Here is a 108,262-nt window from a genome sequence, read left to right on the forward strand (position 1 = left end):
GGAATATTACTCAGTCATTAAAAGAATGAAATCTTGCCATTTGCAACAATGAGTGGATCTACAGAGTACACTGGTAAGTGAAATAAGTCAGTCAGAGAAAGACAAAACCATATGATTTCACTCATATGTGGAATTTAAGAAATAAAACAAACGAACAAAGAAAAAAAGGAGATAAACCAAAAGCAGACTCTTAACTATAGAGAACAGATGGTGGGCAGGGGGATGGGTGAAATAGGTGAATTAACAATACACTTACTTCTCAGGGATGCCTGGGTGACTCAGTGGTTGAGCGTCTGCCCTCAGCTCAGGGTGTGATCCTGGAGTTCCGGGATCAAGTCCCACAACGGGCTCCCTGCATGAAGCCTGCTTCTCTTCCCTCTGCCTATGTCTCTGCCTCTTTCTGTGTCTCTTGTGAATAAATAAAATATATTTTTTAATAAATAAAATCTTGGGGAAAAAAGTACACTTATCATGATGAGCACTGAGTAATATATGGAATTGTTGATTCACTGTGTTGTATATTTGAAATGAATATAACACTGTATGTTGGGCAGCCGTGGTGGCTCAGTGGTTTAGTGCCGCTTTAGGCCCAGGGCCTGATCCTGGAGACCCGGGATCGAGTCCCACATCGGGCTCCCTGCATGGAGCCTGCTTCTCCCTCTGCCTGTGTCTCTGCCTCTGTCTCTCTCTGTGTCTCTCATGAATGAATAAATAAAAAAAAAAATCTTAAAAAAAAAAACACTGTATGTTAACTCTACTGGAATTAAAATTTAAAAATAAATAAAGTGAAGATTAGGAAGGCAAAAAAAAAAGAAGAAAAGAAAATCATTAGAAGGACATAAAAGAACACAAAACACATCAATCTTGGATCATTTGGGGTAGAGCAAACAGCCTGGCATATTTCCGTGTTTCTTTTTTTTCTCAAGATTTTATTTATTTATTCATGAGAGACACACATAAAGAGGCAGAGACATAGGCAGAGGGAGAAGCAGACTCCCTGTGAGGAGCCTGATGCGGAACTTGATCCTAGAACCGCAGGATAATACCCTGAGCCAAAGGCAGACGCTGAACCACTGAGCCACCTAGGCATCCCTATTTCGGTGTTTCTTGAGGATGCATCACTTTGCACTCTAGTTCTGAATGCTAACAATGACCAAGAAAGTAAGAAGGTAAATTATATTTGCTATGCCTTTCAAGAATGCAGAAATTTATTTTATTTAAAATATTTCATTAAAGGCAGATTTTTAAGCGTTTTATACTTAAGGGGCTTACTTTCAATTATTTATTTATTTTTAAAAGATTTTATTTATTTATTCATGAGAGATACACACACACACACACACACACACACACACACAGAGGCAGAGACACAGGCAGAGGGAGAAGTAGGCTCCATGCAGAGAGCCTGACGTGGGACTTGATCCCAGGTCTCCAAGATCGCACCCTGGGCTGAAGGCGGCGCTAAACCGCTGAGCCACCTAGGCTGCCCTACTTTAAATTATTTAGAAAACAAATTCAGATTCTTCACATTTTTCAAACGTGTAGATAAATGGAGCTTTTCTGAGTTGTAATAGCAAAGTCAGAGTAAATACACACCAGCCTATGTTGACAGGTCTTCTAAATGCGTCTTTAGATCTGGTTGGTTGCTTTGACCCCCAAGCAAGAGAAAATAAATAATGCATTCCATTACAAGCTGAGTAACTGTAAAAGTTTAACAAGCTCCCATTGGCGGGGCCAGCTCTGTGGAAAATAAAAAGTAGAAATAGTAAAGGTATGCAACACCTTGTTCTAAGTTCCTAAGAATTAAATGATAATCACACAAACAAACCCACAATGTAAATTTTTTTAAAGATTTTATTTATTTATTCATGAGAGACAGAGAGAGAGAGAGAGAGAGAGAGAGGCAGAGACACAGGCAGAGGGAGGAGCAGGCTCCATGCAGGGAGCCCGACTTGGGACTCAATCCGGGGTCTCCAGGATCACACCCTGGGCTGAAGGTGGTGCTAAACCCCTAAGCCACCCGGGCTGCCCCACAATGTAAATTATTTATGCTGCTAAATAAAATGGAACTATACAGGGATACCTGGGTGGCTCAGTGATTGAGTGCCTGCCTTTGGCTCAGGGCGTGATCCTGGAGTCCTGGAATCGAGTCCCATGTTGGCATCCTGCCTGGAGCCTGCTTCTCCCTCTGCCTGTGTCTCTGTCTCTCTCTCTCTCTCTCTCTCTGTCTCTTATGAGTAAATAAATAAAATATTTTTTAAAAATATGGAACTACATAAATTAACAAAGATTATATATATGAATAATTTTTTAAAGATTTTATTTATTTATTCATTCATTTATTCATTCATGAGAGACACAGAGAGAGAGAGAGGCAGAGACATAAGCAGAGAGAGAAGCAGGCTCCATGCAGAGAGCTCGATGTGGGACTCGATCCTGAGGCTCTAGGATCATGCCCTGGGCCGAAGGCAGGTGCTCAACCGCTGAGCCACCTAGGTGTCCCATATAAGATGAATTTATAAATAATGTGTAATACATACAAACTATTATTTAAGTGAATTCAATAATATCATGAAGTCCATTAATACTATGGTTCTTTGCCTTTGTGATACCTTATGGCTCTCAGAGGGTTATTCAAGTGTCAGAGTGAGTTGAAGGTTCTGCAAAGCTACCAGTCAGGACCACATGAGCCCATCTGCTTCTCTTCCTGATGTCCTAGACAGCAAGGTCTTCCTTGCCTGCTTCACTCAGAGAGAGTGAGATTCATTAAGATATGCTGAGGGAATTCGCCATACACATGACAGGTCTGTTAGGGCTGCAGTGTACCATAGTATTTCCTCCTCCACATCCCCTTGTGCAAAACGCCTTGAGAATTGGATCCTTGTCTGCCTTGTGTACAGCACAGGGCTGTTGTGTAGTAGTATCCAAACATTTCTTGAACGAATGTGATAGAGTGGCAATGAAAGCTTGAGGTACCTAAAGCCTTAGTTTGGAAAGCCTTTCTCAGGACTAACGGCATGACCCGGGGACATACGGGCTACTTGGGAGTACAAAATAACCTACAACAATCTGGAGTCAAAGTACATACCCCGAAATTAACTCAGGCAAGGTTCCAAATCCAGCCACCAGCAACTAGGAAAGTGTTTTTGTTATTATGCTGGTTTTTCTTTGGGACTGATAATTTATGTTTCGTATCAAGAAGTCTTCATTTATTAAAGTAGAACATCTTGATTTTGGAGAACAAGAAACCCTTTTCCTTGCTCTGCTATTCAGTAGGGCAGAAAGTTTAGACCAACTCTCTCTCTCTCTCTCTCTCTCTTTTACTTTTTTAAGAAGTAACTTAGCATGCCCAAATGTCTAAGTACACAACTGTTGTGCTGCTGGAAGCACAAGAGAAAACAGTCCAGGTAGAAAGGAGAGAAATGTTTAGGTTCCCTATTCTCTGAAGAATAACATAGGGAAATGAAAGTGAGCTAAAGAGAGGAAGAGAAATGGTAGCTGAAGAAACAGCCAAGAGAATCAGGAAGAGAGATTGCAAAATCATGTCCCCTTTACCCCTAGTGCGTTTGCACTTGCTTCTTTCTCTGCCTCTTCATTGTTTGAAGGTACCAGGCATGTGCTCCCACACAGCACACCCTCGACCTCTCCTGGTCACACTCTGTCATGAGTCACAACCTTGATTGCTATGGAAACAGCAAAGAGCAGGGCTCTGGGGAGGAAGACAGTGCCTGACCCAGTGTCCACTACTTCAAGAAATGGGCATAAGGTGGCAGCACTGGTAGTGCCTGCAGGTGTTGTGGAGAGAAACTTGGCCAAGGGCCAGCTTTACTCGAGCTGCTAAATCCCAGGGAGAAGATGGGAAAAGGGAACTCTGTTAAAGACCTCTTTATTAGGGTAGTTAGTAATGGGAAGAGCATGGCTTCTCCTAGGGGAGCAGTGACACTCAGGGGTTCCATGGGGAGGAGTGGCTGAGGGGACCACCCACACCTCTGTTGAAGGAATAACTCCCACTTATGAGGAAAGATTAAGATGGCTTTGATGAACAACATGGATGAACTCTGAGAACATGGTAAGTTAAAGAAGCCAATCACAAAAGATCATATATCATATTGTATTGTATGAAAGGTCCAGAATAGGCAAATCTGTAGAGACAGAAAGATTAGTGGTTGCCTAGGGTTGGGGCTGGGGAGTATGAGGGGTGACTGCTAAAGAGTATGGAGTTTTATTTTGGGGTGATGAAATGTTCTAAAATTGATTGTGGTGACAGTTGCACAACTCTGAGTAAGCTAAAAACCATTGAATTGTGCACTTTAATGGGTGAATTTTAATATATCTCAATAAAGCTGTTACTAAAAGAAAAATAATGACTGATGAACATTTATTTTAAAAACAGAGAGGAAAGGTAATAATATAATAATATGAGTGTGCTCTTAACATTCTCTCTCTCCCCATCTTCGGAATAAGGGCGGCTTCGGTGTGGGGGAGGGGCATCTCTTTTTCTGGAATCCCTCATCTCTAAGACAGTGCCACGTAAACTTGAAGTTGCATACAAAGCACCTAAGGATCTTGTCAGAATGCATATTTTGTTTCAGAAGGTCTGAAATGGGACCTGACATTGTGTCTTTCTAAGAAGGTCCTAGGTAATCCTGAAGCTTCTAGTCTTAGAACTACATTTTGAAAAAGAGACTCTAAGACACCCAATGAAATTGTGTTTATTGTCTGACTGGGATCAGTATTATGTCAGCTTGGAACTAAAGCTAAGAGATCTGGGGTGCCTGGGTGGCAAAATTGGTTAAAGCGTCTGACTCTTGGTGTTAGCTCAGGTCTGATCTTAGGGTGGTGAGATCAAACATCGTGTCCTGCTCTGCGCTCAGCCTGGAGTCTGCTTGAGTTTCTCCTCCCTCTCCCTCTGCCTACACCCCACCAACTGCTTGCACTCTCTCCCTTTAAAATAAATAAGTAAATCTTTAAAAATAATAATAAACCTAAAAGATCAATTAAATAGTTTTATTTTGACCTCATACTTGATAGTGGCATTTATATGTATAGTGTCATACACACACACACACACACACACACGATGCTGCTTCTAATAACAGTTAATACTAGTATCTTGAAAAAGTACATTACTAAAGTACATTATGGGATTTATTATCTATTTTTATTGAAAAGTTAGGATTTGGAATTTGTAAGAAAGCTAGATTAGAATCCTGACTCTGGGGATCCCTGGGTGGTGCAGTGGTTTGGCGCCTGCCTTTGGCCCAGGGCGCAATCCTGAAGACCCGGGATCGAGTCCCACGTCAGGCTCCCGGTGCATGGAGCCTGCTTCTCCCTCTGCCTGTGTCTCTGCCTCTCTCGCTCTCTCTGTATGACTATCATAAATAAATTAAAAAAAAAAAAAGAATCCTGACTCTGTCATTTACCAGTGTCATGGCTTTGGATTACTTTATCTGAGCTTCAGTATCTTCATTTATAGATTTATAGAGATAACACTATCTTTCTTAATGGATTTTTGTGAGTACTAGAGACTGTATGGTGTGCACATAGTGGTCACTCATGAGATTACTATTATTGTCACCAAATATGTGTGAGATAGGAGGATCTACCCTTCTTTCTTTTTCATGTCTGCATCACTCCATTTTTGTCTTCTAAATCTCCTAGATCTTGAAATTTTGGCAGTATAGGAGATGCTTCTCTCTCTTTTTTTTTTTAGATTTTATTTATTCATTTAAGAGAGAGAATGCACACGAGGTGGGGTGGGACAGAGGGAGAGGGAGAGAGACAAGCCGGCTGAGCTCTGAGTTGAAATGGCCCAATCCCAGGACGCTGAGATCATGACCTGAGCCTAAGTCAGACGCTTAACTGATTGAGCCACTCAGGTGCTCCAGGAGATGCTTCTTTAAGATTATTTTTCTTTATCCATTTGAAAAAGGCATTGTAGGGATGCCTGGTGGCTCAGCTGTTGAACATCTGCCTTTGGCTCAGAGTGTGATCCTGGAGACCCAGGATCAAGTCTGCATAGGGCTCTCTGAATAGAGCCTGCTTCTCCCTCTGCCTGTGTCTCTGCCTCTCTCTCTGTGTCTCTCATGAATAAATAAATAAAATCTTTAAAAAAAAAAAAGAAAGAAAAGAAAAAGGCACTATAGAGCTCTAGTAAAATCCATATGGAATATAATTTTTCATATGTAGATTTGTGCTTATTTTTGGATTCATTCTGATATTAAAGAATTCAAAGGGGGATCCCTAGATGGCTCAGTGGTTTAGCGCCTGCCTTTGGCCCAGGGCGCGATCCTGGAGTCCCGGGACCGAGTCCTGGGATCGCGTCCCACATCGGGCTCCCAGCATGGAGCCTGCTTCTCCCTCCTCCCGTGTCTCTGCCTCTCTCTCTCTCTATGTCTATCATAAATAAATAAATAAATCTTTTTTAAAAAATTTAAAAATTCAAAGTAAAAGTTCAGATCTTCAATAAGGAATTTTGGTCTCCTTGACTTTTTTTAAAGATTTATTTATTTATTTATTTATTTATTTATTTATTTATTTATGTATTTATGAGAAAGAGTGGGAGTCAAATGGTGGAGGGGAGTGCGGGGAGGAGCAGAGGGAGAGAGAGAAGCAGACTCCTTCTTGAGCACAGAGCCCTATGCCAGGCTCCATCCCAGGGCCCTGAGATCATGACCTGAGCCAAAGGCAGATGCTTTACTAACTGCCACCTACACACCCCATTACGTTTTATTTAGGTAATCTCTTCACCCAACATGGGGCTCGAACTCTTGACTCCAAGATCAAGAGTCACATGCTCTTCTGACTGAGCAAGCCAGACACCCTGGTCTCCTTGATTCTTAAGTGTGAAGGTGAAATAATTCAACCACAATGATCTTTACTTTTGTTGAGAAAATTTTCAAATGGAGTTGCTTAATTTCATTTTAGGACCTGTTATTTTCCTTTTCCCTTATAGGTACAGCAGGCAAATTCTCCTAATGCCTGGCCCTCGGGGAAGCCTACAGAGAGAGGCAATTTGGAAAACCCTGTTTTGGAACAGAGCAGCTCCTTAATAGCTCCCCGTGGAAGAGGGATTCCTGCTGCAAATGACATGACATCACAGGCACACAGCTCAGGTTGGAGCCAGGAGAGCCATTCCTTCCTTCTTGAGGCTCTCGGACCTAGGAGATCCCTGGCCTGCACCACTAGGCGAGTAGTCAGGGGTGCCTTGTTCCTCCATGTTACACTTAGGTTATTCTCTGGAAGTTACAGAGATACAGGGGCTGCCCGATATGTGTGTTTACTTTTATTTTCATATTCTTTTGACTTTTAGGCTGACTTCATCTTCTTGGTTTTCCTGGTTTCTGGAAGAAAATGTGGCAGACATTATTATTGGCAAGTTCCTGCCATGCAGCATCAGTAAAATTTGTTTCTTCCCTTTTTTTTATCCTTTTATAAATTTAACCTCTTGCCAACAGATTTCGATCACCATGTACTTAGCATTACCTGTATGAAGGCCGAAGCACTATGAAGACAAGAATTTGTTTTCTTCTCTATTTGATTTTTAAATTATAGAAGACTCTAATGCTGTCAACTGGCAAATGTTTAGAGTTTAAGGTAAACATCATTCCAACTTTTATAATGTTTAGAGTTTAAGGTAAACATCACTCCAACAGAAAACTAGTTTTGAAGATGAACTTTTTTTAAAACCTATTTTATAAAGAATTCTCCTGAACACATATTTTCAAATTTGAAAAAGAAAACAAGGGGTTCGTAGTTCAATGCAGCTCTGAATATTTAGGATTTCTTCCATTAACTGTTCTGCTTTGTGTCACTGCTGCATGAGGTGCTCCAAAAGACTGAACTGAGGACACCAGCCCTCTGAAAGGAATAGCTATGTGTTCAGGGAGGGAGGAAGTGCTAGCTGCTGGCTCGGGACTTCCCAGGTCACTAATTTTGAAACCCTCCAAACACTGACCTAAAGATCAAATTCTTGTCCTCAATAGCAAGGATCAAAATGTTGGAAGGCTGTATTCTGTTTCCTCATCTAGTACCAGGATTCTGTTGGGAGAGTTGCAATTAAATGGACTCTAAGTCCAGCTTGTTCTTTTCTTCCTCATCTGTCCAATTAAGGACATTATTTGATTTGGTGCATCTTAGCCATTCGTTTTGGTGGACACTTGTTTCTCTCATTAAAAAGACCAAAGACCATTCTAAGCTCGGAGTCAGCCAAGTAGGCAGAATAAGTATCTCATCATTCCACGTAGTAGTTGCCTTAGGAGCACTGGGTTCCAAAATAAATAAATAAATAAATAAATAAATAAATAAATAAATGGAGCACTGGGTTCCAATCTATGCAGGAGTCTCTGTCATAAGTGTTGTTATGTACAGGAGCCTGAGCTTTGAGGGCAGCTGTGTGGCATAAATTGTACCTCGTGGACATCTTTGTACTACTTAGTCCAAGTACACTTACCTATGGTAAGAGCCTATGTGATACTGAGATAAAAAAAGAGAGAAGAGAGAAAAGAGGGAGGAGCAAAAGTTATCTTAATTCACTTCTCTTAATTCTCACTAGGAGAAAAGAGTGACTAAAATATAACCTGCATATATGAGCATTAGTAATATTAATAATAATACCTTTGATAACGAGGCCAGTGATTTCACAGTACTTTTATCATCCATTATTTTCTTGTACTCACCAAAATCTCAAGGACCCATAGAATGAATATTGACATGTCTTAAATTTTTCTTTGTTTCTCTTTTCTCTTTCTTCATCAACTTTCTTTGAAAATGAGGGATCTTGACCTGAGCGGTAGGAACGTATAAATTTTGAATGAAAAAAGCCTATATACTATTTCGGAGGCATTGTCTTTCCTCGTAGGTAGACAATAGCCCACAATGTACTTTACAGGAGGTACAAAGGTAATGTGTACACAGTATTGTACATCATAGCAGAGTGATGTCAAAGGGCCTCCCATTTGTAGTAAACTGAATGAGAGAATTTATATCCAAAATCAAAAAGTGGAAAATTCTAGATTGGTTTCAAAGCATCACAGTTTAGAGATAGTTGACTCAGTTCAGAGAGAGTTGACTCACAGAGAGTCTATGCTCCGATGCATCTGAGCATCCATAGTTCATATGATTAGATTGCGTGAATCTCTTTAAAATTTTGATCATTACAATTTATAAACAAAAACAGCCATTTGGAAATCTGACTTAAAATGAAAGTCTGAACATTTGTCTCAAATGCTGAGATAGCTCTCAAACTGTAGGCTCTTTGCCTTGAATATTAGGTAGGTCATCCTTTCTTTTTTTTTTAATTTTTATTTATTTATGATAGCTACAGAGAGAGAGAGAGAGAGAGAGAGAGAGAGAGAGGCAGAGACACAGGCAGAGGGAGAAGCAGGCTCCATGCACCGGGAGCCCGATGTGGGATTCCATCCCGGGTCTCCAGGATCGCGCCCTGGGCCAAAGGCAGGCGCCAAACCGCTGCGCCACCCAGGGATCCCCCCTTTCTTTTTTTTAAAGACTTTATTTATTTATTCATGAGAGGAGTGGGGAGGCTCCATGCCGGAAGCCCAATGTGGGACTAGATCCTGGGATTCGATCCTGGGATTCCAGGATCACACCCTGGGCCGAGACCACTTGAGCCACCCAGGGATCCCCACTTATCCTTCTTTAAATCTTGTCTTTCCCTAACTCATCCGCACCCCCACTCTTCCCAAAAGAAGACCTCTAACAGTTTTCATCTGTCTTTGTAGCACTCCATTCCTGTAAATGCCTTCTCCATGTTTTTGTTCTGTTTCATTTAGTTTGGAAAATGGTGGTATAGAGTATTTTTAATAATGTTTGATATAACGCTAATCCCGGCCAGCATCTGTGATCCCTTAAAAAAATAAATATATATATATATATATATATATATATATATATATATATATATATAATGTATATTCATGTGTGTGTTCTGCAGTTGAGGTATAGAAGTAAAAACCTTAAAGTAGAAAACAAATGTCTCTTATTATCCAGTCCCCTCCATAGTTTTTTTTTTTTCCCCTCCATAGTTTTAGTTTAGAATGTTTCTCCTGTTCCTGTTAAATATTTCTTGTTTTGGTATCACACACTAAAACATGATGTCAGAGTATGTGTATGTGTGCATGTGTGGGGTAGAGGTAAGGGAGAGACTAGGTCAGATAGTAATATTTGCAATGGTGAAGAACCTACTAAATTAATGAATCTTCAATTAGCAGATCATTGAAAATATGAACTACTCACAGGAAGTCAAAAGGTGATGGCAATGAACGGTTATGGATCAGCATGACTGTTCCTGTTTGTTACTGCATTTACTCCTAGCATTCTTGCTATTGCAAGGCTGTCCTGTGAGTTTTATTGTGGAACTTTAGAAATGTCTATGCAAAAGGGTGCCTGGGTGGTGGAGTCAGTTGAGTGTCTAGCTCTTGATTTTTGTCTTAGGTCATGATCTCAGGGTACTGGGATCAAGCTCCACGTGGGGCTCCCTGCTCAGCAGGAAATCTGATTCTCCCTCTTCTGCCCCTCCCCTCCTATTCCTGCTCTCTTTCTCTCTCAAATAAATAAATAAAATCTTAAAAATAAAAAAAAAAGCCAGGAACAAAGTACTTAATGAAGTATATCAATATGGCTTTGGAATGATCTTGTTATTAGCAATAATAGCCATGCTATTAATTTCTGGTTTGAAGAATAATATGCTCACAAGATTTCTGAGCCTTAGAAGACCCATTTTGGTATAAATTGGGCCAGAACAGCACACGCGACTCAAGGATTGCTCAAGGGGCAGGTGCATAGGGTAGAGTTGCTTCATCATGAAAAGGGAGTATTTAAAGGGGAAACTGAGTGCCCTTGATCTATAATATTTGGTTAAGTTTATAAAAATGGCTTCTGTATGGGATGCCTGGGTGGCTCAGGGGTTGGATGCCTGCTTTCGGCCCGAGGCATGATCCCGCGGTCCTGGGGTCGAGTTCCGCATGGGGCTCCCTGCAATGAGCCTGCTACTCTCTCAGCTTGTGTCTCTGCTTCTCTCTCTCTCTGTCTGTCTGTCTTTCGTGAATAAATAAATAAAATATTTTTTTTAAAGGCTTCTGTCTAACCTCTCCATGATCAGGTACAAATTGTGCTAATGATGGATTACTAAAAATCCTCATTTTTTCCTAGAGAGGATCTTTTTGAAGGCCACATAGTACTCCAACTCTCCTATGATTCCATCTTAGAAACACGTGCTGCTTAGTTCATAAAAAAACAGAGAGTAGGTGTGGAGTCAACTATAATATTTCTTTTCTAGAATAATTTGGCCTTCCAACTTTAGCTGAGCTAAAGGGGAAACACAACGTTAGCCATAAACTCTAGTTTTTGCTGGGCAGAGTGTCCATATTTTTAGGTAGCTGTGGTTGGTTGGGGAAAAAAATAAATGAGCTCTTGGACTGTTCTGAGGTCAAAAGGGATCTCATGATCAAGAAGTATAATCTACATCTTGGTCTTAGTGTTTGGGGCAAAAATAGTGCCTAATGTTATAGGGCATTGAGTATTCTTTTGTTTGAGTGTAGTTTGTGGTTGGACTCTATTAATGAAAACACACAGCAGTAGACAAGAGTATGTGTATGTGTGTGTGTGTGGTCGGGGGTTCAGTGCTGTTTTTCAATGGCCTGTCGGGGATAGGCTTGATGAAGTGTGTTGAGTTGTTTCTTCTTTGTCTCCTGTTCTCTCCCTCCACAGCAAGACTGGCAGAACAACAACACACATGTATACAGGTTTCCAGTAGTATCTCGGAGCTGTAGGCCAATGAGAACTAACCTGCTGGTTTCCACCCTCCTGCCCCTCTGATGGCTTCCAAATCCAATGTTGGTAAATTTTGGGGCAGAAAGTGATAATTTGGAAAAGTGCCAAAACCCACTGTAGTTTTTCCTGGCAGTTTTCCTTTGGTGTCATTGGTAAGCTCTGCATTTCACAGGAGTGCTACCACACTACCATCCCACAGATCACTTTTTTGTTTGGCCCACTTTTCTTCTATCTTTGGAAGAAGCCATTTTCTTTCTGTAGGGATAGTTGGGTTTAAATTCTATTAAAGCTAGAATGCTTTCCCTTAGGGGCCATTCACTTCCTGTCTTATGCCTAATAGGTTCCTTTGGATTTTCTTTGATTCTTACATAAAAAGTCTGGGATGATCATGCTGGAGTATTCTCTTGAGGTAGCTGTGTTGCAGAGAACAGGCAGCATATTGGCTGTTTTAGCCTCCCATCCTGTTGTACAAGCCGGCCTCCCTCCATTTTGTCAGTGCTCACACAGCTTTTCCTTCTCTTTCCCACTCTCTTCTACCTAACTTGTGTTGGAGCAAAAGACTCCATTCCAGATCCACTCCAGAGTTGCTACGAGAAACTTCCCCACTCACTGGATCTTTTTCCTATCTCAGTAAAATGGCAGTGGAAGAAAGCTTTACGCAATCAGGGCTGAAAGAAATACCCACCTAGAATATTTGATTTTCCTTCTGATTTTCTGCCCTCTACCCTCCACTTTCAAAAATTTCCCTTACAATCATTTTACATGTGTGAAATTTTCCTCGAGTGGTTTTAAAGGAAAGTAAAAACAAAAGCAGCCTACGTTGGTTTAATATGGGAAGTCAAAGATAATAGACTTTTCCTGTTCCTGGGCAATAGCCTTCAATATTAAGATTGCTGACCTTATCTTTCCTTGGTAATATTGTTGGTACTTAGCTCTCCAAATCTAAAAACAACTTAGTGTAATATGTACCAAGTACAAAATCATTAAGTTTCTCTTCTGATGGACTATGAAGTGGCTTTCAATCTTTTTTGGAAGTAGGTTTCTCATATACTATTTTTGTGTCAGTTGGTGAATACAAACCTTTGGTGGGGCTCAGCAGAAATGTCCAAATTCCTGATCTGTCCAATGGTTTTATAAAACTCCAGTTCAGGTATGTTTGTTTGTCTTTAAAATATTGTTACCAGTTGTACTCTGGTTTCTCCAAAAGAATAGCTGGCAAGCTCACCAATGAGATTGGCGGATAAGGAAAAGGTACATATTAGAATGTGAGAGTTGATACCCATTTCCTCATGTTAGATTGAACCTAGGTTGTTAGGTTTTGTTTGAAATCTGCCACAAACCAGACCAGCGTGGATCTTTATTTTATTTCTGATTTTAGTTTTTGGGGAGGTGTCAGTGAAGGTAATTCTCATTTTATGTTGGTACCAAAAAAGCAAGCTGATTGGACATTCAAAGGTATTTTTGCAGAGCTACTCTTCCGATGGAGGGGAAAAAAAAGAAAGCCTCATTTAGAAATTAACATTTCTCAAAATGTGTTCCTTATTAATCTAAATGTAAATTCCTCCAAATTATTCTAAAACCTTGAGATGAATGGAAGAAAGCATCTACACAAATAGTTGTTGAGCGCCCGCCAAACTCGATGCCTCTGGGGTTGCTGCTTTATCATTCTAGGTGCCGGGCAGGCACAATTTTACCGCTAAGAGCTGTTGAGCGCCATTTAGACTCCATTCCATTTTTCTCTGTGGCAATCCAGTTCGTGTCTTACAGCTCCCGTCTGGGAGCCGATAATATAATGAATTGCCTTGACTCTCGCTTCAATCCACTTTCCTCGCTTAATATGCAGCCCAAAGTTTTGCTGCTCGCTGTCAGATGGTAGTGCTAGACTTTCACACTGCTCCCAAAGCCTCCGCTGGGGCTGTTTCTGAACACGGAGTTACAAACTTTAAGAAGCAGGCAGTTCCAGACGGAAATCCACGCCGGGATTTGAACTCTGCTTCTGGCTTCCGTCAACTGACATAGTTGCCCTTTTGCTCAAACTCGCAGCTCCAGTTCGCACTCGGGAGAGCTCCGCTGGGTGTCTGCTGCTTTGCCGCGGCGGGGACGCGCGTGGGGGCCACAACCCGACTCTCCTCCGATTCCCTGCTCCGTTTTCAGAACCAAGGCAAACCCTCACTAGGGTCCCGCGGCGTAAAACGTTCTCCCCCAGAAGGAGTGGGGAAAGGAAGGAGCCGAGCCCCATCTTTTGTTTGTTTGTTGAGTTTTGTATTTCGGACACTGAGGGGAAGCAAATTGCGAGAAAGGAAGGGCTGTCCTCCCAGCAAACGTTTCCCTCTCTTAGCAAGCCCTCCAGGCCTCGGTTCCACATTTTGCAGTTGACTGCGTGGATTTTAATAGGTTGTTCCTTTATTTTCGGGCCCAATCCATGCACACTGTACAAGCCGGATAAAATGAGAGCACATCCTCTGCCATTTTCAGGCGGTTTGCCCTGGCAGCCCTGCCCCCCTCCTCCTGCCGCAGCCGCTGGAGTTAAAGCTGAGCGCCGAAACTCCGCCTGATCCGTTGGGCGGGAGATCCAGTCCACGTTTGCCAAGTGCTGTGCGGTCGGGGATGGCGATAAGAACTCTCTTGTGAGGGAGTGAGCAAGACTTTAGTCCGGTTTCCATGTCAACGATTCAGTCCATATTTGCCATCAGGCTGTTGGTGGCTGAGGCGCTTTCGTGAGGGTAGCGCTGTCCTAGTCCTAGTTCTCCAATCTGCGCCGGGATTCCTGAGCTGCCTGGGTGTGGGGTTAAAACACTGGGGCTGTGGGGGAGAAAAGTCCACGGGGAGAACCCGCAGCCCCAAACCTGGGTCCTGGAGCTCCGGCCAGCCACGTGCCCAGTACCTCCCCTCCCCCCCTTCCCGCTGCCATTGCCCCTAGGGAAAGCTGATGGGCCAGTTTCTAAGAAAGTTCCCTTCAACTCGGGAGTCCTTGGGATAGTGGCATAGGGCTCTAAGGGTAGGGGTGGAAGAGAATCCTAAAGGATTGGAGATTTAAGACAAATGGGAAAAGAGAAATTCCACATTGTCTCCTCCAGCCCAGGTGGATAGATTGTTAAATGCACTTTACCTTGTTGCTAGATAAAAATGGTGGCTGTTTTCAAAACAGCTCGCCCACGTGTAGGAAAGGGATTTGGGCACTTTCCGAATTTCACAACCACTGAAAAAGGGATGAGGGCTTTCTCTGGAGACAGATCCATTTTGGCTTCCAGATTTTCACTGGGCTCCAGGTTTCCCATTACACTCCAGCTCTGAGGAAAATGGCAGGGTAATTGCATGTAAAAAGTCCTCATTTGTGTGCAGGACTCAGGACTGTTTGCCAGCTCAGAAGCAGTTGATTAAATAGCCAAGCTCCATTTATGAGGCAGCCTATAATTTGGTTTCTAGGACCTAATGCACCAGGAGAGTAGTTGCCCCTGAGGACTTCAGTGAGTGAAACGAGGGCACTGGCCCATTCCAGTCAGTCAGAGCCTGATAGTTTGATTCTTGGCTTGAGACAGAACCCCCCACCCCCACCAGTCTTAGATTAACAAGAAGGTTTTGCCTTTGTAGTGTAAGATCATATTATGTTTTCTTCAGAGTAGGGATGACTTCAGGTTTTTGGAATTACGGTGACCAGTGGCATGGCTAGAACTTGTCCAAGGGGCCTGCATGATCTGGAAGTTCTAATATAATGGATCTGTGGCCATGAAGTCTCCATTTATAAAATCTGAGGGGGAAAGAGGCTCTGGTGTCTAGTGACTATAGCCTGGGCCTCTCCCAAGGCAGCCTTGGGCCTGGTGAGGAGCTGGAATCCCCTCTGGCTTTTGTAGCCTGTCACGTCAGAGCATTCCAAGTCAGCATGAGGAGGAAAAGGCTGCTGCTGGGATTTGATAGGGCCTGTAGCTCTATCTAGAGTTTTCTATGTATACCTCTAGCTCAACTGGCATCTCTTGGAATATAATAGTAAACTTTGAAGAATCTTTACACTGGAGGATAGAAAACAAATTTAGTTGCATCCATTTTCTAAGTGACCTGTTAGACTGCCCCTTTTCTCTCTTTAAGGAGAAAATGGGGGGCACCTGGGTGGCTTAGTGGTTGAGCATCTGCCTTTGGCTCAGGTCATGATCTCAGGGTCCTGGGATGCAGTCCTTGCAGAGAGCCTGCTTCTCCCTCTGCCTCTCTCTGTGTCTCTCATGAATGAATAAAATCTTAAAAATAATAATAATAAGAGAGAAAATGGATTCCCTCCCAGCAGCCATTCTTCTTCTGCACTGGTTCCTTTGAACAGTTTCCTCCAGTCCCTGGAGCCTCTTCTGTCCACTGCTCACAGTCTTATAGGTTTTGTCTTCAGAGACTGGGACTATTGGTCATTGTGGGCTAAGTTCTCCCAGGAGGAAAAGATGGGCTTGGGTTCTCCTGCTAGAAGGCTGTCATATGCCCCCAAAGTAGTTTCAGTGGTCATCATCTTATGTCAGCGTTGAGATGATCTAAGGTGGAGATGATCAGCTTTGATCTCAAACCCATTCTTCTGTTCCCATTGTGGGATTGCTTTTTTTTTTTTTTTTAAGGCTAAGTAGATGGGAAAACTTGGGGAACTTGGCTACTTTTTAAAATCACCCTCTGCCCTCTGACAGGGCAGTCCCTTTCCCTCTGTGTTCCAATTCTCTAAAATGGGGATAATCGGACCTCATGGCCCCCCAGGCCCATGGGCCTTATGAGGCCGGGCTAATGAGGGTAGGGGAGTGGGAAAACGGAAAGTCTGAACAATGATCTGTCATTCCGTTGGGCTTGCAAAGGGGATAAAATGTAAGGCCCTGCTCGCTCACTCAGCTGGGTCTTTAAGACCGGGTTTGTAAAAGGCTTTGAAGAAAAGTGCTGTAGAGGTGCTAAGTAGCAGCCAAGAGACCAGGCCCGCTGCCAGGGGGTCAGGCCTGGGCCGAGGCGGCCGCGGTCTCGGGCTCAGGCCAATTTTGCAGCCGCGAGTAAAGTTCACGCTGCCCGCTCCCCTCGGTGCGGCCTGGAGGGGACCGACCCGGATAGGAACGCCAGGAGGGAGGCGGCGCAGGCTCCGAGAGGCGCGGGCTCCGGGCCGGGTTTTCCCCGAAGCCTTCAGCGGCGGCGCTGCCGAGCGAAAGCGGCAGAGGGCCTGCCGCCGCCGCGGCTCGTTCTCTCCCCTCCTCCTTTGTGAGGGGAAGGGAGCGAGTCCGTTCCATGGCCTGCGCCCGCTCCGCGCTCCATTCCGGGTTTGCCAGGCGGCCGCGACGGCGCTGGGTAAAATGGCAGTGCTGAGCCTCGTGTCGGAGTGAGGGGGACTCGGAGGAGAGTGGGGCGCTCTAGCCGCTCAGTCCGGCCGCCCGCCCGCCCGCCAGCCCGCTGCCGCGCAGCAGCCTCGGCCCGCGCCGCGGCCGGGGAGGGGAGGCAGGGCGCCCGGCCCGGCCCGCGCTCCGACTCTGCCTCCCGGCGCCCGGGCTGCTGCCGCGCGCCCTCCAGCCCGCCCGTCCCGGGTCCCCCTCCCCCCGCTCCCTCCCTCCCTCCCTCCCCGCCCCCTCCCCCTCGCCTCCCTCCCTCCCTCCCTCCTCCTTTCTCCGGCAGCAGAAAGCGGAGAGTCACAGCGGGGCCAGGCCCTGGGGAGCGGAGCCTCCACCGCCCCCCTCATTCCCAGGCAAGGGCTTGGGGGGAATGAGCCGGGAGAGCCGGGTCCCGAGCCTACAGAGCCGGGAGCAGCTGAGCCGCCGGCGCCTCGGCCGCCGCCGCCTCCTCCTCCTCCGCCGCCGCCAGCCCGGAGCCTGAGCCGGCGGGGCGGGGGGGAGAGGAGCGAGCGAGCGAGCGCCGCGCAGCAGCGGAGCCCCGCGAGGCCCGCCCGGGCGGGTGGGGAGGGCAGCCCGGGGGACTCGGCCCCGGGGCGGGGTGGGAGGGGGGGAGAAGACGAAGACAGGGCCGGGTCTCTCCGCGGACGAGACAGCGGGGATCATGGCCGCGCAGGTCGCCCCCGCCGCCGCCAGCAGCCTGGGCAACCCGCCGCCGCCGCCCTCGGAGCTGAAGAAAGCGGAGCAGCAGCAGCGGGAGGAGGCGGGGGGCGAGGCGGCGGCGGCGGCAGCGGCCGAGCGCGGGGAAATGAAGGCAGCCGCCGGGCAGGAGAGCGAGGGCCCCGCCGTGGGGCCGCCGCAGCCACTGGGAAAGGAGCTGCAGGACGGGGCCGAGAGCAATGGGGGTGGCGGCGGCGGTGGAGCCGGCGCCGGCGGCGGGCCCGGCGCGGAGCCGGACCTGAAGAACTCGAACGGGAACGCGGGCCCTAGGCCCGCCCTGAACAATAACCTCACGGAGCCGCCCGGCGGCGGCGGCGGCGGCAGCAGCGATGGGGTGGGGGCGCCTCCTCACTCAGCCGCGGCCGCCTTGCCGCCCCCAGCCTACGGCTTCGGGCAACCCTACGGCCGGAGCCCGTCTGCCGTCGCCGCCGCGGCGGCCGCCGTCTTCCACCAACAACATGGCGGACAACAAAGCCCTGGCCTGGCAGCGCTGCAGAGCGGCGGCGGCGGCGGGGGCCTGGAGCCCTACGCGGGGCCCCAGCAGAACTCGCACGACCACGGCTTCCCCAACCACCAGTACAACTCCTACTACCCCAACCGCAGCGCCTACCCCCCGCCCCCCCAGGCCTACGCGCTGAGCTCCCCGAGAGGTGGCACTCCGGGCTCCGGCGCGGCGGCGGCCGCCGGCTCCAAGCCGCCTCCCTCTTCCAGCGCCTCCGCCTCCTCGTCGTCTTCGTCCTTCGCTCAGCAGCGCTTCGGGGCCATGGGGGGAGGCGGCCCCTCAGCGGCCGGCGGGGGAACCCCCCAGCCCACCGCCACCCCCACCCTCAACCAACTGCTCACGTCGCCCAGCTCGGCCCGGGGCTACCAGGGCTACCCCGGGGGCGACTACGGCGGCGGGCCCCAGGACGGGGGCGCCGGCAAGGGCCCGGCGGACATGGCCTCGCAGTGCTGGGGGGCTGCGGCGGCGGCGGCGGCGGCGGCAGCAGCCGCCTCGGGAGGGGCCCAACAAAGGAGCCACCACGCGCCCATGAGCCCCGGGAGCAGCGGCGGCGGGGCGCAGCCGCTCGCCCGGACCCCGCAGGTACACAGCTGAGTGGGGAGGGGGCCGGGGCGAGCGGGGTCCTGGGAGTGGGTGGCGGCTGCGGGGAGCAGGCCACAGCCTTGGGCTACCCCCAGTCCGGGGCCCCCACTGCTGGGGAGCTGCCATTGTCTGGCTCTTCTCTTAAAATGGCTGCCTGTCTGCCTTCCTCTCCTTCCCTCCTTCAGCCTTTGTGTGGGGCTTTCCCTGAGGTGTATGCTCCCCTTCTCCCTCTCCCCTGGTCCCTTCGCGCTCCTGGGGTCTTCGAGGGGGGTGCGGGGCAGAATGTGCGGGGAAGGGCCTGGCCCGGGGTGGAGGGGTGTGTTGGGGGCTCGGGTTGGGGTGTGCAGAGCTAGGAGCTCGGGAGTTGAGTGAACAATTCTTTGCTCACCTGCCGCTCCTCTCTGCCCGCCCTCCTGCCTTCCTCTAGGCCGTTCCCCATCTGTGCTTTCAAGGAGGGGCCCCTCGGGCTCTGGGGTACCTCGGGGGAGGGCAGGGGCCTGCTTGGGGGCAGCTAAAGGCCGGCTGCGGTTCACCCAGGGCAGCCCGGGCCATCTCCTGTCTTAGTCTCCGTCGGCCCAGGGGCCTGGGCTTCTCCCTGGAAGTGCTGGTAAACAGCTGAGTGATTGGAGTAGTAAGTGCAGATTGCTTTGGTTTGGGATTTGAATTATGGAGGTAAAATCCTTCTGTCAAAGCCAGGAGACAGTTGGTCTTAGGTTGACATCCTATCTGTGATCTGATTGGCTCCCCATCTCCTGCTCTTGGCCATTTATAATTGCCTCTGATGTAATGGTACAACAATCCTGATGAGCTCATAAACTTTTACACTCTGCTTTTCTGCCAGTGATAACCCAAACCATCGCTGCCACTATCTGCCTTTTATTCCAGAGCTGAAATTGGCTGTGACCTTGAGGAGGGAGGTTTAAGCAGCAATACTGTATCAGCAGGAGCAGAGCCCCAGACAGGCTGCCCTTGTTACATTGTGCCGAAACAAAAGAGGAGGCAGTGGCATTTTGCTTGTACCTTGGATTTATTTTGCTTGTTATGTTTTATGCAGCCTGAAATAGATTCTGTGTTGTCAGAACAGTAGCTGAGTTTTTCTCTACAATGGGTTTGCTGTTTGTTTTGGTTTTGTGACTTTCCTGGTGGTATAAATGACTTCTTTGATGGCTCTGAAGATGCATTTGTCTTGAGTAATTTTGACCCTGTTCGCGTTGCAGAATTGAGATTATTTTACTGGGATTTTTATTGAGTGACAAATGTGGGATCTTTATGGGAGGGGGTAGAAGAAAACTTTTTTTTTTTTTCTTTTTCTTTTTCCTTTTTTTTTTTTTTTTTCTTTTTGAACTGGAAGCTTCCTGAGAGAATTTCATATTACGTTCAAGTGTTCTGTTTTAAGGAAGACTGGCCTCATTCTTTGTTTACATGTTGAATCTTGTTAATAACTCTTTTTGTTAATTGAACTTTGAGAAAGCAGCTCAATTTAAAGAGAAGCTGATATCTTTTATGATCTTGGGAGGGACTTTCTCCTAAAGGCCTGGTTTGGTAAAATTTATCATTTGTTCCTGGGATATCAAAAAGGCTAGTTTTCTGTTTTGTCATCAGTCATTTTAGAGCTTTGAGATAGAGGTCAACTAATTTTTTCTTTGCATTTTAAGGTATGTTCCATTGTTTTTTCTGTGTTCCAAGATAATGAAGATATCACCTATAATGATACTTGATATTTGCTTAGAAATGACAACGTTTAGGTACATTTTTATGCATTCTAGTTTATTTTGCTCTTAATATCCCTTCATGTTCTTACTTCAGTGCTTTAGTCAAGAATATTGGGTATTCTGTGGAGTCCTGTATCTTTTCAGAGAGAAAAAGCTCTTTGTGCCCCGCCCCCCACCCTAGCAGTACCCAGTTGTACCTTCCTGCTATTAGATTTTGTTCACTGATGAGCCGTATTCCTTCCTCATCCTAGAACTGCTTTCCTCTTCTATTGAGCTGGGAATTATGAAAATAGCTGTATTAAATGGCAGATTTAGATCTCTGTGCCTTGACTCTACATTGTCTGTAATGTTCTGTGTTTGGGCAAGAAACGGAAATTTTAAATTGAATTTCTGGTGCTAGAGGATTAAGTTTTGTCTTAGAAAAGAGAGTATCCTCTTGTCTCTGGATAAGAGACATATTACATCTTTTTCCCCTTGAGGGGAGAGGGTCTGAGCCATTTACCTTTCTTAAATTATTAGAGGAAGTAATTTAGGTAGGTCCAGACTCATTTAAAAGCAAAAATTAGTTTGAATTATGTTGGTTTTAGGGTATTCAGGCAAACACTTTGTTTTTAGGTAGGGATAAAACCAACTTTTGCCATATAGTGATTTCTGGTTTTCAGTCATTAAACAAATATTTGAGCACTTTTTATGTGCTAAGTACTATGCTCTGTGCTGAGTAAATGGTAGAAAAATAGATGTAGTCCCTCTCTGGAAGCTTGTCTGTGCTGCCTCTGGGTGAATTTTTTGGATTCACTTTTAACATAACTGTTCTTAGCACTTCATGCAACATAAGTTCCTGTTCAATTTCAGTTCACTTGCCTACTCCCCTGATACCCAGAGAATGGGCTGGTGAGTGTTCACTTGTGGAAGAGACTGTGCAACTTTTTCAGTTTTGTGGTAGGCTCCATGAGGGATGTAGGTGGATAGATTTTGATATGAATTCCTCTATGCTACTTAAGGATAAAGCTCTTGTCAGACGATGATGGCTTATTCTTAAGTATTCTTAAATAATAGGGTCTTGCTCTGTCCCATTCTCAGTCTTGGATTAAGACTGTTTTGCAGAGAATTGATTGACACAGCTAAGGTGGTAATGTTCTCATTTGACTCTTCCTTTATGAAATAAAGATTAGCCAAGTGTTTGTATTGTGGCTCTGTCTTTTTCACAGGAGCGGGAGGATCCCAGCAGGCAAACTTTTCCTTTATCGCTTTTCATAAGTAATAGTGTGTCTCAAGGTGTTGAATCCTGCTACTGCTGAAATACTTTTTGGTCACCTATGCACGTGAACCTCATGTAAAGTTTTTTATTTGGGATGCTGTTAGCTCTCGTACCTTGAGAGTAGTATCAGCTCATCAAAGTAAAAAATGAAATAGAATGTGTAGTCCAGGATCAAGATGGATTTGATTGTAGAAGTTTGGCTGTTAGTTCTTGGTATAGAAATATCAAATGATATTTCTTACTCCTGGGAAACAAATACAAGAATCTTGGGCTTATTATGGGAATGCCTACTGGCAGAAATTCTGGGCTGGCTAAAATACAGGACTCTTGGAGCTCTCTCAAGTAGGAGGGACCAGGAAAACCACACTGAGACGGCACTTAGTTGTGAGGCTTCATGTTTCTCTACTGTCCATGAGAGAACTAGGGATGATGGGGGTTGAGATGGTGGCAAGTGAAGAGAAAGCATCAGAACCAAGGTTGGCTTCTTTGTATTAGGCCCTGCAAGGACTTTTTAAGGTTCCTTCCTTTGTATGTGACACAGAGTAAACCATGACAAGTGGCACCTGCTGTAATAAGATGTCTTGGATTGCATTAAACATTCATCTGTTGGATTGATTCCTGTAGGTGTGCTGTCTACAGTAGGCTTTGGCAGCAAGGTTAGTGAAACTCTTTTAAAATGTGGAAATAGGCTAACAAAGTAATGATCAGGGCCCTTTCCCAATACCCCCTCCCCCCACTGTCCTGCTCCCCCCTTCAAGCTTGTATTGGTTGGCTTCAAATCCCAAAATTCTAGAAGCAACTGAACCAAGCAAATGTCTGGTTAAAATATGGTATTCAAAATATGTTGGGACTGAATTGTTCTTTCCTGCCAGTGAGCTAGGATACCTTGGTCTTTAAAATGGAGTCCTGATTCTCATGGCTTTTACCTCTGGGTTTCTCCTTGTATAGATTGGTCATTATCATTATTGATGCACACTGAGTTGTGTATGACATAGTGGTGAGGGATTAAGAGCACAAGACTCAAGAGCAAGAGGCTTTGGTTCCGCATGCAGCTCTAGATTGAGCTGTGTGATTTGGGGCAAGCCATTCACCTCGGTTTTATTTTCTCTTCATCAGTAAAGTGAAGTTGGTGGACTGCATGGCCTTCTTTCTGTCTGATGCTACATATTGGGCTGTGCTTCCATACCTGACTTAATTATGAGGGCAGCTTCTTCCTGTACAGGTACCGGTAGGGGTCTTGAGACTATCTTTCTTCCTGTGGGCCTGAAGAACTCAAGGCTGTTTTTCTCCTAAGGATTTATAGGAGCAAGCTCTGAACAGTGGGTACCACAATGATCTGTGGCCCTTTACGGAAAAAGCGCTACCAGACTATTTTGCTTTGAAACTTTATGTTTGTCATTAATCATTCCACCTGGCTGGTTGTTAAAACACTAAACATTAATTGAAAAATTGGGCAGACTTCATTAAAGCAAGACTTGAAAAACAGTTGCTTCAGAATCTCCAAGAGGGGATTTTGGGAGTAGATTCTCTTAATATTAACATTTTGCATTTGGTGGGATAGAAAGCAGGGGAGAGATAGCCTTAAGTTTTCCAGACTCTGGGTGTTTGGGCAGGTCTAGGTCTGGTTTGGGCAGTTGATTGTAATCTGAGTGCCTGAACTTGCCCTGTAAGTTTTGCTGAGAGAGGAGCAAAAGTTCCTGAGACTGGAACAGGAAAAGCCAAGCATTTACAGGGTCAATTTCATAGGCCTGTTGCCTTTTCTCATACCTTTGGTTTTTTGAAACTACATGGTGTGATTTGCAGGTGATCCTGGGAATGATGTTCTCTTCTCCAGCACACCTGAATTTCCATTCTTTCTCCTCCTAGCTTAGTAGTTTAGAAGTATAATTTAGGCATGTTAGAAGTATGCTTGAAGGGAACTTTCCTTTATAAAAGAGGGAAAAAGGTAGAGGAAAAGGTGTTTGATAATTCTCTGCTTGGCACAGCAGCTTCTTCCTCTCTGAAGGAACCAAATGTTTCAGAGCTTTGTGTAAATACTTGCTGAGCTGTCAATATGTACCCAGGAGGTTTCTGTAGTAAGATGTAAACGGCTCTATAGAATGTTTGACAGGCAAATTAATAAACAGTTTTCAAGCAAAGATAATGCTAGTCTGTTCTCGTGTGGTGGAATAAAATAACATTGGAGAAAAAGAAATGTGGTAGGGAAGATGTAGTACTGGGGTTATGGAGACACAGAGAGATGATCTAAAAGAGATTGGAAGTGAAAAGATGCTGCCCTGGAAGAGAAGCCTCCATGGTCCCGGCTCCAGGCTAAGTTCAGGGCAATGGAGCCCCTGTTCAAAATGGATTGCAGTTTCAGAGTAAAAATGAACAGACGTTTGGAAAGAAGATTCTAAGTTTCAGTATTGAGGTAAGTGTGCTCCAAAAACTTGGTTTATGAGACTTTGAGTTTGACTTATGAGCCTCGTTCTTTCGGAAAGGTTTTGTAGTTTGGTGAGATGTTTTTAGGGTTGGGTTTGCGTTTTTGGAATACCAGAAAGGAGGGGAAAAAAAGATACTGCAGCTTCTGGGTCGTCCTCAGCTTCTGTTTTGCTGTGGCTCTCAGAATTATAAGCCCACTTTACAGGTTGGGTTTATTGTATAGTTTTTACTGGACTCCTTCTGTGCATCATACATACATATATTAAAATTAATGCTCCCAGGTTCCTGGGTTTTTAGTACAAAGTCCAAATGTTTGGGGACTCACTAGATCCTGCCTGAAGGGTTATATGGGTAGATTCAATCTTTGTTTTTGAAATTGCCATTTTAGGATTAAAAACATTTCTGGGTTCCTTCAGTGAAACATTCTTTTTATGGAGGAAGAAATATTTTAGAAGTATTTTAGCTGTGTGCCTGTGGTACTCTGCTTTGGTAGCCTTGTGAGATAACCATATTTATCTTCTCAAAGTCTCTTTTTAAACAAAATCCATTGACTCTGACACGAATTTTCTTCACAAGAAGTGTTTTTATAGACCAGAGTCCTGGAAATGCCTGTTTGACTTAGCATAGTAGTAGGGAATATGAATGTCATTATGGCCCTGACCATAATTTTTAGGTTCCTCTAACTTACCAAAGGCTATCAGCTTGTTTTAAAACAAAATACAAAAACTTAGGTTGACATGGACATTGGTTGCCCAGGCCTTTCTCAGTGTTGTGGTGTTAAGAGTATTAGAACATGAGGCTTGTCACTGAGAGTATGATTTCTAGCTCAAGGGGATTTGGAGATTCAAATGGGAGTAGGAAATAGCCCTGTGTGAACACACCAGTTAGATACTAGGAAGGGACTTAGAAGCTGCTTCAGAGGAATTTCATTTTCTTGGCGAAACATGCTTATATGCACACATCTGGAAAACTTGCAAAGCAGGGTTTATAAATTGGTATAGACCAAATGAAGTGTATGGGCTGAAGGAATTCAAGAATAAAGGAGCAAAGTTGGGCAAGGTTAACCTGGGACAGCTTTTCAGAGGCAGTGTTTCATGAAGCTTAATGTTCAAGAGGGGGAAAGTTAAAATATTAATTTGCTTTTTCATAATGCTACCCTGAGTTCCATGGGCTTTTATAGGAACCACGTTACACAACCATCTCCAGACCCGTAGTTGCTTCATTCTAGTGACTTTGAGAATTTGGACTGTAACTATAAAATTCTGTGAAAGAGAGTGGCTCCAGGGTCTTAGTGGTTCTTGTGGTTATGTGGGGCCTTTAGTACAACCTGCCAAGTTCTTGGCCAGTTTCAGGGGCTCTTTTGTAGTAATTTTGGGTTTGGAAGGTCTTGTCACCTTCAGAGTAGTGTGTCCTGGACAACTCTGCAGTGACGACGATTCAACTTTAGTTGGAGAGCTTGGGTTTTTTTTCTTTTTTTGGCAGAGTTAATTGACTTTTTCTTAAATAAAACAAGAGCTATGAAGTACCTGTCCAGACACTTAGGCTGCTGCTATTTCTAAAGAATTGGGAGCTGTGCTGAAGCTGAGTTGCTTGGATCAGACGTTATATTGAGGGTTGATGGGTGGGTAAGCCTGCACATATGCAGTTTGCCCATCTGTTCACAGAAATAGCCTTTAATATTGTTTTTGATTAGGTTGGCTGTGGCCAAGAAGCTCATAAATGCTGCAAACACATGCTTATTCCTTACGGGAGCCTCTGAAATGCAGTGATATTGGTTTCTCTTTACCTGCTGGTTCATGTGCAACTGGACCACACATGATTTGTCACTTTTCAAGGGCTGTTAGTGCATGCTTAACAGCTGAAGATGCATGGAGAGACCCGTGCCAGGCTGCTACAGTGCTTTTACCTGGAAGAGAAGGCCAGGTTACACTGTTCCAGTATGCAAGTATGGAGTCTGGAATACAGATTCTAGTTTAGAAATCTCTCTTCCAATTTCTTTTGCCTTGCCATTCTGGCATTTTGTAAAGCGAGTTTCTAGTAACTCGAAATTGGGACACAGTGGTTCATCTGCCGTGGATAGCAGGGGAGTAGGGGCTTGAGATGAACTCCTTAGTCTCATCTAGGTTTTAGAGGAATCCAAGTTAGGGTGAATGTTGACCTAACATACCTTGAGTATCCTTCTCTGAAATTGTTCCTCCTCCCATTCAAGTGGGATGGAATTAGTTTTTTGAATGTAAAAGGACATCTGAATGAACTTTCATTTGTTTTTGTTAGTCATTTATACATACTAAAAGATGGTCTTGGGACAGGTTGAGTATTTCCCAGTGGCTTCTGGATTTTCTAAGGGTGTAGTGCAATGAGAAGTCTCTAATGCCAAGAATGCATTCCAACATGCTGCAGAGTAGGAAATTTGATCCCTAAAATGTTGACTTAGTGTTGGTTATGGTACATATTAGAAATCACCCAGTAATCCAGGACAGATTTTTGTCGCCCTCCAGGAAGCTAATGTTGATATGAAATACTAGGGGGCTTTGGGTACCGGGGCTATGTGCTCCGCAGGCCGAGTGCTGCTTAAATTGCCACCCATATGAAGAGGAAATGTGCCATGTGCTTTTTTTTCCTCTTTTGCATTTGGGCTTCCTTATGGTTTCATTGCTTCTGGGTTCCCAAGTCTGCAATGTTAGATATTAGACTTCCTCCTCCCTTGGCACGGGCACATTCATGATTTTCTGTGGCTCATCACCAGCAGCCAAGATTTTTGTATGCTTTTTCCCTCTTAAACTTGTTAGCTTTCAGCTTGCTTGTTTATAGACATCTCTGTTAAAAGGAACTCCCTGCTCAAGATCTAGCACCAGCATGACGGCAGCAGGGGAGCTTAGGGGTTGGTGTGATATCAGTCATTTAAAAACCCATTTTGCTGTGTGCTTGGTGGTTTTTATTTTGCCTCCTGTTTTCCTTGAGGTCACAACTTGCTTCCTGGGCATGAGTGCATCTGGGTCCAGCTGTTTACTCTCAACTGACTTACGCCTGGTATACTTTGACTTTAAGCAGAATGTGAGTTCAGCCACGTGGTAGATGATTAAAGACTCCATAGTGCTGGGCACTTCCTTTTAGAGGAAACAAAAATGTCTTTGGGCTCTTCTTGAACAGTGATTTCCCCCTCTCTCTGGGTAGACCTTATTATGGCTTTCACTTGTCCTTAGTGAACAAATCACCTGAGCAGAAATGTGAGAATTAGTTGCTGTTTGTTATTGTGTCTTGTCTGATGCATACAGATTGCTTAAGGTGGTAGAGCTCTTGGGTTAGTCCACCAGTAATAGGCTTCTAACTTTTTACCTGTTTAGGAATCTGGCTGCAAGAGATAACTCTATTATAAAGGATTTGGGGAACAGTTCTATAGGCAGTTGATATATAATTTTGTCCTGGGCTGGGAATAGGCTGAGAATCTCACTGAGATCCCAATTTTCAAATGATGGCATGATGTAGGTGAGTATTAATGACAACGACCATGCATTTGAGCACTTAACAGTGAGCCAAGTTTTTGCTGGGTCTCTCCATGAATTTACTTATTTAATCTTCAAAACCACAACAGGTGGGTTGTATTGTTACTCCTCCCACTTTACAGATGAGGAAATAGAGTAAAAATGAGAAATTTGCCCAAGGGCAAAAAGCTAGTAAAAGGTAGAGTTCTGATATGAATAAAGGTTTGTCTGATTCTCTAGAGCTGTAACATAAAATACTAAATTTGTTTCCTCAAAATAAATTATTTAAGCACTAAGACTTATTGGGACATTATTTTTGTAATAGCCTGGAACTCTTAAATGGGGTGAAAGATTAAAAGCCTTTATTTTTTTTAATTGATTTTTTCAGTATTGGATACTTCATTTTATTTTTTAAGATTTATTTATTCAGAGAGAGAGAGAGAGAGAGGGGCAGAGACACAGGCAGAGGGAGAAGCAGGCTCCATGCAGGAAGCCTGACGTGGGACTCGATCCCGGGTCTCCAGGATCACACCCCGGCTGCAGGCGGTGCTAAATCACTGCGCCACTGGGGCTGCCCTAAAAGCCTTTAGTTACAGTTGTACATTATGCCTAAATTTCTGTCCATCTAGAATTTTATTTAAGTTTCTGATAAATGGCCATGTGATCTCAATGGTAAGAATTGGCAACATTTGATCCTCAAGCCACTTTCTTTTCGAGAGGGATCTTTGAGTAGAGTGAGGGTAGGGGTGGGATTGAGGCTCATAGACTCCTTCACTTAGATCAAAGTGAGAGTAACTTGCATTATGGGAGTATTTGCAGAGTGATTTTACTTTCTATGACTTGGAGCACTTGCAGGAGAGGCAAGGATTACTGTCTTAATTTCCATTAGGGGAAAGTGAACACATAAAGATTAAGTACCTCACACAAAGTTCCATGGCAGAAACAGCTCTATAACCAAAGTTTAAAGTTCCCTTAGGCTGTGTGACTTTAGGTAAGTCACTTAACTTCTTTGAATCTGTATCCTCAACTATATAATGAGGAAAAAATACCAGGCTTTAATAAATATTAAAAAGATATATGAAAGTACTATTATCAAATAAAACTTGAACATGACTCCTAGTTGGTAGAGAGGCCCCTGCTTGAGAGTGGGATAGTACTGATGGGTTAAAGACAGTTGGTCTTCACTGAATTAAAATCTATCCTATAGTTCTTAGCTAAATATGTTATATTAATGCTTAAAAATATTTTTTTTATTAAGTACTTGTTCTAGTTTGAGAAATAGATTAGTGCAGTGGTTCTCTATGGGGTTCCTAACATCAGCATCAGCATTACCTGGGCCCAGTTTAGAAGAGTAAAGGGGCGCCTGGGTGGCTCTGTCAGTTAAGCTTCCGACTCGTGATTTTAGTTCACATCTTGATCCTCAGGGTCATGAATTCAAGCCCCACATTGGGCTCCATGCTGGGTGTGGAGCGTACCTAAGAGAAAGAAAGAAAGAAAAATGCAAATATTCATCCAAACCTACTGAATCCAGAACTCTAGCAGGGTGTTTTAACAGGTCCTCCAGGCCATTGTGATGCACACCCAAGTTAGAGCTATCAGATTGATGCATTTATGCTCAACTGTGCTACAGAGTATATCTGAATTACCTGAGGGGCTTTTTCCAGTTTACATCATAGGCTGGTATTTCAGATGTATCTGCTCCTTTCATGATGTGAGAGAGTTACTGGATAGAGAAAAGGTTAAAAGTGTTTGGGGTTGTGGGAGAAGAAAGGAAATACTTTTGAGATGGATCTTCTATGCAATAATGATAAACTCCAGTGACCGAACAGATCTGTTTCTTTATAGGGCTTGGCGACTCCTTGCCTTGCATTTCTCTTAGCTCTTTGGTGACATGTAGTATGAAGATAATCTGAATCTGTGGTACTGGTTGTTTGATGAAGGTGGAAAAGTTCATTGTAGGATGGTGACTGTGTGGTCACTAGGTATGATCAGCCAAGTAAATTGCCTAAGAAAGTGATTCTTGAAAATGCTGCTCATAGGCCAGTTTGGGAGCTTTGGTTAAATGTTATGATTTCCCTTCTGCTTGTGATGGCCAGCTGATCTGAGAACAGGGCCTGTGGTGATCTGGTGGTCTCTCGGTAGGTCATCCTTAATGACCTCCCTCCCTCTCTCACCCCTTAGTCTCCAGTGGCTAGCCAGAGTTTTGCTGTGATTCCTTTCTTTGTGTCCCTTGTTGTGAAGTTCTAACAAATAAACCCTGTACATTAACTCCATACAAGCTGCCCATCTTTGAAGTGGATGAGGTCTCTCTGATGAGTGAACGTTTGAGCCAAGACCTGTCCCCAGTTGTATGACTTAATAAATAATGATTGTGCTTGGCACAGAAATGGAAGTTGAGAAATGGTCAGGTAATAAACAGTAACAATGCAAAACCTCGTGGAGAACCAGTGTTCTAGTACAACTGTGCTTTCTGAAAGCCTGGTGTGGTTTCTGTATCGATCTCATTACAAGTTTCCTTGTACCAGGCCTCTTTTCCCTCCTAGCCTGAGGAGTGACGGTGTGATCACCGTGACCCAGCTGCGATGAAGGCCAAAGCTTCTAGGAGGCAGTGTGCTGACAGTTTGATCTGTGATTTGACATTTGTAGGTACAGACAAATAATTCTAGTAGGGAGTCATATGTTCTTTGTGTGTGCTTGTGTGTGTGTTTTAAACTTTATCATCCCTCTGCCTTCTAGCTTGATTTTTCTCTTATTTTTTCGCTTTTTCATTCTCTCTTTTGGTGGTGTCTAACTTTAAGTAGAATGCAGAGCACATGGAGACCTAGTTTTACCACATAGAGCTGGTAAAATGTCTTTAAAGTACTGAAGATGCAACTTAAACCACTTTCAGATCAACATCAGTTCAGTGAAAAGATTCCTGGTCTCTCTGTACCTCTTTTGGAGGTACTTGCCCAAGTAGAGGCAGGAAAGGCCTTTGTCTAATTAATAAACAGAAGTTTTCCTAAATGATCTCTACCTCTTCTCTCTTTTCCCCACTTTATTGGTCTGCAGACTGTTTCTTAGCCCTCCTTAATCTGTTTATGGGGTTGTGTTGGTACAGGACAGATTTGTAACATTTTGTTTTTCTTTCTAGTCTGTGATTTGAATCTTTTGCTTTTCCAAAGCAACGTTGAATCGGCTTCTTTAAAACCCCTACATAAAACCTCAAGTGACCAATATGTGGTCTCATTATGGTATTTTGGGTTAAAATGAGATTGAGATAGCTGGGTTCATTCACCCAGACACATTCACCAGAAGGGAATTCTGACTATCAAGATAGTCTTGAATAAGACCATCTCCAAAGAGTATATGAGCCAGAACAGACTTGGGGATGGGGGGGGGGGCGGTGAAGAAGAGATAAATTTTAGCTAGATTTACATAACTTAGCATGCCAAGTATCCATCTCAGTTTGATTATACTAGCCAGAGATAGCAAATAAAGAGACAAATAAGCTTCAGAAAAGATAGCTGGTAACTTTGGTCTGGTTCAGTATATTTCTGGTATAAGTGATGAAGCCAGGGACTCTGAGACACATTCTTGTGAACAGTGGTATAGAGGAGGTGGGTGCCAATGTACTTTTGGAGCTGAAAAGAGCTGGAAAACATACAGGACTCTACAGCTTTTCATTTGGGGAATTGCTGACCTTAAAAAAGCCTGAGGATTTGGAGGCACCTAATCTTAATAAGGTTGGCTGTGCCCTGGGCCATTCTTTAACTTACTTGATTGTCCCTGTTTCAGTTCAGAGTAGACTTAAGGGGACCAGGTGAAAGATCTTCATATTTGGAAAGTGGTCCAAGGCAGCCCCAGGAATTAAATAACCATAGTGGCATTGCTGCTTCTCAGTGTCTTTACAGAACTTGATTGGATTGGTGACAAACGGAATCTCCGACTGCATGTAAATCAAGTTCCTACAGCTCAGTGATGTGTCACAGATACCTTTTTTAGTACAGAAGGAGAAATTTTGGCAGGATGTAGAACTGTGCACTTAAGAGAAATTTGGGATCTTTTTATATAACCCATGCAAGACCAGTCCAAGTTTGGAGTTAGAGATAAAATAAAAGGAGTGGGGGGGGGGATGAGAGCTTTTTAAAGAGAAAGCAAATGAGGCCTTAAAGTTTTGCAACTAGGAGCAGCTTTGGCCTTTGCCTTTCGTGTTTGTTTTTGAGCAGTTATCTGCGAAGCAGTTTAATATGGAAGAAGGAAGAGTATTTTAGAAACTAGGTCAGAAGAAGTAGGTGTGATTTAGAAGTGTTGTCTTTATTGAAAAGTTGCTATGTACCCTCCTGGGTGAAGCTCTGTTTATAACGTTACACGACCCTTGTCTCTCCGTGTATTCCTTAAGCGTACCATTTCACTTAATGATAAGGGATAAGTAAGCAGGGCAGAAAATATCTAAAAACCTGTGCCTCTCAGTTCGGCTTGTGGTCCATCCACACTAAGGTCCTTTCTCTAGTAGAAACACCAAAGAATGGTTTGTGGGAGGAAGTATCTTTTACTGGTGTCAACTCATACCACCTCATGTGGGTAGCAAGGTCTATACATTGTTTTCAATTATTGAGCATGTATTGGGATGCAGTAACCCAACCTATTTTTCTTGGATACATCAAGATTTCCTAGACTTTGATCATATTCCCCATTTCTCAGGAATTTTCAGGAAAATAACTTTTTCTTAGCTCGCTTAATGCCCAGTCCTGGTATTGACTTACTTGCCAATGTAAGAAGTCTTATAACAGAACTTTTATTGGAAAACCTGTGAGTACCTACCTTCCATTTGCCGGTTGCTTACAGTAATGCAACAAATATTTACTGAACTTCTGCAATGTATCAGTCACTGTGTTGTGAACATAGGAGTCCTAATTTCTGCCTCCATGAAGTACTTTCTAGTGGGGAAAGATGTAAGTAAATAATTACAAGTAACCATAATTAAATTGTAATAAATGTGCTGGAGAAGTACCACCTTCAGTAAATTATCTTCCAACTATTTTTTAAAGTGAATTTTTATTTATGATTACCTTGGCTACTGGGTGGCTTTGTAATATTGGGCTCTTGGGATGGGTACTGGTCAGTTCTGATTCCCTTTCCCTTCACTGCTCCAGGGTCAAGTGTTACAGGAAATTCTCCATCTAAGATTGGACTTGTAATGGGCTAGAGTCCATTGTTTCTCATCGAGGCTCTTCTTTGTGTGGAGATGCATTGCAGGACATTTGGCATCCTGCTCCCCAGGTAATAAATGCCAGTAGCACCACAGAGTTGATGTGATAACCAAAAAAAAGGCACTTGCATACATTTATTTCCAAACACTTCTCAGGGGTTTAATATTGTCCTGGTTGAAAACTATTGGGCTTTACTGTCAGGATTCTTGGGAGGAGAATCCTTGGGATTCCTTTGGGAGAACAGACTGAAAGTAGGTAGAGCTTGAAAACTGGACTGGTCAACCCTTTTGATGTCTGACCTGTATGTTCTTGATTTTTAAGCTGGTATTTTGAAAGTGCTTCCAACTTATTCTGCTTTTTCTCTTATTGAGGGTAGAGGGAACTAATGTCTGTTGTATGTGTAGTTTATGAATTGGTACTTTAACAAGCATTTCACGTATTTAATCATTTCAATGGTCTTATATCTTTGTTAGTTTTTAATCCCCATTATATGGATGGTTCTGGTGCCAAGGAAAGTGACTTGCTCAAAGTAGTTTCAAAGCCTGTGCTTTTTTTTCTTTTTTAAAAGGCATATCCTCAGTCTATTTGTTAGTTAACCTCTAGTTGATCACTTTGGGTTTCTAGTCTTGAGAGTATGAGACCAGACCTTAAGTGTTCTAGTTGCCTACCCTTGTTTCTGGAAATTTAGGACTTGATAGCAAAATTGTGGGTGCTAGAGGATATAACAGTCAATTAAACACACATCTACCTCTAGTACCTCTTGACACATACCCACTAGCTTATATATTCTAGTCTAGGATATAGACATTAAACAAGATAAGTAGTAAACCATAGTCTTCTAGTGATACATGCTCAGGAGAAAAGTTAATCATGGACCAGGTCTAAGGTGTGCAGGATTGAAATTTTATTTATTTATTTATTTTAAAATTTTATTTATTCATGAGAGACACAGAGAGGCAGGGACCTAGGCAGAGGGGAGAAGCAGACTCCCTGCGGGGAGCCCAATATAGGACTCAATCCCAGGATCCTGGGATCATGACCTGAGCCAAAGGCAGATAGATGCTCAACCACTGAGCTACCCAGGTGCCCCACGGGATTGAAATTTTAGATGCGTTCACCAGGGAAGGCCAAGTTAAAGTGTTACTTGATGTGGAAGAGAGCTATACTAATATACCTAAAGAAAGTGTATTCCTGGTGGAGATGGGTGAGGCCAGAGTATGTCCAACTGGTTTGAGGAAGAGGGTTTTGTTTTAATGTATTAACTCGGTTCATTCAGCCTAAAGAGTGCTACTATTGTCTCTATTCTGTTGATGCAGAAACTGAGGGATGGAGAAGTCGAAGACCTTGCAAAGGCAGAGCTCTTAACCATTGTGTAGGACTGGCCACCCAGGGCCAAAGCATTTTCTCTGCAAGAATGAGGTTAGGAATTGCAAGGCCTCTAGAATTTCACTTTCTCTTCCACAGTCCTCTTTCTTTTCCTACTTTTAAAGAAGGAAAGTTTGTTTTACACACAAGTCTTTACCAACCTGGAGCTTATAGTCTAGCCTAGGATAGAGACACGAACAGGATAAGTATATAGTATGTTAGTGATAACGTGTTTAGGTGAACAGGACAATGTAGGGACTTGGTAGAGGAATTTGGGAAAGCTTGGCTTTTGACTGAGAATGCTGCTTATTTATTTGGGAATCTGGGACTCTGAGGTGCATTCCTGGTGGTTTCTCTATCGGCCAGGCACTGCCCTCTTTAGACCATTGTTTGGTTAAGGAAACTGAATGTGCATCTGAGTTCTAGAGTCCTTGGTACTGGAGATGGGAGGAGTTTTGGAAAGAGGGCATGTGGCCCAAATGCTCCCAGACTGGACATGAGAATCGCCTGAGGAGATTTACTGGCCTTGTCCCAGAGCTGCTGATTCAGAATCTGGAGGGCAGGATTCCACTGTGTTGCTGAGGAGGTTAAGGTACAACCTGGTTAGTACTTTGCTACTGTTCCCCTCCCCCCACCCTACCATCCCCAGTCTACCCCAGGGAGTTGGTCAGAGAACTAGGATGAGGACCCAGGTGTCCTTTCAGTCTAGTACTCTTTACCATGTTGTGCTGCTCCCTTACTCTTGAGATTAAAAAGTTGTAAAGAAGAGGATGTTTAATTTTATCAAATGGCATTTCAGTTCCTGTTTAATCATCTTCTTGGGGCCTTACTGTTTTTAAAACCTGGGATTGAGGCAGTACCTAAAGAGGAATTCTTTTTCAAGAAGCTGTGTGGTTTCCTCAGAGGCTTTTGTAATTCGTTGGAAATGGGAGAGATTGGTTAGGTAAATTTGGCCTTTCAAAAAAGTGATCTTCATCATTTTCAGAAGAGCATATTCTCTGTGAAAGGTGGCTAATGAAAGTGCTCTGGATGAGGACTTTATCATTTGTTGAGTTCATTAGTTTGGTGCTATTGCTGCATTATTTGAAGGACTCTTTCTGGAACCAAAGAAGAAATAAAGAAAATAGCAGCCACCTGGTTGTGGTTTTTCTGGCATGCCTCATTTGGGTGGACAGCTGTGAGGTGGTTATTACAGTTGGCTCTCATAATCTGTTTGAGTTTGCTAGGTGATTCAATGATTTACCTCTTTGGTCTCTTTTTTTCTACCCTTAGAGAGTTTTCTCTGATCATCTGATTTGGAAAGAGCATAGTTAGCCTAAATATCTCTGAGCCAGGGAGAGAGGCACCTTGTTCTCTATCACTTTAGAGACAGAGTATGGGTTGGAAAGTCGAGTCTGATGTCTGAGTGCAGCCCCTCCTAGGGATTTGGTTAGGCTGGTGCTTCAGGTGATGGCTTTGAAATGAGTTCTTAGTCTGCAAAGGAGGAACACGCCCTAATTTTCTAGAATCATTTCTGTAAACAGAATAGGGTTAATAGAACTTTTCATTGAGTTGATTTTTAAATTTACATTCAATTTGGACACTTAGAGAATTTTGTAAGTTTTTTTATATTATACCTCTTTGCAGTGATAGTGGTAATTTCTCTCTCCCAGAGGCAGATGACCAGTTGCTTAGAACTTGAATGAACGAGAACTAGAATGAATTGTTTTTCATCTCTCGTAAGGTAGAAATTTTGGGGTGTGATTCTCAGGTTAAGGAGGACAACAATTTTAGGCTGAGTGGGTTTGATTTCCTGGGTCAGGTGTTGGTCTGATGAGGTTGTTTTGTTTTTTTTTTCTTTCTATCATCAGCTTAGCTTCAGAAAAATCTTAAATACTGTCTCTGGGTGAGGCCAAATTGGAGGTTAAGGAATGTCTTATTGTCATCCTAGGCCCATGAACAGTAGGGAAACCTGACTGCTTAAAATGCAAAACAAAATGAAGGAAGTCTCCTTATTTTAGGAGACAGAATCTGAGGATGGAACTAAATAAACAAGCAGGTTTCTGGGCAGTTTCTCTTCAGGTTGGGTGGGGGTCCTTGACCAATTTTCCCAGCCATGAAATACTGGAGGAGTAAGAAAAGGATGAAGAGGTTTGGATACAGATGTGGCTGGGGAAGAGGGCACAGTGAGAATAATTTACTCTGGTTAATTATTGTGTACCAAGGTAAAAAGGGTAGTTCTTTTTAGGGGAGTCTATTCTGTCCATCCTAGGATCCCAGTGGAGCCACGTGGAGCTTGGGGGAAGCTGAAAGCGTTGATTGGGAGAGGTCTTACCTTTTATATTTGTCCCTGCCTGGAATGCTCCTCAACAGGGGAGGGTCCCAAACGGGAACTGGATCAACAGCTGCCGCCTGTCCCTGTAATCACAGGAAGCTGAGGCCGGGTGCCTTTGTATGGGAGCTCCGCAGCCAGACAATAGTTTGTGCTGGCGGGGCCATGTGGCGAGTCACGTGACCTGGGGCTGTTTTCTGCCGGGGTCCTTACCCATCTGTTCTCTCGGCTCTTTCTGGGTTATCAGGCCCCAGTCCAAGTCCTCCCAGGCAGCCAGCTTCATGGCCAGAGATTACGAGCACTAACCTTCCTGGCAGGGGCGGTGTGGCTTCGCGTTTATGCAGATTAGCCATGTGTTTCTCACTTCAAGGCGTTCCACAGGAAAAGCCTTTTCCTGTGTTTGGCTCTCAGTGGGCGGTTCCCAGCTTACTGTACTGGGACTCAGCAAGCAGCAGGCGTGCACGAGAGGGATCACAGTACACTGGCCCCCTCCCATTCCACCTCCAGTGCTACGTCACCACAACACAACCGCTCGCGCTCTCATACTGTTGGTGTCATTCATTCGGTGCCAAGATTGCTTTAAAAAATTCCCTTGGCCCCAGTTCAAACAGGAGTACAGCTGGGATGTGTTAGATTTTAGGCAGTCTGCCCTCAATTTGAGATGAGTTATAAATAGCAGTGCCGACTTCCTTAACTACCGCTCTCTGAGGTAAAATGCAGGTTAATTACTGTGGGAATCAATTAGGGGGTGCTTTCGGTTAAAGAGCCAGGGATGCCTTTTTTTATTGTTATTATTAAAAGTCATACAACAAATCTGGCCAGGAATGAATTGAAAGCACAAGGAGTAAGAAATAATATTTAAATGTCCAAATTCCAGGTTATGGCACTAAGTTTATACTGACCCCAACTAGTTGGCATTTAGGATGACAGAACAAATGGTAGTCAAGACTTGTTTCTGATGGACACCTTTTCGGCAGCCCTGGCCCATCCATCTCTGCTCCTGTTCTTTCCAGTCTTTGGGTACCAAATCTGGTTCCTTAAACATTTGCTGCCTGGTCACTTCCTTTCAGTATCTTTGGGTTGAGACTGAAGCCAGAGCTTTCTTAGGTGGGACTTTTTTTTCAGGAAAATTAAGTTTATCTTTCTTGGTGCCACTACAGAATGGTGTGATACATTTTGGTGAGTAGTATCTTTTCTACTTGTAAGTTTGAAGGAAGAGGGCATTGAGGGTGGTCTTCTCTGTCCTCTCAGTCACAGTCAGAATTTGAAAAATTTGAAGTTTGTTCTATCTCAGCAATCCTGAAGGTTGTTAGGGCTTTCCTTGGTGCAATAAGAAGTTGTAAGGGATCCCACCATTAGCCCACTGGTCTGGAGGGGCATATAATTTCTTTTGCCTGGAATAGAGGGACTCTAAGCAAATGCTTAGTCAACAAGCTGTTCTGAATATATTCAGAGGATCTAGCCTACTAGGCATCCTTGCCTTTGATGCCCCTAAACTGCATCTTCTGATGCGTTTTATTTGGCACACAGTTTGTGACATGGCCAGTGATCTGGAAAGAGATAAGTGGTAGATGGAATTGGATTTTTTTTCCTTATGGCTCTTTCCCTCTTTTTTATTTTTATTTTTTAATGAATGCAGGAGAGTATATAGCAAGGGGCCCTACTTTCCTGATCAAGGGGACAGCATTTTCCTCTCATTTATGTGTCTTTGTGGCAGAGCCTTTGCTTTTGAAGTGTAATCACAGTAATCTACTCCTGTGGTTTCCTATTGAAAGAGTTTCTTCTCCATCATTCCCAGAGTGGAATATCTGGCTCTTTGCAACCAGAGTTTGATGTTTGCCATCCCCTGCCTCTTCCTTGGTGCCTGCTTGACTGCTGATACTGGCTTTTCTGTCTTGCATGTAGTAGGAATTTTTCTGGCTTAAAATTGCTATTTTCCAATAAAACTGATTAGTGATGATTTAAGGCCCCTTCTCTGTTATGAGAGATTGTAAGATGGCATTTCATCTATAACTACAAATCACAAATCTTTCACAATAGTTTTAAATGTCAGAAGTGTGAGTTAGGTCTCTACCTCTTCTGATACGAACAGATGTTTAACTTTGACATGAGACCAGAGTAGTCAGATTGTTTGAACTGACTATATTTTAGTTTGCAATGCTGCTGATTCTGTTGGTGATAAATGTTTGGTGAAGGGAAGGGGTCAGAAATCTGATGTCCTGGAAGGGGAAATGTCTTAATTTTATTTTTAGAATAAGAATTTCTTTGACTTGCATTTATTTTTGGCCTACAAAGATTTCCTAAAGTTGATAGAGGAATCCTTGAAACCTTTATTATCTATCCCCCGCTTAAGTAACTGTCCTCCATTTGGAGTACAGGAACCTAGATATGAGGGAGCAAAAGGTGACTTTTTGTTTTTAAGCAGTATGTTTGAGGATGTCTTTGCAGTTTGAAGACTTCTCTGGTGTAGGATGGCACATAAGAATCTTCTCAAAAGTGTGCTTGTTTTCTCTTGGCTGTTTGTTCCACCCTGCCCTCTTTTTTTCTTTCAGTTCAATCCACATTTTTTTTTCTTCCCTCAAAGTCATAGCCTGGTTTAGGGTGCACCCTGGCCCTATGGCTAGATGATTTGATCTGGGCTTTCTCCCCATAGTGTCCCCTACCTACTTTTTACAGTAGGGCAGCCTAGCACATTGGAGTTACTGACCCCTAGCTCTGCATTAAAGGACTTCGAAGGGAAAAACACCCAATCTCTGGCTTCCTAGTCTTGAGAGATGCAGTCAGTTAACTAGACAACTAAGTGGTAATTCTTACAATTCTGACTGAATTTACTCTAGGACATTTAGAAATGTGGCAGATTGAGAGTGTGTTGAAGAATGGGAAGTGCCTTCCTGTTGAAGGGTTGTTTTTGCTAGTGAAAGCCATTGTGGATAGGAGGGCGAGGCAGGATACCATTGTGTAGAGCTAGGCATGCCTAGGTGGATGTGAAACTGAAAAATGTGTAGAACTGGAGCACACTGTGGAGGGTTTTAGAGCCAGGCAGAAGCACTATTTATCATTATCGATAATAGTTACTACTTATTGGACATTTAAATACCAGGCACTGTGTGTAGTGTGTTCATTTTATTTTTGTTTTTCAAGATTTATTTATTGAGGGTGGGGAAGGGGCAGAGGGAGAGAATCCTAAGCAGACTCCCTGCTGAGCGTGGAGCCCCAGGTGGGGCTTGATCTCACAACCCTGAGATTATGACCTGAGCTGAAGCCAAGAGTTGGGTGCTCAACTGACTGAGGCACCCAGGCGCTCCAAGTTATGTGCATTTTAGGTGAAAAAGTTTTCTCTGTTTAGATGGACTTATGTTCAAGATCAGACAGTGATAGAGTTAGGATTTGAGCTCAAGTTTACAGACTTACTACATTCTTTACTGTTTCTATGTAATACTGTACCGGATGTAAATAGGAAGTTTGGAGCTATTGGTGAACAGGGAAAGATGAAAACGATTTGTGAGCATTGCTCTAGAACTGTGCGGTCCAGTATGACAGTCACTAGCCACATGTGGTTATTTGAATTTGATTAAAAGTAAATAAAAATAATTCAGTTTCTCAGTTACACTAGCCATATTTTTAAATACCTGTCACATGTCACAGAAAATTTTATTGGACAGGGTGTCTCTAGATCTCAGTTAATAGTATACATTAGAGTCAGCCAAGAATCTTAAGGGGTGGAAGGGGTGGGGAAGCCCAAGCCCTTCCAGATTCACTAAGTTGGAATCTCTGGGGAGAGACCCAGGCATTTCTGCGGCCTCACAGAAAATTCTGATCTGTAGCCCTGGTTGATAGCTACTGCTCTAGAAGCTCCACAGTAACCATGGTAATGACTGCCCCTCTTGTGTTATGAGGAGACCTGGATTGACAGAGATACCTAGAGTGGGCTAGTCTCTCTGTTCAGCAAATGTAGTCTCTTCACCTGAGGGCCACATGGACAGCAGCTGCAGTTGGGGATGAGATGAGGATCTGGTCGTTATATGCAGCATAATGTGGCTGTGTAAGCCCCTGAGCTCTTTATGGGATAGACTGGTGATGTTTTGGCTTCATTGCTAAGTGTATCTGGGGAAGACCACATGCTATTTATTACTCACTAGTCCAGTTGTTAAATTTGAATTTCCTAAACAGTCCCCAAAGAATTCATGTAGCTCCAAAATTAATGACAGACTTTTTTGGGGCTTCTGATACAGAGGGAGGACTTGTGCAAATATTGTTTAGGTGGGATTGTTAGAAACATCACTTTAGTAATATTGACATGCAGTAGTGATTTGGGATACAATTTTACTATGGTTCACTGTAGTTTAGAAACTTGAAGGGTGCTTCCATCCTCACTGTTACCTTTTTAGCTCAGACTTTGCTGCAGCCTAAGAATTTGCCTTTGCTTTTTCCCTCTTGGTGTTTAGAAGAGTTTCTGTGGCTTTTGTCTTACCCATTTTCCTCATGACAGTTCAACTCTCCCTCTATTATAAAAATATTTAGGTAGTACTCTGCCCCCAAAAGAAATGTGCAGAGAACCAGTTATCTGAATGTGCCTCCCTCCACTTATCTTAGAGGGCTTTTGTTGTTTTTTTAAGGTCTTATCTACCTTAAGTTATAGAATATTAACTACTGAATAGCAGTAACAGGAAGGGACCTTAAGTTTAATCTAGACCAGTGGTTCTTAAAGTGTGGCCTCTGGACCAGCAGCATCAAAATCACCATGGAACTATTACCAGTATATAACCTAGGCCCGACCCTGAACCTATAGAATCAGACACCTTAGGGATGAGTCTCATCAGCCTATGTTTTACCAAGCCCTGTAGGTGATTTTGATGCCTGCTAAAGTTTGAGAACCACTGAACTCCTTAATTTCAGGGCTAATGATATTCAGGCCCAGAGTATTAATATCTATTCCCCATTCCCAATTTAAGATTCAGTTCTCAAGTTTTGTGTCAAGTCCAGGCCTAATCTTCAACTTGGGTGTATCTATTTAAGGTGTTTAGAGACACCCCCTACTCTTATCCCCATTGATATAGGTAGGTATCTCTGGCTGGAAAACATGCTGGGCTCTGTCCTACCTATATAGATCCAATAGGATAGAATTGTGTTAGAAAGTGAATGAGCTGATTGAATCTGTTGTCCCACAAAGAGCTGAAAGAAAGCTGTGTTTGTAGCCAAATACTTGTGAATTGTATTTTGAACTTCCATTATTGGTGTACCTCTATATCTTGTCCTTTAAGGAGACAAAGGTTCTATCCTCTGTACACATTCAAACTCTTGAATATTAAAGGAGATGAACTTTTTAGTTGAGATGCCCAAGGCTCTAAATTCAGAGTCAACAACTATAACTTAGCCACATTATCCATTTGGAAGAAAGCACAAATGTAAGTGCTTGTGCCATAGTGTGAACAGGTTACAGATAGGCAAGAAAAAAGATTCCACTTTAAAGAATGGAAAAGTCTACATGCTTATATATTTGAATTCCCCCCCCCCCCAAAAAAGGAATTCCTAACAGTATTGAAGCAGTAGTTTTGGTGGTGTTGAATAAGATCATGGCAGAGTATAACAGCACCATCCTTTCCCAATGAAGGGTCTTTGTTCTGATTTTCTACACCACAGAGTACATATATTCATTGCTCCACACCTGGCCTGTCCCTTGGATCTCAAGTAGTACCACACTTTTAAAGGTAGTGCATAGCTTTCATGGTGGTATTCACATTTTGCATATGGCAGAATCAAGGTTCTGAGGAAGATTAAATGACTTGCCCAAGGATTACTGGTCTGTACCACTACTTTTTCACAGTAACTGTTTTCCTTTGTGGCATACAGACCTGTATGCTTGGGTTTATGTTCATATTGGCCAGAGGCTATCAAAGCTTCAGGTTAATGAAATGCTTTTTATTTTGTAGCCATCCAGTCCAATGGATCAGATGGGCAAGATGAGACCTCAGCCATATGGCGGGACTAACCCATACTCGCAACAACAGGGACCTTCATCAGGACCGCAGCAAGGACATGGGTACCCAGGGCAGCCATATGGGTCCCAGACCCCGCAGCGGTACCCGATGGCCATGCAAGGCCGGGCGCAGAGTGCCATGGGTGGCCTCTCTTATGCACAGCAGGTAGATGATGACTCCAATTACCTTAACCCTTGTTGCTGTCCAGGATGTGGTCTTGAGCTGTAGAATCAGAATGAGTCTTTGACATCTAAACCTCTTGAAAGGAGCATAGGCCAAGAGCTCAGTTGGCTACAATATGCTACTTACAAGGCCAAGATTGTGGGCATCATCCTATGTATGCACAAAGAAAAACTGCTTCCTGGCCACAGGCTGTACATATCTGTGTCCTTTGACCTGGCTGGCCTGCTGATACCCACTGAGTAGTGATCTCTGAAGGAGGTGTGGAAAAAAGGCAGGAGCTGGGCACCTATCTACTACAATCAAGAAAAGCCCTTTATTGTGTGCCCTGGGGATGGAAAAGGCCTTTGATGTTTCCTGAAGTCTTCCAATATATAGCATCTGATTTTAAATGATTAGGAGGGACTGGGAATAGAAGAAAAGGGGAAGATTGAACAGTAGTGATGCTAACAGTGCTGTTAAAAATGTTAAGATTTCCCTCATCTCCTTTTGTCTGGCCATCTGCACCATTATCTTTTTATTGTCATTTTTTGTTTTAACAGCATTTTCTATCATTTATATTTGAGTAATACTCATACTGAAAACGGAGATGGATAGAATATAAAACCTAACTTTACTTCTAAGAATTCTAGCAAAATATGCCCTTAAATGTGGAAGAAAATAGGATGCTGTCACTTTGGGGAGTTTTTTGTTTTTTGTTTTTTTTTTTTTTTCCAATGAGAAGATGGAGAGATGGGTGGATATTATTGGATTTTTTTTTCTTTTGGCCAATTTATCAAATACACACATGCCACCTTGCCCCACCCTGCAAATGCTAGAATTGTGCCTGGTACAAGTAAGCAGGTAGGCTCTCAGATATTTTTTTAATGAAGACTGAAAAGAGAACCAGAGTAGCTTAGTGATTTGCATGCTGTCTGGGTTACTAAACCCTAGGTTTTCAGTTGCCTTAGCCAGGCTGCTATTGACTATTCATTGTGGCTAGGATATAGATTCCTAATGCTTATAGAACAGTCTTAAACTATGATAAAGAGGAAGTTCATTGGTGAAAACGGCTGCTCTTGAACTCTTGTTAAGTTGCCCAAATGTTAATGTAAGTTTTCTGTGAATGAATGCAGTCCACTTGTAGACAAACCAACTAGTAACCCAGCTGGGCTGTCCTTCCTGGCTCGGTTTAGAAAGGCATAGTAGGAAAAACCATGGATCTTCTAGATGGGAGGCTTGGCATACCTGCTTTTTATACTCCTCCTCAGACTGTAGCTTCTGACGGAATACCTTTATTCATCCAGAAGAGTCTGTGCTAAAAGTATCCTTTCCTTTTCTACAGATTCCTCCTTATGGACAACAAGGCCCCAGTGGGTATGGTCAACAGGGCCAAACTCCATATTACAACCAGCAAAGTCCTCACCCCCAGCAGCAGCAGCCGCCCTACTCCCAGCAGCCACCGTCCCAGAACCCTCATGCCCAGCCTTCCTATCAGCAGCAGCCACAGTCTCAGCCACCACAGCTCCAGGCTTCTCAGCCTCCCTATTCCCAGCAGCCATCCCAGCCTCCGCATCAGCAGTCCCCAACTCCATACCCCTCCCAGCAGCCCACCACCCAGCAGCACCCCCAGAGCCAGCCCCCCTACTCACAGCCACAGGCACAGTCTCCCTACCAGCAGCAGCAACCTCAGCAGCCAGCCTCCTCGACGCTCTCCCAGCAGGCTGCATACCCTCAGCCCCAGTCTCAGCAGTCACAGCAAACTGCCTATTCCCAGCAGCGCTTCCCTCCGCCGCAGGTAAGGTGGCCCTGCCCCGTGTGTGACCACAGGCAGCTCGGGGCTTGGTGTCAGGAGGACTTTGCCATACAAATTGGTTCTCTAATGTGCACTTAAAAACCAATTAAACTCTGGGTAAACATGCTAACTAGATTGATTGAACTAATAAAGGCATAACCTTCTTAACTGCATAAAATACCTGTGGCTCTTCTTACTGATGAAGAAATAAGGCAATGGAAAGTTACATAGACAGATAAGAAACTAAAGATAATGGGACTGTTTTTGTTTTTATTTTATAACCTAGCATTCAGAACTTGATCATCCAAGTGAGTGGTTTTTTTAAAAAAGTTACTTTAGGAGGCTATACTGTACTTTCATTCCAACTGCCATCACATTCTGCTATTTCTCAAAATATTTTGGACCCCTTCATTTGAAATTGCCATCAGAGCTCACATTACATTCTTTAGAATATTCTCAGTGGTGGCAAGTCCTTTCATTTGTTAAAGGTGGATTTGATTTTAGGAAATAGCGAAAATACGTTTGTAGCCATGTCTCTGAATAAGGTAGATGAAGAAGCCTAAAAATAACAATTTGGGCTTTATTCTTTAAAGAGCAAAAATGAGAAGAAGTAACCGAGTCCTGACAGGTCCACTAATGATTCTGGGCATTATTGGAATAAATATCTTATCCTAAGGCAATGTCTTTGAAGGAAGCAGTACTCATTTTAATGCAGAGATTCTAGCATGAGGTTGTTTTTTTTTTTTGGTTTTGTTTTTTAATTGCTTTCATTCCTTGATGGATAAAACTTCTAGTTAGCCATACTTTAGCATTTAACCCCAAGGAATAGCTATCTGTGCTGATAGATGGTCAGCAGTGCTGTTTAGAGTCTTAATCCACTATTGACATTCTTTTTTTTTTTTTTAATTAAACCAGCAACTTTGTTTTTAAGTTTTTATTGTAATTCCAGTTAACATAGTGTTAAATTAGTTTCAGGTGTACAGTATAATGATTGAACAATTCCATATGTCACCCAGTATTCATTGATACTCTTGTCTTATGAGCCATACCTTATATTTTTCTGCTTTCAGATAATATAGAGGGCACTTGGGGAGTTTCTTGCTCCCACCTGTCCTCCGTGAGACAGTCAGTCCTATAGCCCTTTTACCATGAAGCAAGCTTGCCTGGTTTACCAGTACCAGGCCTTCACAGCATTTGTTTTTCTTATTTTAGGAGTTATCTCAAGATTCATTTGGGTCTCAGGCATCCTCAGCCCCCTCAATGACCTCCAGTAAGGGAGGACAAGAAGATATGAACCTGAGTCTTCAGTCAAGACCCTCAAGCTTGCCTGTGAGTATTCTTGCCAACCTCTGAAAGGTGATGGAGCAGAGAAAAAAGCAAAGAAAACTGGTTTCTGGTTGGATGTTTTGGTGGTGTGGCCTAAATAAACAATGAGCTATTTCTTGAATTCAGGTTGAAAATTCTAAATAGAAATTTATGGATCACTTGTGGAATGTCTGTTTTGGCTTGCTGCCTGGGAAGTAGGTTTGGTGATCTCTATAGAGTTTTTTTAATTTTGTGTTTTGTTTTTTGAATCTTGGGCTCTGAGGCATGGACCAGGTAAGGGACAAAGAAGATGAAGATGTTATAAGCTCTGTCTGCTCTCCATCAAAGTTGAGCCAAGTTTCAGGGTTATTTTGACCTTACTTTTGAGGGCTAAATTTTTAGGGTTTTGTCTTAATGTTTGGCTAGGAGGTAGGATCTGGGGTGCATTCAGCATGGAATGTCACATTGATCATGGGCTGAGTAAAAGCAGTTTTTCTGGTCCTTTGTGTGAATAGGTTCTTTTGTCTAGTGGAGTGCTTGGTGCCCAGATGCTTGATTGGTGTTTATGGATGGACTGACTGTATCCTGAGAAAGGCAGTATGGTCTGCTGATGAAAAGCTTGGGCTCTAGAGCCAGAGTTCCTGAGTCTGCATTTTGACTCTGCCACTAACTCTGTAGCCTTGGGCAAGTCACTTAACCTTCCCATGCCTTCTTTTTTGCATCTGTAAAATGAACCTAAAGAACCCACTTTGTGGGGTGGTTATTAACATGAGATAGATCAAAATAGAGTGTTCATGCATTGTGGGCACTGCATAAATGTCAGACATTCTCATCATCTCCTCAGAGGGCATAGGGACTATATTTGATACCTGAGTGACAGTACCAACTAGATAATAGTAGACAGGTTCTGGGAACATTTACCCCTAGTCTTAGCTCTAGTGGTATATATGAACAAGTTACACAGGCTCTGAAAGTTAATCTCCTGGACACAGGAATGAAATGGGCTACTCTAAAATCTAATAAGATAGTTGGTAGCAAACCCTCCATTACAAATCCTGCTTTAGTAAATAGAAATTCAGCCATACATGTCTAGATAAGTCTTTTGAAATCTTGATTCTACTCAAAGGTATCTCTTTAGTTCTTCTGACTTGGGAGAAAATGGTTTCTGGATTTTTAAGGAATAGGCAGGAGGCAAGAACTCTCTTCATCACAAAGCCTCTTGTGGCTTTCCCTGGGCTTTCCCTGAAGATCTCTGAGCATTACCTAGATAGGGCAAGGTCTACGGGATCCCTCAGTACCTGTTATAACAGGCGTCTCAGGCCAGGGTGCATAGCCCTTGTCAGATGGGACCCTGAGACTGTTGACTTTCTCAGTTAAGGAATTGGGTGAGGGTATGTCTGAATAAGGCAATCCCTGTTGTTTCCTTTTCATTAATTACTGTTGCAGTCCTTTTCTGCATCCCAAACTTGACTGGAATGTGTTTTTTAACCTGATTCCGTCAGAAATGTAACTATTCCCTCATCATCTGTGGTCTGTAGCTAAATGAGTGAGGTGCAACTGTGGCAAGAAACCAAATCAGTGGATTTTCACCAATGTTTTAAGTTGTTCCCCATCAAAAAGTTTCTGCTTGCTCCTAGTAATCTTCCAGCAGAACTGTATTTGTTATTTTTCAGTCCTGAGAAGCCTAGCATACAAACACATTGCATGTCTTCTAAGGGTTGAGAGCCTTGCTTGTATTGTCAAATCCAGGGCTTCTGATTTGACCTGCTGAAGTGAAGGCACTGGCAGCTTCGTGGGCCCAGGGGAGGATTGTTCCTGGGCAGCCTATCACAAGGAGCATTCCCAAGCTCAGGCTTCTACTATAGATTCATCCAAATGGGTCATTTGCTCTGTGGTAGAAGCTCTATGTGGGAGGTGAGCTGGCTGGGTTATTGGCATGTTGTTTGTTGAATTGCTTTTTATCCCTCTGCTACTTGGACTAAGAAACAAAAGGTGGTTATTCTTTGAAATTTTGGTTTGATGCCAGATTTGCCTAGCCAGGCTGGGAAACGGTCACATTTGAAGAAAGGAGAAGTCGGGATTCCCTAGAAGAGGCCCATTCTTTTCTGAAGCAGTTGTGTCAAGGAATCCCTAGGTTTGCTGGTGCATTCCTTCACTCAGCAGATGTTTATGGGGCACCTCTTTGTATTTGGCTCCAGAAGAGAAGCTAAGCCTCTCCCATTTTCACATTCCCCTCTTTGCTCATTCACCTTATCCAGTTAGCCCTAAGGGCATTATGATTGTGACCCTTGATTTAAAGACTCATGATTTCTGATCCTGATTATTACAAAAATTAGATTTTGAGGAGTTTTTGCTCAGCTATTAATGCCAAACCATTTAGCTGCTTTTATCCTGGTTATGTTATCCCTCTATTTAAAACTTCTCAACTGTTTTTCATTAATCTTAGAATAAAATCCAAAATCCTTAATATTACATACGCTGCCCCCCGCTTCTGATTTAGGTCTGGAAGGAGGACTGAGACTACATTTCTAACAAATTCCTTGATACTGCTGATGCTACTAGACCAGGGGTGACACTTTGAGAACATCTACTTCATACTTCTTTGCCCTTTGCCTTGCTATGGACTTTGTCTAGGTTTTGTAAAGCCCCATGCTTTTTTCTGCGTCTAGATCTCTGCACAGGCCTTTCCTTTTGTCTAATACACATTTCCTCCTAACTCCTCTTATTCATATTTCAGACTACATCTTCAAGATTATTTCCTCAGAAAACAACTTCCTGATCAAATGTCAAAACTCAGCCTAAATAACTGCTCTGATGCCCTCACTGGCTAAAGGCAGTTTTTACCAAAAAACAAACAAACAAACAAACAAACAAAAACCTCTGCAATATTTAAGACTTCTTAAAAGGTGTAAGAATGATTCGGTGCCTCAGGACCCATCTTTAGAAAGCAGACCTTGGGGTGCCTGGGTGGCTCAGCGGTTTGGTGCCTGCCTTTGGCCCAGGGCGTGATCCTGGAGTCCTGGGATCGAGTCCCACATCAGGCTCCCTGCATGGAGCCTGCTTCTCCCTCTGCCTATGTCTCTGCCTCTCTCTGTGTCTCTCATGAATAAATAAATAAAATCTTTAAAAAAAAAAAAAGAAAAGAAAGAAAGCAAGCAAGCAGACCTTGCTAACATAGGTAAAAGCACCTTATATAGCCCTCTGGGATCACTTCCCTACCCGTGTACCAAGAAAAATACTATCCTATATCTGAGGTTTGTTTGCTTCATGTCACCAGAGCAGTTTGCTAATACCTCTACATTTGGGTCTCTTCGTTTGATGGTAAGCTTGGGGGAGCAGGCATTGTGTTACTGATCTATGTGCCCCTAACACCTATCACATGATGCCCCAGACCAGTGGTTCTCTACCTTGGCTGCATCTTAGAATTACCTGAGGAGCAAATGATCTTTAAAAACCAATGGCCAGGGGACGCCTGGGTGGCTCAGTGATTGAGCATCTGCCTTTGGCTCAGGTCGTGATCCTGGGGTCCTGGGATCGAGTCCCACGTCGGGCTCCTTGCATGGAGCCTGCTTCTCCTCCCTCTTCCTATGTCTCTGCCTCTCTGTGTCTCTCACGAATAAATAAATAAAATCTTAAAAAAAAAAAAAACAATGTCCAGGGTTCACAGAGTTCTGAATCATTTGAGGGGCTGGGGGGACTTGGGCTCTGATATGGTTAGAAGCTGTAATTGATTTGTAGCCCTGGTAGAGATTCATAATCCAAACTGTGTCAGCTTCCTTTGCTAAAACAGACTATCTTAGCACCCATGTTTTCAGTCAGTATTTATCTTAAGTGTAACTTCAATTATTTAACACAAGCTCAGTGAGGGCTGACTGTCTCTGTCTTGCTCTTGGCCATCATAGTGCATGGCATAAAGTAGTCTCCAATTCAGTGAACAAATGAACCTGAGCAGTATTTATTACATTGTTCATTCACAAAGTGTATGGCTGACAGGGGACAGCTTGACCATATTGTAAAATTGTTGTTTTCACTGCTAGGGCAAGGCAGGTATCACAGCCTTATAGGAAGGCCCAAACTTCATTTAGAGGACAGATGAATTTATTTATGCTTTCTAATAGTTGCTTTAAGAAGGGGTTAGGGTTTGTCATCTATCTTATAAAAGAGCCACTACTTCACCTTATGGTAAGAAAGTTCTTGTAAGGAATGGGTGAACAAACCTTTAGGTGTTTCTTTTTTTTTTTTCTTTTTTTAGCTTTTGAAGATTTTATTTATTAATGAGAGAGAGAGCGTGCGAGCAGCAGAGACACAGGCAGAGGGAGAAGCAGGCTCCATGCAGGGAGCCTGACGTGGGACTTGATCCCGGGTCTCCAGGATCACGCCCTGGGCTGAAGGCAGCGCTAAACCACTGAGCCGCCCGAGCTGCCCAAGATGTTTCATTAAGTCTCTAATTTTCTTGAGCGTGGGGCAAAATCTTTAAGGGTCTTATCTGAAAATTGGTATCTGACTTTCAATTATAATCATTTCTGGGAATGACTTGGAATTGCATCTTTAAAAGCTTCTGTTTAGGGATCTCTGGGTGGCGCAGCGGTTTGGCGCCTGCCTTTGGCCCAGCGCGCGATCCTGGAGACCCAGGATCGAATCCCACATCGGGCTCCCGGTGCATGGAGCCTGCTTCTCCCTCTGCCTATGTCTCTGCCTCTCTCTGTGACTATCATAAATAAATAAAAATTAAAAAAAAAATTAAAAAAAATAAAATAAAAGCTTCTGTTTAAGTGATTCATTCAAGTATGTGTGGTTTCTCTAGTGAATGTTTCCCAATTTTTTTCTTACTGAGGCACATTTGTAAATTTACATTTTAGTCTTGAGATAGAGTTTCCATTCAGTGGTGGAAAATGGATATAGGATTGAAAGCCCAGATCTGGAAAGGTTAACCAGATCAGTGCTTCTCAAACTTAAGCATGCACTGAGAATCATCTGGAGATTAATTAAAACACAGATTACTGACCTCTACCCAGAGAGATTCTAATTAAGTGGGTATAAGGATGGGAGCTAAGAATTTGCATTTCTAGCAAGCTCTTAGGTGGTGCTGAAGTTCCAAAAACCATACTTGAATAACAGTGAGTTTAGGTAGTAGCCCTTTGAAAAGGGAAGGAAAAAAAATTACTAGACTAGGAAGCCACAGTGGTAACTGAATACAACAGTGGTGACTCTTGGTGATCTGGAGGGAAGGCTATGGCTTGAAAATGGTGGAAAGAAAAGAGACTTGAGAGAAACACTGTGTGTAGTCTTTGCACTTTCAGTACCACCCTGGAAGTTTTCCATGTGGCACACATCACTGGATCCCTTCCAAAAGTTGGTCACCTCCTCCTAGTCCACCTCAGAAATGGCTTTCGAATCTGGCTTCCCCTGTCCTACCCATTGCCCATGCCCCCCCTTTTAAAGGCCCCTTTTACCTCCTACCTAGTGCCTTGCTCCTGGTGGTCCTGTTTATTTTCCTTCCATAATCATCAGACTAGTCATCTTAAAAAAAAATCAACCCTGGGGGCACCTGGGTGGCTTAGTTAAGTGACTCTTCTTGGTTTGGGCTCAGGGTCCTGAGATCGAACCCTGCATCATCATCTGGCTCCCCACTTGGTGGGGAGTCTGCTTCTTTCTCTCTCTTTCTTTCTCTCTCTCTCTCTCAAATAAATAAATCTTTAAAAAGAAATCTGGCAAGTTAACATTACTGCTTTAAAAACCTCTGACTAGGGGGATCCCTGGGTGGCTCAGCGGTTTGGCGCCTGCCTTTGGCCCAGGGCGCGATCCTGGAGTCCCGGGATCAAATCCTGCGTCCGGCTCCCGGCATGGAGCCTGCTTCTCCCTCCTCCTGTGTCTCTGCCTCTCTTTGTCTTTAAAAAACAGAAACAAAAACAAAACCAAACCTCTGACTACCTGTTGCCTATAGGTTTAAGCCCAAGGGTGATACAAGTTCTTTTGTGATCTGGAGGATGAGAATATTTAAAACAAAAACAAACAAAAAACAGTGGATAAGTTTCCTGTCCCTCGAGTAAAAGCTAGCACACTGTGTGCTGTGGGTATTCTATAGAAGGCAGACAGGCATTAGACAAGGGTTAGACTTTGATGCCTTCTGAGAGGTAGCCTGTGATATGACATGGTTGCTGCCCTTGAGTATCCTCTTTGTTTCGTTAATAAAACAAATAGAAGAATGTATGCCTGAGTGTTACAATGGGTGCTTTCTGAAAATTTGGTCAAGTCGGTGATCATTTATGTCTGAGTAGTTGAGGGAAAACATCATGGCAGAATTTAAAATGACCTTAGTTATGGACATACTTGGGAGGTTGGAAAGGAAAAATCTAGCCTGAGCAGAGGCCAGGTAGGGGTGGGGTATAGTATAGCTGATACTGAGGGATTGATGAGGATTAGGCTTCTAGGGGGTAGGGAGTAACAGAAAGGAGAGCTAGATTACAAGGATTAGGGCCCTAGTGGGCCTACTAAGCCATATGAATTTGATCTTACAGACCTGCAGATAGGCTATTGGAGCAGTAACATGATAAAAATAACGTTAAAAAAACAATCCATTCGTGTATAGTGTGGTTTGCAAAGGGGAAAGTTCAACTGTTGGAATAATTTTGACGAGAGGAAAAAAAAATTTTTTGACGAGAGGTATGGAGTTGTTCCCCTCTGTCTCTTTGCATAGCCAGCCTAGTTCCAGTTCTGATTTGTGCAGGAAAGACTATAGACCTGAGATGAGGTGCGGAGAAAGATCTCATTGACAAAAATAGAAAGGTTAATAGGAAAACACATTTTTGGAGGAGAAGGTAAGTTCCATGTAGTGAAATGTTTAAAGACAAATGTTTAGATGCTAGTTGAAGATAGGAGACTGCAAGTTGGTTAAGAGTTGAGTCTGGTTCGAGTTGGGGAGATGTCTGTCTGTGGTGTAATTCATAGTTAACAATGGAATGAAGGCCCCTCCCAGGCCATGGCTTATGGAGAGAGGAGCCAGTGAGAGCCCTGGACAGTGCCTTTGTCCAGCAAATAGCTGGTGAGCTCGGAGGATGACCAGGATTATCATATTTATGAAAGCCAAAGGAAGGGGGAATGGTCCACATCACATTTATATTTCAAAGAGTATAAAGTTGGATTTGTCAGGCAGCAGGTTATTGGGATCCTTTATAGATGTGGAGAGGACCTGATTTCTGAGGGCTAGAGGAAAGGAAATGAACCGGGAAAGGTGTAAAGGCAAAGAGCATTCTTGAAAGGCATTGAAGGGAGGGGGCAGCTGAATCAGCCCAAATTCCTCCACTTCATCTGAAGACCCGCATGTGTATAAGGCAGATAGATAGAAGGGTGGAGATGCTGGCAGAATATTAGGAGGGTATGAACAGACTTCTCTTTCAGGAGTTGTGAAGGAAAGCAATCAAGGGCACTCACTGGGTTAGCTCACAAAGGACACTATACCCTTGACTGGAAAAGTCTTAGAGACGGCTGTCGAAGTGCTGGATCATACTTGTTTCTTCTGGTTAGGTAGGAGTGGAGGTTATTGATGCTGGATATGAGGTGGAGAAGAGGATTAGGATTTTTAATGTTCGTTAAATTAATTACAATCTTTTTCCTTTAAATCACTTGAGTTTCCAAGCCCTTCCTTTAGATTTCACTTAATAACACTGTAGCTATTAGCTAGCACTCATGTTTTACTACTGTGATGTTCTCAGAACTTGGGTTACAGTGATCTGGAAAGAGGAAATGGGAGGGGAACTATGTTGTTCCTGTAGAATCCAGATATTAAGAGGGCAGGAGTGAGGCCAGGAACAGAGCTTACAGGCAACACCAATCCTCCTAGAAGAGCAGGAATTGAAACATACCTAGGAACCACTCCTTTTTCGTATTAGAAGAAACTAAGAGGAGGGGTGCCTGGGTGGCTCAGTCAGTTAAGCATCTGCCTTTGATTCAGGTCATGATCTCAGGGTCCTGGGATCAAGTCCCATGTCAAACTCCCTGCTCAGCAGGCATCCTGCTTCTCCCTCTCCCTCTGCCCCTCCTCTCTGCCCATTTTCTCTCTCTCTCTCCCCGATAGATTAGAGAGAGAGAGAGATAAAACCTTTTTTTTTAGATAGTTTCTTTCTTTAAGATTTTATCTAACAGAACTAGGATTTTAGTCCAGCTCTATCTGATATTTCAAATTAAGTATTTCCACTAGCATCCCACCCAGCAGAAGAAAGGCTTGGACAATCTTAATCCTCTCTTCAAGGTCAGCCAAAAGCCTCAACCCCTATACCATTTAATATTTACTAGACTTGTCCTGAAAGGATTTCACTTTTGTTTTCCCTGGATTTCTTGTCATGGAGGCACAGATGAGTTATGAAAAGGACAGCTGAGGTACAGGGAGGGGTGGGAGAGGGAACATGCCCAAACTGATAGGACAGGTTAGCTAGAGGAACTAGGGAATCACCTCAAAATGTGAAAAGTTGACTAGAGTTTGGTTCCCCTTGGGTTGGATGGAAGCAAGCCTTGTTCAGTGCCTTTCTTCTTAGAGCACAGTGTCCTGATTAATGCTGATGTTAATCAGGTAGATCCTTGCTCCTGAAAAAATGTGGTCCATTATCTAGCAGCACAGACATCACCTGGGAATTGTCTTAGAAATGCAGGTTCTTGGGTCCCGCATAGCTTTATTGAATCCCAACACCGTTAACAAGATCCCCAGGTGATTCATTTGTCTAATGGTTTAGAAGCAAGGAGTTAGACCCTGAGAACTGAGAGTAAAATTTTCAAATGAAATATCAAGCTGGGGACTTTGGGAGTTTTACTGTGTCTAATAAAATTTCAAGAATCTCTGAGTGTGAGGGATAGGAGTGGGAGACCACCACCTGTTGTTCTATGGTGCTCTGGGGGCCCTGGTTCCCTGTATCTACAGGCCTGACCCCATTGTGGGGCCATCTGCAGCTCCCAGCAGACCTGTGTAGCCTCTTCTCCAGCCTCTTGGGTGTGTCTCAAGCTCCTCACAAAACCCCGGTCCTTCCATCCTGCTAAAGATGTCTGCCCACCTACCCTCCCACTCTCTTTGAATACCCAGCAGACTCCTACTGTGGCTTCAGAACCTAGCTGGAATACTTTCTCTGGGATTTCTTCCCCAGTTTCTTCATGTTGGCCCAGCATTACGCGGGCCCCTCTGCTTGGGCATCAGGTCTGCATCTAGTGCCTGTGCCAGGGCAGCTATTCCCACTTGGTAAACCTGTGCTGGGCAGCACCAGGTTCTTGCTGCCCACCTGAGCTTGGGAACCAGCTTTTTGTTGTGTAGGTTTCCTGGGGGGAGTGACAGATATCCTCTGAAGGTTTAAAAAATTGAAATGCTTGAAGGATTTAAATTTTACACTGTGTTGCCTTTTGTCACATTTCATGGTAAAAGGAAACAGGCCAACAGTTTTTGCCTAGGCTTTTGATGGCTTATTTTCAAGGGGGTAACAAAAATGCCACTAGCAATTTTGGTATTCAGAGAAGCTGGGCCTTTCTGAGGTTGGTGACCTGTTTTCTTTGTATCTGACTGGGTATCTATGCTTGCTCCCCTTGAATTGTAGCCCAGGTGCTCTTAAAAAGTCTCAGAAAGGAAATTCCCACCCCCTCTGTCATATCTGCCCAGACTGCTCAGAGCAGCGTGTACCTTGTGCAAGTAGCCATCCCTTCTCTAGAACGCTGGTTCTCTGGCAGGGCTAGCCAATCCTCTTCTCCATCTTAGTCACGCTGTTCCAGCCCTTGATACTGCCTGGTGCCTGCCAGAGCCTGTGCTGCTTGCAGCACATTACTGTATGCTTGTTCCTGGGCCCATTTCCTGTTTCTATTCTAGTCACTGGTGGCTCAGCTCTGCTTCCTGCCTGTGTGTCTCACACAGATTCCTCTTGCTAGAACCTTTTGTTTTCTTCAGAAGAACTTCAGTCTGAAAACTAACTGAGCCTTACTTCTGGTATGATGGCTCCTGGGATCAGTTAGCCCTTCTGAGGACTGGCAGGAAGTATACCTCTTTCCCACCAAGCAAACCATACCCCTTGGATTTGACCTTGTTCTTCAGTTTGTCCCTAGCCCCGCTACAGGAAGCTGGTGGCTCATTGCTTAGACCAGAAATTGCTACAAGAAGATGAGCTGGGATTTTTTGCAGCCAAACCTGTCTTCGTTCCTCAGCTGTGCAGTGTTGTCAGGACTGGTTCTTTTTCACCTGGAGCTTTACAAGCCTATTTCTTGCTACTGCAGGAGACACTTGGTACCCTTTTTATCCCAAACCTCCCTAAAGTCCAGAGAATACTTACATGGGGTTGGGCAGGTAATGCTATCCTCAGCAGAGTAAAAGCTTGCAGAGAGTATAGTAATGGAAAGAAAGCATGTGCTGACTCAGTATTCTATCCTGTGTGAGCAGTTCAATAGCCACCCCCCCCCCCACCCTGGGGTTAGAGTGGGAGGGAGAAAGTACAGGGAGGTTTTAAAAAAGGGAAGAATTAAAGGAGCTTGTTCTGGACAAATGTATTGTAAAGTTCTAAGGCTCTTCCATCTTACCCATTTTCCCCAGAAGATGTTGTCTTAGCAGAGAATATGCCTTGTGAATAATTCTGTCCTTCTCTCTTCTTCACAACTACTCTTTGGGGGATCATCTGATAATCCTGTGTCAGATGGAGTGGTTTCTATACCGAACCCTAGGCCTAGGTATGTTTAATAGAGAGGGATTTAATATAGGGAGTTGAGCTTACAAAATTGCTAGAAAGATTGAGGAAGCAAGCATGCTCTAGGCTTGTCCTTCAGGAGCAGGACCTAAAACTAGATTTGACCCACCAGGGAAACTCCTATCTTTGAGCCACTATCATATTAATTGCTCTAAGTCTGCTATCCAGGGATTAGTAAGCTAGAGTCAAGAAGGAGCAGCTGCTGCCACCAGAAGCAGCATCCAGTTTACTGGAAGAGGAAGCCAAAATGCTGTTGTAGGAACAAGTAAAAGAGACAGAAATATGGTCTCTGCCATACTTTGATCTAATCTTGAGTTTGTTTCTAATTAGTAGAACCTGAATTGTATCTAAACCCATTCACAAGGGATTCTGGGAAATGTGGGGTTTTTTTTTTTTTTAGCTTTTTAACCTCAGTGGGATGGAGGTAGCCTGAGCTAGTCCACAGAATATTCACTGCACCAACACAAAAATTACAACCATCCCCCTTATTCCTTACCTTACTTACATATGAGGAACCGAAGGCCCAGAAAGGGCAATGGACTTGCCCAAGGTCATTTAGTAAATCAGAACATTCAGTTCCCTGACTTCTAGTCCAGTGTTTTCACTATTAGGACCAATTCCTATAAAGGATTGGTAAAGGGGCACCTGGGTGGCTCAGTGGTTGACCATTTGCCTTTGGCTCAGGTCATGATCCCCGGGGTCCTGGGATTGAGTCCTGCATCATGGTCCCTGAGGGGAGCCTGCTTCTCCCTCTGCCTATGTCTGTGCCTCTCTCTATGTGACTCTCATGAATAAATAAATAAAATCTTGGGAACCCTGGGTGGCACAGCGGTTTAGCGCCTGCCTTTGGCCCAGGGCGCAATCCTGGAGACCCGGGATCGAATCCCACGTCGGGCTCCTGGTGCATGGAGCCTGCTTCTCCCTCTGCCTGTGTCTCTGCCTCTCTCTCTCTCTGTGTGACTATCATAGATGAATAAAAAGATTAAAAAAAAAAACAACAACAATATACTAAATAAATAAATAAAATCTTAAAGAAAAAAAGTATAGGTAAAAAGCTGAAGAGAAAGAAAAAATGCCATATTCTCTTCTCTTTGGAGAGGAGGAAGAGGTGTGTAGAAATGTGGGGCTGAGATTTCTGGGCAAAGGTAGTGATACTGTAGCTTCTGGATTTAGGTCTTCTACTCTCCAGGAAGATGTAGGAAATATTCTGGAAGGAAGAAACCTCAAAAACTAGAATTTCCTACAATTCCTGAGTCAACATATGGATGAACTCAGTTGCCTTGGTGACCATGGCTTTCTTCCACCCCCTACCCTACTTCCCCCTCTCTCCTATTGGTGCTTTTATAACCTTCTGCAAAGCTGTTTGGGAGATTACCTCAGTGAAGTACATGCGCTGGCTTCTGCCATTGTCCTTTTCTAAAAAGACCAGCAAAATCAGAAAGCTAGCCCCCAGATGTGTGATTGCCAAGCTGTTTCTCATTTGTCCTTGGGGGTTAGAGGGGTATTGGGCTTTTCAAACAAGTAATAAACCAAGTCCTCCTAGAAATGCTATCCTTCAGAAGCCATGAGGACCCTCCTACACCAGAGTGAGAATCTGTTCCACCAAACTTGGTCCAGAGGGGAGGACCCCTGGTATATGGAGCTATATTAACATGCCTGATAAATCAGGCATAGAATTCAGTTGTCTTTCTTTACCCCCCATGTTTCTAACATATTTGGCATTCAACCTTTGGGGGCCGGTGCTTGCTCTCTTATGCCATCCACTTCCACAGCCTGAACTTCTCCATCTTCCCCAGTTGGTATCCACATGGAATTGGCTGGTATTGTGACATAGTCTCTGATTGCCATTGGGCAGAGCTCACCTTCATATGGCTAGCTTGCTTTCCATTTGACCTTTCCCAAGGAAGCTAAGAAGCCAGGTCTTGTTGAAAGTGGAAACTAAGAGTTGAAGGCTCAAGCTGAGAGTCAGCCAACCTGCCCTTTAAGGCCAGCTTTGATATGGGAGAAATATTGAATATTGTTATGGAGATAAGTGAAGGTAATTTCCTGACATTCTGGGGAAGGTAGAAGAAAAAGGTCCAAACAAACGGGATCAGTGTTCAGAGGAACTCTTAAGAATAGTTGGTCATGGATGCCTGGGTGGCTCAGTGGTTGCGCATCTGCCTTTGGCTCGGTATGATCCCTGGGGAGCCTGATTCGGGACTCGATTCTGGGACCCCAGGATCATGCCCTGAGCCAAAGGCAGACGCTCAATCACTGAGCCACCCAGGTGCCCCTCATCTCCTTTTAGAATTTGACTATGTCTTTCCTTGTGTTCAGAGTTATTCTTCTGGTTTTGGGCGTTTGGGTTGATGCCTGTCTTTTCTGGCTTAAGATGCTATTCCCTATTTTCAGATGTTTGTTCCATACCTTCCCCCAAATCTTTGGATTTTATCTAAACCAGTAGGCCATAGTAGGGAAGACCACTGGCAAATATAAATTTAGGGGATTAAATGCCAAACCAAGGAGGCCATTGAGCTCCGTAGACCTTGGTCTACGCTGTGTTCAGCACAGTGCCAACCTTGCCTTCCCTGTTTATGCACACTGCATCCTTGCTTGCTTTCTGGTTGCTGTAATTCTGAGGGGCAGCTAGAGGAGGTGCAAGCCTAAGGCCACACCCCCTCTCCCTTAGACTTCTCATATCTAGAACTCTGACTTCTTTTCTGTTTCCTTCCTCTCCCCCTTTTCCCACCCTCCTTGCTCAAGTTCTAGGATTTCAGCTGATCATGGTGGAATAAGGTCTGTGTGATTGGCTTTCCTAACAGGAAATGCTTAACTTGGGGAAAGTAGGGAGTTCCTAACTTCTTTGCTTTCTTGAGCTTTACAGTGCTCGTTTCCTGCTGGGATTAGAACAGCCCTATTCCATAAATATGCACTGTTCTTGACTGCTCTAACTCAGGCCCAGCTCTGACCCAGTTTCATTTTTTTTTTCTTCCAGATTTGAGTCTGTTAGCTAGTGACCCTTAAAGCACTGTACATTTTTGGCCAAGAGGTGGTTTCTGACTAGTTAAGACATTCTCTCCTGGCCCAAGTGAGAAGCCTTTGCAGGGGAGGGGTGTGTGTCCAAGGCAGGTCAGGTAGGTAATACAGCTGGTGGGGACTGTGACAGACTGGAAAACAAGGTTTCAACCAATCGCTACACAGTGGGAGTTCTAGGATATTTTTCTTTTTCCCCCACAAGTTGGGAAACTAGAGTTTTTAATGTAAAATCTCAGAATTATTAGAAGGGTCTGTATGGGGGCCTGAGGCAATGGGTTAAGAGGTTCTCTGGCACCTATGGGTCTGTCCCTGCAGCTTCGTGTGAACTGCCCATGTAGCTTTGGCTCCCTTGGAGCTGGTATTTAGAATTTTTTGGCGGTGGGGGCCAGCTGTGGGTAGATACATCTACCCATTGCTGACTCCCCTTGTGTTTGGTGTTTGTTTTTATTGGTTTGGGGAGGGGGAAGTGCAGGGGAGATGTTGAGCAGAAGCACTCAATGTGATTAAACCTCTAGCCGAGCAGATCTGTGGGAGCAGAATATCGACCCCTGGAAAATCAATGGCTGCTGCAGTGGCCAAGCTGCTGTTCGCAGGGGCTCCCACCGCAGGAGTGCAGGCAGCCCCATGGTCTTTCTTCTCCCCTTTCTTACCTCAGAAACGCCCTCGGCCCCCACCCAAAGGGGCAAACCTACCTCAAGAGATTTTGCCGAGGTAGATTAGAACAGCGGGTTCTTGTATTTTTGTAATTAGATTGAAATTTCTCCAGTGACACAGAGCCCCGCCTCCCGACAGCCTCCTTTCCAGACATTCCTTCCCTGCACTGCAGTTCTATCAAGTGCTCTTACCCAAGTGGCCAGGGCCTATTTGGGGGTCGTACTTTGCAGTTTTAGACAGGAGAGTTTGTTCCCTCCATGCCAGCACCCAAGAATCCCCTCCATGTGGAGGTTTAGAGCTCAGGTATGGGATTATGGTGGGGGATCAAGGTTAAAGGAAAGAAGACTACTAGAGAATGGGTCTAAAGAGGATGCTTTTGAGTAGATTATTCATTGAGTAACTCATCAAACATGTTGTCTTTTGTGTGCTTGGTGTTTTTCTGCTCACTGATAACTTAGGGGAGGATCTGGCCTGGTCCTGCTCTGGTCCTACAGGAAGAATCTGCACAGTGCCATCAGTCCTGCCACGGTGGGTCCAGAAGAGTCCTTGGAGGGGCTGTGAGCATTGTCCCTAGGGTGAGGGTGAAGGGCCAGGGAAGCTGTGCTGGCTGTGGAGGCATTGTCCCCACAAAGCTCTTCCTGTCTTTGAAGTCTCCAAGGCAAAAAATGATTTTAGTCTATAGCTGCTGCACCTGTAGCTCGACTTCAAGTAATTGGTCTTCCCACCCAGTTCTCTTCAGGTGACCTGGAAGTGGACCATCCTGCTGTGTTATAGGAAATCTCTGGTACCAGCCTCGGTGGATCACAACTGTGGACACAGGGTTGAAGCTTGCTTGGCTTCCCGCCACAAAGGAGCTTCCCCACCTTAGAGTTTGGGGAATGGGGCTCCTAAACAAGGCCTAATTGTCCTGCAGTTTGGAATGATAGCTGCAGGGCTGGGTGAGGGTTTGAAATCGCCTGAGATGAGGCCATCTAGAGGCCAGGGATGTTTTGACTTCTCTCTCTGGGCCACACCCCTGTGTCTGATAATAGGCATAGAGCACATTCAGTATGAATACCAGCAAAGACTAGATACCAACCTTCACAGGACTTAGCTTCCAGAGGGTCTCCCTAGATTCTAAGTCACTCTCTCCCTCCCTATACATTAAGTACCCTTCTAGGGGATCCCTGGGTGGCTCAGCAGTTTGGCACCTGCCTTCGGCCCAGGGCGTGGTCCTGGAGTCCTGGGATCGAGTCTCACGTCAGGCTCCCTGCATGGAGCCTGCTTCTCCCTCTGCCTGTGTCTCTGCCTGTGTGTGTGTGTCTCATGAATAAATAAATAGAATCTTTAAAAAAAAAAAAGTACCCTTCTAAGGACCCAGAGGTAAGAGAAAAGTACTATACAATTTAGTGTGGCGAAAGTAAGTAAGTTTAAATTGAGAGTTGCAGATGAAAGGGCTGATTTGAAATAAATCACGAAAGGAGGTTTAGAAAGGAGAAATGATTCATAGGAGGAGCGACTATGCAAGAGGGAGTGTGTAGCATTATAGACTTACACGGTTAAATTACCTAGTTTTACTCTTTCCTTCTACAGAGGAGCCAAGCAAGGCCTAGGGTGGTTTACTTGTTAAAGCCATGGGTGTAGTAGTCACTCAGCATGTCCAGAGGCAGGTTGTGACCAGGCTTTGTTTGGCACATGGAACCCAGCTTCTGAGAGTGGCAAGCTTCTACCTTATAGTAGAAAGAGTGCAAGCTCTGGAATCAGAAGAATATGGGTTTGAACTCCAGTTCTTCTGTACGATAGCTCTCTGTCCTTGGGCACATTATTTAACTTCTGAGCTCCTGCTTTGGCAAAAAACAGGGAAGATACATGCTTCTAGAAGATGGCTGTGAGAATTAAATGTGAGCCAGCTGTGTACCTGAGGTGAGGGTTAAGCACATGAGAGTCATATATTTGTTTCCCTTCAAGAGGGAGATACCGGGGATCCCTGGGTGGCGCAGCGGTTTGGCGCCTGCCTTTGGCCCAGGGCCCGATCCTGGAGACCCGGGATCGAATCCCACATCAGGCTCCTGGTGCATGGGGCCTGCTTCTCCCTCTGGCTGTGTCTCTGCCTCTCTCTCTCTCTCTCTCTGTGTGTGTGTGTGACTATCATAAATTAAAAAAAAAAAATTAAAAAAAAAAAAAAGAGGGAGATACCAAGAGACTTCCTTTATTCTTCATTCCAGCACCCTTTGAATTTGGAGAGATTTGGTCTCCTTAAGTTTTATTTATGTTCTGATGTGTATATATATATATATATATAGGGGATTTCCTCTTGGAGGTGGGCCCCCAGAAAGCATTCTGGGTACCAGATGAGTTCTGACTCTTCTTTACTATGCATCCCCCACCAGGCAGCCAGAAGGTACTGGGAAGAAATGACCCATTATCCCCAGAATGATAGCCTATTGTGAAAAAGAGAAGAGGGGGGTTGGTGAGGGGCTTTTGGAAACTTCAGGTAGGGGTTAGGAAATCACATTCTCTTAGCCTTTCCCAGAGCACTTGCTGCTATTCCAAACTGTTGGTGTAGTTCAAGCTGGAGATGGTGTTTGGTCCTGAGCTAGAAAGATAGTGCCAGCTTCTGTGTCTTTCCTTTCCCCTTCTTAACCACCTGTTAGCCCCTGACTCAAAAGTACACCAGTACTAAGAAGCAGTTTGTTCTGTTTATTGATTCATTCTTGGCATTTCAGCCCGTACCAGATAGCCTGTTCTGGACAGGGACAGCAGCTCATCTGTTGAACTGTGACCACTCATTGGAGCAAGTGCAGTTCTGTAATTCTGGAGTCCCTACCAGTCTGGGGGTCAGATCCCTTAACTTGAACTTAACAAAGACTGAGGAAAAGAGGGCCTACGACTGAAGCTTTATTATATTGAATATTTTCTAGAAGTGTTTGGCAGAGATAGCCTCTTCTCCCCTGACCCTTGACAAATAAGTTGCTTAAGGAAGTCATTATGAAAAACCAGGTCTCAAAAAAAAAAAGAAAAGAAAAACCAGGTCTCCCCAAAACTTATTTACCTTAAGTAGTTACTATGTAATTATGTTTGCTGTACTCCTTTTTCCTTGAAGTTTGTCTCCTTTCCTGCTGTCTGCCTTTCTTCAAGGGTCAGGTCTTCCAGTCTTTTCTGTATTCTTCAGGATTTCCTCCCATTCTCCAGCATGGGAGCACCCTCCTGCTGTGGCTGTGGATCTGTTAGGTACACTGCTGGGAAAACACTTGATAAATGCCAGTGCAGATTTGGTGATTTCAGTCTGTGCATTTGGGCTTTTTTCATTCAAGGAAAAGTCATTTAAGTGTGGCTGAATTGCAGGGTTCTCAACACACACACACATACACACCCTCTAAGTATGTATGTAGGATTTACCTGGTTCCCTTGGTAGGTGGCTTCTCCGCCAGTAGTCAGCACAACTTGGCAAAAGTTCTTTTCAACTGAAAGAGGACAAGAACTCCATCTGGGGGTTAACAAAAGCTCCATTTCTCAAGGACTCATCCAAATTTATGAGAAAACTCTGAATTGAGCATTTCCGTGAGCCTGTTCTTTAGACTTGCCTGTTGATGTTATTTAATCTGCTCGGCAAAATGAACTGATGTCATTCTTGGGCTCTGTCAGGAGACTGTTTAAACTCCCTTCCTCTAACCCTGATCTGGTATCTTCGTGCTTGAAAATGTACTTCATCAAGCAGCCAATTCATGTTAGAACTTGCAGCCCTTCCTGTGAGAGCACTAGCAGGCCTCCCCCCACCCCACCCCCCAACGAGGTATGGACTGTGTGATTTCAGGCATGGTTTTGTTGTGGTGTGAAGAAAAGGTGTTAGCTGCCGAGTTCTGTTTGTCAGCAGAGCCTGACAAACCCATGCTGGCACTTGCTGGGGCTGGGCAACCAATCACAGCTGGAACGGTTATCGTCATGGAGTCCCTATGGGCTTCCTCTATCAGGTCACATCCCAAAATAACATTGGGCAGTATTTCAAGTGAAGAAACGAAGGCTTTCGGGGCTGTAGCCAGCCTGGAGTGTGAGATTCTGTGTGAAATAGTTGGACCTGCTCCAGCGCTTTTGATCTGCATGGTAGATGAGCAATAAAATGCATGAAACACGTTGGAAACACGTGAGGAAATTCTCCCTGGCCCTGCTGCTTCTTTGGAACTGGCAGGGCACTGAGTGGGCTGATCCTCACCTCCCATCTCTCAGCAGGATTATGCTTGGAAGAGAGCAAACCCGGAAAAAGAGATCTTTCCACTTAGGGGCAGTGCTACAATTCTTTCAGTAGACCTCCTGGAAGGTACTTGTTAGGTGGGCTCTTTTGGAAGAACTGAGACACCCTGACTTTTGAAATGCTAAAAGTGGCCCCCACCAGGGAGAGTGGGGGCTTGGGTTGATTGAACTTTGTGTGATAGGTGTGTTGTGGAAAGCCAAACTTGTTCGGTACATTGAGGTCTGACTCAACAACCAGACATCCGGCTTTTTGTGGAACAAAAGACCTGAAAAACTGGCTTTTTGTGGGGTAGAAAGCAGAGGTGTGTCCTGTGTAATAAAAGGATATGGAGTTCAGAGCAGTATCTGTTCATGTAGATAGAGGGGAGACACTTCTTTTGGAGTCTTCCTCCCCACTAGTCCCTCCCATTTCCCAGTGAAGACATATACTTTGATAAAGCTACTGGAACTGATTGATACTTCTTACATCCTACACTGCTGTGTATTGTCATATCTCTCATTCCAGGCTGCTACTGCTGGTACTGCGTATTCTATATGGCCCCAACCCTATGTTTCCAGGGGAGTTTCATGTATATGGCCCAGGGGTACCACCAACTCAAATTTGTCCAGTCCACCTATTGTATAACTGAGAAAGCCAGGCAGTTTGTTGCCAGCTTGTCTAGGGCCACAACGGATAAGTACCAAGAACTAGGCCTCAGTCTTCTAACTCAGAGGTGTGGTATCATATAGTATAGTATCACAGCATAATGGAGAGAGAAAGAACATAGGCTTTGGGGTTCAGGAAATCAGGGTTTGAAATCTAGTTTCTACCACTTACTTGCTGGATAACTTGGGCACATAACCTAATCTCTCTGAGCAGCAGCATGCGCATCTTCAACATGTTAATGGTAGTAGTACCTGCTTTCAAGAATGGTAGAAAATTAAGGAACTCCATAAAGTGTCAGGCCCATCATACATGCTCAAATGGTAAATGGCAAATGATCTGTCCCTTCCTTATGCTAACATTCTAGTTCTAATAAAAAAAAAAAAACACTTTTTTTTTTTTTTAAATCACCTACCCCCATGCTATAACCAGTTGCCATCGCCTGAAAAAGACAATTTGAGAGATTGGCCTCAAACCAGCCAAATCAGAGAGATAAGATTAATGCTGCTTCCTTCCCCACTATTTTCTATGCCCAGGCGTCCCAGCCCACGTGGAGCTGCTGTTGACAGTGGTTTATTTAGCACTTTTTCTCTGAGGAGCTCAGGGCACAAAACTGACAGCCACCCTCAGAGTGCTTCTGTAAAGGAAGCCATCACACTGCCACCACAGATACTTCAAGGGTCCTGCAAGCCTAGTCCCAGGGGCTGCCTGTTTTCCTCAGGCTCCTAGGATCTGTCACCTGGACTAGCACATTCGTTTGTGGATCTGTGGGGAACCTGGTTTTTAACAGAAGTGTGGCTGAAGAAGCCCTCCATAGGCTCTGCCCCCACCTATAGCATGGTTGGTGGGTTGTTGTTGGGTTTTTTCCTTCCTTTTTTTCTTCCCTCCTCTGTTCCTCAGAAGATTTCCAAGGATAGATACCAAATTGAGCCGGAGTTCCTCAGTTGAAGGCAACAGAAAGAGCAAAGGGGAACTTGGCTTTACCTATACTATCTGAACTGTTTTTACCATGATGATATTCATATTTTACTTGTTTAATTAAAAACAAAAATATTGGGCACCTGGGTGGCTCAGTTGGTTGAGCATCTACCTTTGGCTCAGGTTTGATCCCAGGATCCTGGGACTCTGGCTCAGCAGAGAGTCTGCTTCTCCCTTTCCCTTTGCCTGCCACTCCTCCTGCTTGCGCTGTGTCAAATAAATAAATAAAATCTTTAAGAAAAAGATATTCAGGGGAGCCTCAGTGGCTCAGTTGGTTAAGTATCAGACTCTTGCTTTCGGCTCAGGCCTGATCTCAGAGGTCATGAGATCCAACCCCACATCGGGCACCTTGCTCAGCAGAGTCTGCTTGAGTTTCTCTCTCTCCTCCTCCCTCTGCTCTCTCACCCCCCACATGCATGTGTTGCCTACACACACACACACACACACACACACACACGCTTAAATAAATCTTTAAAATGTTTAAAAAAATAAGGGATGCCTGGGTGGCTCTTGATTTCAGCTCAAGTTGTGATCTCGGGGTTCTGGGATTGAGCCCTGAGTTCTGCCCACAGTAACAAGTCTGCTTGAGGATTCTCTCTCTCTTAGCTTCTGCCTCCCCCCTTGCACGTGTGAGCACCTGCATGTATTCTCTCTCTCTCTCTCTCTCTAAAAAATAAGAATAAGTAAAAACAAAAATGTTCAAAACACTTAATTTTTCAAAGCCATTTGAATAGGGCCAAGTTCTTATGGATGGATCTTGATTCCTATTCTATTTCAAAATATACTGACTTCTTTTTTCTGTAAGCAAGTAGTTCTTGTTACCGGAAGCTGGCAGATCAATAAGGACTGGGGGTGGAAGGAAGGAAGGAATCCTGAGGGAACTGACTGGTCCCTAAAAGAGAGCACTGAACTGTGGTTTCTGTTATAGATCAGGGCCTAACAAGTGGTTCTCAAGGTCTACACACAGTTGGCTTCTCTTCTCCTCTTGCTCCCTCTTTGAGTTTATTCTCCTTGGCTCAGTAGCCAGGTGTCCCTGATAAAGCTTAGCCCTTAACATGAGGGTGGAATCCTCCTTTCTTGGGATGAACCCAGGGCTTCTTAGAGCTCCAGGTACTTTAGTCCTTCGGAAGAAAAGACGCTCTCTGGTATTACCTACAGGAGGGCCTTCTTGAGTTCTTGTCCATGCTGGGACTAATTCTAATTGCATGTTTAAATAAAGCATGCTATGGTATGCTAGGTCTGCTTCTTATAGGAAAGCTAGCATTTTCCGACTTCTGAACTAACTAACATTGGAGAACTGGACACAGGTACAAATGCATACTTATCTCCCTGCCTTGCCTTCAGGGCAAGTTTTGTTCCCATAGAACTCAGCAGAAATGTTCCCAGCTTAAAGTAACCAGCTGGTTTTACAAAAGGTCCAACCAAGTTGGATACTTGGGGAGAGGCTAAGAGGTGCCCTCTGACCTTCAATGTTACTGTCAGACTCCAGGGTCAGTGTCATCTCAAACTACTCTTTTCAGAGTGAGCTTGTTGTAGGAATAGGAATAGACTTAAATCAGGCTATTTTGGATCTCTTCTGATGTGTCTCTTTATTAATTAAAGAGAACTTATTTCTTAACCATTTGACCATTAGGTTTTTCCCAGACCTGAGCCCATACCCAAAACTCATCCTTTCTTCGGGGTGCAGTTAGTCCCCAGCCTGAAATTAATGTGTGGTGTTGAACCAGTAGTATTGCTAGAGAATGAAGTTGGGGCTGGGTGTGCATTTCCTGTGGTGAATATTTTTCATATTGAGCTCCTGGTTGCTAATCTCAGCTTGCTGACCTAGAGTGAACTCTGTACTGATTAATTCAAGGTAAGCAACCCCCCCCCCCAATAAACATCAAGTTCTCACTGAAAAAACAAGCTAGGAGGAAAACTGGATTTGTTCATTTGGTAAACATTCGTTCATCCCTGTTGTGGGCCAGTTGTTAGGAACATAGTCTCAGACCTTCTTGGCAGTTAAGGAATTGTCTTTCCTATACAGTATATCCCTTTCACACGTCCTACGCTTTATGTTTACTGTATGGTAACTTGGAGTAAGTGCATCCTGGTAAATGTAGGTTCTAATAATCTGTTACAGAGGGGATCTGTGAACATTGCCCAAACTTGTTTAACATTCTCCTGTAGCTAGCTCCTGGTGCCATCCTGGCAATGTTTTGTAAAGTTTCCCCACCAGAAAAGAACTGAAGCCTCACTGAAAGCAGCTTTCTTGACTGTAGAAGTTGGGGACAGGAAAGAAGACAAAAGTACTAGGTGATCTGCTTCTGGTAGAAAGACCATGGGTCAGCTGACTACAGCTTATGGGCTACTTACTTGTTTTTATAAATAAAGTATTGTTGGAACAAAGTCACACTCATTTGTTTATGTATTACCTGTGACTGCTTTTGCACTCTGGTGACAGAGTAGTTGTGACAGAGACTAATGGCCCACAGAGTCAAAAATATTTCCTCTCTAGCTATGAATGGAGTTTGCCATCTGTAAGCTTTAGTATCATGACTATATAATGTGTGCAGTATATTTGCTCTTGTTTAGGGAAGATATTAATTGTATAGTACAGCTGTTGAAACAGGAGTCTTTCTGCCTAATATTACTAATCCATATCCTTGTGCATATGTTTCAGGATCTATCTGGTTCAATAGACGATCTCCCCATGGGGACAGAAGGAGCTCTGAGCCCTGGAGTGAGCACATCAGGGATTTCCAGCAGCCAAGGAGAGCAGAGTAATCCAGCTCAGTCTCCTTTCTCTCCTCATACTTCCCCTCACCTGCCTGGCATCCGAGGCCCCTCCCCATCCCCTGTTGGCTCTCCCGCCAGTGTTGCTCAGTCTCGCTCAGGACCACTCTCGCCTGCTGCAGTGCCAGGTACCCTCAAATACTGGTCTTTGGGGAGAGGGAAAAGGGACTGGCCCCAGTGATATCAGGGAGCCCCAGCCTTCCACTGCCACAAAGAGCATCTCTGGTTCACAATATGCGAGGTTTCTCTTCAGCATTTGAAGAAGAGAGATGGGAGCACTTTGGTCGGGTCCCTTTTGTATATGTGGTATTGAGAGGTGTTTGGCCTTGCCAGGAACCATTTCCAGCTCTGAAATGACCTCCTAGTTAGAATTGCCAGGCTTAGCCATGATTGGCTTCTTTCTCTGTTTGGAGCAGGCAACCAGATGCCACCTCGGCCACCCAGTGGCCAGTCGGACAGCATCATGCATCCTTCCATGAACCAATCGAGCATTGCCCAAGATCGAGGTGAGATTCTGGGTTTTCAGGGAGGTGCAGGAGTCTGAGGGAGCCATTTGATGATCCTGTGCAATAGCTTTTGGAGAACTGTGTGACCAAGAAGCTTAGGACACTGCTACAATAAATTGTGAAGTTAGAGTGGGCTTGATCAACTTGATATCTCCAGAATTTTGTTACCCCCAGTCTTGTTTTTCAGTGTTTGTGTTCTGATGGATTCCTCCCTACATTGTGTCTCATTTGGTCAGCAAATACTAAAGACTTGGCATCAAATCTTTACCCTTTAAATCATGTCTGATTTTGTTGTTATTGCTGTTTTTCTTTTCAGTTCTCCATTTAGTAGAAACAATTGGCATGCCCTGGTTAATGGCTATGACACTGTGGAGGGTGTTTAAAAGGGCACATAATTACATAGGAAATAAGATAGAGACGTGTGTACAAGTAGTTGCTAAAGAAAATGTAGATGGTGAGGTCCTACAATAAGGGAGAACATTTGCTCTCATTGTACTGAGGTAATAATTATATGAACACTACCTACAAATAGGTTACATGCAGAGGAACCCCCAGATGCCCCAGTACAGTTCCCCCCAGCCCGGCTCGGCCTTATCTCCGCGTCAGCCTTCGGGTGGACAGATGCACACAGGCATGGGCTCCTACCAGCAGAACTCCATGGGGAGCTACGGTCCCCAGGGGAGTCAGTATGGCCCACAGGGTGAGTATGTTGCCCAGTTAGGAGTATATAGAGGTGGAAAGAGAAAATAGTTCATTGTCTCATATGCTGTGATCTGTATGGTAAGAGGACTGCTTGCTTGCTTGCTTGCTTCCTTGCTTGCTTGCTTGAGTTATTTATTTATTTATTTATTTATTTATTTATTTATTTATTTATTTATTTATTTTTAAGATTTTATTTATTTATTCATGAGAGGCACAGAGAGAGAGAGAGAGAGGCAGAAACACAGGTAGAGGGAGAAGCAGGCTCCATGCAGGGAGCCCAATGCGGGATTCGATCCAGGGTCTCCAGGATCAGGCCCTGGGCTGAAGGCGGCGCTAAACCTCTGAGCCACGGGGGCCGCCCATGCCCTTTACTTTAAATCCACCAGAGCCAGGCCCTAAAGTAGGGCAGGACTATCACCATGGGAAAGTCCCTGAATATCCCTGAACCTCTCTTCCATCAGTAAAATGGGGAGAAGGTGTTTAGCTCAAGACTGGGCACAGACACTTAATGGTAATTAAAGTATAAATTAATCCTAATAAAATGTATCTTTGCTCAAAATGAGCCCTGGACGGATCTAAAACAATGTTTTACACAGAGCATGGGAGAGACGGTGGATTACATATGTAGAAAGGAAGGAGTTCTGGGAGTTGAGGGGCCTGGGTAGCAGCAAAGCCACTCTTGCCTGCCAGCCAGCCTTGCCGTGTTCTGTGCTATCTTTAGGATGAGAGGACAACTGAGGCCTGCCTTTCTATGCTCCTGGCCTCTCCTTTCTTTTTCCTTTCATTAAAGAAATGTTTTTAAATGGGGTGAAGGCTCTTATCAGGCCAAATACTGAGTGATTCCTATCATTTATTATCTTTGGAGTTTTAGAGCTGAGTGAGATTAAGGAGTTGCTGGTGAGTCACTAACCAAGTCTCTGCATTTTCTCTTTTTCTTTCCTTCCCAGGAGGCTACCCCAGGCAGCCAAACTATAATGCCTTGCCCAATGCTAACTACCCTAGTGCAGGCATGGCCGGAAGCATGAACCCTATGGGTGCTGGAGGTCAGATGCATGGGCAGCCTGGCATCCCACCTTATGGCACACTCCCTCCAGGGAGAATGAGTCATGCCTCCATGGGCAACCGGCCTTATGGCCCTAACATGGCCAATATGCCACCTCAGGTTGGGTCAGGGATGTGTCCCCCACCAGGGGGCATGAACCGGAAAACTCAAGAAACTGCTGTCGCCATGCATGTTGCTGCCAACTCTATCCAAAACAGGTAAGGCCTAGGAAGTGAAGAGGGTGTCAGCAGAAGGAAATAAATTTGTAAACTGATTCGGGTTGTTGAGATGCTTCTGGATCTGAATCATGTCATCTTGGTAAATATGTATTTTCTTGAGGGCTCCTTAGAAAACTAGGTTTCCTTGCAATAAAAAAAAAAAAAAAAAACGTAACAGAAGTGCTGATTCTTTTTTTTTTTAAGTGCTGATTCTTAAGCACCTTCAATTGTTATCAGATTTCACAACCAGGATGTTGTATGTAAAGAACTTTATAAAGTGTAGATTATTTTGATGAGTAAAAGAAGAGTTTCTTCTCTCAATCTAGTCTCTTGGTTTCCAAAAGGATTTTTAATGATACACATGACTTGGATCTCTAGTGTGAGAAATAGAGGATGATAGGGTTGTGGTTTGCCATTTCTCAACCATTCTGTGTGGCTCTTTGTGTTTGAGTCTAGTAGTAAAGTGCAGAGAGCTCATGTGATTTGATTTATTGACTTCGAATATTCATACATTCTTCCTTGGACACTCAACTTCTGTGGCCGTTCACTTCAGTAAATATGATTATATGGGTTTTATTTTGTTTTGTTTTAAGATTTTATTTATTTATTCATAAGAGACAGGCAGAGGAAGAAGCAGGCTCCCTGCCAGGAGCCTGATGTGGGACTCGATCCTGGATCCCAGGATCATGCCCTGAGCCAAAGGCAGAGGCTCAACCGCTGAGCCACCCAGGCATACCTAATTATTCTACTGGTTTTTGAAGGCTCTGTCCATGTACCCCATTCCTATAGTTCTTAAAGTAACTCTTGTCTTACTGGAATGTTGATGAACTAAGGTTTAATAGGATGATCAGTGGTAAAGTGATGGGTTTGATAGCACTTCAGAATGATGGAAGTATGGAGTTTGCAGTAGGTCCATCAAGAACACACCTCTGGGTGCTATGCCTTGAGGGGTCCAATTTGGTTGGGATTTGATATGACAGAGTGGTAAAGTTGAGTGTTTAATGTAGGCTTTTTGTCATAGAGAGGGCCCTTAAAAAAAAAAGAGAGCGAGGGCCCTTAGATGGAAATACATTTTTGACATTGGAGGTGCCTTAGAGGCAGTACTTAAGGGACACAGTAGGTGTCCCCTTTTCAAGAATTGTATTCTTTAAAATTGAGCTATGGTTTCCTGTTTGGAGCCTGAACCATCTTAGAACCTTTCATGGGAGGTAGTAGATAGGAATATCTAGGTCAGGTGGTACATGGTTGTGTTTTGGGAAACTCGTTAAGTTTTTCCTTGTAAGCCTCATTCAGTGATCTTGGATCACAAACTGTTTAGCTTAGGTCCAAATATGAAAGCTCTGTGTTTCTAACTCTTGTCTCTCTCTCTCACTTTCCGTCTTTTTCCTTAGGCCACCAGGCTACCCCAATATGAATCAGGGGGGCATGATGGGAACTGGACCTCCCTACGGACAAGGGATTAATAGTATGGCTGGCATGATCAACCCTCAGGGACCCCCGTATCCTATGGGTGGGACTATGGCCAACAATTCAGCAGGTAAGTCCACATCCTTGCTTACCTCAGGAATTTCTTCCAGAATGATCTTCATGTCACAAACTTTTGGACTTGAGTTTTTTGTTTTTGTTTTTTGTTTTTTTTTCCTCTTTTATAGCGATGGCAGCCAGCCCAGAGATGATGGGCCTTGGGGATGTCAAGTTAACTCCAGCCACCAAAATGAACAACAAAGCAGATGGGACACCCAAGACAGAATCCAAATCCAAGGTAATGATTTATATCCTGACTCCTCTCAATTCTCTGTCCCATCCTTTTCAGGGATAGGAAGGAAAAAGAAAAAAAGGGTGACTAGACGAGCCTTTTATAACACGGACTAGATCGTCTTGGAAAAGGCTGCTCTTGCCTCTTCTAGTCATGAAGGGTCCCAGGCTAATAACTCATTGAATTAGATTTTAGTTAGCCTAAGGGGTCCTGATATAAATAACACAATGTTCTCACAGCTGTCTGTGATAGAGGAAATGGGAGGCCTGCAGTGAGAATTCTCTGGATTGCCCTCTGTGAAACTGTGCACCCTGTCCTCATGCATTGATAGGTGGTATGTGCCATGGGCAACTAGTTGCTCTTCTCTTCCTGGACCTTCCTCAGAGCAGCAGGAATGGTTGGTGCCCTGTGTTCTATAAAGAGGAAGATGAGGCAGGTGGGGTTTGGGTCCTTGCTTGGCCTCCCTGTGGGATGGTCCTGAGTGTGCTATCTGTTGGGTTGTGTGGCAGTCTGGGGACCTGTTCAGTGTTTGAATCATTTGAGACATTTCTGCCCTTTGTCATACCCCATTTTCCCTATCTTATAAAGTAGGGGAAATAAACATATACAGCTGCCCCTCCTGTGGACCTTCACCTCTGACTCTCAGACCCTTTTAGCCATCCTCCTGTCTTGGACAGGATAATTAACATCCAAAGCCTTTCAGGCAGGTAGGAGACCCTTCCTTTCTTGAGAGGAGGAAGTTTCTTTTCGTTTTAGTCCATCCCATTTTCTCAAAATCATATTTTGAGTTTCTTGAGTTCTCTGAAACAAGTCTATAAAAGCATGCCAAGGCTCCTCAGTAATAGCATGGGAGTAGTATAGTGACATTGTTGTCAGGTGGATAAGGGTTTGACACTTAGCTCTGGTACTTAAAAACTATGACATTTTAGGAATGGCCTCCTTGTGCCTGCTTCCTTATCTTTTAAGAGGAAGATAACAATACCTAACATATAAAGGCATCTAGCACAGCACCCAATGCATAATGTACAGGCAGTGTTAGCTTCCTTCCTTTACAGGAAGAATTTCTAGCTCCCTTCTAGTCTTTTGACCTTGCAAAGGCAAGGTATGTGTTAGTGATTACCCCAGAATAAGCTTTACCATTGCCCTAATCAAGGGACTTCTGAGACCCTTAGCATAGGCTTTGAATCTGACCGGTTCCTATGAATCTTGACCTGCCCCTTCCAGAAATCCAGTTCTTCTACTACAACCAATGAGAAGATCACCAAGTTGTATGAGCTGGGTGGTGAGCCTGAGAGGAAGATGTGGGTGGACCGTTATCTGGCCTTCACGGAGGAGAAGGCCATGGGCATGACAAATCTGCCTGCTGTGGGTAGGAAACCTCTGGACCTCTATCGCCTCTATGTGTCTGTGAAGGAGATTGGTGGATTGACTCAGGTGAGTGCCTAGCACTTGGCTTCCTCTGTGGTTTCAACAAGCCTCTCTCTAGGTACTCAGTGGCTTCACCTGGTGCCAAGCATCCCACAGGGACATCACCGTCTCCTGCTCTCTAAGGCACATACTGTGACAGACTGGAAGCACAGGGCTTCCAGAAGATAAGACAAAGACAAGAGGCCGAGACCTCCCTGGGTAGTATGAAGTATTAGCTTTGAGCTTACCGAATGCCTAGGGTCCACTGGGGTACAAAGATAGGGGAAAATGTGGGCATTCTGATTCCACAGAAGGCAGTTTGGCATAGTAAGCAAGGGCATGGTTTGGAGAGATGGGTCTGGTTTTGAATTCTTTCTTCAGCCACTTAACACTATATGTGACCTTAAAGGTGTATGACCACTCTTAGCTCTAACTCCTCTTATTTGTAAAGTAGGGTTAGTGTGTGTGTCCTGCTAGACTGTCAAAAACTAAAAGTAATAATGCAAAGCTTGCAACGAGATTTCTGCCATGTAAATTGGTCTGCAAGATGGTACAGATGTAGCCAGAGTAGTTGCTGACCCTTTCATTCCAATCCCAGTGAAGATGGGATTTCAGGAGCTATTTAATAGAAAGAGTTTAGGATGGATGAAGTAGTCGGGGAAGTTGTGTTTAGTTACTCCATATGGCATACTTAAGTGAATGAATGCTTTAATCTTTGCTAAAAACCTCTGAACTGAACATGACCCTGAGCCTTGCCCCTGCTCTGATACCTTATAGCTTTGCTTCACACTCAGCCCAGGAGGCAAACAGTTGAGGCAATGCTGTGCTTTGCAAACTTTCTTCCTATGCGTGTTCTGTAGTCATCAGATCAGAAGCCTGCTGTTGGATCTGAGTTTGTAGCTGAGCTCGGGGGGAGGCGTGGCAGGGAGAGACGTATTCCAAACCTTCTAAATCAGAAGAGGAAAACAGCTGTCACCAGCAGAAAAGAAAGTGATTGGAATGAAGCCAACCAACAGTCAGTTATGAATTCCTTCTCCCTTCAGGCTTTATTCCCCTCCCCCACAAAGGAAAACAAAACAAAACAAGACACGTGCACATCGCCACATAACTGGCGTGGGAAGCAAAGCCACAGCAGGCTTCTGAGGTGACCCTGGGCTTACTCCTGCCATTCTCCCCAGTATTAAAATCTCCTAATCGGGCTTCTCCTGCCTGTAGGGAAAGGGAGGGGTTGCCAGGTTAGGTTCGGCATACTTTTGATTGTATGGGCTTCTGGATTCACTGAACCTAGGATGGGATACAGAGGGAATCCTGAAGCCTGAGCTGTCTTCCAGTTTGCGAAAGGATGCCATCCTTTTAGGTGTTATGATGTAATTGAATGCTCAAGACCGAGTTTAGAGGAGAAAGAGTGTCATTATAAATTAGTTTGTGAAGCTTCCAAGAAGGCAGATGATGAGTCCTGAGCTTCTGTGAAGGATTAGTAGGGTATAGGTAGAGGAAGGGGTCATTCCAATCGACTGGCCTGTGTGGCATGGAGATGGGAGAGAGTCTAGAATACACCTGACCAGCGCCAACTCCAACCTTCAGGCTTCAGCGCCGATATTAGCCTGCTCTGGGAAGTGTTCTTTGGTCACCACCCTGCCTTCTAGGTTGTCCCTCTCTTTGCTTCCTTATCACTCTTCTCTCTGGTATCACAGGTACCAGGTCAGTAGATATCACAACATACTGAGCTTCCTTTGTGGGTTTAGACTGGAAAGCTGGTGTTCCCAGCCTTTGAGGTGGATGAATAAGCATAAAAATACATGGAAAAGGAGGACCTGCCTGGCTAGAACAGAAAGATCATCTAATTGTAGGGTTTGGGAATGTTCTTGGTCAGTGCATCCTGAAGCTTAGGAAAAGAGACTAGTGTAGGCTACTGGGAGGGCACAGAGAAGTTAGAGGGCCTGAAGCATCTCCTGGACAATCAGGACAGTGACTCGTATAGGAAGGGGGCTTGTAGTTAGTTACATGTCACTGAGAAATAGAGCAGCTGTGGCACAGAATGTAAAATTGGCAAAGAGCCCCACACCAAGAAACAACCCAGATGTGGAAACCTCCAGTTTGACAAAGTAAGTCAAGCAGAGTGGTAGCTGATATTGCCACAGCTCTGGAAAAGGTTGATTTTTATTGTTGCCTTTGAAGGGGTTTGCATCTGATGTTGATTTGCACAGCATTTTTCAGTACTGTACTTGTAAAGCATCATACCTTCTGAATTCTATTTTCTCCCACTAATAGTGATGTAAAATTTGTGCTCTTTCAAATAAGCACTGTCTGCTAGCTTGCTAGTTGCAGTGGTCTATGGATAGAACCTGCTGAGGGTAGAGGGGAGCTAGCCATGGATTTAACGATTGTTGTGGACTATGCACCACGGGGGGTTAACTTTAGTGGTTAATTAAGAACTGCGATTCTATAAAACAGGAGTACCTGGTATCCTGGTGGGGATTTGGGGCTTATTGGCAGGAAGACCAGGTGGAAGATGTACCTCGACTCTTCTGGTTGGTTGTACAGGTCAACAAGAACAAAAAATGGCGGGAACTTGCGACCAACCTCAATGTGGGCACCTCGAGCAGTGCTGCCAGCTCCTTGAAAAAGCAGTACATCCAGTGTCTCTATGCCTTTGAGTGCAAGATTGAACGGGGAGAAGACCCTCCCCCAGACATCTTTGCAGCTTCTGATTCCAAGAAGTCCCAGCCCAAGATCCAACCTCCCTCTCCTGGTAAGGATCGGGTGAGCCTCCCCGCTAAGGCTCACCCTCCGCAGGTAGCATTCAAGGGTCCGGGTCCTTATTCAACAGTGCCTGACTCCAAGGACGTGTGCTTTGCCCAGCACTACCTCAGGGCTTACTATGTTGGCACACTAGGAGCGGGCAGTGGCGACTCCCTTGAGAGGTAGTCTGCAGCAGCCCTTAAGTTTTAATTTTCATTGTGCACCTGGCGACTTGCCAAATGTTTGTAAACTAGCGAGTGGGAGGGACATCAGAGGAGTGGGGAAATCTGACAAATCGCAATGAGGCAGGGCCATCTGGGAGCTTTGGCCCACGGATGTCAGCGCCTTAGAATGCAGCTCAGACTGGGGCCCTGAATTCCCCAGGGAGCTGAGATGCTAATGAATGGGAAGGAGGGAGAGGGGGATATGAATGGAACTCACTGATGGGAGTGCCTCTGCCCACCCTCCTTTCTGAGAGGAGGCTGGGGCCAGGGCAAGCATGGGGAGGGAGGAAGGCCAGAGCTCCTAGAAGGTGGGTGTAAACACATGTGCCCTGCTATTGACCTCTGAGGATGTAATGAGTGCCTGAGATGACTCATCAGCTGGGGAGGCCTAAGCAGTGGGATATCTGCTGCTGGGAATGGTAACTAATGGAAACATTAATTACTGGTAGTTCTGCTCTCATCAGCTTGGTGGCACATTGGAACCTGAGTGGTGATACAATGCTAGATACTTGTGAGTAGGAGCTCCTAGGTTCCTCAAGTACACTGCAGGTTTGGGACAAGATGGAGCCTTCCTACTTAGGATTCCAGGGGCTCTTACTGGGAACTTGTGGGCAGCATTATAGGGTTTAGTTAGACAGGGGTCCTTGGGGAAGTAAAGAAAAGTAGTCCGGGAAACTGGCAGGAACTCAACAAAATCACTAGCATGGTGATGGCATCACCACACTATTCCTATTCTCCAAATGTGAAACAGTAGCAAGGAGCAATAGAAATCTCAGATTCCCCAGAGCATGTGGGTGGCTTAGTCAGTTAAGCATCTGTTCGACTTTTGGTCTCAGTTGAGGTCTTGATCTCAGGGTCATGAGTTCAAGCCCCAGTCAGAAGAAGAACCACCCTCAGATTCTCTTATTACCTGGCCTTACACATCCCTTGCTGAGAAGGGTGATTTAGGCTTTTAAGAACCCCAGCTTTAGCCTTACAACAATCCTTTCCAGAGATGCCAGGGCATTTGTGTATTTCTGTGAGAGTTAAACATTTGCCAGCTCACCCCACATCTCTGTCCACAGCGGGATCTGGCTCTATGCAGGGGCCACAGACACCTCAGTCAACCAGCAGTTCCATGGCAGAAGGAGGAGACCTGAAGCCACCAACTCCAGCATCCACACCACACAGTCAGATCCCCCCCATGCCAGGCATGAGGTAAGGCCAGGAACAGAGGCAGGTGACTTGGAGGATCTGGGCAGAAGTGCATGAGTTCTTGTGCAGCCCAGGGTGGTCCCTGCTCTGCCTGCTCAGCCAGTGACTCTCATGTGCCCTGCCTAAAGGAGGAATTCCTTTATTTGGGGTTTAATTGGCTTTTTTCACTCTGGAGCAGGAGCAATTCGGTTGGGATCCAGGATGCCTTTCCTGATGGAAGTGACCCCACATTCCAGAAGCGGAATTCCATGACTCCAAACCCTGGGTACCAGCCCAGTATGAATACCTCTGACATGATGGGGCGCATGTCCTACGAGCCAAATAAGGATCCTTATGGCAGCATGAGGAAAGGTGACCAGTTGCTGTTAGCCTTGTGCCCTTGAGGACAGGGCCAGGGAAATGGGGAGGATATGTTGAGAGTGATTCAGGGTTCCTGTAAAGCCATTCTCTGAGATAAGGCCTTTCCAGTCCTAACCACCATTCTAAATCCCTACCTCTTGTCTCCCTCTCGCTGGCCTCACTTGCCCACCTAAACCAGTACGTGCTCTTTGCTGGTTGTAGTCTCTTTAGATCTCTTCTGAACCTGTTGGGGAAACAGTAGGATCAAACCTAGCCCTGAAGAGGGCCTGGTGTTCAGGGCAGGCAAGGTGTAGTTTGCTAGGCCTCCTGGCTTACCATTTTGCTCACTGCCTTCCTTTCTGCGTTCAGCTCCAGGGAGTGATCCCTTCATGTCCTCAGGGCAGGGCCCCAATGGCGGAATGGGAGACCCCTACAGCCGTGCTGCTGGCCCTGGGCTGGGAAATGTGGCAATGGGACCGCGACAGCACTATCCCTATGGAGGTCCTTATGACAGAGTGAGGTGAGCATGGCCCCTGCACGTGTCCCACCCCAGCACCCCACAGCAAGAGTGAACTCAATCCACTTCTCCATTTGTGTTTAGGACGGAGCCTGGAATAGGACCCGAGGGAAACATGGGCACTGGAGCTCCACAGCCGAATCTCATGCCTTCCAACCCAGACTCGGGGATGTATTCTCCCAGCCGCTACCCCCCGCAACAGCAGCAGCAGCAACAACGGTAAGTGAAGCCTGGTTTTAGTGTCATTGTGGCTCAGGCTTTGCCATTTCCCACCCTGATCCTCTGATTCTCTCCCTCCTGCAGACATGATTCCTATGGCAATCAGTTCTCCACTCAAGGCACCCCTTCCGGCAGCCCCTTCCCCAGCCAGCAGACCACAATGTATCAGCAGCAGCAGCAGGTGAGGGAGGGAGTGGGTAGCAGGGTACACTGACACACAGATTCCCCTTGAGAGCCCATTAGAAGATTAAGTTGAAAAGTTTAAGAAGCCTCCTTTAGATACTTTGGTGTTCTCCCACCCACATAGTTCTGCTGAAGAGCCAAGCCCTCCATTTTATCCGTGTTTAGATTCCAGTCCAGTCTCTCTAGTTCTTTAAAGGGCTAGAAACAGACTTTATTTTTTGATTTTTGAACTTTTCTACATTTTTCTACCTAGAGCAAGGGAGAACCAGAGGGGAATAGGTAATGATTCTTGCTTTCAGAAACAACTTCAAAAGATTGTAAAGGTGATTCCATTCTTCCCTTGGAGTCTGTGTCCTCTTGTGGAGGCACAGAAGTAAGCCTGGCAAGTGTCCGGTGTAGCCATCTTGGCATCTGTGATGGGTCTTGTGTCCCTGCGTGCAGAGTATTAACTTGCCCTCTGCTTGTCCCTGTCTTAGAATTACAAACGGCCAATGGATGGCACATACGGTCCTCCCGCCAAGCGGCACGAAGGGGAGATGTACAGCGTGCCATACAGCACAGGGCAGGGGCAGCCACAACAGCAGCAGTTGCCCCCAGCCCAGCCCCAGCCTGCCAGCCAGCAGCAAGCTGCCCAGCCTTCCCCTCAGCAAGATGTATACAACCAGTATGGCAACGCTTATCCTGCCACTGCCGCCGCTGCTACTGAGCGCCGACCAGCAGGCGGCCCCCAGAACCAGTTTCCATTCCAGTTTGGCCGAGACCGTGTCTCTGCAGCCCCTGGCTCCAATGCCCAGCAGAACATGCCACCGCAAATGATGGGCGGCCCCATACAAGCATCAGCTGAGGTTGCTCAGCAAGGCACCATGTGGCAGGGGCGTAATGACATGACCTACAATTACACCAACAGGCAGAGCACTGGCTCTGCCCCCCAGGGCCCTGCCTATCATGGTGTGAACCGAACAGATGAAATGCTGCATACGGATCAGAGGGCCAACCATGAAGGCCCGTGGCCTTCCCATGGTACACGTCAGCCCCCATATGGTCCCTCTGCCCCCGTGCCCCCCATGACAAGGCCCCCTCCATCCAACTACCAGCCCCCGCCAAGCATGCAGAATCACATTCCTCAGGTATCCAGCCCCGCTCCCCTGCCCCGGCCAATGGAGAACCGCACCTCTCCTAGCAAGTCTCCATTCCTACACTCTGGGATGAAGATGCAAAAGGCAGGCCCCCCAGTACCTGCCTCGCACATAGCACCTGCCCCCGTGCAGCCACCCATGATTCGGCGGGACATCACCTTCCCACCTGGCTCTGTGGAAGCAACACAGCCTGTGTTGAAGCAAAGGAGGCGGCTCACAATGAAAGACATCGGTAAGGAGATCTCCCTGATCAGGTTGCTTCATCTGCCCCTTAAAGTCTTGTCCATTTTTCTGACTCCATCCTGATATTCTGGATGGGATAAAATCCGGTCCAGTGTTGTCTAAAATAGAGCCAAAGAACTTTGGATAAGGAAAACAACTGATTTCAGGCTTTACCAAAAGCAAGCGCCATGCAGTGATGTCCTAAGGGAGCCTAGAAGCAGATGTGTGTCCTCTCCTAGATAGGAACTGCCTCCCACCGTGTGTTATCTTCAGAGTAGCCTGACTGATGGGCCACTGGGGGAGCATCTGGCCAACCTGGGCTTGGTAGATGGGCGACATGGAGGTTTATTTCAGGAACCCCGGAGGCATGGCGGGTAATGATGTCCCTCAAGTCTGGGCTGCTGGCAGAGAGCACATGGGCATTAGACACCATTAACATCCTGCTGTATGATGACAACAGCATCATGACCTTCAACCTCAGTCAGGTGAGTATAGGTGCCTGGGAAAGATTGGAAGAATGGGAGGGCCTGGGATCTTCTCGAAGTAGACAGTGCTAAGTGACACAGGGAATTAAGCCATCCCTAGCTAACATGGTCTCCCCTCTCTCGCTCACTCCCTGGTATCTTCCATGCCAGTGCTTTGATTCTATGCCAGTACTTTGCCACTGGCCATGGGCCCAGAACACTGAGAACAATAATAATTTGTGTAAGGTATCAGGATTGACTTCAAAGGGAATTTGGGAGAAACTTTTGGTATTGGTAAGAAATGGAGATTCTGTTGATGTGAGGAGACCAATTTTCAAGACTACCAAGAAAAACCTGCTGTCTTTATTAGTGAGCATGGCAGTTTCTTTTTCCCCGCCTCACTTTATCCACTGTGAATATAGGAGATCTTTACTGATCCCCTTTTCCTAAGGTGTAGAAGGAGAAATGGAGAGAAGTCTGCTCGTGGGTGGTGGTGGTGGTGGTGGTGGTGGTGGTGGTGGTATTTTAATTATGTTCTTGCAGAGGTGAGTCTCCAGAAGATTGTCTTTCCACAGGACATGCACCTTGAGTCTTCCCAACAGCTGGGAAGAGTTTCTGCTCCCCCATCCCACTCTTTCTTTTGATCCTTAGTATCTTTCAACCCATCTATCAAGGAGCTGGCTGGCTAGAGGGCATTGTTATTAATAGTTAACCATTTCTGGTGCCGTCACTGTGTGCCAGGTCCTTTATATTTTCTTTCATGTCACCCTTGCAGCAGCTTTCAGAGGCACCTGTGGCCTCCTAGAGATGAGTAAATAGGCTGAGTCTTATCTTTGCCCAGATTCACACAGCTGTCAGCAGTCTTTCTGATTCCAAAGCCTGACTTCATGTCCATTACATAAAATGGCCACACACACCACCACCACCACCACCACTCCCCCACGAGAAGGAAAGGGAATAGATATTGATTGAGCAATTTCTTTATGCCAGGCTTTTGGTATATTTCATTTAGACCTCAGAACAACTGTCAATTAAAGGAATTTCCATCGTGTTCAATGGATAGATAGAAGCAGCACAGGTTAGAGAGTTTAAATCACATGGCTAGTTCCTAGAAAAGCCAGAATGCAAACCTAGATCTTTCTTATTCTGAAGCCCTTATTTTTTCCATTCTGTTGTACTCTTCAGCCGAAAACTAATCTGACTGGAGATTAACAATTTCTTCTAAAGGTAAATGGCCTTTACAGATCCAAGTTGAAATTTAGGTCTACTAGCACCAGCTTTGACCAATGTTTGGAGGACTGAAGCCTCATCCCACTCATTATGTTATATGATTGATTCATGGAGGTCCAGGCTCCTGGAATGTTGGGGAGCTTGGAGAAGAGAGCAGGTGAACATCTGTCCACACTTCCTCTCTCAGCTCATGTTGAAGGGGTCATTCCACCATGCTTAGTGTTGGGCTGTGCTTGGCAGTGGAATGTAGAGTGTCCTGAGGGACAGTAGCAATGACGAGCAGGAAGGGACCTGGGCCTGGTGAAGAAAAGCAGGGATTGGTGGGGAACGAGGAGTCCAAGAGATGGTGAGGTACAGAGCTGTTGGTCAATGTGTCCTACCTCTGGCAGGACGGACACACTTCTCTTATGGGAAGGTAGGCTAAGGAGAAGGAAGAAGTGTGTGTTGGGCATAGGAGAGATTGAGTGACTTGCTTTGTGGTGAGCCTTTGGGAAAGGAGCAACTCTGTCTCTTCCAGGAAATATAGGTGTCTGGCCTACAAAGGGAGTGGGGAGATTAGGTAGCAGACCGTGGGAGGCCTCTAAGGTCAAGGATTCTCTCCTTTAGCTCCCTTTTCTCCATTTATTTCCTGTTTTTCTCTTTTAGCTCCCAGGTTTGTTAGAGCTCCTTGTGGAATATTTCCGACGTTGCCTGATCGAGATCTTTGGCATTTTAAAGGAGTATGAGGTGGGTGACCCAGGACAGAGAACACTACTGGACCCTGGGAGATTCAGCAAGGCGTGTAGTCCAGCCCCCATGGAGGGGGAGGAGGAAGAAGACCTTTTAGGTCCTAAACTAGAGGAGGAAGAAGAGGAAGAAGTAGTGGAAAATGACGAGGAGATGGCCTTTTCGGGCAAGGACAAGGCAGCCACAGAGAGTAGTGAGGAGAAACTTATTAGTAAGTTCGACAAGCTTCCAGTAAAGATCGTGCAGAAGAATGACCCGTTTGTGGTGGACTGCTCAGATAAGCTCGGGCGCGTGCAGGAGTTTGACAGTGGCCTGCTGCACTGGCGGATTGGTGGGGGGGACACCACTGAGCATATCCAGACCCACTTTGAGAGCAAGACAGAGCTGCTGCCGAACCGGCCTCATGTGCCCTGCCCTCCAGTCACCCGGAAACATGTCACAGCACCAGAGGGTACGCCAGGGACGACAGAACAGGAGGGCCCCCCACCTGATGGCCCTCCAGAGAAACGGATCACAGCCACAATGGATGACATGTTGTCCACTCGGTCTAGCACGTTGACCGAAGAGGGAGCTAAGAGTGCAGAGGCCACCAAGGAGAGCAGCAAGTTTCCATTCGGCATCAGCCCGGCACAGAGCCACCGGAACATCAAGATCCTAGAGGACGAACCCCACAGTAAAGATGAGACCCCACTGTGTACCCTTCTGGACTGGCAGGATTCCCTCGCCAAACGCTGCGTCTGTGTCTCCAATACCATCCGAAGTCTATCGTTTGTGCCAGGCAACGACTTTGAGATGTCCAAACACCCGGGTCTGCTGCTGATCCTGGGCAAGCTGATCCTCCTGCATCACAAGCACCCAGAGCGGAAGCAGGCACCACTGACTTATGAGAAGGAGGAGGAGCAGGACCAAGGGGTGAGCTGCAACAAAGTGGAGTGGTGGTGGGACTGCTTGGAGATGCTCCGGGAGAACACCTTGGTCACGCTCGCCAACATCTCGGGACAGTTGGACCTCTCTCCGTACCCTGAGAGCATTTGCCTGCCTGTCCTGGACGGACTCCTACACTGGGCAGTCTGCCCTTCCGCTGAAGCCCAGGACCCCTTCTCCACCCTGGGCCCCAATGCCGTCCTCTCCCCCCAGAGACTGGTCTTGGAAACCCTCAGCAAACTCAGCATCCAGGACAACAATGTGGACCTGATCCTGGCCACGCCCCCCTTCAGCCGCTTGGAGAAGTTGTATAGCACCATGGTGCGCTTCCTCAGTGACCGAAAGAACCCGGTGTGCCGGGAGATGGCTGTGGTACTGCTGGCCAACCTGGCACAGGGCGACAGCCTGGCAGCTCGTGCCATCGCAGTGCAGAAGGGCAGCATCGGCAACCTCCTGGGCTTCCTGGAGGACAGCCTTGCTGCCACACAGTTCCAGCAGAGCCAGGCCAGCCTGCTCCACATGCAGAACCCGCCCTTCGAGCCAACGAGTGTGGACATGATGCGGCGGGCTGCCCGCGCACTGCTGGCCTTGGCCAAGGTGGACGAGAACCACTCGGAGTTCACGCTGTACGAGTCACGGCTGTTGGACATCTCGGTATCACCGTTGATGAACTCGTTGGTTTCACAAGTCATTTGTGATGTACTGTTTTTGATTGGCCAGTCATGACAGCCGTGGGACACCTCCCTCCCTGTGTGTGTGTGCGTGTGTGGAGAACTTAGAAACTGACTGTTGCCCTTTATTTATGCAAAACCACCTCAGAATCCAGTTTACCCTGTGCTGTCCAGCTTCTCCCTTGGGTAAAAAGTCTCTCCTGTTTCTCTCCTCCTCCCACCCCCACCTCACCTCACACCTTTCTGTTCCTCGTCCTCACCTTACTCCCCTCAGGACCCCCACCCTATTTGAAAAGACAAAGCTCTGCCTACATAGAAGACTTTTTTATTTTAACCAAAGTTACTGTCGTTTACAGTGAGTTTGGGGAAAAAAAATAAAATAAAAATGGTTTTCCCGGCCCTTGCATCAACGGGATGCCACATTTCATAACTGTTTTTAATGGTAAAAAAAAAAAAAAAGGAAAAAAATACAAAAAAAAAACCTCTGAAGGACAAAAAAGGTGACTGCTGAACTGTGTGTGGTTTATTGTTGTACATTCACAATCTTGCAGGAGCCGAGAAGTTCGCAGTTGTGGACAGACCCTGTTCACTGGAGAGGCCTGTGCAGTAGAGTGTAGACCCTTTCATGTACTGTACTGTACACCTGATACTGTAAACATACTGTAATAATAATGTCTCACATGGAAACAAGAGAAAACGCTGGGTCAGCAGCAAGATGTAGTTTTTAAAAATGTTTTTAGTTAAATGTTGAGGAGAAAAAAAAAAGGCTTTTCCCCCAAAGTATCATGTGTGAACCTACAACACCCTGACCTCTTTCTCTCCTCCTTGATTGTATGAATAACCCTGAGATCACCTCTTAGAACTGGTTTTAACCTTTAGCTGCAGCGGCTGCGCTGCCACGTGTGTATATATATGACGTTGTACATTGCACATACCCTTGGATCCCCACAGTTTGGTCCCCCTCCCAGCTGCCCCTTTATAGTATGACGAGTTAACAAGTTGGTGACCTGCACAAAGCGAGACACAGCTATTTAATCTCTTGCCAGACATCGCCCCTCTTGGCGCGATGCTGTACAGGTCTCTGTAAAAAGTCCTTGCTGTCTCAGCAGCCAATCAACTTATAGTTTATTTTTTTCTGGGTTTTTGTTTTGTTTTGTTTTCTTTCTAATCGAGGTGTGAAAAAGTTCTAGGTTCAGTTGAAGTTCCTGATGAAGAAACACAATTGAGATTTTTTCAGTGATAAAATCTGCATATTTGTATTTCAAACAATGTAGCTAAAACTTGATGTAAATTCCTCCTTTTTTCCTTTTTTGGCTTAATGAATATCATTTATTCAGTATGAAATCTTTATACTATATGTTCCACGTGTTAAGAATAAATGTACATTAAATCTTGGTAAGACGTTTGTGAGGCTTTTTACTGTTTTTAGACTATTCAAAAGCTTGACTTTTTGAGGGGGTCAGGGGTTGCTGGTCCTCTTCTTGGTTGAAAATGTCCCTCAGGGTGCTTTTTCCCCTGAATGGTGGCATCCTGGACCGTTTCTTTCTGCACCATATTCCACTTTACCTTCCACAGTGTAATAAGTAAACTTAAAGCATCTGTGATGTTTTCGCCTGTAAGGGGAAGTTCTAGGCGTAAAAGGCACATTAGCCTCTTGAAATAATAATGGATATAAATAGCCAAAGAAATTGACAATACTCTAGGGAAAAAGAGCTTTTGGAAATAGTTGGCTAAGAGGAAATCTGCTTTTCTAAGAAATTTTAACAATAAGACAACCATTTATCTCAAGGCAGCCTCCAACTTAACGTTTGAAAGTTTAATTTGAACACCCCTTGAGCTAAAATGCCCTGCTTTCCCCTAGTAACCTGCTTCTCCCATAGTTTTCCCAATAAACAGTAACTCCATTGCTTGGCAAAACAAAACAAAACAGCAAAACAAAACTACTTCCATTTCCATGTCAGTCGTTCGCGCTCTCCAAAAAAGAACCTTCAGTCGAGCCACCACCACTGTAGTTCAAGACATGGTCCTATTGTACTTAAATTCTTGAAATGTCCTCCAAACTGACCTTGCTTCTGCTTTGCCTAGTTGAACCTATTCTCAACATATCAACCAGAAATGCTCTCTTTAAGACCTAGGATCAAAATCCTTCAGTGCTTCTCACTCTGAGTAAATAAAGTCCAGATCCTTCTGATGATCTACAAGGGCCCTCAGTGTCTGGTTTGCTGTTAGCTTTCTGGGTCCCTTTCTTCTTCCCCATTATTCCTCCACATAGGAACATATCCATCTTTAGGCCTTTGTACCTACTATCCTCTCTGTCCAGATTACTCTGACCAGATAACTGTGGCAGAAGTCCTCTTCTTTGGGTCTTTGCCTAAAAATTGTGCTGGTGAACTCTTCCCTGGCCAACTTATTTAAAAATAGCAATCTCGGGGGGGGGGGGGGGGGATAGCAATCTCGGGCAGCGCAGGTGGCTCAGCCATTTAGCGCTGCCTTCACCCCAGGGTGGGATCCTGGAGACCCGGGATCGAGTCCCACATCGGAGTCCCTGCATGGAGCCTGCTTCTCTCTCTCTCTCTCTCTCTCTCTCTCTCTCTCTCTCTCTGTTTCTCTCTGTCTCATGAATAAATAAAAATAAAATCTTAAAAAAAAATGAAATAGCAATCCCTGCTCCCCTGCCTTATTTCCCTCTCTGCCTTATTTTTTCTTTGTGGCACTTGTTACTGCCCGCTATATTGTATATATTGTATATTGTTACTGCCTCTTGAACAGTGCATAGGCTATGGGGGCCAATCCACCCCAACAGGCAAAAATATTTTTAGATTTTACAAATGTTGCTTTTAATTATTTTAACCTTTTGTTTTTTAATCTTTACCCCCCACGTGGGGCTTGAAGTCAAGACCCCGAGATCAAGAGTCACATTCTTTCTGTATGGCCTGAGCCAGCCAAGTGCCCCCCCAGAAGTACATGTAGAACTTTGGACTCCCCCCCCAAACCTAATACTAATAGCATACTGTTGACCAAAAGCCTTGCTGATACATAAGCAATGGATTAACACATTTTGTCATATGTATTATATACTGTATTCTTAGAATCAAGTAAGAGGGAAAATCATGAGAGAATACATTTATAATACTGCACTGTATTCCCCCCAAAAAATCTGTTTAAGTGGACCCACACAGTTCAAACCCACTGTTGTTGAAGGATCAACTGTATGTTATACTCTCCTCTGTTGTCTCCTACTAGAATGTAAGCTCTCTGAGGGCATTATTTTGCTCACTGCTACATTCCCGACCTAAGACACAGAGCGGCCACTTAAGTAGTTGTTAAATGAAATTATAGATGTTGGCCAGACGCAGTTACTTTTATCAGGCTAATGTTGCAATATACAGCTTCTCTTCATCTCCTTCCTTAGGGCAGCAATAGACCAGAAGCTGTAACAGAAAAATGCTGTTGTTGTAGACCTTAAAAATGAAACTTGAAACAGTTTTCTAGTGAGTACCTACTTGTGTACCAGACTACGTGGTACATCAAATAATCCTACAAGGGAGGATTGAAGATTTGTGCCTCTGGGTCAGTATTCTGGCTCTGATTATACAGTTGAGGAAAGTGGCTGGTTTGAGCTCATACATGAAGCGGGGTCCTGCTGACCAACGCCCTCCTTCCTGGGTCAGAGGACAACCAGGAGTAACTGAATCTGGCCGTGGAGCTCAGCAGGCATGATTTGTTTTTGTCGTATCCAGCATGAGGTAAAAATTGTCTCAAGAATTTCAATCAAGTGTTTATCGAGCTAAGCGTGGTTGTTAATATTTGGGTCAAGGACAGGAATGAATAATCAGTATTCCTCTATTGATTGAGTAGGGAGGTGTAGAGACAATGGCTAACCTTCGTCATCCAAGCTGCCTTACTGGGACTCTTCTGGGAAAAAACTACATGGGAAGCTTTTCATATCTATATTTTGGTGAGCAGTGTTGCTAATGACTATTTTTGCACCAGGCCTCTCGAACTCCATTTTCTAGTCTAGAAAGTGCATTTCTGGGCTATGTGTGGAGCATTACCTAGGAGTTTGGTTTCCTGGGTTCCTTTCATCTGCTCCCCTGCAATGCAGGGGGAGCCGAGCCTGGCCTCCAGTTTCTGACTGGAGTTACCACAGGCAGAGAACTGCTAGCCACTGAGCTGTGAGTAATTTGCTTTTGAGAAGTAAATAGAACCTCGCCAGTAGAGAACCCAGGGGTGTGGCCAGTAGTTCTTTTCCCAGGCTCCTCCCTCCCCACCCCCCAAATGACCTTAACCTTCTTTCATAGCTGGACAGCTGCCAAGTCTGGCCTAAACAATACTCTCAACCTCATTGGCTCTTTTGCCTTGCAGCCACTGCCACCCCCAAGTGGCTAAGGCCCTTCCCACTAGGCCTCTCAGTGGGGTCAAGGTTTTCTAACTACTGAAAGGCAAACACCAAAGGAAGGATGAAAAATATTTAGTGTCCATGGCCTTTAAAGGATCAGTGTTTGGCTCCTGCAGTTGAGAGGCAGGGTGGGGTCTTTGTCCCCAAGTGGATAAACATCTTCAAATGATAACAACAGAGGCCAAAAGGAATGTCCAAAACTTGATTGGTGCCCCCTCAGATTGCAGGATGGATGTCTCACCCAGCCCCCTTGGAAACTGCCAGTGAATGCCCACAGAGAAAAGATGTAGCATGAGGTTCTGGGAAGGCATAGCTGCCTGTCATCACAGGCATTAGCCCTGCCTGCTAACAACCAGCAGTGACAGAATCAGAAGCCAGTGTGGTCACTTTCGTCCCATAATGATGTGGCCTCAAAGCCAGGATCAGGGTTAGCTGCTTCATTGTTCCCCTAGGACTGGGGCCATGGAAAGTTTAATGTCTGAAACTGAATTACTGAGAATGGATACACTGGTCTGTTCCTCTGCTCAGTCTGGGGCCAAGGCCATCTTCGGATATGGTTCAGGAGCAAGGCAAGGCCGCTACAGAACGAAATGAGTTGTCAGGTTGCTCCAGCATGGTGAGTGTTCCATGAGAACTACCGAACTTCCCACCTCCGGTGGGAACATCGCTCTTTCCCCTTTTTGTTCGGGTAATTACAACAGCCCATCTTCATGGACTCCTTTGTGCCAAGCACTACAGAATCCATGAGGTAGGGCAGCCCTGGTGGCGCAGCAGTTAGTGCTGCCTGCAGCCTGGGGTGTGATCCTGGAGACCCGGGATCAAGTCCCATGTTGGGCTCCCCGCATGGAGCCTGCTTCTCCTTCTGCCTGTGTCTCTGCCTCTCTCTCTTTCTCTGTGTCTCTCACGAATAATAAAAAAAAAGAATCCATGAAGTAGATATTACTATCTTCATGAGGACAAGGACTTGTCCTCGTCTTGCTAAGTGCTACATCCTCATTCTGTCACATAGTAGGCACTCCTGTTTTGTTGATTAAATCAAAGGATAAAACAGAAATTCAGTGGAGGAAAGGATAGGAACTGTTAAGGTATGGTGTGTGCCCTATGCTGGATTCTTGGCATAGCCTATAAAGATGTTGTGTGGAACAAAAGGAAGAGAAAGAGGTACACCTGAGAAAGATTAAAATAGTGTGGAGTGGCAGAAAAAAAAATAGCCTGGAGATCTGAATTCAAGTTCTGCCTTCTCCACCAGCTATATGACTTCAGGCTAGCCACTTCCCTTTTCTGAGCCCTAGTTCCCACGTCCATAAAATATAGGTATCAGGTTAAACAAAGTGATTTATAAACCAGATCTTTACTGAGTACACATGGTGTGTAAGCGTGGGTAATACTTTGGTGAACTGGGCCCCTGCTCTCACAGAGCTTATATTCCACAAGAGGGAAACGGACAATGAAAGCAGTAAAATTCATAGACAGGATAATCAGGTGACAATAGGTACTATGAAGATAACAGAACAGGGATGATGGTATAGTACAGGGTGCTGGTTGTGACTGGGTAGTGGGAGAAAGCCTCTCTGAGGAGACCACCTTTCAGCTGAGACCTGAAGGTAGTGGGCTGGCCAAAGGGTGGTCTGGCAGGGAGACATTTCAAGCAGGGGAAGCAGCAATGGCAGAGCCAGGCAAGTTCAAGAAACAAATGCTGTAACTTACTTTCTAGGATTCTGGAGACAGTGATGCATTGCTTGTATTGCTTAGGTCAGGGATTTATATTATGAAATCATTTGTTGGTGGTATGGGATATTTGTTTCTTCACGGGAGTGCCTGGGTGGTATAGCGTCTTTCTGGAGCCCTTGGACATGTCTCTGTCTCCCTGGCTCTCCCACAGTGCTGGTTGCTCAGCTGATTCCCTGTGTAGATGCAGGCTCCATTTTAGCTGCAGACTCTAAAAGCAGACTGGAGAGCTGCCTCCTCAACTACTTACCTACAGCCTTGGAGATCCTTCTAGAACCCCCTCCCATCCCACCTAGTCTTCTCCCATTCTGACAAGCCAGGGCTTTCAGAGCACAAGGTTCAGCTTTCTTGTTTTCCTGTCAGAGCAGGAGCCAGAAAATGAAACAGGAAACAGAGCGGAAGAGGAGGGGGGTGGGCAGCAGAGAAGGAAAGGAAGGAGAAATTGCTGGAAAGTAGAGCTGAAGATCTGGACAAAGTTCTACCTCTAATGGGTGGCAGTTGAGCTGTTAGAAAACATTCTGACTTGTCACAAGGGACCCCTGTCCTTTTTACAAACAGATTTTTAAGGTAATTTGTTATGCATAGAGGAAACCTTAAGAATGCATGTCTTTTTCCCTTGTGAATTCACAAAGCAGTTTTGTCTTTGCAAGAATGCCTCATGGACTTCTAGAGATTCCAGCCACAACCTTAGGCCCCAACCACAACCTTAGGCCCTGGTCGCGAGTGTGCACCACAGCTTCGCCGGTTCACTCACAAGGCTCTGGAACTGAGAACAAGTGTGTGTCACTGAAAAAACTGGGCAAGAGTCTTCTCCATTTTTTTTTTTTCCCTTCTCCAACTCAGGACTAACATGTGATTTCTACTTTACCCACCTTACACACAACAGTATCTTAGGGCAGCTTAGGTCTCAGAGCCTGAAATGAGTTGTAATCAAAGAGTGCCGTCCCTGTCCCTCCCCCCAACCCCCCCCCCAACTGATAGGCTAGTTTTCTTTGCCTGGAGAGATAGCAACCATCCCTTTGTTCCCACCCACATCAGTAGCTGTGGCAGAAGATAAACCCCTCCCTCAGCCAGGGCTGTGGCCAGAGGCTAACCCAGACCCCAGCTCCGTTTAGAGGGCCGATAACTGAAACCACAGAAGGCTTTGGAATCCTGAGAAACAAGAAATCCACCAACGGAGAAGGATTTATTATCTCTTTCCTTGAAAGGAGGGTGCAAATTTGTTCTAACAGTTTCCGTTACGGGGTACCCACTGGCCGCTCCTCCCTAACAGCCGGTTTTGTTGAGTTAGCTGCTGCTGCTTCTTCTTTTTTGGCCCCACTTCCTACGAGAGCAACTGCTTGAATGAGGAAGAAGAGTCCGGGGGAGGGGGGGGGCGTGCCCTGCACAGTCCTCATTAGCCACCTGAGGTGGGGCTGAGGATCCAAGTAGGACACGAGGTCCCCGGTATGTGGAGGAGGGGAAAGGCAGGGGGATCCCCCACTTTGCTCACACCCGGGACGCAGGGTGCCACTGCTGGCCACAGAAACCCCAAAGCTTTTCCTCCTGTTCAGAGACCATCTATTGTGTGCCGGGCCCCGTGATGAGCGGTTGATGCCTGACGGCAGGGAAAGTGCGGCTCCGGCTTCTGTGAAGAGGCCGCGGGGCGGCCCCAACTCCGGGAGCCTCCGCGCACACGCGTCGGGAACTCAGTGGATGTTTGCGGGATGCGACTCGAGCGAGAGCGCCGACTCTGCCAAAATATTTATATAATTAACGGGAAAGGGGGGGAAGTATGGTATATATAAAGTATTATATATTTTTTTGGGGGGGGGGGGGGGGGGGGGGGGGGGGGGGGGGGGGGGGGGGGGGGGGGGGGGGGGTTTGAGGGTTTTTTTTTTTTGTGTGGGGGGGGGGGGGGGGGGTTTTGTTTGGTTTTTGGGGGGTGTTTTTTTTTTTTGTTGGGGGGTTTTTTTTTTTTTTTTATATATAAATTATAGTAGGGAGATGTTGAATTTGTTAGAGGATATAGTATTGAGAATTAATATATGAGAATTGAGGGAGTCATGAAAAAAAAGATAAAATGGAATATGGAAAGAAATTGGGAGATGAGAAAGAAGATGGAGGAAAGAAAGAGTAAGAATGGAGAGGATAGGAAAGATGGGAATAGTGGCGGACAAAAGGAGGTATGACGAGGAGATATGAAAGGCGAATATAGGTCAGTGCGAGAGGGATCCTCAACGTGCCGAGGGAAATGAGGCGGAGGCCGCCGAGAAGCGGGGAGCCCCGCCCCTCCGCCCTAGCGGCCTCCCGGTGCCGCCACTTCCTTTACAGCCTCCCGCCCTCCCCGGCCTTCCGGCCCGTAGGCCAGGTTCGGCCAGGCCCCGCCGGCCCCCTCGGGAGTAGCTCCAGCGCCGTGGCCGCTATGGGGAGAGGAGGTTCCCACTGCCTATTTGGGATTCTGTTAGAAAGGAAAGGTTTAGAATGGTCTCCGGACCCGGCTGGGCTGGCAGAACGCGGCCCCTGGCTCGCCACAGCCAGCCACGCCTCTGGCCCCGAGGACCGGGTCATGGAGACTTCCCCACTCTAGAAGGACGCGGTCTTCCTCCGAGGGTGCCGGGCTCCAATTCAGGCTTCCCCAGAGTCTCAGGGCCTTCCCTTCCCTAAGCATGCCCAGTAAGAGCATGCGCGGTCTTTGGACAAGTATTGGGCTAGGACTTGGGAGACCTGGGTCGTTACCCTGGCTCTGAAAGAGCACATCCCCTTTGGCCCGGTTGAGGGCCGGTGGGAAGACCGTGAAGTTCTAAAAGGGGGGAAAAATGACATTCTCTTTAAATATAGCCCTGGGTGTGCCCCTTGACCCCGATGAGCCTCAGTTTCCACATCCATAAAATGGCGATGGTAATTATACTGGCTTCACAGGGTCTAATGAGATCTCTGATGTAAAAACCATGGAGATTTTTATTACTCACCACTCTGGGGATATTTATCTCACGGGAAAATAGAGTAAACTAGTTGCTCTAAGTGTCCTGCCAATTCGTGTCTGATTTCGCAAAGGGCTTGTTGGGAAGTGAGGTCTGCAACTAGCCAAGAGGGACAACTCACTGGCTCTATTTTGTTTTTTACTTGGTTTACCTGTAAGCTAAGTGTAGCTTACAAGTCTCCTGTGGTCGCGGGGCTAGAGCTTGACTCTGGAGAGAGGAAAGGAAGAATGGAAGCCTGGTGAAGAGGCAGAGGTGGGTTAAGCGCTTTTCTGTCCCCAACTTTTCTTCTGCATGTGGGTGGGAAGTGAAAGAAGGGAAAAAGTGAATTCACCCGAAGATAGAGAATCGACGGCCGTGCGAGGTTGGCTGTACTTGTTTCTACAATTCCTCTCCATTCCGCGAGTCAAGATGCTGGAAACGTTGGGTGGATTAACAAACTACCGCGGCTCACTGGGGTTTTCAAAAGCTTGCCTTTGAACTGAATTTTGATGAGCCAACCGGTGTGGCGTTGACGGCCCCTCCCTTCCTCCAGGCCCCCGGGTGGTGGAGTGGGCAGCGGGCGCCCCCTTGTGCGGAGGAAAGCGTACTGTTGCTATTGGCCAATCTTGCTCCCTTGCCGGTGAAACTGTATTTTCCTGTGGCTTCTGACTTAGGTCTTGATCTTAACATGAGATATGGTGGGAGGAATACTTAAAGCAGTGGCTTTATATCACGAGCCAGTGAACTAGTGATGCCATATCTTGTTCTTGCCACTTCCACTCAATGAGAACACGGGCTTGAAATGCCTGTTTGTAATGCCAGGCCCTGGGGGTACGGTTGGGAGCAAGATAGACAAAGCCCCTGCCCTCGCAAGCAACTGAAATAAGCAATAGCAGCAAAGACGACGAAGCAGAGTACAATGAGAGCATATCAAATAGTCTAGTGAGCATCAGAGAAGAATTCCAGAAACAAATGATACCTAAAGGTTTGATAGTTAATTTCTGTTAATTTCTCAGTTGATATGTTCTTTGGTTTAGGGATAGTTCACTCCAAATCAGTGAGCTGCCTCTGGAGCTCTTGCCACCACTTCTGACTTCCCAGACTGGTGTCTGAATGTTCTCTAGGAGTCATTGCTACTTCTTTTAGCCCAAGGAATTGTGTTTAAAAACAAAAAATAAAATAAAAGCCTTAAAGTTCATTCTTTGCCTCAGAATGGCTTTGCAGTTGTTTATAGATTGCTGCCATTCCAACAAAGAGATGGGGAAATAACAGTTTTCCCCATCTCTAGTAGCCGACTCTCTCTTCCCCCCTGAGTTTGTTTTAGCAATGTGAGCTGGCTGAAGTCCTGCTGGGTGGTGGTTTTCTTTTCCTTCTCCACTTAATTTCACAGACCAGCTGAACACACATCAGAGAGCGAGGCTAGAGTGTGTAGTCATTATGGTCTTCCAGTTGAGTTCTGTGCCCCACTTTTGGGACTCTGGTTTGGGATGTAGTTTATTATTCTGGGCAAGAGGAAAAGGGCACACACCAAATAATAGTAACCACAACATGGGTTTGGTGGTACTTCTTCACACTTTCGGCCACTTCACCATCATGACAATTTTGTGAGAGAAAACAGGCTGGAAAAAAGAAAACAGTCGGATCCTATTTTATACATAAAGAACCGAGGCCCAGTAGGACTGAATGAGAACTTGTGAGTGACAGAGTCAGGACTTGAACCCAAGTCTTTAGTTCCCGCACAGGGCTACATCGCGGGCTTTTAAAGATTTTCTGTGAGCTTAGCTGCCACCTTCATGCCTATCTATGTAGAACTTTCCTGACAATACAGTGCTTCCAAGTGACACCTTTTCGTTCACCTAGGCAGTTAGGCAGTTGAGTTTGCCATGTAATGCTGAAGGGAGAGTCTCCTGTGAAGAATGCTTTCAAGAATTTACTTTGGTGTCGGGGGGTGGGGGGGAGAAGAATTTATTTTCAGCCCATGTATGACATTTCTTCCTTGGGTTTTGGAGTTTAGAAGCCTGTGGGAGCTCAGCCCTGGCAGCAGCACCCCTGAGTTCCCAGCAGTGAGAGGATGTGGCCCCTGGACCAGTCCAGGAAAGAGGTGCTGAGGTTTGCAGTCAGCTGCCGTGTCCTGACTCTGGTGCTACAGGTCAGTCTCTGCTCTTTTGTCCTGAACATGCTATTGCCACATGATGGGGCTAGGCACCAAGAACCGTCCCCATAGTCTTTCTGCCTCCCAGGTGCCCTTCCATGTGGTTGGAACCATAGACACCTACACCTGATCATTGAAAGGTGGGCAGGACTCTTAGAAATGGTCTGTGTTTTTTAAAAGATTTTATTTATTTTTTTAAGTAAACTCCACGCTAATGTGCACCTGAACTTACAACCCCAAGATCAAGTGTCTCATGCTCTACCAACCAAGCCAGCCAGGCGCCCAGAAACGGTTTATTAATCCCTTGTTTTACATGTGAACCAGCAGAGGCCCAGAAAGGTTCAATGGCTTCCCTAAAGACACATAGCAAGTTAGACAAGGGCCAGAATCAGACCCCAGCATTCCTAACTCCTGAGCTAGTGCTCTTTCCAATAGACCACGAGGTTCTGTAACTAGAGATGCCTGTAGGGTGCGACAGCCCAAGGCATTGCCCTGGGTCCTCTTACCAGGAGACTGAGCATGGTGTCAGTTAGTTGAGCGGCTCTGTCCTGAGACAATCTGTATATTCGGCTAGTCAGCAATGTCCCCAGCTCTTTCCTGGGGCAGGGGAGGGGGGTGTCTCCCCTTGCTGCCTCACTCATCACAACCTTTGGAATGCATTTGCACTTTTGCAACTCCCTTTGCCCTCCAAGGCTCCCTTGACACATTTTAATCCAGTTTCACACATAGATGAATTCTGTCTGGTGCCTAGCATAGAGCCTGGTGTTTACTTTATCATGTTCTCAGTGTGTGCTGTTGTTGACTGTATGTCAATGATGCAGGCATGTTATATTAGCATAGTTACATGTGCTTTCTTCCCCCACAAATGCCATTTTCTGTTTCCTTTCTGGAAACCTCCTTTCTCCCTTCCCGCACTATGAGGCATAGCCGCCTCTATTTCATCCCAGGTTTAGTCAACAGTAGCTTCAACTTGGAGACTGGGGCTGTTATCTGTTACTGTCACTCCTGTCCCATTCGTTTTCACTGTTTAAAGTGGCCTGATAAAGAAACTGACCAAAAAGAGAAAGAGCCTTCTAAGAATGGGGTTATACCCAAGTTGTGGGGTTGGGGAAACTGACCCAGTGATGGCTCCAAACAGCATCAGATGAGTGATTGGCAGGCCCCCCCAGGGCAGGACTGTGAACTGGCATATGGGATAGAGAACCAAGACTAATTCAGAGGGTTGATTTGGAAAGGAGCATATCTCTTCTCCCCTCCCTCAACCACCATGATTGTATTAAGTGCCTGCTCTGTTCCAAGAACTGTGCTAGGTGGTGAGAATGAAAAGTTATGGTGTCTTTTCCTTTAAGTAGCTGACAATCAACTACTGTTGATTTCTTAGTGGTTTCAATATTAATAAAGCTGATACAACTCACCACTATCTCCTATCTTCCCAGCTCACTCCCTCTAGTACCCCAGTTCTAACTGCTCTTTCACACCTTCAGGACTTATAATCATTGATTCCACCGTCGTTTCACAGTGTCTCACCCACCTTATGGCTACTGTGCCCCTTCTTACCCAGGTAGATTCCATGGTCCACCAGGCATTCGTGCACAACTCACTTGCTTCCCTCTCCCTGGCTAAGTCACGAGACTGAAGCTCAGCTGTGGCTCAGTTTCATTCTGTCTCTACTTCTGCATCATGCCCAGAGAGAAACACATAGTTGTATTGACCAGTCTCTTTCTCTTCAAGATCTTTGGCCCAAGTGGGTTCTTTAGTGCTACCTGGCTATCTTAGTGTATTTCCCTGGCCCTTGCACCCTGCCATTCTCTCAGATTGTTCTGCACATCATAATAACGTGGGGGAGCTTAAAAAAAATCTCGGTGACGAGGCTGTATCCCCTACTGGTTAAATCATTAATTCGGGGGGAAGGTCCCAGACATGCAGGCATCAGTATTTTTGAAACTCTCTAGATGATTCCAGTGCACGACAGCCTATTTTGAGAACTAGGGTCATAGATGACTTATTTTATGTGTTTGTTTTTTTATTCAAGACCTTAACACCTTTTCCCCAACTTGCTTCCCTGAGCAAAAACTCAGAAAAATAGATGCAGTCAGAAGTGACCCTGGGCATGCTCCCACCACATCTGTATCTACCTCTGCATCTCTGTGCCTTCACCGGTGAGGTGGGGCTAAACCTGGCTGTTCTCTCAGGCTTGCTCCCCTACCTGTGTAGCAGTTCCTACCCCCTTTTGCCTGCACCAGCAATTCTCCTCTCTCCCCTGCATACTCAGTGGTTTCCTTTCCATGGGATTATTCCCATTCACAGATACTTCTCTTTCACATGATTGTTCATCTACTACTACCCCATTTACAGCCAAACTTATCCAAATAGTTGTCTGTATGCACTGTCTTCTTTCTCCTCTTCTCTGCTGAACCCAGTCCATAGAGGATAGAGAAATAGCTCTTGTCAAACTTACTAGTGACCTACTAATATCTCACTGCCTCGTTGACTTCTGCACTGGAATGTATAACTCAAACTTAGTCTGGAACCGAACTCTTGCTTGTCCTCTAACAAATCTGTTCTTCCTCATTTTATTAAATGGTACTTCTTGCCTTCCAGTTGCTCAACCAAAATCCTAGCTCTCCTTCATCCCACAGGCTCTCTTCAATGCCATCATCCCAGATCACCGTGCAGAAGCCTTCTCTCCTCCTCACCTCACCCCCTCAGGCGTTGTGGACCAACTCGTGGAAGGTCTCCTGGGTGGCCTGTCTCACTGGGATGCTGAACACTTCCTGTTCATTGCTGAGCACGGCTATCTATATGAGCATAACTTTGCCTTCTTCCCTGGCTTCCCCCTGGCTCTCTTGGTGGGAGCTGAACTGCTGAGACCCCTGCGGGCATTAGTGAACCTACGGAGTCGCCTGTTAATCTCAGTAGCATTGCTCAATTCTTTGTTCTCCGTGCTAGCCACTGTCGCACTTCATGACCTGGGCTGTCTGGTTTTGCGCTGTCCCCGCCAGGCCTTTTATGGAGCCCTGCTCTTCTGCCTCAGCCCCGCCAATGTCTTCCTGGCAGCTGGTTACTCAGAAGCTTTGTTTGCCCTCCTGACATTCAGCGCCATGGGGCAGCTGGAAAGGGGCCGAAGCTGGACTAGTGGACTCCTCTTTGCCCTTGCCACTGGTGTTCGCTCCAATGGACTGGTCAACATTGGCTTCCTCGTGTATTCTCAGTGCCAGGGATTTCTGTCTTCTCTCATGGTGCTGAATCCTCTCAGACAGCTCTTGATGCTGATGGGCTCTGTGTTCCTGTCTTTGTTCACACTTGGCCTTCCCTTTGCCCTCTTTCAGTATTATGCCTACACCCAGTTCTGTCTGCCAGGCTCTGCCCGCCCCATCCCTAAGCCCTTGCTGCAGTTAGCTGTGGACAAGGGCTACCGGACTGTGGAGGGAAATGAGCCACCTTGGTGCTCCTGGAAACTTCCCTTAATATATAGCTATATCCAGGATCTCTACTGGAATGTTGGCTTTTTGCGATACTATGAGTTCAAGCAGGTGCCCAATTTCCTATTGGCTGCACCAGTGGCTATACTGGTTGCCTGGGCAACATGGACATATGTGACCACCCACCCATGGCTCTGCCTTACACTTGGGATGCGAAGGAGCAAGAACAGTAAGACCCGAGAGAAATCTCATCCTGGATTCCTCAGTCCTCGGGTGTTTGTGTACCTGGTCCACGCTGCAGCGCTGTTGCTGTTTGGTGGTGTCTACATGCATGTCCAGGTGAGGTGGGTTCCTGGCTGGGGTAAAGGTGTGAATACAGGCAAAACCCCTTGACCAGGGATGAGGAAGGCTGCTAGTCTCTCCCATTTGAGTGACCTGTACCTATTTATTCATTCAACAACTATTTGGGGGCTTTCCTTGTTCAGACCCTAATCAGACCACTGAAGAATGGAACATGAGTGCGATAAGATTGCCGCCCTAGTGGGTCTCATAGTAAAAGTGAGGAGATAGACATTTGACAGATAAAATTCTAGTACAGTGGGATGGAAGAGGAGCTGCTGTTTTCAGATAAAGTATTGTGGAAATGCAGAGGAAAAAGTAGCTAATGGACCGAAGGAGTTGAGGGAGTCATTTTAAGGCTGGGTCCTAAAGAGTAAGAAGGAATTGCATTTAAGAGGCAGAGGAAGAATATTCTGGGAAAATGAAGGGTGTGTGTGCAGAGACACAAGAGTTGTGGAAGGATCTGATGTGACTGAGATAAAGGAATAAGCACAGAGGAGAGCTCGGGACCTTCCCCTCCTGTCCTGTTACACTGAGTGTCTACTGGAATGTTGACTCAAGGCACTCTCAGCTCTGGCAGGTGTTCAGTCTTTGAGAAGATCCCTTGTGCAATGTTTGGGGTGGGGTGGGGGATGGACAGAGGGATGGGAAGCCTTTGATACTTTAAATGTTTTTATTCCTGGCTAGGGCCCCAGTTCCCACATAACCCCGTGAAAGTTTTTTCCTCCATGCTGGCCACTCCTTAACAGCTTCTGCCTCTTGGAGGCGCACATTGACTGTTTGTAAAGTTTTCTGAGTTGTATGAGTAAGAGGCACAGGGGAAATAGAAAGTAGCATTCTGTGTTTGTAGCTGGATTAACTAGTAGAGTGAGTGCCAGCACAGCTTAGAGTTTCCAGCTTAGATGAGGGAGGCCATGTGGAGACTTGGCTCTGAATTCCTCTAGGAGGGAAAATGTTGAACCACAGGATCCTCTGCCCCCTTTTCCCTCCTGTTTTGCCATCCCTGGGGGACGAGGGAACCACTTCAGGTTCCCAAAGCCCCACGTCACAGCCTAGCATTTAGAGTCCAGGCCCTAGGCTAAAATTGGACCCCATAGAGTTTTTAGTGCTGATTGGCCCATTATTGTAGTACTTAGCCATAGCTTTGCTTATTTGTAACATTGAAGTCACCTGGCTGGTGTCACACACAGCTCTTTATAAGGCAGATTCTAAGTTCTGCTAAATCTTTTCCAGAACAATACATTTCTAGTTATGGGCCTATAGTTTACCCAGCAGCAGGGAAGCCCCAGGCTGGTCCAATTTGAAGCAGTGATATTCTAATAAATGTGTGGGTTTCCCCCCCCCCCCCCTTAATGATTTCCAGGTCCTCACCAGGTTTCTGGGTTCCTCCACTCCTATTGTGTACTGGTTTCCAGCTTATTTGCTTCAGAATCAAGAGCCACTGCTGAGATCCCCAGAGACTGTGCCTTGGAAGCCACTTGCAGGGGAATCTGTAGCAAGACAAAAGGTTCCCAGAAATTCTCTTGTGGGACTTCTATACAACTGGAAAGCCTGTTCACTGGTCACACGATGTATTCTGGGCTACTTCCTGTCTTACTGGCTCTTGGGACTACTCCTACATTGCAACTTCCTACCTTGGACATGACCTGGAATCTCAGGGTCTGGAAGTACAAATACACACTAGAACTGTGTGTGCTTCCCTGAGACCCTTGATCTTTCCTTTAGGAACTTCCAGTCTCTCTGAAGGTTGATCAGGGATGGGAAGAATGTGAGCTACGGGAGAGCCCCCATATGGTCCTGGCTGTGGCAAATTTTAGAGCAGTAACTGTTTTCTCTGTAAGGGAAGAAATCTTACTCTAGGTTTAAAGTACACTTGGATTTGTCTTGTCAACCAAGCATAGCAGAGATGATTGTAAACTCACCACTGACCCACATGTAAATTTAAATGTAAATTATTTGAATATGAGTTTCATCAATGGCTCTAGCTGATAGGCTGGTAATAGTTGACACATGATGATGGAGGCCTGAACAAGTGTACTGGCAGTAATAAATAAAGTAGGGCCATCTTTTCTAAATGGGATATTGTTTCTATTATTGTCATGATTTGTTTATTTATTTATATGAAAAAATCTTGATATGCAAATTAAACAACTTTTGATTGTGCAATGAATTTATTTACTTATTTTCTTCTTTTCTTTAAGATTTTATTTATTTATTCATAGAGACACAGAGAGAGAGAGAAGCAGAGGGAGAAGCAGGCTCCATGTAGGGAGCCCGACATGGGACTCAATCCTGGGTCTCCAGGATCACATCCTGGGCTGCAGGCGGTGCTAAACTGCTGCGCCACCGGGGCTGCCCTTATTTGCTTCTTTTTAAGTAGGCTCCACACTGGGTAGGACTTGAACTCACATCACTAACCTGAGCTGAGATCAAGAGTCGAACACTTAACCAACCAAGTTAACCCACGTGCCCTTGAATTACGTTTTTAAAAATAAAACAAAATACTTAGGGAAAAAGTCATGGTAAAATGAACATTGCACAAAGAGGCAGGAGACTTGGATTCTAGTCTTCTCAGGAGAGCCCCACTTATCAGCTGTGTGACCCTGGCAGAGTTTTCACAGCCCCAGTGACCTCTTCTGAAACTGGGGGAGATATTAGTGTACTGGGAGAGGTGAGGGGGTGGGCCACATAATATAGTAGGTCCCTTTCTGCTTTAAGATTTTAAGAGCTGCTTTAAGAATGGAATCATCCCAGTCTAAACACTCAGGTAGAAGTTCAAACGTGATTTTAGGAGAAAATATCCTGTTCTCCTGCTTTCAATGCTCTAAAGAAACTCTCCCTCCTTGGGTGCAACTCTGAGGAGTAACTTAAGTGACCTTTCCTCTGAAAGAAGAAAAGCAGCGACACCTGGCAAATAAGGTTCCTTGTTCTGTGTAAGTAAATCTGCTCCAGGCAAGTAAATCGTCTGAGCTGTGACTGGTTTTCCTGCTGTGCCCGAGGGTCTGTGCTTACTTGATTGGTAGACATGGGTCAGAGATGCCAACAAGGCAGCATGAATTCATAAATTGTTGCACAGTCCAAGGTTGAATGAAATATTATCTTCCTGGTCCCCATTTGGTTATGAGCCCATCACTGTGCTGGTAGTAAGAGCATTGACTCCTGCTGAGCTCTTTTTGCTCATTCTTTGAGCGAGGTAAGAGGCTTTGCATCATCACCACTCATTCCCTATTTGAGCCAAAAATTCCAACAAGCAGAAACTTCAAAATAGATGGGTAATCATAGCTTCTGGAGAGCACTGAGAATTGGAATTTTGACACACTCCCTCTGACCATGACAGAAAGCTAAACTTGCCAGCTGAAGGGAAGCTCCTGGCTGAGCCCCAACACCCTCTGTTGGAGCCTCTAGTCAGCCTGGCCAATAAGCATTTCCCATCCATTGCCCCAGCTTTAGCACAGCTGAGAGCATTTGGTCCAGAGTCAAATGCTTCTGAAAATGTACACGCAGATTGGGGCAGCCCTCTGCCTTCTGCCAAGACACCCGAGTGCCCTTCTTGGCAAAAGAGGATAACCCCTGCCCTAGTGTCCCTCCAGTTGGCAGAAATTGCTCCCTCCCTCCTCACCAACAGCTGCAAATCCAGGGACTTCCACCCTGTGTGCAGGAAGACTTGAGGTCCTGTTTCAGCTCTGTATTGCAGAGATAGGAGCACTAGATCCTTTGCTCTCATGGATTCTCCTCTTTCTCTCTTTTTGGGGGATATTCAGGACAGATTGCTCCCACAAATACATTCAAGGACCAGAAACCCTATAAATGGAAATTCCACCTTCTCAACTAATACCAAGGAACCACACTGGTATGCTGCAAAGGCCATTATGGCTACAGTTGAACATAGAGGAGATAACTGAGGACCCCAGCTAGGTGGACTAACCTGGTGTGTGACTTGCAGACAGACACAGTTTTCTCTCTGAACTTGGAGGAATCTAGTTGCTGTTCTCCAAGGATCTAAGGAATGGGCTGATTTTATGGCCAGCAGCTGTCCTTTTACCATCCTATTAACAGTCTTTAATAGTCTGGGAGAGGGACATGAAGGGCCCAAGGCGGGAAGCTTCCTGTTTACCCTGAGGCCTAACAATGCTGCAGCTGGGTTGGGCGTCTACAATTTCAGAGAAAAGTCATTTCCTTCTGAGACCCAGCTAAAACAGAAACCAGACGCTTCATACACCTAAGAAGTAGATGCTTTTTTGTTCTTTAATGAAGGTGGGAGGAGAGGGAGTGTTTGACATGTCTTTACCAGTCCCCTTGGGGAAAAAATCACTTCTTTTCCTGAACGACCTTCTCACCTTCATCTAAAAATGTAGTGTGTGCAGGCTCACAGGATTTGAAATTGATCAATTCCTTCAACAATTGTTTATGAATGCCTATTTTAGGAACTAAAGATGACTCTCTATACCTCCTGTCCTCAAATAATTATCTAATAGATTTAGTAGCAGATACACAGAAACTTTAATCAAGATAGAAACTGATAGGGACGGGACACCTGGGTGGCTCAGCGGTTGAGCCTCTGCCTTTGGCTCAGGGTGTGATCCCAGAATGCCTGGATCGAGTCCCATATTGGGCTCCCTGCATGGAGCCTGGTTCTCCCTCTGCCTGTGTCTCTGCCTCTGTCTTTCATGAATAGGTAAATCAAATCTTTAAAAAAGAAAAGAAAAGAAACTGACAGGGACACCTGGGTGGTTCAGTTGGTTAAGTGTCTACCTTTGATTCAGGTCATGATCCCAGGGTCCTTGGATTGAGCCCTCCATGTATCTGGCTCCCTGCTCAGTGGGAAGTCTATTTCTCTCCCCTGCTCCGCCCCCCACTTGTGTGCACTATCTCTCTCAAATACATAAATAAAATCTTTTTTTAAAAAAAAGATTTTAGGGATCCCTGGGTGGCGCAGCGGTTTGGCGCCTGCCTTTGGCTCAGGGCGCGATCCTGGAGACCCGGGATCGAATCCCATATCGGGCTCCCGGTGCATGGAGCCTGCTTCTCCCTCTGCCTATGTCTCTGCCTCTCTCTCTCTCTCTCTCTCTCTCTCTCTCTCATAAATAAATAAATTAAAAAAAAAGATTTTATTTATTCATGAGAGACAGAGAGGGGGCGGGCAGAGACACAGGCAGAGGGAGAAACAGGCTCCATGCAGGAAGCCTGATGTGGGACTCGATTCCAGGTCTCCAGGATCATGCCCTGGGCTGAAGGTGGTGCTAAACCGCTGCGCCACCCGGGCTGCCCCATAAATAAAATCTTAGAAAAAAAAAAAAAGAAGAAACTGGTAAACTCTGGGGACCAAAGGGCCACATAAACTTCTCACTCTGTATCTCCCTCCTTGAACTTTTTATGATGAGAAGGAATTAAAGTTTTGTTTGTATGCTTATGAAAAGATAAGTACAGAGTAAGTCCTCTGTAAATTCACACAAGGTGGAGATCCCTTCTATCTTAGAATACCTGAACAGACTTGGTGGGGAAATAGCCTTTGAATTAGACCCTAAAAGATGGAAAGGATTTGAAAGTTAAGGGCAGAGAATGAGTATAGGAAGCAGGCAGCAGAACAGGACAGGGAGAGCTCAGTGTGAGTAGGACTGAGGTATTATCATTGAGAGCTGCTGTGGACTGATGTATCAATGTGAGCCAGCTACTGAATCTCTGAGCCTCAGTTTACTCATCTGTGAAATGTGGATAACACTCCACCTCATAGATATGAATAACATTATCTCAGGGTTATCATGGAAATTAAATGAAAAGTATTTTATTTTTTTAATGATTTCACGTACTTATTTGACAGACACACACAGAGAATATGCAAGCAGCGGGAGTGAGAGAGGGAGAAGCAGACTTCCCACTGAGCAGGGAGCCTAACATGGGGCTCCATCCCAGGACTCCAGGATCATGACCAGAGCTGAAGGTAGACACTCAACCGACTGAGCCACCCAGGTGCCACAAATGAAAAGTATTTAGAACAGTATGACAAAGGAGTAGCTGTATAGTTGGAATATGCTGAGTTTGCAGTGCCAACAGCACATTGATAGGCCAGGAAATGTGGAAGTGGAGACAAAGAAAAGTCAGTGAGCCATCCACACAGACATTACAGCCGCCATGATATTGGATGGGATCGTCAAAAGGAAAAATGTAGAGAGAGAAGGCTTGTGGGACCTTGGGCAAGTGATTTAACTTCTCTAAACCTGTTTTCTCACCTCCAAAATGGGGTTGATAGCACCCACCACACAGAGTAGTTATGAGGATTAAATGAGACACTAGATAAAGCACTAGCACAGCCCGTGGCCCACAGTAAAAACATCATGAATGGTAGCTATTCCTCTTTCTTCCTCCTCCTCTTCCTTCTCCTTTCACCATCATCATCATTAAAGGACTAGAAAAAAATAGTATCAGGGAAGAAAGTGTTTGAAGAAGAAAGAAATGATTACCAGGGTCATATACTATTAAGAAAAGGATTAGAAGAGCTATTGAATTTAGGGATTAGAGATATTATTCAAGATAGACTATCTGCTGTAATAAACAACTTCCAAAACTCAGTGGCTTCATCATAAAAGTTCCTTTCTTGTTTACATCGTAAGCTTGTGCAGGTTTGGGGAGGGAGGCCTGTTCTACCCAATCATTTGGGACCTGGGCTTCTTCCATTTTGTGACTCTCCCCTCATCTAGATGCTCCGAGTCCTTTGCTTTCAGAGGTTTTAAGAGGCCAGGTCTGGGAGAAATGGACATCAGTCCCATTTCATGCCCCTAGCCTCAGTCACACATCACATATAACTGCAAGGGAGGCTGAGAAGTAGGGTTGCCAGTTGAAATACAGGATGCTCAGTGAAATTTGAATTTTGGGTAAATACATATTTTTTTCCTGTATAATTATGTCCCAAATGTTGCACAGGATATACTTATACTAAGAAATTTTTTTTGTTTATCTGAAATTCAAATTTCACTGGGCATCCTGTGTTTTTATTTGCTAAATCTGGCAACTCTAGTGGGACGGGACATGAAGTCTGGATGTGGGTTTAGGAAGAAGAAAACACAGACTTCTTGTGTGTTCCAGTCTGTCTCTGTCTTTCTAAGCCAAATACCTGTTTTTGCTCTTCTCACAGAGAGAACACACCCCTTCCTAAGGGAGATAACCTCAAATCCCATCCAGTCACTAAATTCAGCTCCATGTCTCTCAGCTTCTGATATGGTTCCTTATGAACTAAAAAAACAAAATATATAATGGTAGAGCAAGAATAACCTCAATACAGACATCTAGCCAGGAAAGGAAAGAATTGAAGATGTATAGCAGTCTCTGGTCCAAAGCAGTTCTGAATCTCCCTGGTCAGACTGACAAAGTCCCCTTCCCTGGGGCTGAGGGTGGGGGCATTCCTTGATTAGACCTTAATTTGTTCTGGAAGGGACTCCTCTATCCAACCTTCTCCTTGCCTCCTGGCTGAGCTCTCTGGCTTCTTGACTATCCCTTCATGGCCACGTCTGAGATGGATGACCTCCTTGGAGAATGTGCAGCGATCATGGTTCCCTTCCTGCTGGTGCCAGCATAGGGGATCTAAAAGTGATTTTAGATCTTAGCCAGCCAGAGGCACCCATGCATGTTTGTGTGTGTGTGTGTGTGTGTGTGTGTGTGTGTACTAAAATATACATAACAAAATTTGCCATTTTAATCACTTTGAAGTGTAACCTTCAGTGGATTAGTATATTCATATTATTGTGCAACAAGCACAACCATCCATCTCTGGAACTTCTTCATCTTCTCAAACTAAAACTTGATACCCATTCAGCAGTATCACCCCTTTTCCCCTACCCTCCCAGCTTCTGGCAGTCATCATTCTACTTTATGTCTCTATGAATCTGACTGCTCTATCACAGTCTTTGTCCTTTGGTGACAAGCTTATTCTACTTCACATAATGTCTTCAAGGTTGATCCATACTGTA

The 108,262-nt window shown here is 45.2% G+C and overlaps 2 protein-coding genes across 4 annotated transcripts; both read left to right on the forward strand.

Annotated features, from left to right (window-relative positions):
* Positions 1-17,741: 17,741 nt before the first annotated feature.
* On the forward strand, positions 17,742-86,714 carry ARID1A (AT-rich interaction domain 1A). 2 transcript variants are annotated; one of them, XM_055330983.1, is made up of 20 exons: positions 17,742-18,921; positions 42,593-42,805; positions 44,145-44,597; positions 45,807-45,923; positions 68,785-69,025; positions 69,314-69,403; positions 69,936-70,103; positions 71,053-71,365; positions 72,757-72,902; positions 73,018-73,127; positions 74,346-74,555; positions 77,073-77,280; positions 78,559-78,691; positions 78,864-79,039; positions 79,397-79,547; positions 79,629-79,763; positions 79,848-79,944; positions 80,423-81,314; positions 81,659-81,789; positions 83,644-86,714. In XM_055330983.1, the coding sequence occupies exons 1-20, from the start codon at positions 17,782-17,784 to the stop codon at positions 85,372-85,374; spliced, it is 6,855 nt and encodes a 2,284-aa protein (XP_055186958.1). In that variant the 5' UTR covers positions 17,742-17,781; the 3' UTR covers positions 85,375-86,714. The 2 variants fall into 2 exon arrangements, with proteins under 2 accessions (XP_055186958.1, XP_055186959.1); XM_055330984.1 differs by having other exon boundaries at positions 78,867-79,039.
* Positions 86,715-93,675: 6,961 nt separating this feature from the next.
* Positions 93,676-102,471, forward strand: PIGV (phosphatidylinositol glycan anchor biosynthesis class V). 2 transcript variants are annotated; one of them, XM_055331937.1, is made up of 5 exons: positions 93,676-93,863; positions 94,568-94,661; positions 96,403-96,537; positions 99,180-100,301; positions 101,665-102,471. In XM_055331937.1, the coding sequence occupies exons 3-5, from the start codon at positions 96,460-96,462 to the stop codon at positions 101,944-101,946; spliced, it is 1,482 nt and encodes a 493-aa protein (XP_055187912.1). In that variant the 5' UTR covers positions 93,676-93,863; positions 94,568-94,661; positions 96,403-96,459; the 3' UTR covers positions 101,947-102,471. The 2 variants fall into 2 exon arrangements, with proteins under 2 accessions (XP_055187912.1, XP_055187913.1); XM_055331938.1 differs by having other exon boundaries at positions 93,676-93,796.
* Positions 102,472-108,262: the final 5,791 nt, after the last annotated feature.

The sequence above is a fragment of the Nyctereutes procyonoides genome, unplaced genomic scaffold (assembly GCF_905146905.1).
Source record: "Nyctereutes procyonoides isolate TBG_1078 unplaced genomic scaffold, NYPRO_anot_genome, whole genome shotgun sequence".
Taxonomy (NCBI): domain Eukaryota; kingdom Metazoa; phylum Chordata; class Mammalia; order Carnivora; family Canidae; genus Nyctereutes; species Nyctereutes procyonoides.

Excerpts from the sequence above, each read along its gene's own strand:
- ARID1A (XM_055330983.1), top strand. The coding sequence starts at position 17,782 with ATGGCCGCGCAGGTCGCCCCCGCCGCCGCCAGCAGCCTGGGCAACCCG. Across the intron at positions 18,922-42,592 it reads CGCTCGCCCGGACCCCGCAG|CCATCCAGTCCAATGGATCA; the intron begins GTACACAGCTGA and ends TTTATTTTGTAG. Across the intron at positions 72,903-73,017 it reads TATGGCCAACAATTCAGCAG|CGATGGCAGCCAGCCCAGAG; the intron begins GTAAGTCCACAT and ends CCTCTTTTATAG.
- PIGV (XM_055331937.1), top strand. The coding sequence starts at position 96,460 with ATGTGGCCCCTGGACCAGTCCAGGAAAGAGGTGCTGAGGTTTGCAGTC. Across the intron at positions 96,538-99,179 it reads TCCTGACTCTGGTGCTACAG|GCTCTCTTCAATGCCATCAT; the intron begins GTCAGTCTCTGC and ends TTCATCCCACAG. Across the intron at positions 100,302-101,664 it reads GTGTCTACATGCATGTCCAG|GTCCTCACCAGGTTTCTGGG; the intron begins GTGAGGTGGGTT and ends AATGATTTCCAG.